The 144,179-nt window shown below is 33.8% G+C and overlaps 1 non-coding gene across 1 annotated transcript; it reads left to right on the top strand.

The window, feature by feature from the left end:
- Positions 1-105,576: 105,576 nt before the first annotated feature.
- On the top strand, positions 105,577-105,715 carry LOC123243536. Its single transcript, XR_006506036.1, has one exon. It is a non-coding gene; the product is annotated as a U4 spliceosomal RNA (small nuclear RNA).
- Positions 105,716-144,179: the final 38,464 nt, after the last annotated feature.

Below are 144,179 nucleotides of genomic sequence, written 5' to 3'. Positions count from 1 at the left end.
TTTCATATTATATCGTTACATATAAAATAAGTGAAAACAAAAATATTGTAGAATTAAAAAGTAGGCATAAGATTTAGGAGTTATTTACGCTTTCTTAGTCAATTATGTTAATGCTTTTTCTCTAAGCTTTTGGTTTCCCTTTCTTTCAGATACCTTCAGTATCATAATAGTATTCCATCATCACCAAATACCACAATTTGTTCAGCCATTTCCTAATCGATGGGCAGCCCCTCATTTTCAAATTTTTGCCACTACAAAAAGAGTGAGTATAAATATTTTTTGTACATATATATTAATTATCTCTTTTGTATGGCTGGAACAAAGGGCAGGCAGTCTTTTAAAGTCCTTTGGGCATAGTTCTAAATTGCCTACCATAATAGTTGGATCAATTCACTGCTCCACGAGAAAAGCATTAGTGTCCCAATTTTGCCACAACCTCTCCAACATTTATTATTTTCCTTTACTGTAATACTGACCAATCTGCTAGGTTTGAGGTGGTACCTCAACATTGTTTTGATTTATATTTCTCTAATTATGAGAAATTCAGAACACTTTTTCATGTGCTTATTCATAGTTTTGATTTGTTTATCTAAAAAATCCCTATTCATGTCCCTTGCCCACTTATTGATTGGGGGATGGCTTGGGTTTTTTGTATAATTTATTTATCTCGTAAATTTGAGTAATTAGACTTTTGTCAGAGGTTTTTGTTATAAAGATTTTTTCCCAAATATTTGCTTCCTTCTAATTTTGGTTGCATTGGTTTGCTTGTACAAAATCTTTTTAATTCAATGTAAACAAAAGTATTCATTTTATATTTTGTAATATTCTTTAGCACTTGCTTGGTCTTAAATTCTTTCCTTTCCCATAGATCTGACAAATATACTATTCTATGTTCACCTTAATTTACTTATAATTACCATTTGAGTTCTTCCAAAGTCTGAGTCTAGTATGCTGGAATTTTTAAGTTTTTGTTTGATGTTCCTTGGTCCTCCTCTGTTCCATTTGTTCATTATTCTTTAACTGAATAAAAGCTGTCAATTATTTTGCTCCCTTTAAGCTGCCATCTTGACTACACCTCCATGAGCTTTTATTTAGTATAAGTTATATATGTTTTCATTCACAACATTATGAACATAGGAATAAGTATTCTATGATTGCACATATACAACCTACATAATATTACCTGCCAAATTGGAGAAGGGAGGATGGTAGAAAAGATGTAGAGAACATGAATCTCAAAATGTAAGAAAATGACTATTAAAAATGTATGAACATGTAATCTGGGAAGAAAATTAAAAAAGTTAAGTCCCTTGAGTCTAAAACTCATTTCCTTCTCCTTATAATTGTATCCCAAGTGCTAGTTATAGTAGTAAACACATAGTAATCACTTAATTAAGTGCTCATCACTTCAATTTGCATTGCTTTGAATTATACATTCAAATACTTTGATGTAGATTTCGAAGTTTTGTTCTGCATTAGTTAAAATACATAAATAATGATAAAATATGTTGAATTTAAATTTTAAAAGAATTTATTTTCCACAAATTCTTAATAGCAAAGACATGGTGAAAAATAATTAAAATAATACTAATTTTGCCAAATTTATTATCTTTATTAAAATAAATATGAAATATAATTTACACTTATAAATTTCTTCTTTCTCTTCCATTGTGAAGACTTCTTTTTCAAGTTAAATTAACACATAAAGTTAATAATGAAAAATATAATTTTCTAATTTCGTGATTTTATTTCAGCTGGTTACCTCTGGGGAAAGAAAACAATAATGGATGATAGAACCCGTTTTAGATAACTGAGATGATCCACAACCAGCCTAAGGTAAAACTAAGATCAATCATTTTATAATATATAAAGAAAAAAGAAAAACTATTAACATTTTAGCATAAATGCATTTGAGTACCATAAATGTAATTTACTGACACTTCCAGACATCTTGAAGCTAGTAGTCTCATGGCATGGGTTAGTGGGGGTATTGTCACTAAGGCACAAGAAAGAATTGACTCCCTTTCCTACACCCTTGGGAACTGAATGGCTTCTAGGTATAATCTAAATATGGTGAATGGGTTATAAGATCTTATGCTCTTAGCTTCTCTGAAGAGAGTTTAACTAAGAAATTTGCTATCCTGCTACAAAAAGCAGTATTCTTTGCATACAGTACAACAAAGGTTTCTGTGTGTCTATGGTGTGAATTTAACAAAGTGCATTGAGGGAGAGCTAGTTTCCTAGGCAGAAAAACACATCAATAACACAGTGGGAAGTGGCACCAACAGAAGGTGAACATGGGTCAGTCAAGGAAATCTTGGTAGGTGGCGGGATACAGATCTCTATATACAATAAAAGAATTACATCAGAGAGATTCATCTTTTTTTAGCCTGATTCTCAGTTATTAGCCATAGCATAACAGCACATAGGAGCAACAAAGGGAGATGTTCAGCCAGTTTTCAGCTGCCTCCCAGATGGCATCTAGATGGCAACTTCAATACTGCTGTGAGAATGACTGTGGCAATTGTATCCTGCAAAACATTCAGCTGAGTGGGAAAATGGGATGCAGAAATCTTCTGGTTTAAGTAAATATTATTAATCCATTCAAGTTGCTAGGTCTACCCAATTCACTGTCGTTATACATTACATACATGTGAACAAGGCTAAAGATTTTTAAAATCACAAGTATAAATTTTTGTCAATAGTTGGTGAAAAATTATTGTAAATAGTCATAATATGTATATCAAGTCCTATTTTACAGCAGAACAGGAAACTGTTTTTATTTCCATAATACCTTATTAGGTTTTATTAGTCTTTCCCATTTCCTTTCTCTCATGGAATTAAAAACATCTTTCTTCAGCTAATAACCAAGAGTAAGTTAAAGTACATTGTTTACAGAAATATTGCAATATGATGGACAAAGTAGCTAAGATAATGAGGAATGCTTATCATAAAATTTACCATATAGGTAGTACTATGTCAGTGAGATTACTTCATTTTTCTTTATTTTTATTAACCAAGGAATTATATCATTTTATTAAAAATTGCAAAGTAATAAATAAAAAAGCATGTTGTGATTTTAAGCAGTGTCACAAGAACATTATGTTAAAGTCATTTATAACATTTCCTTGAGGATACAGAACTCATACCTGTCATTTAAACTTCATGATTTTTAAAGTAACTTTTTAGGAATATTAAATATTGTTTTGTTTTGTTTAAACTATACTAAATTATACTAAAATATTTTAACATTTTTGAGATTTAATTTTCTTATGCTAATATCATTTCAAATAATAAATTTACTTTAAGCCAAGGAGTTTTGAAGCATTTTCAATTCAAGAAACATTTCTTCATTCTGTACAATTAATAACTTAGTAATGATTTTTACAAACTTGTAAAACATATTTTAAATGAAAAAACTTTAATGTATTAAATATTTTACTTATAAAAACTAAAAATATTTTTCTTATGTTTTAAAAACAGTGAAGCTTATATGCTCTTTGCTGAGAGTAAAAACAGAACAAACAAAAAACAAAAAACTATAGAAGCATTTTGCTTGTTGCTTTTAAACTTAGTTATTTTTCTTTGTCACAAGGGGCAGTATATCGCAAAATGAGTGAAGTGTAGACAATGAAATATAAATACAATATATACTTATGTACACACATATGTATACATAAGCTCAATAATATCATTAAATTAGAGATACTGTTTAATAATAAGCATGAATATGTGTAGGTATAAATACATGTGAATACACATTCAAGCTATTATATTGTAATATATTTCTTTAGTTATGTTTTAGGAGATAAGGTTTGGCCAAAGAAGAATAAAACACATTTAACTTGAATAAGTGTCAAATTTAGAATCATACTGTGATGCTGTCTTCTGCTCTTAAATCTTGGCTCTACCATATTTATTACCGTGAGCAACTTACTTCATTTATCTCTGCATCTGAGCCTTCATTTTGTGATCTAGTAATCTAGAACTTAAACTCATGTCACAGCTGATTTTGCTCTATTTTCCCAACTATTGGATTATTAAAAAAAAACACTAAAAGTTGGAAATTAGAAAATAATTCACACCATGTTTAAGGTAATGTCAAATTATCATCTCAATTCTCATACTAATACAGAATGTATGAAAAGCATTGCTAAATCCAAATCACCAAATGTGAATTAACTATATCCCCCAGAATATGGTGGCATTTTCTGAATAATAGCATCACTGATTAAAATTATTATTATTTGCCCCATGTTCCAAGTTAGACTTTCTAAGCACATCAATCAGGTAAAAGCTTGAATAAACAGATGGACCTTGAAAGCTTCCCTGAAGGCCAAGAGGCTTGGACTTTGTCTTAATGGGAGAGGAAATGAGTTCCAGAGATGTGACCCCCTAAGGGAAAATGCCAGAAGTTCAGATTTGAAGACTACCAGCAGAAGTGCCCTATTGATCTTTCCTCTCCTGAGGGTGAATACAAAGAAGGAAAGAAGTGAATTCTAAAGTAACTAGGGGACTAAACTACTTCAGATACCAAAATCAATATCCTCAAAATGCAGAGGCAAGCAAATAAGTAGACATTCTGGAGGTTCCAGGTGTAGTAAATATCTTTAGGGAGAAGTAAAGGTATTTTTATTAAAATTTTTCCTCTAAAGTATCAATAAAATAGTGGATACATATTTATGTACAGATATTACATGCATAAAGGCATTTATAAAATAGGAATTTTCAAAAAATCATTTAAAGCAGAAATGAAGATAATATTAAAGAATTTGAGAAAACATATCAATTCAAAGATTCATCCAATTCTTTTTAGAATCTACTATGTTCAAGACATGAAGCTATGCAAATAGGATACACAATGAGGAAGAAAATCCCCTGATGTTCAGGGATTTATAAATGGTGAAGGAAAAGAAGGGTAGTGGGGGAGATTTTCATTTGTAGACAGTTAAAAACAAATTTAGTATGGTGTATAGGACACTAATAGCCAGAAGGTTCCAGAAAATATTTCTAAAGTTGATAACACCTAGTCTTTGCTTTGGGGAGAAGCAAAGGTTATTTGAAGCAGAGGTTACCACAATTATTTGGTTATAATTTCTATTAATGCAATTTAATAATGAACATATGTTAAGAAGATTTTGGAGGGCAAATGAGTGGCTCAGTGGATTGAAAGCCAGGTCTAGATACAGGAGGTCCTGGGTTCAAATTTGACTTCAGACACTTCCTAGCTGTGTGAGCCTGGGTAAGTCACTTGACCCCCATTGCCTAGCCCTTACCACTCTTCTGCCTTAGACCCAATATTGTTTCTAAGGTAAGGGTTTAAAAAATAAAAAGATAATGCATGCTACATTACAAAGAACACTGGACCTGTAGGGCAGAATGTCTGATTGAGTTCAAATCTTTTCTCTGGCATATCCTACTCATGTATTTTGGACAAGTCACAAGCCTTCTTATATCTAAGTTTCTCATTTCTCATTTTTCATTTGAGGGTTTTGGTGCAAATGGTTTCATATGTCCCTTTCAACTGTAGATTTATGTTTTTAATAATTCAATAATTAATGTAATTTTATTCACTTATTTTATACGTTATTGGATCCTTTCATAATGCCAGTGGATTAAATTGTCTCCTATTGTTTTAAAAGATTTATTAGACACCTATCACCCTACTGTTTTAATGAGCAATTTTGTTAAATTACAAACTCTTTAGTGATTGGAATGAGAGAGATAAATAGATAGGCAAGTAGAGAAAGAGACAGAAAGAGAGAAACACAGAATTAGAAAGACAGAGACACAGAGAGATAAATCATATGCTCTAAGCCTTTGGTAATTTAAAAATAACATTTTTTTGTTGCAAGCTTGATTCACTTAAGCTGAGATAGATCTATAAATGAGAGGTGTATCAGTGTTTCATCAGACAGTTCCTGCACTTCATAACCATGCACTGAAAAAGCAATATTATCACATATGATGTCAATAAAGGAGTAATTAAAAATTCTACTTCAGTTTTCTAAAACATAGAGGCACTTAATGAATTGATGACATTAATTTGTTTATAGTTTTGGGGAAATATTCAGTATAAATAAGTTTTCTCCAAAAAAAATTGACATTTTGATATATAAGGCTTTAAAATTCATTTATAATTCCAGAGAATATTAAAAACTGGTATAACATTTAAAATAAAGGAAAAGTCTTGTCTCCTTTAAAATCAAGATTGCATCATCAAGAGATGTTGTAACTGTTCTGAAATCTATATAGCATTGCAGAGTTTGAAGGAGGATTTAGAAGGGAAACACAGAGGATCACAAGAGACTCTGGGAAGCTGACATTTAAGAATAGACAAGTGCCAAGATATCTTTCACAAGGTATAAATAGAGTCAGAAGAAGAGACTTTGGTTGATAAAAGTTTTTTGGTTAGTTACCCTTCTCTGGGAAAGTTTCCTTTGTGTTTAGTTTTCTGATTAGGCTGAGGACAAAGAAGAGAATGCTCCAACCGATAACTGTATTTTCTTGTACATGTGATCTTGAGGAAGAAAGATAATATCAAAGGGAGATTATGTAGCAGATGGTAAATCAGCTTTATAAATGGGAGTTAGGGTGTAGTGAAGTGAATAGAGCCCTGGACTGGACATTATAGTACCTGAATTCAATCCTCTTTCCACTACTTATTTGTATGATTTTCAACCAATTATTTTGCCTTCAAGAACTTAATTATTTTAAATTCAAAATATGTGAATTGTACCAGACCTCTAGTTGTACATTCTGTAATATCTTCTCCTGTTCCTGCTTCAAGCATAGTATATGACGTTGAGTAAATTATCTTCTGGTTCCAGGTTTTAGCTATATCATCTATAATTTTTGAGGTTTCAGTAGGTGGTCAAAAAATTTCATCAACCTCAAAAATTATACAATTTTACTAGCCAGAGACCTCTGTTACAATAAATTTTAAAATCTAAGGCTATGTTATCTAAATTCATTCTCCAGATTGAGTTCATAGATCAGATCTGAATTTATAAACATGATATACTATATCCAAATAAGATGTTCAAAATAAAGGATTTACATTCTTCAAATTTCTCCTGAGAAAGTAGAGCATGAGGTAACATTTTGATCTGTATATAGTCAATGAAAACTTGACAAATTCTTTGTGCTCATAAGGTTACAAAGTGACAGTGAAAAGAAACAGAATTTCATTCCCACCATTCTACTTTGGATTCTTAAATACACTGTACCTCTTCCCTCTTCCCTTTTCTCAATTACACTGTAAAATATTTTATTTGGTTTTGCTCACAAAGGGAAGGATTAAACCAGATGGACTGAAAAACCTTAAAGGTCTTGCTGATATGAATTGCAGTGACTTTTAACATTTGGGTGCTCAGAGAATATTGAGCTGAAGCCTGTATAATTTTTTTTTTAATTTTTGGTCCTTTGCTATAAGAATGCAATGTCAACCCACTGTGTCAGAGGATCTCCTGGAGCAGCAGGGAGAACTGTTTTCTACACATGACACAAATCAAAAGAGAAAGTGCACATGTTAGGTAGGGACTGGAAACTTGAGCAAATAAGCAAGGTCTGGATTTATCTTTGCCAGAAGGTTTAATAGTCATAATATGTCAGGAGTGAGCCCTTCTCCCTTTACCTCTGCACTTCAGTTAGCTAAACAAAAGGAGGGTTGGCATAATGTAATTTTGAGAATTCGATTTCAAAATGACATTGTGAGGCTTTATGTAACTTTAAAAGTTATTTATCTCAAGAAAACACTAATACAGAGATCTTACAAACTGATCTGATTCACAGGACATAAAGCCTTGAACTGCCTTTAAAAGATAAGGCATCTTTTACTCCTCAATCTAAAGCAGACAGTGTTTTTGAATTAACTTTAATTCACACATTGAATTAGTGTGAATTAGTAGTCAGTCAGGAATGATGATCATCTTTTGAAACATAAATTTTATTAGCATATAAAGATATATGGTTGTACTTGCTCTTGATAGAATAGTGTAAACAAAATCATTTCTAGACATAATCGATAACCTTTTCTCAAGGATATATGTTAAGAGCACTATTGGTTCATTATATTTAAGGAGTAAGAAATATGTTCAAATTCTTTAAGCAACACTCCCATACATTAATAACTATTATAGTAGATGAAAAGAAATCAAATTGAAATCAACCACTATACTATAACCTTGGTGGAATAACATCCTATAGCTTTCAATTCCAATTCCTAAATTCCCAATTCCCTCAAAAATTTAGGCAATAAAATTAAAAGAACATTTATAAAATAACATTGTAAAAGTCAAAGGCATACAAGTATATGTATGAAATCTTTTATTGTCAGCCTACCTAAGTTAGTTTTTTCTGATTGTTGAAATAATTGACTTTAATTGAATAATCATGGTATTGCCCTAAAGTGGAAAATTGAAAGTAAAATACACTATGGAGGAAAAGACACATAAAATAAATAATTCTGATTTTATTTGTTTGTGATTATAATATATAAGAAAAGCTAACATTTAATATTGTTTTAAGTGTACTAAAAGTCACATCATTTGATTCAGACATTGTATTGATAGTGAACCAGACATGGCACAGTTAATGAACTCAGGTTCTGGAATACTTGGGTTTTAACCAACTTCTGAAATCTATTAGATGTATGACTATGGACAAGTGACCATTTCTCAGGTTTCTTTAGCCCTGAGATAAGAACCTACAGCAAAGAAATCACAGATGCTAGACATCATGACTCTCTTAGAGAAACATTCACTGAAATGCTTTGTATGGAAAGATATAATTATAGTCCAAATATCTTCAGAATTTAATGGTTAATAAGTGAAGTTATAGATTTTATATTTTATTTATGTAGGTATTTATGTATGTATTTAGTTATGTATGTAGCAGTTTATATTATATATATATTGATATATATACTCATGGGAATATATTTATAAATATACACATATTCAAAGATGTAATACACATGTGTATAAATGTATATACACACGTATATATGGTTAACATATGTATGTATATAGTATATGCGTGTAACTTCTATGCTTCTTTGTACTCATTCATGTTATATGTTACCTTATTATATGTTTATATATTCATGCACATATATTACTCTATCCATTATACATATGCATCATATGCATGTATATATTGCACTTTTGCATTTATATACCTCTGTACATTATATTGCATTGTATATTCAGCTATGTATGGTAGTGTGCTTAAATGCATATAAAGCAATAAGCAAATGCCCCTGGGTGTGTATGTGTGTGTATATATGCATATAAATGTATGTATACATGTAGATATATGTAGAGGTACACAATACACATGTGCATGTATATATATAGACATAGCTCTCTATGTGTGCATATATGCATGCATATTTAGATCACCCTCATTTTATGACTGTTAGTCCATTCCCCTTTTCAGTACTTCATCTTTTTTATGCTCAAAAATGTTTTCCTTAATACAATATATGCTTACTAGAATTGGGGATTATGTCATTTTGTCTGTGTATTCCTAAGAGCAAAAAATATCCACCATGAAATTGATGCCTAATAAATGCTTATAGATTGATAGATTCATCAATGAATTTAAGCATCACATATCACTATTAGTTTGGGATCAAATTATCTCTAGTTTGCAGATTAGTTAACTATGCCTCAGATGGGGTTGCTTGATTTGCCCAGGGTGACACAGCTAGCAAGTAGGTAGCATTAATTGGACTCCTTTAATTGTCCACTAGTTTCCCCCTATAAATCCATTAGAAAGACTAAGTAGGCTGGAGGAGAAAAGGATTATTTTTCTGAGCACATTGGGGACAGACTTCTGCTCCTGCAACTTCAGGATTCCAGTCCAGTACATTCTATCTTCTCTGTTATGTTGTTTCTGCTTTATATCACAATGTTGACTAATTGTGCTTGCAGTTCAATGAATCTTATGTCTTCTACCACACTGCTTATTTATATTGAACTTAGTGCTACCATCAAACATATCATGTAGGCTTTTATATGAATCATTGATAAAAATGCTAAAGAACATAAAGAGCAAATAGAGAACCATTGGGAAATATACTAATTGTCTGCTTCTATCCTAACACTGACCAATCACAGGTACTGTTTGAATTGGTCATTCAACCATATGAATCCTGGATCTTACCCTTGAACAATAGCAATTGCTGTTCTAGTTTGCCAAAATTCTAGTTATGAAGTAAATTTATTTGAATCTAAAAGTAAGACTTTTCTTTTATCACCAATAACTTAGATCTTCATGAAATCCATCATAAGTATCTAATCTATTTTCTGAATATTATTTCAATCCTGACTTTGTCATGAGCATAATATCTATACCCACAGAATATCATCACCCATAGATCTAATCAATCAACCAATCAATCAAATGATAATTATTTGTTATCTTCTATATAGTAAGCACTCTGCAAGATGTGAGGGACATAAAGAGTCAAATAATCCCAGCTCCAACAAATAGTGTATTCTGTTGGGAAGAAAGAAAATATGTGAGAATATATGGAGTTGCTAAGAGTAAATATGGTTGCTTTGAGAATCAAATGAGGTAATAATTATAAAGTGTTTAGCATAGTGCCCTGCACAAAGTAAGTTCTTAATATTTGTTTATTGATTGATTGAACAGTGGAATAATATGAACAGAAAAAATGTCAATAAATACAAAGCTGTGCATAAAAAACAATTTAGCAGTGATGACATTAGCAATTAAAGAAACTGGAAACAGCTTTCATATGGAATAAAAAAATGCTTAAACTATACCTTGAAAGAAATAAGAGATTAAATGAGATGAAAGTGAAGAGACAGTGTTCCAAGTATGGGAAATGGTCACCTCAAAAGCACAGACATGTGAAATGGAACTGGAGTAAGTCTATATTGTGAAAATATCTGATTTATTTGTTCTAGTTCTCCATAGTGCTGTGGGCAGCAGGATGAGTGCATTGTGCTGTTGCATTGTTTATCTTGAACTTGAGGCAATATTCCCTGTTGTTTTCACTGCTACAGCCAAACATATCATCTAGGCCCTTATCCAAGTCATTGATAAAAATGCTAATGAGTACAGGGCCTAGCTGAGAACACTTGAGAAATCTACTAAGTGACTGCTTCTAAACTGGCATTGAACCATTATACCTACTGTTTGGATTTGGTCATTTAACCCTTTTTTATTATTATTATGTCAGTGCTGTCAATTATAATGTTCTATTGTCTCAAGCATGAATTCCCAGTATATACTTAATCTAATGGTGTAAGAAAAGATTGAAAAGATAGATTAAGAGTAGGCTGTGGAAATCATTGAAGACAGGTTAATAAACTTTGGCTTTATCTTGAAAATATAGAGGCTTATAAATACCATAAAGAAAATGATGGTTTAAAAATGATATTGAAAATATAATATATTTTTATTTTATAATGAAAAGGATTCATTTCTAAGACATGACATTTCTGTAGAAGTATGTAGGCCACAATCTTATTATTTATTTGTTGAAAATGGCAAGATATATATTTTTTATTTTTCTAATTAATTTCTCTTAATAATAAATTATAATAATAAAAATATCATTTCTTACAAAACTGTACCAAAGAAAAAATTCAGAAATTATTCATTAGTATTCTGTCCGTTTCTGTTGTGGATATGAAAGTTATAGCAAATATGAAGTGAAATGATTTAAGGTAAAGCTTTCTAAGGAGTTTACAGAATATGTATTCAGGAAAGCTAAGGTTCACTTCTGTCATCTATTTTTTCTGACTTTGATTAAATCAATTGACTTCTTTAAGTCTCAATTTCCCCATCTGTATGGAAAAGAACTCCTTAAAAATCAAAAATGACTAAATGGGAAAAGACGTACAAATATTCAGTTAAGAGAAGAACCCCTTAAAAGATAGAATTGAACATAATTTAAAAATTCACTGAAGAAAAGAAATCCTTAAAAAGAAGAATTGGCCAAATAGAAAAGGAGGTATATTTTTTAATAAAAGTTATTTTATATCACCAAGATGGCTCTTAGTATCCCTCCACATCAAAATCCCAGAGTCATGCAAAATAGCAAATAATATTTTGAAAGAAAATAAAAAAAACAAAAAAAGTGATAAATGTATTGAAAAAGCTTTAAAATGGGTCATTGTACCATATCCTTGTTCCTTCTACCTCTACAAAGTAGTGGGAAGTACATGTTTTCTCCTAATCTCTTTGTGACCATAGTTATTCTTTATAATTTTTAAAATTGTTTTGTGGTTGTGTTTTCTATTTAAGTTGTTTCAGTCTTTCATTGCATTGGTTTTGGGGTTCTGCTTATATCCTTAGGAATCAATTCATATCAGTTTTTTTCATGTTTCTCTATCATATTTATGATTTTTATAGCAAAGTCTTATTCTATTATATTCATGGATTACAATTTGTTTAGCCATTTTCTAATCCATGTTTCTAGAATATAAAAAATATTCCTCTAAATAGTTTGATTTACATAAATGCTTTCTTCCCATCAATGATATTCTTTTTTTCAGTATACAGTCAAACATAATCTTTCTGAAATCCAATATTCTAACCTTTGAATGTTGTAAGGAAAAACATTAACATACTAAATGCAGTAGCTGGTAAAGAACTAAATACATTCTCCACTTGAAAGTTTGACTGCCAAAGGGTTAGGAAGCTGAAGAAAATTGTAGACCAAAGATGACATTTTCATTTCTTTATTATACTGAGCACTAAAAAAAAACAAAAAACCAGGAAGCTCTGAATTTGGAATCAATAAGGGCAATGACTAAAATCCAGTAGAAGAAAAGCAAAGACATGCTTGGTAGCTTGGGAGTCTAGGATGAATTGGTTTAACACATAGTTGTTTTTTGATGGGGCAGTGGAGATGGAGGAAAAGTCATAAATACATAGAAATCTAATTTGTATAAGTTAGAAAAATTTTGTATGTACTAAGAGGATAATAACCATGTCTTGAATAAACATTTAAAATAAAAACAACAAATTGATGCAGACTGAAAGGAGCAGAACCAGGAGAACACTGTACACAGACTGAAACAATGTGGCACAATCAAAGGTAATGGACTTCTCTACTAGCAGCAATTGAGAAAGAACACTATTCACATCCAGAGAAAAAACTGTGTGAAAAGAAATGCAGATGAAAATCATATGATTGCTCTCCTGGTTCTGCTCAATTCATCTTGCATTAGTTAATATAGATCTTCCCAAGTTTTTTTCTAAAACCATTCTGCTCATCATTTCATACAGCACAATAGTATTCTTTCAAAATCTTATGCCACAACTTGTTTAGCCATTATCCAAATATTGACACATCACTTTAATTTTTAATTCTTTGCCACCACAAAAAACGTTGCTATGAATATTTTTGGTATGAATAGGTCCTTTTCACTTTTTTCATTACTTTGTGATGCAGAATTATTTCCAAATTGTTTTATAGAATGTTTGGACCAGTTCAAAAGACCAACGGTTTATTAGATTATGTAAGGATGGGGGGTGGGACAAAAAGAGACAGAAGAAGGCCATTGGTAACAGTTACTGACAATTGGGACCAGAAAGGAGTTCGGGGTAATTCTCAGGAAAGGGGGAAGGGAGACTTCCAACAGAGGACTGGAGAGAGGGAGGAGGAAAACATCTCAGCTCAGATCCAGTCCTGAGGGCTTCCTGAGGATCTTTCTTTGGGCAATGAAACCCTGATTCCCTGGTCAAAGGCATCCCATCACTTTTCACCCAGCAAGATTTCAACCATAGAGTCAACTAAGTTTTGGGACTCCATTTTGGGAGCAATCTCTTAGGCTCCTTATCCCATTACTCAACTTTGCTGAGAGACCCTCTTCCGGTTTGACTTACAATTATAGAAAAGAATAGAAATAGTAAATAGAAATAGAAACAGAAGAAAAAGGGACAAGGGGGGAGACTTTTAGGAGTGGGAATCCCAAAGGTTCCCACCGGAGTGATGGACCCCATAAAAATAGAGAAGAGGGTACCACAAAATCCCTCTGTCCTTCACCCCCTCCCCCCATCCCTATATTGATATTAATAAAAGCCATTCATTAGTCAGATAGCATTCCAGAGTGACTGAGAGACTAGTGGGAGGGGAATCACAGCTTGGTCTTGTTGGCTCCATCTTGGAGCCAAGACCACCGAACTGTGAAGTTAACTGACCTCGGGGGAGGTTTGTGTGAACCCCATCCTCATTCAGAATCAGATTGGGGTAGCCCCATACCTCATCTTATAGGGAAGCCTTGCCCCCAAATCCTGTGGGGGGCATGACCATCCAGGTCACCCAGTTTTGGGGTGACATCCGATCAAAGTCTCAGTGTATATTCGGCTGGAGAGGAGAGCTGAAAGAGAGTCTCACCTCATAGACTCCCTCTATCTCCCCTCTCTATCATAACATTGGTCAATTGGCTCTCTTCATTCTTATATATATATTTGGTATTTTTTTTTCATATTCACCCCAACACTTGTCATTTTCCATTTTACTTTTCTTAAATAATTTAATAGGTTTGAGATATCTTGGAGTTGCTTTACTGTGCATTTCTCTAATCAATAGTGATTATGAGAATTTGTTTTTCAAGGAACTATTGAAAGCTTTGTTTTAAGTGCCTGAAAACCATTTGTCTGTATCTTTTGTCTATTTATCAACTGGGGGAATAGTTGTTAGTTATTTCAGAAATGTGGCCCAGTTTTCTCTATATATGAGAAATGAGGACTTAAATTCAGAAGCTTTTTTAAAAATTTTTCCCATTTTCTCTTTTGTTTTTAATTTTGGTTCCTTTAATTTTTATCTACACAATTATTTTTTTATTTCAAGTAATCAAAATTATTCATTTAATTTTTAATAATATTTTCTGCCTCTTTCTGGTCATATAATTTTCCTTTATCCAAAGATCTGATATGCATTTTTGCATTATCCCCTACTTTATATTTACATAAAGTAGAGGATCATGGATTATATATAAAATCTATATACATATATACATATATATTTACCACATATATAATATAAGAAGCTTAGGCCTTCTTTATGCCAAGCTAATTTCCCATTTTCTCAACAATATTTGACAAATGATATGTTTCTTCCCCGTAATCTGGGATCTTTAAGTTTATCAAAGACAAGGCAGGTAGTATTATTGATTGCTATGTATAATATAATTAATTTAATCTACTCTTCCAAAACTCTTTTTCTTATCCTCTACCAGATTATTTTGATGATAATTATATGAAATTATAGTTTGAAATCTGATGTTGCTAGGCTGTTCTACTTCATTTTTTTATTCATTCTCTTGCTATTTTCAATTTTTTCTTCTTTCAGATGATTTTTTATTTTTTTAACATTTTTTAAAATGTATTTATTTATTTAGAATATTTTCCCTCGTTACATAATTCATGATTGTTCCCATCCCTCTTCTCTCCCCTCTCCAGAAGCTGACAAGCAATTCCACTGGGTTGTACATTTATCAATATTCAAAACTTTTTTTACATATTATTCATATTTGGAATAGAGTGATCTTTTAACTTCAAAAACCCAATAATATCCCCATTGAACCATGTAACTGATCACATGTTTTTCTTCTACATATCTAGTTCCACAGTTTTTTGTTTTTTGTTTTTTCTGGACAGAGATAGCATATTTCCAATAAAAAAAATTTTTTGCCCCTCAAAAGAGCACAACTATAATAATCTTTGTATAAGTATTTTTCCTTATTATCTTTTTGGGGTATATACCCAGCAGTGGTATGGCTAGATCAAAGGGCAGAGATTCTTTTAAAATCCTTTGAGCATAATTCCAAATTGCCATCCAGAATGGTTGAACCAATTCACAACTCCACCAACAGTGAATGTGTCCCAATTTTGCCACCTCCCCTCAAGCATTTATCACTTTCCTTTGATGTCATATTTGTCAATCTTCTAGGTGTAAGGTACTGCCTTAGACTTATTTTTATTTCTCAGGAGGGCTTTAAAACACTTTTTTATGTGATTAGTGGTAGTTCTGATTTCTTCATCTGAGAACTGCTTATTTATATCCCTTGACCACTTGTTGATTGGGAAAAGGCTTGATTTTTTGTAAATTTGACTTAGTTATTATAAATTTGGGAAATTAAACCTTCGTCAGAGGTTTTGTTATAAAAATATTCTCCCAGTTTGTTGCATTGGTTTTGTTTGTACAAAATTTTCATTTGATGTAATCAAAATAATTTATTTTATATTTTTTATTTTTCTCTCTCTCTTGCTTGGTCTTAAATTCCACCCTTTTCTGCAAACATGAAAGGTATATTTATCTATATTCACCTGATTGTTTTATGATTTCATTCTTTATATTTAAGTCATTTTCTCATTTTGAATTCATCTGAGTAATCAGTATGAGGTGTTGATGTAGATGTAATTTTTCCCATAACATTTTCCAATTTTCCCAGCATTTCTTTTTGTCAAATAGTGGGTTCTGGTCCAAAAAGCTGGAATCTTTGGATTTATTGAACACTAGTGTGTTGAGGTCATTTACTCCTAGTCTATTTGGTTGATAGACTTTTCTGTCTCTTAGCTGTTACCATATTGTTTTAGTGACAACTGCTTTATAGGTTAAGTTTAAGGGCTGGTACTGCCAGACCTCCATCCTTCACATTTTTTTTTTCATTATTTTCCTTGATATCTTTGATCTTTTGTTCCTCCAGATAAACTTTGCTATAATTTTTTTCTAATTTTATAAAAAATATTTTGTTGATTTGATAGGTATGGCACTGAATAAGTAAATTAATTTGAGTTGGAATGTCATTTGTATTATGTTAGCTAATCCTGTTCCTGAGCAATTAATGTTTTTCCAATTATTTAGATCCAATTTTAATTATGTGAAAGGTGTTTTGTAGTTGTGTTCATATAATTCCTATATTTGTCTTGGCAGATAGATTCCTAAATATTTTATGTTGTATAGAGTAATTTTAAATGGAGTTTCTCTTCATAACTCCTGTAGCTGAATTTAGCTGGAAAAATATAGAAATGCTGATGATTTATGTGAGTTTATTTTGTACCCTTTGACTTTACTAAAGTTATTAAATATTTCTATTAGCCTTTTAGTTGATTTTCTAGGATTCTTTAAGTATATCAAAGTATATCATCATATTATATGCAAAGAGTGATAGTTTAGTTTGATTATTACTTGCTTTAAACACTTCAATTTATTTTTCTTCTCTAATTGCTACTGCTAGCATTTCTAGTATGATTAAATAATAGTTGATAATGGGAATCTTTGCTTCACTCCTGATTTTATTAGGGAGGCTTCTAACTTCTAACACTGCAGATTATAGTTGCTAATGGTTTTAAATATATGCTATTTATTATTTTGAAGAAGGGCCCTTCTATTCCTATTTTTATAATTTTTCTTTAGGAATGGATGTTGTATTTTGTCAAAGGCTTTTTCTGCATCTATTGAGATAATCATGTGGGTTCTGTTAGTATGATTAGTGATATGGTCAATTATGTGGATGGTTTTCTTAATATTAAACCATTCTTGCATTCCTGGTATAAATCCCACCTGTTTATAGTGAATAATCCATTGATATTGTTCCATCACATTTACATAGACATCATATTATCATATATCAACATATATATCACATCATCATATTCAGTTTACCTATCCACATTCTTTTTGAGTAAAACCCTCCTATCTTCTCACCTACTGATAGTAATTTTTGAGAATTAAAAAATCCTCTTTCAATGTAGACATATAAACATTTTAATCATATTGAATCCCTTAAATTTTCTTTCTTATTTACCTTTTGGGGCTTCTCTTTTGTCTTGAGTTTGAACTTAAAATTTTTTGTATAGGTCTGGCTTATTCCTCAGGAATGCTTGGAAATCTTTTATCTTATTGACTGTCCATTTTTTCCCCTGAAAGAATATACTCAGTTTTGCTGGATAGGAGTCTCTGAGTTGTAAACTGAAATATTTTGCCTTCCTGAATATCAGATTTCATGCCTTACAATCCTTTAATACAGAAGCTGCTATGTCCTGCATAATCCTGATTATAGCTCCATGGTATTTGAATGGTTTCTTTCTGGCTATTTGAAGAATTTTCTCCTTGTCTTGGTGGCTCTTGCATTTAGCCTTTACATTCCTGGAAGTTGTCATTTCATGATTTCTTTCTGGAGGTGATCTGTGAATTCTTTCAATTTCATTTTTTTTTCTTTTTCATGGATATCTGGGCAGTTATTGTTGATATTTTCTTGTAATATGATTTCCAATATTTTTCTTGATAACATCTTTCAGATAGTCCAATAATTCTCAGATTTTCTCACCTATATTTATTTTCAAGGTCAGTTTTTAATAAGATATTTCATATTTTCCTCTGTTTTTGTTTGTTTGTTTTGTTTCTTGATTTCTCATGAAAGCATTACTTTCTTGATGATCAGTTCTGATTTCTAAGACCTTATTTTCCTCTGCCACTTTTTGGTCCTTCTTTTTCAATTGGCCCATTCATCTTGCATCACTTTCATTTCTCTTTCCCACTTGTCTTCTGTCTCTCTTAATTGGTTTTTGGAGTCTTTTTTGAGCTTTTTTGGAATTTGTGTTCAATCCCTATTTTTCTTTTGAAATTTGTGTGTGTTTCATTTGCTTTTGCTGTCCCCTTCTGTGTTAGTACTTTGCTTTTTACTCCACTAAAATTCTTCAGATTTAAGTGCTTTTTTGTTGTTTGCTCATTTTTCCTATCTATTTATAGGTAGGCTCTGTTTTCTGGGAAGTTGGGGTATCTTCTTAAACTTCAGTCCTTCCTTAATGTTATTCTCACTTTATTTTCTGGGTTTTTACCAGTTTCAGTTCTTGGAGGCTGACATGATGGTCTGAGAGCTGAGAGACTCTCTGTGCTTATTCAATTGGACCTTGAGATCATGATGGGTTAAGAAATTGCCTTAGGTTTTGGGCATAAGCTTTTGATCTCACTCTGGACTTGATCAGGTCAGGGGATGATCAAATTCTAACTCTAGGCTTAGGATCAAGTTTTTGGTCTCACTGTGTACTTGATCCAATCAGGAATAACCTTGATTGCCCTATCCTGGAGCTCTATGCTTAGTGATTCACAACAAGATGGTACCTCTGTGAACTGTGTCTTTACCCCAAGTTGTGAACTATGTCCTCATCCCAAGCTTAGACTGGGATGCCTGGCTTTGCTCTGGACCCATAAGGTTCAGTCCACTTCAACCCTGAATACCCTGGACTGAGACTCCAGACTTCTCCACAGGTTTTTAATTCCAAGGGGTGTGGGTTGGCTTGTACCACTATTTTCCCAGCAGGATTACAGGGTCTGAATGTTGATTTAAGCTTAGATTCTTAACCTATGAAAATAGATGTGGGGTGGGTAGGTGTGGCTTGCTCTTGGCTTCTTCTTCTCTTCTTGCTACAACTTCTTTCTGGCTTTACTCATCTCTTACCCCAGTGCCCCAGATGTTCTCTCCTTACCTTTTGTGTTTTTTTTCTTTTCTTGATAGTTGTTTAGCTCTGTCTCCTTGTTGGTTCTTTCACTCTTGTGTCCATTTTGTGGTCATATTTTAATCTTGGTCAGAGAGGATTCTCATGGCAACACAGAGCTGGTCTGGTTTACTCCTCTATCTTGGTTCCCCCCCTGGAAGTCCAGATGATTTTTTATTAAATTTTAGCTATATAAAATATTTCTATGATGATTATATTTGTAGGGCATGTAATAAGAAGATTGCCTTGGGGAGAATTTTAACTTTATTTATTATAATAAGTTTATATACATATTATACTGATGGTTTTTCTAGTAAAAAACTGGAGAAATAAATATCTATTAAATTTGCAGGATAAAAAATAAACTCACCTTAGTTATTAACTTTTATTTGGTATATAATCAATAAAATCAAGCATGAAGGAATGGAAAAAGAAATCCCATTTAAAATAAGCATGAACAGTATAAAATTATTGGGAATATAATTTCCAAGGCCCACCCAATGATTTTATGAATATCATTTCATAATACATTTCAAACAAATATAGTTGTATCTGAACAACTAGAAAAATTGCTATTGTTTCTATAATAGGGCATAAAAATCACACAACCAAATGTTGAAAAGAGGAAATATTACACAGACCCTTTTCAGAGCATAATGATATTGGAAATGTAATATTTTTTTCTAAAAATGAATGGCTTAATGAAGAAATAATAGAAATAATCAGCAATTTCATTAAAGAAAATGACAATTCTCAAAGGACTAAATCATATGTTCTAAATCACTGACAGTTAGAGAAATAAAAATTATAATAGCTATGAGATACCATTTCACAGCTTTCAGATTGTCTAATATGTCCAAAAAAGAAAAGGGAAAAAGTTTGGAGGGGATGTAGAAAAATTGGTATACCAATACACTGTTTGTAAAATAGTAAAATAATGCAACCAATTTGGAGACCAATATGGAACCAGGTTTAAGTGGACATAAAGTTATGATCCAGAAATATCACTAATGTGATATTGTGTGTCTGTTGTGACATATAGTTGTAATGGTATATTATTATGCCAATACAAATGACAAACAGGACAAGTTCAGAAAAATACCTGGAAAGACTTACTTGAACTAATGCAAAGTGAAGTGACCAGATGCAGGGGAATAGTGTAAACAGTAACAAAACCATTTGGGACTCATCGGTTGTGAAGGACTAAACTATTATCAGTCAAAAAAGTTTCCAAAATATCCATAAGAGACCCATGATGAAAAATGCTATTTATAAACAAAGTAAGAACTATAGGAGTCTGATGTCAAATCAAAGCCTACCCTCTTCCACTCTATTTCCTTGATAAGTTTATTTTATAGCATAGGTCCATGGAGGCAGAACTACGATACACATACCAGATGGGCACTCAGAGCCCTTTCTGTGGGCACATACTATGTCACCCCAGTACAGAGTTTGCCACAGTTCATTATTAGAAAGCCAGAGGAAGATGAGGATGGATTGCTAACTTCATGCTCTACATACATGCCTGAGGACATTTCTCACATAACCTGCCCCTTTAAAAGTTTACCATCACTATCATAGGAGATATATGTCTTCTCTCATTACACAAGCAATATGGAAGTATGCATTTCATAAAAGTCTCAGGGAGGGGAAGGAAAGGAAGAAAAGGATGGAAAGAATCTGAATTGTAAAATGTCAGAAAATAATTGTTAGAAAGTGTTTCTACATATAACTGAAGTAATTAATTAATTAATTTCAACTGTAAAAATACATATAATAAAGAAATGAATTGAGTTTTCCTTAAAATGATGAATATCTATTAAAAAACAATCATCTATATATATATGAAGAAGAAGGAAAATCAAAGGTATTGAAACAGACAATACAGGAACAAAATTATCATTCTTTGCAGATGATATGATGGTATACTTAGAGAATCCTATGGAATCAACTATAAAACCAGTTGATAAATCTTTTGGAAAAACTGTAAAATGGCATGTCAGACATTGTGTTTAGCATACTATCTCACATGCTATACCAAGATTAGTTTATAATGGGTACATTACTTGATCCTAAATGATGATCACCATAACCAAATCAGTAGAGCACAGCAGAGTTTACCACTCAAATTTCGGGATAAGGGTATAATTTTTCAACAAATAATTTATAGAATATTATGAGACATAAAATGAAAGATACTAGTTATATTAAATTTAGTTTTTATGCAAACAAAAGCAATTAAGCTCCAAAATTAGAAGTAAAGCAGAAAGCTAGGGAGATGAGTGGCTTTTGGAGCAACTATTTCTGCTATATGCCTCATTTCTCAAAAATGTAGGAACTAAAATAAAATTTTAAGAAACAAGTCATTTTCCCACTGATAAATGCTCAAAGATTATGGACAAGCAGTTTTCACATAAAAAATCAAAGATCTCTATAGTAACATAAAACAAATGCTCTAAATGAATATTGATTAGAAATATACACATTAGAGACTTCCTGGTTAAGATGGTGGCTGAGTAAAAAGCAGCTGCTTAACCTCTCCTAACCAAAACATATAGGACTCCCCAAGAAGACAAAAACAAATCCAGAGGAATGAAGGGACTCCACAACAGGGTGTAGCATTGAAGTTACGTGGAATTGAGTTACTTCCAGCTATAAGAGGGTGAAATAGCTCTCACTAAAACGTAAGTTGAGCAACCCCCTCCCCCACCCCAAACCACCTACAGAGCCAAAGCCAGTGCACAAGAGCTAGAGCAAGCTTTGGGCAACCATTAAGTCCTTGGCAGCTACCTGGGGTCACCAGGGCCTGTGTCTCAGAGCATCAATATTTAAGACCCCAAGAGGCTACAGAATGTGGGTGGACTTTGAATGCAGAGCCTGAGCTCAGGCACAAGCACAGGCTCTTGAGTCCATGGATCCTGAGTGCAGGAGAGGACTTGGATCCTGAGTACAGGAGTGGACCTTGAGTGAGGACCCAGTGCAGAGGGGTGCACGACTGTGGAAACAGCACCTTGAAACTATTAAAAGAGCCTCAGACAGAGGAACAAACAAGGGGGCCACCAGGAGGCTTGACCCTAAGAACAACAAGATCTGAGACTTCAGGAACCTAGAGAGTTCAAACAGACTCTGCGTGTGAGAAAAAACCTGAGAGGGCACAGGGCTTGCTAACAATAGCAAGCCATCCTCAAGAAACACAAAAGTAAACATAATCAAGAAGAAATCTGTAACACTGGACAACTTTTACACAGAGAAAGTCCAGACAGCAGAGCAAACAGCAGAGGAGAACAAACAAGTTATCACATCCAAACCTTCCCAAAATAATGAAAACTGGGCACAAGCTATTGAAGAGCACAAATGTGAGATGATGAGAAAGATTGAAACATCTGGCAAGAAAATAACAGTTTAAAAGGCAGAATTTCACAATTGGAAAGTGAGGCAAGTCAACTGAAGACCAGAAATGACCAGATTGAAAAGGAAAATTAAAAGATTATAACCAAAAACCAGTCCCTAAAGGCTAGAATTGAGCAATTAGAAGCTAATGATCTCTCAAGACAGCAAGAACAAATAAAACAAAGTCAAAAGACTGATAAAATAGAAGGAAACATGAAATTTCTCAAAGAGAAATTGACAGATGAAGAAAATAGGTCTAGAAGAGACAATTTGAGAATCATTGGTCATCCTGAAAAAGCAGAAATTAATAGAAATTTGGACTCCATACTAAAAGAAATTACTCAACAAAATTTCCCTGAAGTTCCACAACAAGAGGGTAATATAGACATTGAAAGGATCCATAGATTGCCCTCTACATTAAACCCAGAAAAGACAACCCCCAGGAATATAATAGACAAATTCAAGAGTTTCCAAATAAAAGAAAAAATCTTACAAGAAGCCAGAAAGAGACAATTGAAATATCAAGGAGCACCAATAAGAATCACACAGGATCTGGCAGCCTCTATGCTAAAAGACCACAAGGCTTGGAATATGATATTCATAAAGGCAAGAGAACTGGGTCTTCAACCACGGATCAACTACCCATCAAAACTGAATATATGCTTCCAGGGGAAAGTATGGGCATTCAACAAAATTGAAGGTTTTGAAGTATTTGCAAAGAAAAGATCAGAACTAAATGGAAAGTCTGATATTCAACCAAAAAATCAAGAGAAACATGAAAAGGTAAATAAAAAAACAGAGGGGAAAGGAAGAAAATTCATTATTTTTAAATGTGCCTCCTTAAGGGCTTCAATAAGATCTAAGTATCTGTATTCCTATGTGGAGAAATGCTATGTATAATCCTCTGTAGTGAAATCTATTCACTATTATAATATTCACTATTATAGTAATCAGAAGAATAATTCATAGGGAGAGGGTAGAATACTAAATGGTATAAGATGATATGGGGGGATGGAAAGAGGGGGGTGAATAGTAAGGGACACCAAGAGAAACTTGAGTGAATAAGAAAAATAGGATATTCTATTACACACAAAGAGGGCATGGGAAGGGTAGGGGACAAATATTATTATAAGAAGGAGAGGAAGAGTGCATTAAGAGGTAATATTTAAACCTTACTCTCAGTGTAATCAACCCGGAGAGGGAAGAGTAGCTATATTATCCATTGGGATATAAAATTCTATCTAACTCTACTGAGAAAGTCAGAAAGGATAAACCAAGGGGAGAAGGGGAGTGGGGAGGTCAAAAAAGGGAGGGGAGAAGAAGGGGAAGGGAATTCATTACATCGTTAAAAATAAAAAGAGGGGAATAACAAGGTAGGAGGTAAAAAGGGAAGTTAATCAAGGGAGGGGATAAGGGATACTGGCTTAAAGCAAACCACTGGTTTAAAAGGAAATAGTGTAAGAAGATGGAGTAGGACTAGGGGGGATACAAAAATGTCAGCAAATGCACAACTGATAATTCTAATTATGAATGTGAATAGGATGAACTCATTTATAAAATGGAAACAAATAGCAGAGTGGATTAGAAACTAAAATCCTATCATATGTTGTCTACAAGAAACACATATGAGGCGGGTAGACATACACAGATTTAACGTTAAGGGCTTGAGCAAAATCTTTTGGGTGTCAAATGAGAAAAAGAAGGCAGGAGTGGCTATAATGATTTCTGACAAAGCCAAAGTAAAAATAGATATGATTAAAAAAGACAGGGAAGGTCATTACATCCTGATTAAAGGCAGTATAAACAATGAAGAAATAACAGAGCTCAATATGTATGCACCAACTGACATAGCATCCAAATTCAAAAAGGAGAAACTGGCAGAGCTCAAGAAGGAAATAGATAGTAAAACCATAATAGTGGGAGATCTATATACTCCTCTTTCAGATCTAGATAAATCAAACCAAAAAATAAATAAGAAAGAGGTAAGAGAGATGAATGAAGTCCTAGAAAAATTAGATTTAATTGATATGTGGAGAAAAATAAATAGGGACAAAAAGGAATACACCTTCTTTTCAGGTGCACATGGTACATTCACAAAGATTGACCATGTAATAGGGCATAGAAACATTGCAAACAAATGCAAAAGAGCAGAAATAATAAATATAACCTTCAATGTAGTCAAAATCAGAAGGGAAACAGCAAATTGGGAAAAATTCTTTATAACAAAAAACCCTGACAGGGGTCTAATTACTCATATATACAAGGGGTTAAATCAATTGTATAAAAAATCAAGCCATTCCCCAATTGATAAATGGGCAAGAGACATGAATAGGCAATTTTCAGGTATAATTATCAAAAGTATCAATAAGCACATGAGAAAGTGTTCTTAATCTCTTATAATTAGAGAAATGCAAATCAAAACAACTCTGAGGTATCACCTCACACCTAGCAGATTGGCTAAAATGAACGAAAGGGAGAAAAGTTGTGAATTGATCCAACCATTCTGGATGGGAATTTGGAACTATGCTCAAAGGCATACTATTGTTGGGTTTGTACCCCCAAAGAGGTAATGAATAAACAGACTTGTATGAAAATATTTATAGCTGTGCTTTTTGTGGTGGCAAAGAACTGAAAAAGGAGGGGTGCCCTTCAATTGGAGAATGGCTGAACAAATTGTGGTGTATGCTGGTGATGGAATACTATTGTGCTCAAAGGAATAATAAACTAGAGGAATTCCAGGTGAACTGGAAAGACCTCCAGGAACTAATGCAGAGCGAATGGAGCAAAGCCAGAAGAACAGTGTACACCGAGACTGAAATACTATGGTAAAATCAAATGCAATGGACTTCCGTACCAGAAGCAATGCAATGACACAGGACAGCTCTGAGGGATTTATGGTAAAGAATGCTACCCACATTCAGAGGAAGTACTGCAGGAGAGGAAACATATAAGAAAAACAATTGCTTGAACACATGGGTTGAGGTGGATATGATTGGGTATGTAGACTCGAAACGACCACACCAATGCAACTAACAACAATTTGGAAATAGGTCTTGATCAATGACACATGTTAAAACCAGTGGAAATGTGCATCAGCCATGGGTAGGGGGAGCGTGAGGGGTTTAAGGGGAAAGTAGTAGCATGAATCATGTAACCATGTTAAAAATGAATATTAATAAATGTTTTTTTAAATGACAAAAAAACCTCAATAACAATAATAGAATTTACACAGCTCTTTAAGGTTTGTCTTTGTATCCTGAGTTTATCTGTCACCATTATGACACTGACTCATTATGGTGGGGTTCTTTTTTTGTTTGTCTATACTTCCTGACTTTAGACTTGATATTAGAACTGAGTTCTTTTTCACTTCTGGAGGGAAGATCTGGGTTATCCTGTTATTGTTTTTTTTTTTAATTTTTTTTTATTTTTATATATCTATTAATATTCATTTTTAACTTGATTACATGCTTCATACCCCTACTTTCCCCTTCAACCCCCGCTTTCCCCTCACCCATGGCTGACTCACATTTCCACTGGTTGTAACATGTGTCCTTGTTCAGGGCCCATTTCCATATTGTTGATAGTTGCATTGGTGTGGTTGTTTCTAGTCCACATCCCCAATCATGTCCACCACAAACCATGCGTTGAAACAGTTGTTTTTCTTATATGTTTCCTCTCCTGCAGTCCTTCCTCTGAATGTGTGTAGCGTTTTTTACCATAAATCCCTCAGAGCTGACTTGCGTCATTGCATTGTTGCTGGTAGAGAAATCCATTACATTCGATTTTACCACAGTATATCAGTCTCTGTGTACAATGTTCTCCTGGATCTGCTCCTTTCGCTCTGCATCAGTTCTTGGAGGTCTTTCCAGTTCACCTTGGACTCCTCCAGTTTATTATTCCTTTGAGCATAATAGTATTCCATCAGCAGCATATACCACAATTTGTTCAGCCATTCCCAAATTGAAGGGCATACCCTTATTTTCCAGTTTTTTGCCAGTACAAAAAGCATGGCAATAAATATTTTCATACAAGTCTGTTTATCTATGACCTCTTTGGGGTACAAACCCAACAATGCTATGGCTGGATCAAAGGGCAGGCATTCTTTTATAACCCTTTGAGCATAGTTCCAAATTGCCAGCCAGAATGGTTGGATCAGTTCACATCTCCACCAGCAATGCATTAATGTCCCAATTTTGCCACACCCCCTCCAGCATTCATTACTCTCCCCTTCTCTCATTTTAGCCAATCTGCTAGGTGTGAGGTGGTACCTCAGAGTTGTTTTGATTTGTGTTTCTCTAATTATTAGAGATTTAGAACACTTTCTCATGTGCTTATTGATACTTGTGATTCGTTTAACTGAGAATTTCCTATTCATGTCTCTTGCCCATTTTCCAATTGGGGAATGGCTTGATTTTTTATACAATTGATTTAACTCCTTGTATATTTGAATAATTAGACCCCTGTCAGATATCTTGGTGTAGGGTGTGAGATGTTGATCTAAACCTAATCTCTCCCATATTGTTTTCCAAATTTCCCAGCAGTTTTTGTCAAATAGTGGATTCATGTCCCAAAAGTTGGGCCCTTTGGGTTTATCATACACTGTCTTGCTGATGTCATTAACCCCAAGTCTATTCCACTGATCCTGCCTTCTATCTCTTCGCCAGTACCATATTGTTTTGGTGACTGCTGCTTTATAGTATAGTTTAATATCTGGTACTGCTAGGCCCCCTTCCTTCACATTTTTTTTTCATTATTTCCCTTGATATTCTTGATGTTTTGTTATTCCAAATGAAATTTGTTATAGTTTTTCCTAATTCAGTAATGAAGTTTTTTGGTAATTTGATAGGTATGGCACTAAATAGGCAAATTAATTTGGGTAGAATGTTCATTTTTATTATGTTAGCTCGTCCTACCCATGAAGAATTAATGGCTTTCCAATTGTTGAGATCCAGTTTTATTTCTCTGGAAAGTGTTTTGTAGTTGTTTTCATGTAGTAGCTGTGTTTGTTTGGGTAGATAGATTCCCAAGTATTTTATATTGTCTAGGGTGATTTTAAATGGTGTTTCTCTTTCTACCTCTTGCTGCTATAATGTGTTGGAAATATATAGAAATGCTGATGATTTATGTGCATTTATTTTCTATCCTGCCACTTTGCTAAAGTTGTTGATTATTTCTACAAACTTCTTAGTTGATTCTCAAGAATTTTTTAAGTATACCATCGTATCGTCTGCAAACAGTGATAGCTTAGTCTCCTCATTGCGTATTTTGATACCTTCAATTTCTTTTACTTCTCTAATTGCTATTGCTAGTGTTTCTAGTACTATGTTGAATAATAGAGGTGATAATGGGCATCCCTGTTTCACTCTTGATCTTATTGGGAAGGCTTCTAATTTATTCCCATTGCATATAATGCTTGTTGATGGTTTTAGGTATGTAATGTTTATTATTTTTAGGAAGGGTCTTTCTATTCCTATACTTTCCAATGTTTTCAATAGGAATGGATGCTGTATTTTGTCAAAGGCTTTTTCAGCATCTATTGAGATAATCATGTGATTTTTGTTTGTTAGACTGTTGATATGGTCAATTATGTGGATGGTTTTCCTAATGTTGAACCATCCTTGCATTCCTGGTATAAATCCCACCTGATCATGGTGGATGATCTTCTTAATTACTTGTTGAGTCTCTTTGCTAATATTGTATTTAAGATTTTTGCATCTCTGTTCATTAGGGAGATTGGTCTATAGTTTTCTTTCTCTGTTTTTGGTCTACCTGGCTTTGGGATCAGTACCATATTTGTGTCATAAAAGGAATTTGGTAGGACTCTTTCTTTGCTTATCATATCAAATAACTTGTATAGTATTGGGATCAGTTGCACTTTGAATGTCTGATAGAATTCACTTGTGAATCCATCAGGTCCTGGTGATTTTTTCTTATGGAGTTCTTTGATGTCTTGTTCAATTTCTATTTCTGATATGGGAATATTTACATATTCTATTTCTTCTGCTGTTAATCTAGGCAATTTATATTTTTGTAAATATTCATCCACATCTCCTAAATTGTTATATTTGTAGCCATATAATTGGGCAAAATAGTTCTTAATGATTGCCTTAATTTCCCCTTCATTAGAGGTGAGGTCTCCCTTTTCATTTTTAATACTGTCAATTTGGTTTTCTTCTTTCCTTTTTCTTATTAGATTGAGCAGTATTTTGTCTATTTTATCTGTTTTTTCAAAATACCAGCTTCTAGTCTTATTTATTAATTCAATAGTTCTTTTACTTTCAATTTTATTAATTTCTCCCTTAATTTTTAGTATTTCTAATTTAGTTTTCATCTGGGGGTTTTTAATTTGCTCACTTTCTAATTTTTTGAGTTACATACCCAATTCATTAATCTCTGCCCTCCTTAATTTGTTAATATATGCACTCAAGGATATAAATTTCCCCCTGAGTAGTGCCTTGGCTGCATCCCACAGAGTTTGGTAGGATGTCTCTTCATTGTCATTCCCTTCAATGAAATTGTTGATTGTTTCTATGATTTCTTCTTTGACAAATTGGTTTTGGAGAATCACATTGTTTAATTTCCAATTAGTTTTTAATTTGCCTGTCCAGGTGCCCTTACTTTATTATTTTTTATTGCATTATGATCTGAGAAGGCTATATTTATTATATCTGCTCTTTTGCATTTCTTTGCAATGATTCCATGCCTTATTACATGGTCAATCTTTGTAAATGTACCATGTGCACCTGAAAAGAAGGTGTATTCCTTTTTGTCCCTATTTATTTTTCTCCAAATATCAATTAAATCTAATTTTTCTAGGACTTCATTCACCTCTCTTACCTCTTTCTTATTTATTTTTTGGTTTGATTTATCTAGATCTGAAAGAGGAGTATTTAGATCTCCCACTATTATGGTTTTACTATCTATTTCCTTCTTGAGCTCTGCCAGTTTCTCCTTTATGAATTTGGATGCTATATCACTTCGTGCATATATATTTAGCAGTGTTATTTCCTCATTGTTTATACTGCCTTTAATCAGGATGTAATGACCTTCCCTCTCTTTTTTACTTATATCTATTTTTACTTTGGCTTTGTCAGAGATGATTATAGGCACTCCTGCCTTCTTTTTCTCATTTGACGCCCAGAAGATTTTACTTAAGCTCTTAACCTTAAACTTGTGTGTGTCTACCCGCCTCATATGTGTTTCTTGTAGACAACATATGATAGGATTTTGGTTTCTGATCCATTCTGCTATTTGCTTCCGTTTTATGTGAGAGTTCATCCCATTCACATTCAGAGTTAAAATTGTCAGTTGTGCATTCACTTACATTTTTGTATCCTCCCTTAGACCCACCCCTTCTTCTTACACTATTTTCTTTTTTTTTAACCAGTGGTTTACTTTGAGCCATTATCTCTTATCCCCTCCCTTGATTGACTTCACTTTCTTCCCCCTCCCTTGTTATTCCCCTCTTTTTGTTTTTTAAAGGCCTAATGAATTCCCTCCCCCTTCTTCTCCCCTCCCTTTTTTGACCTCCCCACTCCCCTTCTCCCCTTGGTTTATCCCCTCTGAATTTCTCAGTAGGGTTAGATAAAGTTTTTTATCAGAATGGATAATAAAGTCACTCTTCCCTCCCCCGGTTGATTACACTGAGAGTAAGGTTTGATTATTACCTCTTAATGCTCTCTTCCTCTCCTTCTTGTGATAGTATTTATCCCCTCCCCTTCTCATACCCTCTTTGTGTGTAATAGAATATCCTATTTTTCTTATTTACTCAGATTTTTCTTGGTGTCCCCTACTGTTCCCCCCTCTTTTCCACCCCCCATATCATCTTAGCCCATTCAGTATCCTGTCCTCTCCCTATGAATTATTCTTCTGGTTGCTATAATAGTGAATATTATAATAGTGAATAGTGTTCACTACAGAGAATTATACATAGCATTTCTCCACCTGGTAATACAGATAATTAGATATTTTTCCAGCCCTTAAAGTGTCAATTTAAAAAAAATTATGAGCTTTCTTTCTTTTCCCTCTGTTTCTTCTTTACTTTTTCATGTTTCTCTTGGTTTTTTGTTTAGATATCAAACTTTCCATTTAGTCCTGATCTTTTCTGTGCAAATACTTGGAAATCTTCAATTTTGTTGAATGCCCATACTTTCCCTTGGGAGTATATAGTCAGTTTTGATGGGTAGTTGATCTGTGTCTGAAGGCCCAGCTCTCTTGACTTTCTGAATATTGTATTCCAAGCCTTGCAGTCTTTTAGCATGGAGGCTGCCAGATTCTGTGTGATCCTTATTGGTGCTCCTTGATATTTGAATTGTCTCTTTCTGGCTTCTTGTAAGATTTTTTTCTTTTACTTGGAAGCTCTTGAATTTGGCAATTATATTTCTGGATGTTGTCTTATCTGGATCGAGTGTAGAGGGTGTTTTATGGATCCTTTCAATGTCTATATTGCCCTCATGTTGTAGAACTTCAGGGCAATTTTGCTGAATAATTTCTTTTAGTATGGAGTCCAGGTTCCTATTAATTTTTGCCTTTTCTGGAAGACCTATGATTCTCAAATTGTCTCTTCTAGTCCGGTTTTCTTGGTCTGTCACTTTGTCATTGAGATATTTCATGTTTCCTTCTATTTTTTCAGTCTTTTGACATTATTTTATTTGTTCTTGTTGTCTTGAGAGATCATTGGTTTCTAATTGTTTGATTCTAGCCTTTAAGGACGGGTTTTCAGCTGTAATCTTTTGGTTTTTGGCTATGATCTTTTGGGTTTCAGCTATAATCTTTTGGTGTTCCTTTTCAGTCTGGTCATTTCTAGTCTTCAGTTGACTTGCCTCACTTTCCAATTGAGAAATTCTGTCTTTTAAACTGTTATTTTCTTGCCAGATTTCTTCCATCTTCCTCAACATCTCATGTTTGAACTCTTCAATATCTTGTGACCAGCTTTCATTTTTTGGGGGAGGAAGGTTTGGTTATTTGTTTTTTCCTCCTCTGTGGTCTGGATTTTCTCTGTGTAAAAGTTGTTGAGTATTCCAGCATTTTTCTTAATAATCGTTTTCTTCTGTGTTGCCATTGTTAGCCCTGTCTCTTTTCAGCTTTGTCTTCACACTCAGGGTCTGCCTGCCCCCTCTAACCTCCCGATGGCTCTGGTCTTCTTGTCCTGGGGTCAGACCTCCCAGTAGTCCCTGGTCTGCCCCTCTGCCTGAGGCTCCTTCAGCAGTCTCGGGGGCTGCTTCCACAGCCGGGCTCCCGTCTGCACTGGGTCCTTCCCTCGATGTCCTATCCTGCCCTGGAGATCTCAATTCACTCCCAGGGCCCTGTCTTCACCCTCACATAGGCTCGGGAAAGTCCTTGCTTTAGGGCTTTTCATTCACACCATGGGCAGAGCTTTCACCCACACAAGATGCTGGGGAAATTCCCTGCTTTAGAGATTCACACCCAGGGCAGTGCCTCAGGGGAAAGTCCATGAGTCCCCCCAGCCTCTTGGGGTCCCATGTCTGGCAGCTCACAGGTACAAGCCCTGGGGCTGCTAGTGGTTTACTGTTTGCCCCAATCCTGCTTTCACTCTTGTGTGTTGGCCTTGGCTTTGTGCGTGGTGTGTGTGTGTGGGGGTGGAGTAGCTTCTTCCTCTCGCGTTTTAGTGAGAACTGTTTCACCCCTTTATAGCGTGAAAATGCCCCGATTCTGTGCACCTTCAATGCTGCACCCCGTTGTGGTGTTCCTTTGATTGTTTGGGTTTGTTTTTATGTCCCCTTGAGGAGTTTTGTATGCATTGGTTAGGAGAGATTGAGCAGCTGCTCCTTACTCTGCTGCCATCTTAACCAGAAGATCCTGTTATTGCTTTCTTGGGAGTAGGAATTATTATGTTTTTCCAGGATCTCAGGAATAGGCTGGAGATCTGCAAGCTTTTTAGGTTCTCAGACTCTAACAGCCAAATGGAAAGTTCTGTTATTTCACATTGGCAGAATTAGAGGCTCCTCTTTGGTCTGAGCAAAATTATTCCTCTGCAGACCAGGCTGAATCTTGGAAATGAGACTCTTCTCTACTTGTAATCTGATCCATACTACTATCAGCTGAGAAAAAATGTTATACTTTTAAAATGAAAGAGCAGAACACTTTTTCTCAGCACCCTATCAAAGATAGATATGAGAGAAAATAACTTAATCCTGCTTCATTGGTTTGAATGGCTTTGGTGGAGTAATTTTGCCCATCAAGAGAGTGGTAAAGATCAAAAAGGGATCAATTAGCAAAGAAGTGGCTTTTTGTGGGGCTGATTATATTTGAAGGGACCAAGGATATCAAGCCCTGTAGTCTAAACTTGTGAGTTATCCTGGACACATGGGTTACTCCTTTCCAGTTTCTCCCTGCTAAGACTATCAAAATGAGTGCTCACTCTCCTCCACAGACACTGAATATATTGATAGGAGGTGAACCAAGTGAACCTTAATAGATTAAGATGATTTGACTTCTTGGTTTTGACTTCTATTAAATATCTATGGCATTTAATTATTCCTACAGTTTAAAAGGCAGAATAAATGTTATAATTATTAAAAAAAGAAATATACACATTAAAACAGCTCTAAAGTAATGATCTCCCAGGTATCATATTGGCCAATATGACAAAAATGGCAAAATGACAAATATTGGAGTTAATGTAGGAAAACTGGCATACTAATGCCAAGTTGGTGAAATTGGTTGAGCTGTGAACTAATCCGAATACTCTGCAGAGCAATTTGGAAATATCTCCAAAGTACTTTAAAGTTGTGTCAAAACAAAATGATTTAACATATATAGAACATTATTAAAATGTTAACATTTTATATAAATGTTGGTAGTAATAATGATGATGCTTATGATAATGTTGGTGATTATATATGCATGTGTACATATATATGAATAAATGTACCTGTGCATTTTTTATTATGTACATACCTATATGCATGTGTGTACATGTATAGGTGATGTGTCTTTGTGTACACACACCTATATACATACAGGTAAGAACTGTGAATTGATCTATATGAGCCATTCTTTGGAAAATACCCAGAGATGATTTTCCTCATCCATGACAGCTGTATGAAAGTGTAGGGTTAATTGCTTCCAACCAGGAGATAAATTGACAATAGGCAGATAATTTATGTGAATGCTTTAAAGAATATTTGAATCTCCCAAAAAGGGATGTTTAAAAAAGTAAAGATGTAAAAGTGAAAGATATACTGAATTTATATTATGAATCAGCTAGGAAATAGAGAAATTTCCAACTCATATACATAAAAAGAAATGCTAAGGATGAAAGATCCACATTATGTATTTTGATACAATTAGCAACTTCATTTATAACTATAGTTATAATCAGTTGTAAATATATTATTATAGATTTCATCAGAACATAAAACAATTTTACAATATTGTTAACTATCTCAGTCACGCATTACATAGTAGCCCTGATCTATCTTTGCTCAAATTCAAGAGTTCTCTTCTGGAAAAAATGGTGTGACTAAGCCCAACTATGCTACAGTTGCTCCAATGAAGAGACTTCTCCTCCTGTAAACTATTACTGTTCTGTGAATATTTTAGCTGGCATTTGAAGGAATCCCATAACCTTCAGACATTTCTGAATTCAGAAGGTTGCCACCTGGACACTTCCATTTCAAGGTTGCTGCTCAGTCACCTCAGGAAAGACAAATAAATGAGTTTGCCAAAACCCAGTCTCAGCTTTGCTTGGAAGGACAGGGCTTGTAGCTTCCTTGTGCTCCAAGGCCAGGTATATAAAATGGACAAATTGGCCTTCTACCATCTGGCTCTCAGGAAGTACCTTCAAGCAGACTGACCTAAATTTTAGCTAAAAAAGAAAAAGGAAAGGACAGAGGAGAAGGACACTACTTTTGTAGATCATGTACTGCATTATATTTGATTCTGGCTCAGCAGTTATGAAAGCAGACGCAGTCATTTATTTCAATAAGTAGATCTGCTCAGTTTTTAATACAGTTGTATTTACCTGTCTTTGCAACTCCAATGATTATCAAAGTGCATGAGACATAGTAACAATAATTATTTGTTGATTGATTGACCAGTGACCAAAGATATGACCTCTACCAGAAAGTTCAGTCAAATTACTTAAGTAAATTAAATATGCATATAACTTCAAGGTAATTTGAAGGCAGAGTGCTCCAGCTGCTTGCAAGATATAGGAGAATCTTCTTTGTAAGTAAAATTTGATTTGAGTTTTGAAGGAATCTTGGGAGCTTAAGAGATGATGGGAAAGAGGAATTACACTTCAATTCTGAAAAAAATAATACAAAATCAAAATATTTAGAAATAATGCAAGATCAGAACCTACCTTCAATATGTATAAGACTTAGACTCTTCATATGTCAAATGTAATAAGATTAGTATGAGGATCAAGATAGAAAATACATGGTAAAATAATTTTACAAATATTAAAATGCCATGTAGAACAATTTTAGATACATGATTTTGTATACTACCAAAATCCATGTGTATACTATACCTATAGCCCTTATACGCTCATTATCACTGATGGAAGAGGGGCTGTAGGTATTCTCTGTCCTTGAAAAGTCTCTAACCACAAAGGATTAGACCAAGAGAAGGTAGACTCTTTATTGACTCTTTACTCTAGAATATTATTCATTAGCAGATAATTAAACACCATTCCCCATAACTTAACATGTAGGAGGTATCTGGAGGTTATATTAATGAATCCAAACCAGCAGTCTTTCTGAAATTTCATATAACATATCATGTATTACATTAATATCTTCCCTAGTTTTGGGATATTGCATCTCCCAGTTAAAACATTTTCCATTTTGTCTAGTAACTTATGGCTTAATAGCCCACTTGATCTTCAGCTGTCTTTGAAAAAAATCTTCCATCGGGTTAAGATGGCATCAGATTAAAAAACAGCTGCTTAACCTCTCCTAACGCACACATATAGGAATTCTCAAGAGGATATAAAAACAAATCCAGATGAATGAAGGAACCCCACAAGAGGGCACAGCATTGAAGGTATGTGGGATCAGGGTATTTCCATGTTATAAGGGGGTGAAATAGCACTCACTAAAATGCAAGCTGAGCAACTCCTTCCTCCCCACATCACCTATAGGGCCAAAGCCAGTGCATAAGAGTTAGAGCAAGTTTTGGGCATCTATTAAGTCCTTGGCATCTACCAGGGATCATCAGGGCCTGCTCCTAAGAGCAGCAAGTCTTAAGACCCAAAGAGTCTAAAGAACTCATGGACTTTGAACACAGACATTGAGCTCAGATACGGACATGGATCATGAGTGCAGGTGCAGACCATGGGTGGGTGACAAGTACAGAGGGGTGCATGACTATGGAAGCAGTGCCCTGAGACTATTAAAGGAGATTTGGGAAGAGCAATAAGCAAGGGGACCACCAGGAGGCTTGACCCAGAGAACAACCAGACCTGAGACCTCAGGAGGCTAAAGAGCAAAGACAGACCCTGGGCATTAGGATAAACCTGAGAGGACACACAACTCACAAAGGCAAGAACCCCAAAAGAGAAAGATCAACAAGAAGAAATCTTTAACACTGGACAACTTTTAAAAAGAAAAAATCCAGACAACGGAGCAAACAGCAGAGGAGAACAAACAAGTAATCATATCCAAACCTTCCCCAAAAAATGAAAATTGGTCACAAGCTATTGAAGAGTTAAAATTTGAGATCAAGAGAAATATGGAAGAGATTTGGCAAGAGAAGTGGGAAATAGCTCAAAAGGAAATAAACACGTTAAAAGATAGAAACTCCCAATTGTAAATGAAAATTAAACACCTGGAAAATAGGATGGACCAAACTGAAAAGGCCAACCATAAGATTATAACAGAAAACCAGTTTCTAAAGAGAAGAATTGGGCAAGTAGAAGCCAATGATCTCTCAAGACAGCAAGAAAAATAAAGCAGTCAAAAGACTGACAAAATAGAAGGAAACATGAAATAACTCACTGAGAAATTGACAGACCAAGAAAACAGGTCTAGAAGAGACAATTTGTGAATCATTGGTCTTCCTGAAAAAGCAGAAATTAATAGAAATTTGGACTCCATACTAAAAGAAATTATTCAGAAAAAATTACCCTGAAGTTCTACAACAAGAAGGCAATATAGACATTGAAAGGATCCATAGATCACCCTCTACACTAAACCCTCAAAAGACAACTCCCAGGACTATAACAACCAAATTCTAGAGCTTCCAAGTAAAAGAAAAAAATTTTACAAGAAGCCAGAAAGAGATAATTAAGATATCAAGGAGCACCGATAAGGATCACACAGGATCTGGCAGCCTCTACACTAAAAGACCCCAAGGTTTGGAATATGATATTCATAAAGGCAAGAGAACTGGTTCTACAACCAAAGATCACCTACCCATCAAAGCTGACTATATACTTCCAGGGGAAAGTATGGTCATTTAACAATATAGAAGATTTCCAAATATTTGCACAGAAAAGACCAGGTCTAAATGGAAAGTTCGATATCCAAACACAAAAACCAAGAGAAACATGAAAAGCTAAATAAAAAACAGTGGGGAAAGAAAGAAAATTCTTATTTTTAAATTTCCCTTTTTAAGTGCTTCAATAACATCTAATTATTTGTATTCCTATATGGAGAAATAACATGTGTAATTCTCTGTAGTGAACTCTATTGACTATTATAGTATTCATTATTATAGTAATTAGAATAATTATTCACAGGGAGAGGTTGGAGTATTAAATGGTCTAAGATAATATGAGGGTGAATGGGAAAGAGTGGGGCGAATAGTATATGGTACCAAGAGAAACTTGAATGAATAAGAAAAATAGAATATTCTATTACACACAAAGAGGGCGTGGGAAGGGTAGGTGATGAATACTATTATAAGAAGGAGAGGAAGAGAGCATTAAGAGATAATATTTAAACCTAATTCTCAGTGGAATTAACCCTGAGAGGGAAGAGTAGCTATATCCATTGGGATATAAAACTCTATCTAACCCTACTGAGAAAGTCAGAAGGGATAAACCAAGGGGAGCAGGGGAGTGGGGAGGCCAAAAAAGGGAGGGGAGAAGAATTGGGAGGGAACTCATTAGCCCTTAAAAATAAAAAGAGGGGAATAATAAGGGAGGAGGTAGAAAGAGAAGTAAATCAAGGGTTACTGGTTTAAAAAAACACTGTTTTAAAAGGAAATAGTGTAAGAAGATGGAGTAAAACTAGGAGAGGGTACCAATATGTTGGGGAACACACAACTGATAATTATAACTCTGAATGTGAATGGGATCAACTCGCCCATAAAGCAGAACCAAAAACAGAGTGGATTAGAAACAAAAATCCTACCATATGTTGTCTAAAAGAAACACATATGAGGCAGGTAGACATACACAGGTTTAAGGTTCAGGGCTTGAGCAAAACCTTTTGGGCATCAAATGAGAAAAAGAAGGCAGAAGTTCCAGTCATGATTTCTGACAAAGCCAAAGTAAAAATAGATATGATTTAAAAAGACAGGGAAGTTAATTACATTCTGATAAAAGGCAGTATAGACAATGAGGAAATAACAGTGCTTAATATGTGTAGACCAAGTGGCATAGCATCCAAATTCATAAAGGAGAAACTGGCAGAGCTCAAGAAGGAAATAGATAGTAAAATCATACTAGGGGGACATCTAAGTATTCCTCTTTCAGATCTAGATAAATCAAACAAAGAAATAAATAAGATAGAGACAAGAGAGGTGAATGAAATCCTAGAAAAATTGGAATTAATAGATATATGGAGAAAAATAAATAGGGACAAAAAATATACCTTCTTTTCAGCTGCACATGGTACATTGACAAAGACTGAACATGTAATAGGGCATAGAAACATTGCAAACAAATGCAAAACAACAGACATAATAAATATAATCTCAAGATCATAATGCAATAAAAATAATAATTAGTTAGTGCACCTGGACAGGCAAATCAAAAAGTAATTGGAAATTAAATAATATGATTCTCCAAAGCCAGTTAGTTAAAGAAAAAAATCATATAAACAATCAAAAATTTCATTGAAGAGAATGACAATGATGAGACATCCTATCGAACTCTGTGGGATACACCTAAGGCAGTACTCATGGGGAAATTTATATCCTTGAGTGCATAAATTAACAAATTAGGGAGGTCACAGATTAATGAATTGGGCATGGAACATAAAAAATAGAAAGTGAACAAATTAAAAATCCCCAGATGAAAACTGAATTAGAAATACTAAAAATAAAGGTTAATAAAATCAAAAGTAAAAGAACTATTGAATTAATAAATAAGACTGGATGTTCGTATTTTGAAAAAACAGATAAAATAGACAGAGTACTGGTCAATCTAAAAATAAAAAGGAAAGAAGAAAACCAAATTGAGAATATCAAAGATGAAAAGGGAGACCTCACCTCTAATGAAGAGGAAATGAAAGCAATCATTAAAAACTATTTTGCCCAATTATATGGCAATAAATATAGCAATCAAGGACATATGGATGAATATTTACAAAATACAAATTGCCTAGATTAACAGCAGAAGAAATAGAATGCATAAATAATCTCATATCAGAAAAAGAAATTGAACAAGCAAAGAACTCCCTAAGAAAAAATTGCCAGAGCCTGATGGATTCACAAGTGAATTCTATCAGACATTCAAAGAAGAACTAATCCCAATGCTATACAAATTATTTGATATAATAAGCAAAGAAGTCCTAAAATTCCTTTTATGACACAAATATGGTACTGATTCCAAAGCCAGATAGATCCAAAACAGAGAAAGGAAACTACAGACCAATTTCCCTAATGAACATAGATGCAAAAAATCTTAAATAGAATACTAACAAAAAGACTCCAGCAAGTGATCACGAGGATTATCCACCATGATCAGTTGGGATTTATACCAGGAATGCAAAGATGGTTCAACATTAGGAAAACCATCCACATAATTGACCATATCAAAAATCTAACAAACAAAAATCACATGATTATTATATTTTGGGGTGGCAATAGATGCTGAAAAAGCCTTTGATAAAATACAACACCCATTCCTATTGAAAACACTGGAAAGTATAGCAATAGAAGGATCTTTCCTAAAAATAATAAACAGTATATATCTAAAACAATCAACAAGCATTATATGCAATGGGAATAAATTAAAAGCCTTCCCAATAAGATCAGGAGTGAAAGAAGGATGCCCATTATCACCTTTATTATTCAACATAGTACTAGAAACACTAGCAGTAGCAATTAGAGAAGAAAAAGAAATTGAAGGTATCAAAATGGGCAATGAGAAGACTCTTTGCAGACGATATGATGGTCTACGTAAGAAATACTAGGGAATCAACTAAAAAGTTGGTAGAAATAATCATCATCTTTAGCAAAGTTGCAGGATACAAAATAAATGCATACAAATTATAAGCATTTCTATATATTTCCAACAAATCACAGCAGCAAGATATAGAAAGAGAAACACCATTTAAAGTCACCCTAGACAATATAAAATACTTAGGAATCTATCTACCAAAACCAACACAGGAATTATACAAACACAACTACAAAAACTTTCCAAACAATTAAACTAGATCTAAACAATTGGATGTCTCATATGAAGTTATAGGATAACAACCTTATTTTATGAAACCTCAAATTAACCTTTATCCCAAATAATCTGTCTTCAAGAAAATCCCAGAGTGATTCTTTTGCTAGACTGAACAATAAAGCCTCAAGCACCCATTGATCACCCTAGATAGGATAGATAAGATCAAATCTTAAATACCCTTTCTGTCTGCTTAGTTTTTTTTATTGTATTTTGGCAGTCCCCAGACATCCTACTCTTTTGGCTACATCCTTATTCCTAAAACTTTGTATAATCAGACAGCTGTTCTTACTTGCCTATGTTCCCTAAAGAATATATATATTTGACCTTAAGGTTTTTAGTTCAGCAGAAATTCCCATTATTGGTATTATTGGTTTCTTTCCTGAGAAAGTGTTCCCAGAGTGGTGGCTCTGTGTAGTGACCTATGAGTATTTCCAATTATGTCCTGATTGAAAACGTTTTATTATAATTAATTTAGTAGTTCTGTGGGTTTTTTTTCAGGTTGATGACCATATCAAGGGAACACAGGTCAAAATAGTTCAATAATTATATTTTGGGGTGGCAATGAATCCCTTTGGAAGTCTGGTTAAATCTATGTATTGATTCTCAAAAATGCTTTAAATAAAATGCATAAGACTACAAATGGAACGAATTATGTTAAAATAATTATCAAAATATGTTATGTTCATTAATGGAGTCCCTTAAATCTATACAATGACTAATTTGGGGTCCATGTGCTTCACATTAAGAACCCAATATTATAGATAGTTGCTAAGTATTGTGTTAGTTAAAATCACCTGGGGTTCTATTTGGAAGGATCGAACCTCAATATAGAGTTTGACAAACTTCTGTGGACCTGTGGGGGTCTTTAAAACTACATTTCCCATGGTCCAATGGGTTTCATGGGTTTCCTGTTTTGGATGACTTATTCAAGGTGAGGGACTGTTTGAAATTAGGGGGAAGTGACTTGGAGCTTCCTCTTTAGTTACCTGAGCTCGAAGAGAGAGGAAGGTAAATGGCTGAGGTGAGGTTGGAATAGGTTTTTCTTACAGGCCCGTGGTCAGTTTATCTCTATCAGCATGGCTTTTATTAAAATACTATTCTCCCTTTTAATCTCGGCCCTCATCATTTATAATCATAATGGTATCCTTCCAATCCTTAACTGTGATTCTGAAAGTATGATGGTATAAGGTCTGATTTCCACTCCGATTAATGCTTTAGAGTCTTTATCAGAGTTATTGTGAAACTAAGTTCATATTATAAAAATGTTGATCAGATTATACTGTCTCCTACTTTCTCTTATCATCCTCAAGAGATATTTGTAAGTAGATTAGTTTAGGCATATAGTCTTAAAACACTTAACATTTCTGTTTTTTCAAGTTAAACAAAAATGGATAATCACACTGCCCAGGCATTCTTTGTAACCAAATCTGATTGAGAAGGAAGAAGATCCAATTTGTGTTGTTGGTATTAATCTCTGAATTATCAAAAAAAAAGAGGGGGAGTAGGAAATTCAGATGAAATAAATTATCAATGAAGGATCATAGACTCTGAAAAACTTGGTACAAACAAATCCTTAGAAAGTCCAAAATAATCATAGAAAAATAGTTTCACACAACTCTGTTTGAAAACCTTTTGTTTTTAAAATAAATTTTGGGCTAGCCCAATTTATGGTAGAATAGGATTAGAGGTTGTGATGCTGATCAATTATGACATTAGCTAGCATTATTATGTAGTAAAATGAAAGCCTATAAGATAATGGAGACTGTAACTACCAGAAGTTATTGAAAGGAAGACTACCAGGAGCTTCTTAGTTGTCCATTCAGTTTGTGAATCTGGAGAAAAATGCAAAAATCTGTTTTATTTTATTTTGATTTCCTTTGAAGTTAACATCTTGGGCCAAAACAAGAGCCTAAAGAAGAATGACAGACATATCCTGGGAATTATAAAGTCAAAATCTAAACAAGGAAGCAAAAATGACAGCTTAAACAGCAACATCAGTAGTGTCAAACCATTCCAAGATCTGCATTTGTTTTACTTGTAACTACTTCAACATGTTTTTAAGCAAATTATAATTTTTATACTGCGAACTACTTGAAAGAACTGAAATAAAAAGTTGTGCTCAAGTATATTACTGATGTATTAATCTGTAAAGTTTTAGAATTATACTTTACTAAAACATTTGTGTTGAACCAACTGAATTTTTTCTCATTTTTCCTTATATTACTTTAAAAAAATAAATGAATGGAAATTAGAGTTAGATATTTATATATTCAATAAGCCTAATTCTAAACTTATTTTAGAAGACATGACAAACTTGCTAGGAACTTCTTTAAGAGGTAAATAAACTCATGTGTAGCTGGCAATTAATTCAAATACTAAAGAATTAATTATTATTATAATAACAAACTTAATGAATCTTAATGTATGAGAAGACAATGAGTATGATCCAGTGCTTCTTTTGGTCACCTCTCCCTCATTTTCGTCAGGGAAACAGACATTTTCTTTCCTTATGGTTCATGTTTCTTGAATCTACCTCCATCTTAGCATGTTGTAATTTATCCAGAGACAGGACAGCTACAAAATCTCATTACTCTCAAGGTCCTATATGTAACTCTGGTGGGTGACTAATAATGTAAATTCTGAGTATCTACTGGTTTATTTCTTATTAACAATCATGACTTAAGTAAAGCATTTCCAAAAGATGTAAAGGAAATATAATATTTGTGTAACATTCATACATAATCCTTAGTCATACTTAGAAAGTAATATATTTAGTAATCATAGAATGATGGACAAACATGTAAAGCCTCATAGAAATAATGACAAAGAAAAGCAATACTGAGATATCACCTCACATCCATTAAATTAGCTAAAATGACAAATGCTAAAAGGGATGTGGAAAAATGGGAACACTAACACACTGTTGGTGGAACCATGAACTGATACAAACATTTTGAAGAGCAATTTGGAATTATACCCAGAAAGTTAAAAAACTGTCCATATTTTTAGACCTAAAGTTCCTGAGTCTAATTTCTCAATGAGATCTTCAGATAGAGAAAATAACCCTCATCTTTCAAAATATTTATAGAAGCTTTCTTTGTATTGACAAAGAATGGGAAATTGAGGGGATGTCCACCAAAAGGGGAATGGCTAAACAAATTGTGATTTATGATTGTGACATTATAATACTGAGTCATAAGAAATGATAAGTAAGCAAATTTTTTTAAAAATTTGAAAAAACTACATGGGGCAAGGAACAGCAAAATGAGTTAAAAATCAAGAAAGCACTATATACAGCTAGAACTTTAATACTTGAAGAATAACTTGCAAATCAAGTGAGAAATTTTAAGGTAGACTTAGGTAAGCAACAACTTTCCTAAAATGCTAGAGAAATCTTATGCTTTAGGGCAGTGAACTAATATGCCTTAAATTTTCAAAACCAATTGCTTTAAAGAGGAGAAAATGGAAACTTAGTAGATTAATTAATATCCCTGAATTCTCACAGATAAATACAGTAAGTGGCAGAACTGGGTAATATAGGTAATATGGTACAATATTGTGTTATTTAAAATCACTTGGGATACTTGGAACTACATTTCCTGTGATCCCCAATGGGTTTCCTGTTTTGGATTAAGTATTCAAGGTGAGGGACTGTTTTAAAATGAGGGAAGTGACTTTGAACTTCCTCTTTAGCTACCTGAGTGTGCGAAGAGATGAAGGTAAAATGGCTGAGGTGATGTTGGAATAGGTTTCTTACAGGTGCGTGGTCAATTTATCTCTATCATCATGGCTTTTATTAAAATACTATTCTCCCTTCTAATCTTGGCCCTCATCATTTTTAATCATAATATATGATACTATGAGAAAATATACTTAACTAGATCTGAGTAAATGTCCAAATTTATTCATTTATTAATGTATATTGCAAACTAATAAATAAGGATATTGAGTGTGTTAAGTATTCTTATTGATTTTAGTCAGAGAATGGACATATTACTTTTGTGAAGTTGGTTGAACTACATACAAAGTATGACTAAATGTAGTTATATGGTTTCATACAAAAGAATTAGTAGTAATATAGCATCAAGTATTCTTTTTTGTTGAATTGTAAAATTATTTTTCAGGAATCATATTGAATTCAATGAGTAAGCATTAAGTACCTTTTATATGCCAGGAAATGTACTAGATATTAGACGCAAAAAGACAAATATAACCAATCCTTTATATCTAGTGTACATATCCATGTGTAAAGTTAGGGAGAGGATATGTACAATTTGGAGGATCAAAAGTGCTTCATGTAGGAATGGTATTTGAAATGAGTTTTGAAGGGAAATGAGGCTTTTAAGAAGTGGAGGTAAGAAGAGACAATATTATTTGCAAAGTGGAGAGTCTATGCAAAGTTATAGAAATATATGTTAATGTCATGTTTAAGGAACTACAGTTAGTATGGTAAATTGAAAGCAATTTGTGGAAAGCTTTAAATGTCTCATAGAGGAACAGGATATTCTCTCAGAAATGACAGGAAATTTCTTAAGCTTCTTAAATATGGCAGTTTTATAGTCAATGTATAAGAACAGCATTTGATAACTGTGGAGAATAAGTTGTAGGAAAAAAGAGCTGAGTAGAAATAATAATTAGGAGTATACTGCAATAATTTAAGTGAAAGGTGAATGGGCCTAAAATAAAGCAAATGGAGAAAATGGAATAGTGGGAGGGATTTTGTAGTAGAAATAAGAGGGTATGGTAAAATAATGGATATGTAAGGAATGATTCTAGTTTTATGAACCTCATTGATTAAGAGATTGATGATACTATTGATAGAAAGCTCTTTTAACATGATAATGATGTGACATTATTACCATTAATTCCATATATTAACTAAGCATGTGAATTTATGACTTTAGAAATATGTATGTATATATCTGCATGTATATTCATGTATTTGTATATATTTGGATTATTGGCCTACAATAAAGCTGGAATTTCAAGCTCAACTTTACATATATATATATATGCATATATATATGAAAACTTAATATCTATATTTATGATTGACTTCAGAACATACACATACATGTATGTATACAAAAAGAATAAAAATGTGTGTATATATAAAGGTCTTATGACATGACTTCTTATATATGTTTTTGCATATGTTCTTCTAGCTCTGTCTCAGAGGGGTCAATAATTCAAAAGAAATCTCAGTATGGTGAATAATGATTTTTTATGGAGGGGGGATCAGAATTATTTGAGTTTAAAATTTTACACTGAACTTCATAATATGACCATAGGCAAGCCATTTGCCTTTTCTGATACTGACTTTTCTCATAAGGAAAATGAAGATATCTACTTGTGATACTTATTCATCTTATGGTTATAAATCTCAAATGAGATTAATTAAAATGCAGTGGAATGTTTAAGGACCTCTGGAAATGCTAGATATTAATGTGAGTTCTTTCCTTTTACATGAAGTCCACTTTAATTTGGGCCCTCAGTTTAAGAATAATTCAGCATTTTAATGGGTAACAAAGTTCAGTCATTATTCAATAACCCCAGACTATATGAGCATGGAAGTCATTGAGAATGTTCTTTACTGAATATTTTGCATTCTGTATCTTGACTGCCTATTGATTTTTACTGAGATCCAAATTTTGGACCTGCATGTTAAAGGTTGAAATTAAATTTTGATCAACACTAATCTTTCAAATGGAAAGAGAAAAAATTCTCTTTCGTCTAGATTAGTTAGGTAAATATTTTGGGAAGTCTATGCATTGCTTCGAATATTTTCTCTTTCTTTGACTTTCTGATCAATTTTGCTTATGATTTAATTACCTTTGCTGGGAAGAAGCTGTACACTCTGAGCATTTAATTGTAATTTATTTTGCTTGAAGATTTGAGTGCTCTTCTTATCAAATTAAAATGATTAAATGGAATGAAGAAACAATTGTGAAAAAAGATATATTGTATAGTAGAAACAAGAAGGAATAATAGTTTGCTATCAATAAATTCACTATAAGTGCTACTAAGAATGTAATAACATAATTTATATATAAATATTTAATTGTTCAAGATTTAACAGATCTATATGCATGTTGAGTACAAATAAACAAAGGGTATATTGTTCTGGGTCAGGGGTCAGCAACCTTTTTAGCAGTGAGAGCCATAAGTGCCACATTTTTTAAAATGTAATTTCGTGAGAGCCATACAGTGCTCAAAGTGCACGCTCCTGTAACAGTGCGAGCTCCGAAACAGCAACTTAAAATAAAATTGACTTCATGGCTCCTGCAGAAAGAGCCATATCTGGCCCTCGAAAGAGCCAGATATGCCTTGAGAGCCATATGTTGCAAAACCCCTGTTCTGGGTGAAAATAATTTACATTAATATAGTTCAAATTACTCTTTTTTAAAAATCTGTGTTTTGTTTTGCTTTCCTATAATTATGAACTAAAATTCTTATAATTTAGAGCCAAAAGATTTGACCCTCTAATTCAAAACTCAGATATGAAAATAATTCATTATGGAAGTAATATCTCTTTCTCTGTCTCTCTGTCTTTCTCTCTGTCTCTTTGTCTCTCTCTGTCTCTCTTTCTCTCTGTCTGTCTCTCTCTCTCTGTCTGTCTGTCTCTCTCTGTCACTGTCTCTGTTTCTCTTTGTCTCTCTGCCTCTGTTGCTCTCTCAATACAAATGTCTATCTATACACACAAATAGACATGCATACAGAAATAGAAGCAACCCCTCGAGGAATAAACCAGCTTTGTTCCTAAATGTCGAATTAAGATTGTCTCATAACTGACTTTTGCTTCTACCAACCAAGAGAGTCAAGTTAGAAACATTTGGGGCTCACCCAAACCCATCTCCAAACAACCAAAAGATACCTCAACACACAAATTTGAGTACCAGAATCAACAAAAGACATAATGAAACAGGGTTTCAGCCAAAAAGGGGGACAACAGGAAGGACTCATCTCTCTGGGAGAACGTAAGTATTGGCTTAGGAACATGAAGAATGATGTTATACAAGCATAAATTGAGGAGTTTGAGGAACAGTCTGGTGTAAGCACACTTAGTTGAACTCTCAGCAGAAGGAGCAAACCAGAGTACATGATACCAAAGGAAGGTGGTAGCCAAGAAGTTGTTGCCTGGGAAGGAAGTCAAGGAAATCAAATAATCCTAATAATCCAGAAGTGGAGCTGAATTTGAATGTAGAGGCAAGGTCCTAAATAAAGTACACTTTCCCAAAATGAAGAAACAACAAAGACTAAAACTGAAAAATGGTTTCAGCAAAAAGGGAGACCAAAATGTAAGATCAAAAGAGTACAGCAATGGTAAAATAGAAATATGTGAAAAGGCAAATGTGAAAGGATGCCAGGCCTAGAATGAATTCATGAAAGATCTCCAAAAGAGGGTCATAAAAGAAATGATAAGTTACTTATAAAGGAAATTAGAAAAGAAAATGATAAGTGAACAGCTTAGAACAAAAAGTCACTGAAGGAAACATCTTCCTAAAAACAGAAATAGGAACCGTAAGCAGGAAAATAAATTTATATAAAAGAAATTCAAAGCCTCAAAGAAGAAAACAGAATTGTTGAAATCATTATTGGACAAAGTGGAGGTAATAACTACATAGGACAAGAAACAATAATACAAATTTAGAAGAATGAAAGAATAGAAGAAATTAAAACTACAAAAACTTTTCAGAGAAACAGTCAGATATAAACCATTAATTTTTTATGGGTAAGTTGATTAAATACAATTGAAATCATATTTATTTCTAAATTATTTAATTTATTCTATACCATACCAAAAAATACCCAAAAATTAGGTCAGAGTGCTAGAAAAAGTAATAGCAAGATTTACTAGGAAGAACGAAAGACCTTGAATATTAGGAGAATTAATTACAAAATGAAGGAAGTAGATTTATCCAGATCTCAAACTATATTATAAAGTGACAGTCATCAAGCAATCTACTATTGGCTAATAAATAGAGGAATAAACTAATGATTCAGGATGCAATATGCAATGGTAAATGACCATATCAACATGATATTTGACACATCCAAAGATCCAAGTTTCTGGAAGAACTAATTGATAAAAACTGTTGGGAAAACAGTATGGCAGAAATAAGGCATAGAACAGTACTTCTGACAAATATCAAAGTAAAATCAAAATGTATACATGATTTTAAAGTAAAGAGTGATGCCATAAACAAATTAGGAGAACACAAAGGAGTTAATCTGTCAGATGGATAAAGGAGAATTTAGGTCAAAATACAACATAGAGAATATTATGAGATGTAAAACAGATCACTTTGACTACATTAAATGAAAAAGTTTTGCACAACCAAAAGATATACAACTAAGATCAAAAGCCAAATAAAAAACCAGGGGGCAAAAATCAAAGCAAGTCTCTCTGAAAAAAGGCTTCATTTCTCAAATATGTAGAGAACAGTTCCAAATTATTGATTAGATAAATACAAATTTAAAAAACTCTGAGGTACCATGTCATACTATGAGACTGACTAACATGACAGAGGGAAAATGATGAATATTGAAGAGGCTATGGAAAAATTAGGACACTGAGACATTGTTGGTGAAAGATGGAACTGATATAAGCATTCTGGAGAGTAATCTGGAAGCATGCATAATGGGCCATCAAACTACACATACCCTTTGAACCAGCAACTACTATTGGGCCTATATCTGAAAGAAATTCAAGAGAGAGAAAAAAACTCACTATACAAAAATATTTATTAATCTCACTTAAGAAAGAATATAAGGGGACAGCTGGGTAGCTCAGTGGATTGAGAGTCAGGCCTGGAGACGGGAGTTCCTAGGTTCAATTCTGGCCTCAGACATTTCCCAGCTGTGTGACTTGACGCCCATTGTCCACCCTTACAACTCTTCCACCTAGGAGCCAATAGACAGAAATTAAGGGTTTAAAAAAAAAAAAGAAAGTATATAAGAATCACTTGAATATAGGGGCTGAAGGGGGGAATTCTTGAAATTTTTAACATTGGAATTGTTACAAAGCAGGAATTAAGTCTATACTCAGAGAAACCTATTTTGCTTATACTGAAATAAGGAGGAGGGGGGAATGAGAAAAGTGGGAACAGACCAAAGGAAGGGAAGACTTGGAAAGACAGTAGTCAGTAGCAAAAATATTTGTAAACAAGGAAATACTGAGAGGAGAGGAAGAGAAGGAGGAAAAAGAGAAAAAGAAGATAGAGGAAACACATGGTTAATAATCATAATTTGAATGTCAGTGGGGTGAACTCACCCATAAAACAGAAGAGGATAGAGTGGATTGAAAGCCAAAATCATACAATTTACTGTGTATTAGAAATACTTTTAAAGTAGAGGCATACATAGAGTGAATGTGAAGTACTAAAATTGAATCTATTATCCTTCACTAAAATTTTAAAAAATACTACTAGACATTATCACCTTAGTCAAAGCAAAATGGAAACTTGATATACTTAAAGAGACAAGGGAAGAAATTACAACTTGATAAAAAAAACAAACAGAAACCATATGATTATTTAAATAGATGTAGAAATTTATGACAAATTTAAACACCTATTAATATTACAAAACCTAGGTAATATTGATATAAATAGAATTTTCCTCAGTATTATAAATAAAGTCTTACTAAAACTATTAGCAAATATTATGTGTAATGGGGATGAATCAGAAGTCTACTCAATAAGACCAGAGGCATAATAAAGATACCAAATATCACCACTATTATTCAATATTGTACTAGAAATACCAACCTTAATAAAGTTGCAGGTTATTAAATAAACCTGCATAAATCATCACCATTTATTTACCCTGCCAGTAAATTCCATTTACAAGAGTTAGTAAAAAATTCTATTTAAAATAACTGTAGACAGTTTAAAATATCTGGAATCTACCTGATAAGTGAAAGTCAAGAGCTATACGATCACAGCGACAAAATAATTTTCACTCAAATAAAGTCAGATCAAAACAATTGATGAAACATTAATTGTTTGTAGAGACTGACCAAATATAATAAAAATTATAATTCTACTTAAATTATTTACCTAATTATTCAGTGCCATAAAAATCAAACTACTCAAAAATCATTTTGTAGAGCTACAAAAAGGTAACAAAATTCATCTGGAAGAACAAAAAGACAAGAGTATCAAGTGAATCAACAGAAAAAAAGTATGAAGGAAGGTGACGTAGCAATATTGGATTTCAGAAGGTACTATAATGTAGTAAACAATCTAGTACTGGCTCAGAAATAGAATAATGGATCAATATAATAGATTAGGCACTCAACACATAGAATTAAATTACTATACAAAGCTAGTGTTTGAAAACTTCAAAGATCCAAATTTTGAAAAGGAAGCTACTATTTGAAAAATTCTATTGGGTGACTGGGAAACAACATGGCAGAAACTAGGCTAAGACCAACATCTTACATCATATACCAAAGTAAAACTGAAATGGATGCATGATTTAGAAATAAAGAATATTATAAACAAATTAGGAAGACATGGACTAGTTTCTCTCTTAGATCTAAAGGGAAGAATATATGTTCAAACAAGACAGAGAATGCTACCAGATGTAAATTAAATCACTTTGAATACATTAAAATTTAAAATGTTCTGAACAAACTAAAACAATATAGCTAAGATTAGAAGGAAATGAAATAGCTGGGCAGGGTGGGAATACAGAAATAACTCTGAAAAAGTACTAATTTTTCACATGTAGAAAATGAATCAAATGTAGAAAACTGCATCAGAGGTATAAGAATCAAAAGGACTTTCCAATTGACAAATGAGCAAAGGATAAGAACAGTGAAGGTAAAGAAATTAAAACTTTCTTTAATTGAATGAATAAATATTCTCAGCAACTACTAGAGAAATGTTAATTAAGACACATCTTGGACACCACCTCACATGTTTTAGACTGGCCAATATGCCAAAAGAGAAAATTAATAAATGTTTGAGGGAATGTGAAAAGGGAGGAAAACAAATACACTGTTTGTGAAGCTATGAATTGATAAAAACATTCTGAAGAGTATTTCTGATCCATGTCCAAAGAACCCTAAAACTACGCGTACCTTCTGACATAGCAATACCACTACAAGGTCTATCTGCCAAAACAATCAGATAGGGAGAGGGGAAAGGACTCCTTGGACAGCAATATTGGTAGCAGTTCTTTTTTGTTTCTTTGTTTCTTTGTTGGTTGTTTGGTTTGTTGGTTTGTTGGTTTGTTTGTTTGTTGGTTGTTTGGTTTCTTTCTTTCTTTCTTTCTTTTTTGTGGTAGCAAAGAACTAGAAACCAAAGACAACTCCATTAGTTCGGGAATAGGTGAATAAGTTGTAATATAAAAAAGCAAGTGAATCTCATTGTACTATATTAAATGAGAAATAGCATGATTAAAGAAACAACAGCCTGGAAAGTTTACAGTGATGGGCAACCTTTTGAGCTTGGTGTGCCAAAATTCTCCCAAAAATCAAGCATAACTCAGGTGGTGTGTCACTTTGAGGAAACAAAAACATCATAATTTTGCAATATTTAGAGTTAATAAAAATGTATAATTGTAATATATAACTGTATTTAATAATTCAAAATAGGTAAATTAATATAAGTAGAATTGTCATGTATAGTGCACAGTGTCTACACTACACTACAGCAAATGTTTCATCCTTAGCATGCAGCCCCATACTTCTCTGTATGTGGCTGCATGTGACTGCGTGTCACTGAAAATGGCTACGTGTGTTGGTGCTGACACGTGTGCCATAGGTTTGCCATCACCGTTATAGGAAGTGATGCAAAAAGAAGTGAATAGAACTAGGAGAATATTATACACAATAACTGCAATGATGTAAGATAATTAAATTTTAATATGTTAATTATTATAAATAATAGAAGGATTCAGGACAACTCTAAGTGATTCATGATGAAAAGTTTATGCATTGCCTTCCAAAACTGAGGGAATCTGAATACAGATTGAAGCATTCCATTCTTTACTTTATTTCCTCCATACAGATGTTTTGAGTATAAACTATATTTGCCTCTCTTCACAATGTGATGAACATGGAACTATGTATTTTATGATAATACATGTACAACTGGTAAAATATCATCTGCTGTCTTGGGAGGTGGTAGAGGAGAGAGTTGATAGCAATAGAACATGGAATTCATAATGTTAGAAAATGATTAAAAATAGATAGCCCCAAGATGGGAGAGAAGGTACAGAGACTCTCCTGATTTATATCAAATTACTCTTCAAACAACTTTGATATAACAACTCAAAATGAAATCTGGAGTGACAAAAATCACAAAAGGCCAGGATAGAGAAATATTTTATGCCAAGATAACTTAGAAAGACAGCAGGAAGGGATCTATCACAATCTGATGGGAACATAGTGCAGAGCAGCATTCGAAAGTGGACCTTATCTTGGCAAAGCAGCACAGGCTTTGAGGTAGCTGAATCAGCAGTGAAGTCTTTGGGAATTCTCAGGCATAGATGGTAAGATGATTGCACAACTGGACAGAAGAAAATTACAGAGATCCCTTTGCTGTTCTGAGTGAAGGACACTGTTGCATTGTCCTTATTCAGATGCAGGTGACAATCCCAGGGAGAAGAGAACTAGCACATACTAGATTTGAGGCTTCAGGGAAGTAGGGGACTTTGATCAGAGTTCCATGGCTGAGAAGCATATTTGTTGTTATTCACAGACCAAAGCACATGCCAGGAAAGTATTAAACACATCTCTGATTGGATCATACCACCCTGAATTTATTGAAAAATTTACAGATCCCCAGAGGTAGCTCTGAAGAAAGCTACACAAAGATTTTGAAGTTTGGAATAGTGACCCATTCACCACAAGAATGGAGCTTACTTGTGATAGCTTTTAAAAAGGTAAAGGACAAGAAAAATGCTGAAAATGAGCAAAATAAAATGAAGCTCAAAATTGAAAGCTATTTAAGCAACAGGAAAGACGAAAATTCTAAATAAAAAGAAAACAGTCAATAATACTGTATTCAAAGCTTCTAAGAAAAAATATTAATAGATGTCAAGGTTCAAAAGCATTAAATTAAATCAAATTAAAAAGCTTAAAAAGGATTTTTAAATCAAATAAGAAAGATAGAATAAAAATTGGGAAAAGAAATAAGATTGATTGAGGAATATTATGGGGTAAAATGTCGACAGCTTGTTAAAGGAGGTACACACACACACAAACAAAAAACAACTGACTAAATTAATACCTTTAAAAAACCAAAATATACCAGTTGACAAAAGGAGCACAAAAATCCACTGAAAAGGAAAACTCTTTAAGAAGTAAAATTGGCCAAATAAAAAAGAAGTTACAAAACCTTACTAAATAAAATAATTCCTTATGAATTAGAATTTGGCAAGTAGAAGAAAATGCCTTCATTAGACTTCAACAAATAAGAAAAAAATCAAAAGGATAATAAAAAGAATAAAATGTGAAATCAAATTGGAAAAAAACAACTGACTTTAAAAATAGATCCAGGAAAGATGATTTAAGAATTATTAGCTTGAAAGCTTAGATCATAAAGAGCTTAGACATCATCTTTCGAGAAATTATTGAAATAAATGGCCCTGACATTCTTGAAGCAGAGGATAAAATGGAATTGGGAAGAATCCATTTATCAGCTTCTGAAAGAGATACCAAATTGCTACTCCCAACAAGATCATAGCCAAATTCCAAAAGTAGAAAATATTAGAAGCCGCCAAAAGCAAACAAAAAAACAAATTTTATGGTGCCACAGTAAGAATAACACAAGACTTATGAACTTCTACATTAGAGATAAATTAGAGAACCTGATGTCCTAGAATATGATATTTCAGAGGGCAAAGAAACTACGTTTAAAACTATGAATCATCTACCCAGCAAACCTTAGTATAATCCATCAAGGGGAAAAACAAACAAATAAATAAGCAAACAAACAAATATGTATGTATGTATGTATGTATATATATATATATATATATATATATATATATATATATTCAATGAAATAAAGAACTTTACAGCATTCCGGCTTTAAAGACCAGAGATGGTTAGAAAATCTGATTCTCAAACATAAGACTCAATAGAAACATAAAAAGGAAAACAGGAAAGAGAAATTGTAAGAGATTCAATAATATTAAATGTTTTACATCCCTAATTAGGAAGATGGTATTTATAATTCCTAAGACCTTTATCATGCGTACAGAAATTAGAAGAAGTATACATTGACAGAGGGCAAGGGTATGAGTTTAATAGGATAGAATTTTATCTAAATTTTAAAATTAAAGTGTGAGAAAGAAGAATTCATTGGGAGAAGTAGGAAGGGAGAAGTAGAAAGTAATAAGTTTTCTGGCGAAGAAAAGTCTTGAAAGAGTTTTTATAATGGAGGGAAAAGGGTGGGTTTGGAGGAGGAGAGCTTAAATCTTATTTTCATTGTAATTGTCTCAAAGAGGGGAGAAAATACACATTCATTTGATTATATGCTCTATCTTGCCCTACAGAAACATGGGAAGGAAAGTGGATATGAAGTGGAGATTGGGGCTGATTGAAAAGAAGCCAAATTGCAATAACTGGTGGTCAAAAGCAATACATTTTTTAATATGGTCAAGAGTAAAGAATAGGATTAACTGGAAGAATATGGGGGTGGGGTGGAGGGAAAAAACACAGAATTCTAAACTCAAAATTTGAAAATATTAAAATTGTTACCACATGTAATTGGGGAAAATAAAATATACACAGATCTAGACATGTAAAATCTGGGGTAAAATTAAATATTTTAAGAAATCTGAAAGGGGAGAAATGGACTAGACTTTTAAAGAGCTTTAAATTCCATAGAGGAAATTTTCTGTTTGGTTATAGATTTAATTGGAAGCAATTATATTTCATTTAGCTGAAAGTTCAATTTATGTTTTAGCAAAAAATAAACATTATTTTGGAAGCTGTTACAAAGAAAATAATTAGAAGTTGATTATAATAGTCTTTACAAGAATAATGGTATCCAGAAGAAATAATAATAACTGTATGAAAGAAAAGGTAGGATTGCATGAGAAATCTTTTAAAGATATATACATAAGATGTAGCAAAAGATTTTATAAATAGGATTAATGCAAGTGAGAAATCAAGCCTAGGAAAATGAAAAAAATAACCTTACCCTTGAAAATAACGGGAACATTTTTAAGTGGGGGGAATTTGGAGGAAAAAAATATTGCATTTGTTTTTGAAGAAGTTTAAAAAAATCCTGTGAGATATCTAATTTGAGATATGCAAGAGTCTGGTGGACACACAAGTTAGAAATTCAGAGACAGACTAACACATGCAGTGTAGATCAGTAAATCATCTGCATAGCAATGATAAATTAAATGGGATTTTTTCTCATTCAAATTGCATATGCATAGAATGAAAAGAGAATAAGGTCCAGGTCATATACTGGAATAAGTCTGTACTTAGTTAAAACTGATAGGAATAGGTTTCCGGGTTAAGATGGCGGCAGAGTAAAAGGCAGCGCTTAACCTCTCCTGAATGAAAGTAAAAACAGATATGATTAAAAAAGACAGGGAAGGTCATTACATCCTGATTAAAGGCAGTATAAACAATGAGGAAATAACACCGCTCAATATGTATGCACCAAGTGGCATAGCATCCAAATTCATAAAAGAGAAACTGGCAGAGTTCAAGAAGGAAATAGATAGTAAAACCATAATAGTGGGAGATCTAAATATTCCTCTTTCAGATCTAGATAAATCAAACTAAAAAATAAATAAGAAAGAGGTAAGAGAAGTGAATGAAGTCCTAGAAAAATTAGATTTAATTGATATGTGGAGAAAAATAAATATGGACAAAAAGGAATACACCTTCTTTTCAGCTGCACATGGTACATTCACAAAGATTGACCATGTAATAGGGCATAGAATCATTGGAAACAAATGCAAAAGAGCAGAAATAATAAATGTAACATTCTCAGATCATTATGCAATAAAAATAATAATTAGTAAGGGCACATTGACAGGCAAATAAAAAACTAATTGGAAATTAAATAATATGATTCTCCAAAACCAATTTGTCAAAGAAGAAATCATAGAAACAATCAACAATTTCATTGAAGAAAATGACAATGATGAGACATCCTTCCAAACTCTATGGGATGCAGCCAAGGCAGTACTCAGGGAGAAATTTATATCCTTGAGTGCATATATTAACAAATTAGAGAGGGCAGAGATTAATGAATTGGGCATGCAACTCAAAAAATTAGAAAGCGAGCAAATTAAAAATCCACAGATGAAAACTAAATTAGAAATACTAAAAATCAAGGGAGAAATCAATAAAATTGAAAGTAAAAGAACTATTGAATTAATAAATAAGACTAGAAGCTGGTACTTTGAAAAAACAAATAAAATAGACAAAGTACTGGTCAATCTAATAAAAAAAAAGGAAAAAAGAAAACCAAATTGACAGTATCAAAGATGAAAAGGGAGACCTCACCTCTAATGAAGGGGAAATTAAGGCAATCATTAAAAAATATTTCTCCCAACTATATGGCAATAAATATAACAATTTAGGAGATATGGATGAATATTTACAAAAATATAAACTGCCTAGATTAATAGCAGAAGAAATTGAGTACCTAAATAATCCTATATCAGAAAAAGTAATTGAAGAAGCCATCCAAGAACTCCCTAAGAAAAAATCACCAGGGCCTGATGGATTCACAAGCGAATTCTATCAGACATTCAAAGAGCAACTAATCCCAATACTATACAAATTATTTGATATGATAAGCAAAGGAGGAGTCTTACCAAATTCCTTTCATGACACAAATATGGTACTGATTCCAAAGGCAGGGAGATCAAAAACAGAGAAAGAAAACTACAGACCAATCTCCCTAATGAACAGAGATGCAAAATCTTAAATAGAATACTAGCAAAGAGACTCCAGCATGTAATTAAGAAGATCATCCACCACGATGAGGTGGGATTTATACCAGGAATGTAAGGATGGTTCAACATTAGGAAAACCATCCACATAATTGACCATATCAATAGTCAATCAAACAAAAATCACATGATTATCTCAATAGATGCTGAAAAAGCCTTTGACAAAATACAGCATCCATTCCTATTGAAAACACTGAAAAGTATAGGAATAGAAGGACCTTTCCTAAAAATAATAAACAGTATATACCTAAAACCATCAACGAGCATCATATGCAATGGGGATAAATAAGAAGCCTTCCCAATGAGATCAGGAGTGAAACAAGGATGCCCATTATCACCTCTATTATTCAACATAGTACTAGAAACACTAGCAGTAGCAACTAGAGAAGAAAAAGAAATTGAAGGTATCAAAATAGTCAAGGAGGAGACTAAGCTATCTCTCTTTGCAGATGATAAGATGGTATACTTAAAAAATCCTTGAGAATCAACTAAGAAGCTTGTAGAAATAATCAACAACTTTACTAAAGTGGCAGGATACAAAAAAATGCACATAAATCATCAGCATTTCTATACATTTCCAGCACATTAGAGCAGCAAGAGGTAGAAAGAGAAACACCATTTAAAATTACCCTAGACTATATAAAATACTTAGGAATCTATCTACCAAAACAAACAGCAATTACATGAAAACAACTACAAAACACTTTCCAAGCAAATAAAACTGGATCTAAACAACTGGAAAGCCATTGGTTGTTCATGGGTAGGAGGAGCTAACATAATAAAAATGACCATTCTACCCAAATTAATTTACCTATTGAGCACCATACCTATCAAACTACCAAAAAACTTCTTTATTGAATTAGGAAAAACTATAACAAATTTCATTTGGAATAACAAAAGATCAAGAATATCAAGGGAAATAATGAAAAAAAAAATGTGAATGAAGGGGGCCTAGCTGTACCAGATATTAAACTATACTATAAAGTAGCAGTCATCAAAACAGTATGGTACTGGCTAAAAGACAGAGAGGAGGATCAGTGGAATAGACTTGGGGTAAATGACCTCGGCAAGACAGTGTATGATAAACCCAAAGGGCCCAACTTTTGGGACATGAATCCACTATTTGAGAAAATCTGCTGGGAAATTTGGAAAACAATATGGGAGAGATTAGGTTTAGATCAACATCTCACAACCTACACCAAGATAAATTCAGAATGGGTGAATGGCTTGAATATAAAGAGGGAAATTATAAATAAATTAAGTGAACACAGAATAGTATACTTGTCAGATCTTTGGGAAAGGAAAGCATTTAAAACCAAGCCAGAGTTAGAGAAAATTACAAAATGTAAATTAAATGGTTTTGATTATATTAAGTTAAAAAGCTTTTGTACAAAAACAATGTAGTCAAAATCAGAAGGGAAACAACAAATTGGGAAAAAATCTTTATAACAAAAAACTCTGACAGGGGTCTAATTACTGAAAAATACAAGGAGTTAAAGCAATTGTATAAAAAATCAAGCCATTCCCCAATTGATAATTGGGGAAGAGAAACAAATAGGCAATTTTCAGGTAAAGAAATCAAAAGTATCAATAATCACATGAGAAAGTGCTCTAAATCTCTAATAATTAGAGAAATGCAAATCAAAACAACTCTGAGGTATCACCTCACACCTAGCAGATTGGCTAAAATGAAAGAAGGGGAGAGTAATGAATGCTTGAGTGGATGTGGCAAAATTGGGACATTAATGCATTGCTGGTGGAGTTGTGAACTGATCCAACCATTCTGGCTGGCAATTTGGAACTATGCTCAAAGGGCTATAAAAGAATGCCTGCCCTTTGATCCAGCTATACCATTGTTGGGTTTGTACCCCAAAGAGATCATAGATAAATAGACTTGTACGAAAATATTTATAGCTGCACTTTTTGTGGTTGAAAAAAACTGGAAAAGCAGGGTATGTCCTTCAATTGGGGAATGGCTGAACAAATTGTGGTATATGCTGGTGATGGATTACTATTGTGCTAAAAGGAATAACAAACTGGAGAAGTTCCAGGTGAACTGGAGAGACCTCCAGGAACTGATGCAGAGCGAAAGGAGCAGAACCAGAAGAACACTGTACACAGAGACTGATATGCTATGGTAAAATTCAATGTAATGGACCTCTGTACCAGCAGCAATACAAAAACCCAGGACAATTCTGAGGGATTTATGGTAAAGAACGGTACCCACAGCCAGAGGAAGGACTGCAGGAGAGGAAACATATAAGAAAAACAGCTGCTTGAATGCAAGGGTTGGGGTGGACATGATTGAGGATGTGGACTCGAAACTACCACACCAATGCAACTACCAACAATTTGGAAATAGGTCTTGATCAAGGACACATGATAAAATCAGTGGAAATGTGTGTCGGCCATGGTTGTAGGGAATACTGGGGGTGAAGGGGAAAGTAGGAGCATGAATCATGTAACCATGTTAAAAATGAATATTAATAAATGTTTAAAATTTAAAAAAAATGATAGGGATAAGGAATTTTAAATTATAAAGGCAGAGCCAAAATGGTGATTTAGTAGCAACCAGGAAAAGTAGAATGGACCAAATGGAAAAGAAGGATCAAAATGTCATGGAAGAAATTCAGTCTTTAAAATCAGAATTAGACAAATAGAATTTCATGTCTTCATGAGACATCAAGAAACAATAAAACAAAATAAATTAAATGAAAAAATAGAAGAAAATATTAAGTACCTCCTTGAAATAACAAAGGACCTGGAATTAAATCCAGGAGAGACAATTGAAGAATTATTAGACTACATGAAAATTATTCCAAAAAAAACCCTATACATCATATTAAAAGAAATTATCTAACAAAACTGCCCTTATAATCTTTAACATGAGGATAAAATAGAATTCAAAAGAATCCACAGATCACCTCTTACAATAAATACCCAAATAACAACACCAAGGTATATTATAGCCAAGTTCAAGAGCTCACAAACAAAAGAAAAACAAAACAAAACAGCAGGTAGTCAGGAAGAAACAACTCAAATATAACAGAGCCCCAGTGTGGAATAAACAGGATCTTGCAGTCTCCACATTAAAGAACCAGAAAGCATGAATATGAAATCCAGAAAGCAATGGCAATGGGTTTACAACCAAGAATCACCTACCCATATAAACTGACTATATATTTTGAGGGAAAATTATGGTCATTTAATAAAAATAGTAGATTTCCAGACATTGTTTAAGAAAAGAGCAAATATAAACAAAAAACTTAATGTCAAAATAAATGATCAATAGATGCACAAAAAGGTAAATGAGGAAGAGAACAAATTTAAAGGCTTCAATAAGGTGTGATTGCTTATATTCCTCTAAGGAAAGATGATATCAATAACTCTTAAAAATTGTCATCATTATCATATGAATTAAGAGAAGTATACACAAACAGAGGTTGTGGTAGTAAGGATGATGTTAAAAAAAACTAGGAGTGGAAAGGAGGATTATAACCAAGAGAAAATGGAAAAGAGAAGTAAAATGGGATAAATTATAACACATAAAGTTGCACAAGGGTGTGAGGGAAATATTACAATGGAGGTGAGTTTTAGTTGCTGACAAAAAATTACTTAAACAATACTCTCGATGGAATTGGTTCAGAAAGTGAAGAACAGAGTAAGTCAATGGGGATATGGGATCCTATCTTTACCTAGAGAGCAGTAGAAGGGGAATGAGAAAGGATTGGTGAGGAGAGGAGTAATATAAGGGAGGGAGAATTTGGGGGAGATGATTAAAGGACTCTATAGGGAAGTAGAAGGGAATTAAGGAATGTATTGGTGGGAAAGAGAATAATATACTGGAGAGGGAAATGGGGGAGTGACTCAAAGCAAAACAATGGTGTGGTAAGAAAGAGTGAAAGGGGAAAGGGCAGGATTAAAAGACTAAATCAATATGGAGGAGAATACAGAGATGGTAATCATAACTGTGAATGTAAATGGTATGAACACACCCATATAATGCAGAATGGATTAAAAACCAGAATCCTAACATGTTATTTACAAGAAATACATTTGAGGCACAGAGTAAAGGTAAGAGAATGTAGCAGAATATATTGGACTTCAACTGAGACAAAAAAAGACAGGAGTAGCAATTATGATCTCAGACAAAGTTAAAGCATAAACAGATATGATTAAAATAAATAAGGAAGGTAATTACATCTTGACAAAAGGCAGATAATGAAGAAATATCAGTACCTAACATACATGCACCAAATGGTATAGGATACATAGTATTAAAGGAGAAATAATAGGCACTTAAGGAGAAAATAGTGAGTAAACTATACGAGTGAGTGATTTCAAACTTCCTCTCTCACAACTCATTGAATCCAAACAAAAAATATAGAAGAAAGAATGGAGGTGAATGACATTTTAGAAAAGTTAGATTTATTAGCTATCTGGAGAAAATGGAATAGGGATAAAAAGGAATATACCTTCTTTTCAGTAGTACATTGTACATATAAAAAGATTGGCAATGTACTAATGCATAAAATTTTATGACCAAATGCAGAAAACCAGAAATAATAAATTCAACTTTTTCAGAAAATAATGAAATAAAATTATAATGAATAAGTTTTTATGGAAAGGCAAACAAAAATTAATTGGAAACTAATCTAATTCTTCAATGAAATAGAGAAAAACTACATAAATGAATTGAGCATGCAACTGAAAAAAATAGGAAAGAACAATTTAAAAATCCCCACTTAAAGACAAAATTGGAAAATCTAAAAATCAAAGGCAAAAATAATAAAATTGAAAATTAATGAACTATTGTACTAATAAATAAGTCTAGGAGCTGATTTTATGAAAAAAATGAAATGGAGTATTGGTTAATTTGATTAAAAAAAGAAGTGAATCAAATTGCTAGTATCAAAAATGAAAAGGGTAATTTTACCTCAAAATGAAGAGTAAATAAAAGCAATTATTAGGTGCTATTTCATCCAGTTACATGACAATGAATCTGATAATCTAAGTGAAATTGATGAATACTTGCAAAAATATAAATTATCTAGATTAACAAAAGAGTAAATAGAATGCTTAAATAATACTATCTCAGAAAAAGAACTTGCCCAAGCCATTAATGAACATTACAAGAAAATATCCCCAAGCTCACATGGATTCACAAGTGAATTCTATTAAACATTTAAACAACACAATCCCAAAACTGAACAAATTATTTGCCAAAATAAGCAAAGAAGGAATTCTACCAAAATTCTTTGTATGACATGAATATGGTGCTAATGCCAAGGCTAGGAAGACCAAAAAGAAGAAGAAAAATTACAGACCAAACTCATTAATAATATTAATGTAAAAATCATCAATAAAATGGTAGCAAAGAAACTATAACAATATTTCACAAGGGTTATTCAGTATGACTGGATGGGAATTATTTATTATTTTAAAATTCATTTAATTAATTCATTAATTTGGAATATTTTCCCATGGCTCCATGAATCATATTATTTCCCTCCCCTTCTCCCTCACACCTCCTATAGTCAATGAGCAATTCAACTGAGTTTTACATGTATCATTGATCTAAACCTATTTCCATATTATTCATATTTACAATAATGATCATTTAAATTTAACATCCCCAATCATATTCCAATCAAAAACGTGGGTTCAATCATATATTTTTCTTCTGCATCTTTACTTCCATATTTCTTTCTCTCGATGTGGATAGCATTATTTCTCATAATTCCCTAAAAAACTGTCCATGGTCATTATATTGCTGCTAGAAGCAAAGTCTATTACATTAGATTGTGCCTTAATGTAAGAATCTCTGTGGGTAATGTTCTCTTTGGTCTGCTCCTTTTGCTCTACATCTATTCCTGGAAGTCTTTACAGTTCACATGGAATTCCTCCAGTTCTTTATTCCTTTAAGCACAATAGAATTCCATCACCATCAAATAACACAACTTGTTCAGCCATTCCCCAATCTATGAATACCTCCTCAATAAACTATTAAAATAGGTAATTCGTATCTAGGCAGTACTTTCTGTCTCTTTATCTACATTTTTTCACTTTCACTCTTTCCACTTCTTTGTAAATAAAGCTGCTAAAAGTCATTTTGACTTAAGCTGTAATATTTTTAAATCAGTGACCACAATATTACTTTAGAATTTCATATGTAGCTGAAAACCTAAATTTAAATTCTTACATTGAGGTCTGGATGGGTTACACCAGGAATGTAATTCTGTCTTAATATTAGTAAAACCAAGTGCATAATTGAACACATCAATAATCAAACTTACAGAAATCACATAATTATCTCAATAGATTCAGAAAAAGCTTTTGACAAAATACAACACCCATTCCTATTGAAAAAAAATAGTAATCATAGGAATAAAAGTGGCTTTCCTTAAAACAATAAGTAATATTTATTTAAAACCATCAGCCAGATTTCTGGGGGTAGAGCCAAGATCAGGGGTCTGCAAGCTTTTTGGCCATGAGAGTCATAAATGCCACATTTTTTAAAATGTAATTTTGTGAGAGCTGTACAGTGCTCACAGTGCATGCTCCTGTAACAGTGTGCACTCCTGTAACAGTGCCTGAAAAAATTGACTTTATGGCTCCTGCAGAAAGAGCTGTATCTGGCCCTCAAAAGAGCCAGAAATGGCTCAAGAGCCATACATTGCCAACCCCTGGCCAAGATGAAGGAGTAACTATTGCAGCTGCTCTATTTCACCATGAAAATCCTCCCCAAACAAGATTAAAATATCATCACAAAACAAATACAAGTGAAAGAACCAACAATAAGACAGAATGAAACAGCCATGAAGAAAAGAAAAACCCAAAAGGTAGGCAGAGATCAAGAAGGGAGCAGAGCTAGCAGGAGGTTATAGGAGGAAGTGAAGAGCAAGCCAAGAGCAAACCCCAACCCTCCCATCCCCTACCCCCTGCCCACATCTGCTGTCACAGGTTTTGAACTTAAGCCCTAGCTAACAGTCTTTGTCTGGACAAATAGTGATCCAAGCCAACCACACTCCTTAAAATTTCAAACCTGTGGAGAAGTCCAGAGTCCCAGCCCAGGGCAATCTGGAGTAAAAGCGATTGATCCCTGTAGGCCCAGAGCAAAGTCAGGAATCCCAGTATGAGACTGGGATGAGACCACAATCCATGGTTTGGGGTAAGGACATAGTTTTCAGGGAGAGGCACCCCCACCAATCTTTTTTTGTCCAAAACTAAAGGTTGAGATCCAGGACGGGGAAACCAAGGGTGTGCCTGATTGAACCAAGCATACCTTGAGACCCAAAAATTGAGCCTAAGCCTGTAGTTAAAATTTGATCAGCCCCTGACCTGATCAAGTTCAGACTGAGATCAAATGCTTACACACAAGGCTCAGGAAAGTATTTAAGCTATCAGCATCTCAAGAGTCAATTGAATCAGCAGGGGAAGGGGTCTTTCAGAGCTCTCATTCTCAGACCACCTGGTAAAGTAGTAACAATCCAGAACATAACCTGAAAATAGGATTAAGGAAAGACTGAAGTTTAAAAGTGTACACAAACTTCCCCAAACACAGAACCAACATATAATTTGATAGGGGAAAAGAGCAAACAACAAAAAAGCAAGTAATTCTAAAGAGTTTTTATGGAGACAAAGAGCAAGGTACAGACATAGATGAGGATAGCAAAAGCAAAGGAAACACATGCAAAGTCCAAAAGAAAAATATGGATGGACACAGAGTCTAGAAGACCTCAAAAAGACTTCAAAAAACAGTTAAGCAAAGTGGAGGGTAAGTGGGGAAGAGAAATTAAGGTGATGCAAGAAGAAATGAAAGTGATCAAAGTGATGCCTCAATAAATGGGCCAATTGAAAAAGGAGAAACAAAAACTGACAGAGGAAAACTAGGCCTTAAAAATAAGAATTGACAATCTAGAAACTAACAATTTTATTAGAAATCAAGAAAAAATAAATCAGAATCAAAGGAATGAAAAATCAGAGGAAATCATGAAATATCTATTAGAAAAAACAACAGCCCTAGAAAATAGATCTAGGAGAGTGTTATAAGGAAAAGATAAGAAATGATGGTTTGCAGAGGGCAGAGGCATGAGAGAGATACTGGAATGTTGATAAAAGGGTTGAACTGAAAAACTCAGGAGCAGTTATTCTCTCTGGGGTTTGCTAATTGCAAGCATCTGGAAGGCTTTGCTGCCAAAAGACTTGGTGGAGTTCCTGTACCTGTCCTTGCTGTTGAGATCTGAGTCCATCTGGACTTGGGATCTTTTCCTTGGATCCCTGCCTAATCTGCCACAGATCAATACCTCATCCTGGGCAAGCTTGTCCTTTCACGCATAGGATAAGATTCCGTTACTGGCCCAAAGTATTTAATTAATCAAATCTCATCCAATTCCCCAAACCACCCTAATACAATTCCCTAATACAAGAGACATTTTCAGAAGTATCGGACTACCTGAAAGTCATGATCAAGAAAAAAACCTTGGACATCATATTAAAAGAAATTATCAAAGATAATTGCCTAGATATCCTTGAACAAGAAGATATAGAAAGGCAAATTTATTTATTTTTATTTTTTAACTGAAAATTTTAATTTATTTAATTAATTTAGTATATTTTCACATTGTTACATGATTCATGTTCTTTCCATCCCCTATACCTACCCTCCCAAAGCCAACTTGCAATTCCACTGGGTTTTACATATATCATTGCTCAAGACCTATTTCCTTATTATTGATAATTGCACTAGGGTGATCCTTTAGGGTCTACATGCATAATAATATCCTCATCAATCCATGTGTTCAAGCAATTGTTTTTCTTCTGTGTTTCTACTTCCACAGTTCTTATTAAATTAAATTAAAAAGAGTTTGTACAAACAGATCCAATGCAAGCAAAACTAGAATGGAAGCAACAAATTGGGGAAAAATCTATATAACAAAAAAACTAATAAAAGTTCTAATTACAAAAATTTATAAGGAGCTAAATCAATTGCCCAAAAAAATCAAGACATTCCCCATTTGATAAATGGGCGAGGAGCAGGAATAGGCAGTTTTCAGATAAAGAAATCAAAACTAACAATAAGCACATGAAAAAAGTATTCTAAATCTCTTATAGAGAAATGTAAATCAAAACAACTCTGAGGAGCCACTCCACACATAGCAGATTGGCTAATATGACAGCAAAGTAATATCATAAATGTTGGAAAGAATCTGGCAACATTGAGACATTAATGCATTGCTGGTGGAGTTGTGAATTGATCCCACCCTTCTGGATGACAATTTGGAAGTATGCCCAAAGGGCTTTAAAAGACTGCCTATCCTTTTGATTCAGCAATACCACTACTGGGTTTCTATCCCAAAGAGTTAAAAATGAAAAAGACTTGTACAAAAATATTTATTGCCACACTTTTTGTGGTGGCAACAAATTGAAAAATGAGGGGATGTCCTTCGATTGGCAAATGGCTAAACAAATTGTGGTATCTGTTGGTGATGGAATACTATTGTGCTCAAAGGAATAATGAACTGGAGGAATTCCATGTGAACTGGAATTACCTCCAGGAATTGATGTGGAACATAAGAAGCAGAACTAGAAGAAACTTATACACAGAGACTGATATGCTGTGGCACAATCGAATGAAATGGACTTCTCTACTAGCAGCAATATAAAGATCCAGGCCAATTCTGAGAGACTTAAGAAAAAGAACACTATCCACATCCAGAGAAAGAACTGTGGGAGTAGAAATACAGAGGAAAAACAATTGTTTGATCACATTGGTTGATGGGGATATGATTGGGGAAGTAGACTCTAAACCAGTAGTTCCCAAACTTTTTTGGCCTACCATTCCCTTTCAAGAAAAACTATTACTTAGAGCCCCTGGAAATTAATTTTTTTAAAATTTTAATAGCAATTAATTGGAAAGGTAAATGCACCTGTGGCCACCCCCCCCCCCCCCCCCCGCCCCTCCGGATCGCTGCAGCATTTACCAGGGGGAGGTGGCACCCACTTTGGGAATCACTGCTCTAAACAATCACCTTAGTGCAAATATAAATAATATGAAAATAGGTCTTGATCAATGACACATGTAATTCCCAGTGGAATTGCGTGTTGACTATTGGAAGGGGATAGGAGGAGAGGAGAGAAAGAACATGAATCATGTAACCAGAGAAAAATTTTCTTAATTAATCAAATAAAGAAAAAAAAGAGAACTTGGAGTGCTCTTCCTTTCACAATTAGTCATGGAGAACATTTTACTAGAAAAGGAAGTTCATATCCTCAAAAATTTGAAGTGGATTCCACAAGAACTGCCCCAACCCTGGGAAGTACTATACAAATAAAGGAACTGTTATTGGTTCCTGAGATGTGACATGTGAGGACTGTTGGGTGGAGAATAGATCTTATAAGGTGAGATGCAAGAGGAAGTCAATTCATTCCCAATTCTGATTCCCATTTTGGATTCTGATTTTATATTCCCATTTTATATTCTCATTTTGGATACAGATTCTGATTTGAGCCTCCTGATTCAGACTTTGTATTCTGGTGGACATTTGCATTTGGATTGCTGTGTTGGTAATTCAGGCTGAGGAGAGATGCTTGCTCTGTTGAGACTCTTGCTTCCTTGACAATATAGACAGCCTTTTGCAGCTCAGCTTCTTTGGCTCCAGTCATTTGTTGGCAATATGCTTGGCTAGAGACATTCTCTTATTCTGGTGAGATTAATATTTGGATTTACACTTGAGTTATGGAGGCACTCAGATGTGGACATGGGATATTTAGCTAGGCAATATTTTCTACCTCCTTCCTACATTTCCCTCTCTTTACTATCTCTACTTTGCTATAATACAGCTACTAAAGCTACTAAATAGCCTCATGACTTAAATGTTAATTTTTATATATGGCGACCACAACAACCTTTTTAACTCTTCTATTTCTATAACCCATTTTAACTTTTACAACTGCAAACTAAATAATCTAATTCTTCAAAACTGGTGGGTCAAAAAGCAAAACATAGAAACACTTATGGATTTCATTAAAGAGAATGACAATGAAGAGACAACATATGAAAACCTTTGGGATACAGCCAAAGCAGTGCTCAGGGGAAAATTTATTTCACTGAGTGCCTATACCAACAAAATTGAGAGAGAGGAGATTAATGAATTGGGCTTGCAATTAAAAAAAATCAGAGAAAGAACAAGTTAAAAATCCCCAGATAAAAACTAATATGGATATCCTAAAAATTAAAGAAATTAATCAAATTGAAAGTAAAAGAACTATTGAACTACTAAATGAGACTAGGAACTGATACTTTGAAAAAAACAAATTAAATAGAAAAAGTACTGGTTAATCTAATAAAAAAAGAAAGAAGAATCAAATTAATAGTATCAAAGATGAAAAGGATGAACTTACCTCAAATGAAGAGGAAATTAAGGTAATTAATATCACCAGGGAGTATTAATACTGGTTAAATAAGGCTAGTTTTATACTACAAAATTACCATATTTAATATATAATAAAGAAAAAAGGTGTATCATGTAATTATCAATAGACTCAAGAAAGAGACTTTCATGAAATCCAACATTCCTATGTAATAAAAACATTTATTAAAATAAAAATATACTTTTCCCTCAGAATTACAAAAGCCAGGATGAAACATCTAACACTGCCTATAGAAAACATACAATTATTAATACATACATTTTAAATAGATAGCCATTTTGATTACATTGTTAATATAATATAGAGAATTCTTGGAATTGCAATATAACCAATCATTTTAGAAAGATTAACCTTAAAATTTTAAATATCTTAACATTATTTGCTAAAGAGATTATAATAATATAATTTTTAAAATTAGACAATAAATAAGTTTGGCATAGTTATAGAATTTATATAAATCATTAAATATGTATATGTATATGACATGTGTATATATATATATATATATATATATTTGTGGATATATATACAAAGACATATAGGTATGTGAAACTAGAACAGCTAATTATATTGCAGAACCCAAGAAACTTTTGAAAGTACTGTAAAACTCCCACTATGGCAAAATCTTTCCTTTTCTATTTCTTTTCTCACCCTGGTGGTCATTCTTTTATTGAAAACAAACACAATACTACATTCATGTCAAGTATTCCTCCATAATTAGTGGTGCTTGCCACTTCACTACCATATAATTAGTAGTGCTGGCTAAAATGTCTTCTTGTATGAGGAGTAAGCATGTAATTATAAGAGATGTTTGCATCTCTGTATCTCTTAGCAATAGCAATAATGTGTTCCTTAAAATAATTGCATAAATAACTTCAATTCTAATTTGGGGAATATACCAAGTTTGATACTGAAGAGTAAAGCAGTTTTCATACCAGTCAGTGAATTTGGTACAAAAAACTTGAAGTTTGTTATTAATTTTTTTTATTTCCCTCATTTTCTATCCAAATAATTTTGTATATTCTTCATTTGTCAGTTAGGACACCTTGATTATTTTTTTTCTTTATCATTAAATTTTTTTCTCAATTTCTGTCATCTCCACTTCAAGAGGGCTAATGAGTTTTTCTCTATGTCCTTCCTCCCTGTTACTTTTGCTGTTTTGTTGGCTGTTTTTTATGTTTTTACCAACTGGGACAGTATTTTATAAATTATATGTTTATCCCCTATGCCAAGAACACTGCTATATGCTCTTTATCTCTCTCTCTCTCTCTCTCTCTCTCTCTCTCTCTCTCTCTCTCTCTCTCTCTCTCTCTCTCTCTCTCTCCCCATTCATCCATGTATGATTCTTTCTTTCCAAATAAGCATCCATGATATATCTATATAGCTACATATCCCAAAGTAAATTAAAAATTTCTAAAATACTCAATAGCAAATTTTGAACTTCTTTATAAACTTCACAGCATCTAAAACATCAACTTGCAAATTTGATGTTCAGGAAATATTTCCTGAATTTTTAAACACACATGTTAGAATGACAGGTTTAAACATTATTTTGAGAGAGAGAGCACCATGACCACAATAGGAATCATTAAACTACTAACTTGGAACATAAGATTATTTTCTTTTGTTTTCAATTATACTTCTTCAATACCATTTCTAATTTAAATAGAATTGACTCAGAGATGATGTGGTAATTAAAAAGTACATTCTACCCTAAATTATATAGTATTTTTCCTGTCCTTGATTGAATGAAATATATTTTTTGACATTTTCTTTCCTTTTATTGGCTTCCTTCTAGATGTACAGCATAACATCTGAGCCACAATGCAGTGGGAAAATTTTGAAGTGTTTTACCATTAAGCAGTGCATTAAGCAGAGACTCTCCAGATAGTGCATTGTGCCCTGAGAGATCTTCGGAAGCCCTGGCCTATATAAACAAGACTCTTGAAACACATTTCATTGTACTCACTTTATTTGTCATTTTTTTGTATTTTAGGATGCTATATATGTGTTTTGATTAGTTTCATTTACTTGGTTCTTTTAAAAAATCTGACTGGGCTTTGTTGGTTGAAACAGGAAAAATTTTCCTCCTTTTTTAAAAAAAGAAAGATTCTTTCAAATTGTATTGCTAATCCTAGAGAAACATGCAAATACATCTAGACACATTGGTGTGTTTAAATATATATGCATATGTATAAATATCTTTACTTATATATGAATATATGTTCAGATATGTGTATGTTATGAAATGTTTTCATGTCTTTTGATTCTCATTTAAAATTAACATATTGGCTTTTTTACTCTCTATCAATTAGATAAGTATTTATAACTATCATTTTATTTGAAGAAAAGCAAGAATCAAAAAAAGGATATAAAGATGATATAATTATTTCCCACTTTAGTTATCTAGTTATATTCAGGCTGAAAGGGCTTTGAAGATAGAATTATCTTATAACCACCTAATTTTTCACATTTGATTTTGCATTTGACAGCATACTATTATATCTAGGACAGTGTTAGCAAACCTTTTAGAGACTGGGTGCTGAAACTTCACCTCTAAGTCTAATGCAGTAGAGTAAATAGTCATGACCATAACCAGCTGACCAACCCCCACACTACATGCTTGAGGAGACAGCCAAAAATCACTAACTACAAAGGCTACAGAAGTTCCCCTTCAGAAACTGCAGCATGCCCCTACGTCTGCCGACACCCAAGCAACATCCTGCTTTCACATAGCACCAACCCGGAACCCCAAACATATATAATGTTTACTCTGACTATGCCCCCCTGGAACTCTTGGCGAAGTTCTCCTAGCATGTTAAAAATAAAGACTTCCCTTTGCTTGGATTGCATTGTCTCCATGTGCTCCTTGGGTGGTCTTCCACTCGAACCCTAACATAAGCTGCTATATTAATAAAGGAGCCAGGAATGGATGTTGATAGAAGGGAGAAAGAGAAAGAGAGTGTCTGTGCGGTGACTCTCCTCCAGCCCTCCCCTGGAGCGGTATATTACACTGGGAGACTTTAAAGGGGTGTCACCCCAAAAACTGGGTGACCTAGATGGTCATGCCACCCCTCATAAGTTGGGACCAAGGCTTCCCTACAAGAAGAGGTTTGTGGTACCCCAATCCAATCTTGAATAAGAACGAGGTCCACTCAAACCTCCCCCAAGGTTGGTTAATTTCACAGCAGGTGGTCTGGCTTTAAGATGGAGGCAGCTAGACCAAACTGTAGTTCCCCTCTCCCTTATTGTCTCTCAGGAACATTGAAATGCTGTCTGACTGTTAAATGGCTTTTATTATTAACAAATCAAGGATTGAGGAAAGGGGTGAAGTGCAGAGGGATTTTAGGGTGCCCTCTTTGCTATTCCTATGGGGTTTGTCACTTAAGTAGGAACCCTAGTGGTTCCAACTCTTAAGCTTTGCCCCACCCCCTTCCCATTCTATTTCTATCCTTTCCTATAATAGTAAGATTTGATGGAAAAGGATCTTTCAGCAAGGAGGAGTAATGGGTGAAGGAGACTAAGAGATTGCTTCCAATGGAGTCCAAAATATTAGCTGATTAGATGGTTGTAGTCTTGAAGAATGAGTTGTGATGAAATGGCTGTGATCAGGGAATCAGGGCTTCAATTTCCAAGAGAAAGATCCTCAGCAAGGCTTCCGGACCAATCAGAGCTGACTTGTCTTCCTCTTCCCTCCTCCCACCCCTCAATCCAAAGACCTCTCTTCTCTCTTCCTGGGAGAAATTCCCAGAATCCTCTGCTGGTCTCAACTGTCAGCAATTGTCTTCTCCTTTGGTTCCATCTCCTTTGCACAAAATCCTATCCTTACACTGCTGATGAGTGGCATCCCCTTAATTACCCCAGACAGTGGATGGAGGAATTGTTCACATTGGGTAGAGGGGTAGGGCATGTGAGAACTTCCTTCAAGCATGGTAAAGAAGGGAAACAGAGAAGCCCCCTCTGGCATGATAGGGCGTAAGTGCCATGCCTTTGCCAACATGGATTTAGATTTTACATAAATGATTTACCCAATAGCAGGGGAAATATCTTATTTATCATTATAGTTTACGAAGTGCATATATCTAAGAGTTATTAAGGTAATTTTCAATTCATGAAGGAAATAAGAAAGGAAGGAGGGAAGGAAGTAAGGGAGGATAAAGGGAGGAAAGTTGGAATAGAGGAATGGAAGAAAGAAGGGACAAAGGAAGGAGGAATGGAGGAAGGGAGGGAAGAAATGAGAGGAATGGAGAAAGAAAAGTAAAAAAGGTGAAGAAGAAAAGAATAAAGGGAAAAGGGAAAGACAGAAAGAGAAATGGAGTCAAGGAGTGGATAAGGGAAGAAGATAAGTATTTCCTGGTTCTTTATAAATATTTGCTTTTCTATAGATTATTATATAAATTTCAGAAAAACAATTTTCTAAGGAAAATACATTTTATTCTTTATCATCCATTACCTTTCTCATATTTATTTTACATAACAAATTATTTTTCCACATATACTAAAGTTTATAGCATTTTTCCTTTCCTTTCTTTGCCTTTTTTACTTTCAACCATAGAATACTTTCTGATCTCCATAAAACTCACTCTATTACACAGTTTGTCTTCATGAGCTTGTCTTATCATAATTTCCAAAGAATTAATATTAGAAAAAATTCAAACATATATGTTCTAATGAATCTCATGTGTTCACTGTTATCTTATGTTCATTGTACTTTTTCATGCCTTTTTAGAAAATTGACTTATTGAATTCCATTTTCTTTATACCTTGTCAAGGTTCTTGTAGCACAGAACTTCTCCAAAGTTCACCTCTTATTTTCCTTTCCTAATATCAGATTTCAATGCGAGAACCAAAAGGAAATGAACAGCTTACTTAAATAATTCAAACATTGGGTGATTTTTTATCATTTACATGGGAAATATAAGTACTTCATGACGTTAGGATATCATTTATTGAAAAAATGGTTCTTTTTTCTAAATGTTTTTTTTTTCTAAATGTGCTGGAGATCTCTTGAATCTTTATCTATATTGTTTTGGTTAATATGATTGATCATTTCAGGCAGATATCTGAAGCACTTAAATCAATAACCTTTCTAATGCTTCAAAATGACTTTGTCCCTTTAGAGTTTGCTAAGAGCAAGTGAAGTATCTGAGGCACTTGAAAGCAGAATGCTTCTATCCTAATGCACGTTAGTGTTGCTCCAAACCACAATACCTGATACAATTCTAGTTAATTAAAGTAGATTGGTATTACTAATGAAGACGATTGATGCTTGAAACAAACCAGTCTACCTTACTTTGTTCAAGGTTGCTTAAAGTAAACTGGCACAATAAAACTTAATTCAGGTCTGGTTCACCAGAGTTGATCTCAACAATATTCTATGACACTGGGAAAAAATAAAGAAGAGGTAGATTTCAAAGCTTAAAATCATGAGCCCAGTGAAAGGAAATATATTTTAAATGAATTTTGTATTGCCCTCCTACACAATACAATGATATCTGACAACACTATTAATTTTTCCCTCATTTAATCATGATGCTTTGGCAACTCCATATTGTCCATATGAATTCCTATATGTTTTAAGATTTTCCTGAAAAAATAGGTAATGGTTTATTTAAATGGATTCACATTTAAATAAAATAGATTATCCTACATAAAAATCATGAATATAATGTTATATTACATACACACATGCATCCACACACATGAATGTGAGAGCTCTCTCCTCTTATTGCCTAAAATTACTAAAAACTATTTACACATAGACCTAATGTACAATAAGGTGGGAGTTGGGGCAATGAGTGGATATGTTTCAGAATGTTTTGATACGACATAAGTTGTGTTTTTATTCTGAGTGTTACTTCTGAGATTCTGATTCTATATTAAGTTTTTTCTCTTTATATTTGAAAATAAAGTCAATCAGATGTACATGAAGTACAATTTTATTAAAGAAAGAAATTGGCACCTTTGTTCAACATAAATGTTCTTAGTGTTACTTTGAGTTATAAATCCTCTGCTTATCTATAAAAATAAATTATTTTTACTACTGTCAAAAATGAAAATACAGTATAGCTATGGAAGGATAATCTGAACCTTGTATACCAGAAACCAAATTGTTAACAAAGTTATTCTTAGAGAAGTCTCATCATTAGTACCAAACAAAATATAGAAAGATCAATTTAATTTGGTTCATCCGATTTTGATGGGTAATACTGGCAGTTATTGCAATCTCCTTTACCCCTTAAATGGATAATATTTTGGTAAAATGCCATTGAAGGAGGAAAGAGAACTACACAATAAAATTTTATGGAAATGCTTTCTGCTTCAAACAGGTGGTTTTTTAATTAAGACTTGAGGATTATAAGGAAGGTAGGAGGTAGAGCTTAGTGGAGGGGAAGGTAATTTAGACACAGTGGGAATAAAGGGGAAATGCCCAAAGTGATGAGTTATACCAGTGGTTCCCAAACTTTTTTGGCCTACCGCCCCCTTTCCAGAAAAAATATTACTTAGTGCCCCCTGTCCCATACTATCACCACTCCCTTACAGTTTTTCATTGTCCTCAAATACACTTGTGGCCATCACTGCCTCTCTGGATCCCTGCAGCACCCACCAGGGGCAGTGACACATACTTTGGGAATCACCAAGTTAGACTGTTTTATTTAAGGAATACAAAGGAGGCTAATATCACTGTGACTAGTGTCACAGTAGGAAGATTGGCTTAAGACCTAAGTAGACTAGAAGGAAAGGGGGACAGGTTTTGAATGATGAATGAGTTGGGGGTTGATAAAGTGATAAGATCTTCACTTAAGGAAAATTACTTTTGACAGCTGAAAAGAAGATAATTGTTTTCAAGAGACCAACAAACAGGATGCTGCAACGGTTCGTCTATGAAGTGAAGAGAGCATGTTTCAAAGTGGTTGCAGTTTCAGAGGATAGAAAAGGGTATATTTGAGATTTGTTACAAAGGTAAAATTGACAGAACACATTAGATACTGGAAGTGAGAGAGAAGGAGAACCAGAGTCTGGGTGATTTGTGGTATAGTAATAGGGAATGTACAAAGAGAGGAGTTTTGTTGTGGTTGTTGCTTTTTGAGGTGAACATAAGTAGTTTTGGAAATCTTGAGTTTAAAGTGTTTCAGTGGGAAATTGTAGGTTGAACCTAGAAATCAAGCAGAGAGGTTAGGATTGGATAATTATATTTAAGAAGCTATGAAGTTTTCCAGTGCAGAATCAAGGGTAGATTTCAATGAATCCCCAGAAATTTAGTAAACTATTTTATTTGCCATAATAGCATATTAAATATATGAAAAATAATATCCCCAATTCTAGATAGTCTCCTACTTCATTCCAATTCTTCTGTGATAATGTTGAATTTTTAGCAGGGGGAACTAATATTTTTTATTTTTGAGACCTAATTTTAAATCTCCTCTACACCTAAAGAATATACTTCTTGGGGGGCCAGTATGATTTCAGGTTTTTTTCCCTATCTCCTGGGAGAGATGGGAGGTCCTTAGTTCAAATTTGGCTTTAGATACTTCCTAACTGTGCGGACCTGGGCAAATCACTTAACCCCCATTGCCCAGTTCTTAGCATGCATTGGCCTCAGAACCAATATACAGTATTAATCTTAAGATGGAAGGAAAAATTTGTTTAAAAAAGTGCTAAAGATGTTAGCTATTTAATATTTTTTGATTGATTATTCAGCTAAAAATATGAAGTTCTCTTTTAATAGTTTAAATGTTATACCTTTCTCCAGGGACCTAGTTAACTGACCATAAGAGAAACTGATTGAAATTTATATTAATATTTTTGATATACAATCAACTAGAAATTTTATATTTCACAGCTATAAATCCAAGTTTGTTATTGGAACAACAATAACAACAACAACAAAACTTCCTAAAAATTAGACCTATCCCAAAGTAGAATGTATTACTTAAAGAGATAGTGGATTACCTCTTAATGGAAATCTCCAGGTAAGAACTTGATCCAATATATTTTAGAGAAATTTTTTTCAGATACCAGTAGGCCTAGGTGGTCCCTAAGATGACACAGGCTACTGTATTTGAAGTCAGGAAGCCATGGGTTGAAATTCAGAATCTGACACTTAATAGCTATGCCACTCTACACAAATAAGTTAATCTTTCTATTATTTCATTTGTAAAATAAGGAGTTTGAATAGATGGTAAATATAATATATTTGAGACCTCAAAACAATTATTGATATTCTGAATATATTCTTTACAAAGTAAGTCGGAGGTGAGATGTGGTTTCAGGAGCATATTGCTAGAGTATAAAAGAGGTTGAAATCAGGTAGAGTGGTTACTTACATGCCTAGAAAAATAGTTGTATTTTATCCCATGGGCAATCATATATCACTGAAGGCTTTTGGAGCAGGGAGTTGACATAGTCATATAAGCAAGATTAATTTGTCAGCTCTTTGAAAAAATGGATTGGACGGAAAAGAGACTGAGGAGAGAGAGAAAAGGCAAGAAGTTATTACAAAAGTCTAGATAATAAGAGCCTGAAAAAATTAGAGGTAGCATGAATGGAGAGGAGATAGATGATATTATGCTTATCTGTATATGTTTGTAAAGTCAAATCAGATCAAAAAGTTTTCTTAATTCCATGTGTGAAAAAATAAGTGTAATTTGAGAAAATTTGAGAAAAGGTATAATAATGAAATAGGAGGGTATATTGAAATTGTGAATGGTAAATGTATAAGACTATGAGAAATATGTCTAATATCAATTAACTTAAATACACATCATAATTTTATGGAAAAATATGTTTTGGGCTTCGAACTAGGACCAATTGAAATTCATGTTTTCAGAAAGCTCACATATTTTTGGGTTTTTAGTTATTATACCTAGTTAAAATTTTGTTTTGGATATTTGAATGCTTAAATTTAAAGACTCAATAGAAATGTGGAGGCATAAATAGCACTGTTATTAAACATTTTGATTAGATAAGATTAAATGAATCAGAAATGATGCATTAATTTCATCTTACAATACACATGGGCTTAAAAATTAACAGAGTAAACATTCTTAGAAAAATGTGGTTAGGGATTAGGTCTATTCAATCCTTCAACAAAAGGAGCTGATATTTACCAACTAGTAACTATTGTTATGCTTGGCAGTCTCTTGTCTTTATACTTTTCCATAAGGGAGGAAAAATCAGGCTCAAGCTTAACTCTTTAATATGATAATGTGACTATTTACACTCCTTATGAGAGTCAGTACTGAGAATGGGGATGAAAAGTCAGAGAAATTTGTCTTTAATTACTGTCTTATAAATTTACTCAAATTATCCACTTCCCATATGATGTGGTTTGCACCTCAGACATATATTTATTATATTTCCCACTCTGACTATCTATGCTAAACAGCATTCAACTTTTTGAATCTATGACTCTTCATGTATGTGTTTTGTGGTATATGAATGTATGTGTGTATATCTAGAATTATGTTTCTATTTTCAACTTTGAGAAACACAGAACTACCAAAGCAGTTAAAAAAAACAAGTCTTTAATCAGTACAAGGGAGAAAGGGTTCTTATGGCCACCACAACACAGATTCATGTGCATACACACCAACACCACACTAAGCTAGACTCTGAGACTCTGAGAACAATATCACTAGAGAAATGCACAATGAATAGCATCTTCCATCATGGGAATTTCCATAGCCCTGAAGAATTTAAGGATCTTATATTCATTTTGGGAAGTACAGGAAAGTAAACGACCAGGTACATAGGGCTTGGGAAAGAGGCTATAGCTTGAGGCTAAAGTATCTGGGAAAGGCTCAAATACAAGAAGAGAAACTAAGAAACCAAAAGTGGTAATTAGGACTTGAGTATCTCATCACTCCCATTCAGGGTATTTAATGGTTGCTTGATGATTTATTGTTTAGTCTAGGAAAAGTTCAGTTTGAAAGTTCCTTGAAAGCAAATGTAAGGTTGTTGTTTCTAACTTTATACTTTTTAAAATTGAATACTTAAGGATAACTTGGGGAAAAGTATAACACTGAGATAGGAGTAGATATTGAAATTGTGAATGATAAATGTATAAGACTATGAGAAATATGACTAATGAGACAAAGATAGATTTGGAGTTTCATAAAACAAAGTTGTTATTATCAGTATTAGGAATTCACTTTTATGAGATCTCCCTCCACTGATACAGAGCAGCAACTTCCATAAGTTATCATTTTAGAATTAACTAAATATATTATTTTTTTATAATCACACAGTTAGTATGGATAAACGTCAGCAATTTAATCTGGGTCTTCCTATTTCCAGGGCTAGTAGTTTCACCCACAGACCACTGAGCCTGAAAGACTCACTTAATAGTGTAAAAAAACAAATGTGTTGGGGAAGCTAGGTGGCATAACTGATAGAATGTCTGGCCTGGAATTAGGAGGACCCAGTTTTAAATTTAACCTCTGATACTTCTTATCTGTTGAACCCTAAGTATGTCACTTAACAACTTGAGAACCACCAAAGTAGTTAAAAAGAACAAGTCTAATAGAGACAAAACACTTTCCAAACAATTGCAACTAGGTCTAAACAATTGGAAAAACATTGAGTGCTCATGGGTAGGATGAACTAAGATAATAAAAATGACCATTCTACCAAAATTAATTTACTTATTTAGTCCCAAACCTATCAAACTACCAAAAAACTATTCTACCCCTCAAGGCCTTTGAAATGTGAAAGGCCAAGGCTTTTGTTTTAGAGGAGGCATGGGTGTTCTAAAAGGAAGAGAAAATACTAACTTCTATCTAGATTCTTAGCACTTCTTAAGAGAAAGACAGATTATATTCCACTGTGTCATTATGGATATGATTATGGACAAAGTAGTGAAACATAGATAAAAACAGTGGAATTATATGCAGATTCTCAGCTGTTTGTACAACTTTACCCCCAAAATATTAACTATTAGCAATTGAATTGAGTAAATCCGCTACTCTTTGGAACTACAACAGTATATTTTGACTTGGACTTTGTAACCTAAAGAGATGTTCCTTGATTTAAAAGGATTATATGATTAAAAAATAATTTTACTTTAACTTCATTTACTACTAACAATAATGAAATAACTAAAAGAAATTGATAGAGAGCAAGAGACAGAAACACAAGAAAACACAGAAGGAGAAGCAGAGAGGCAGACAGACAATAGTTTATACTTAAAAAAGTATTTTCTTCATCTATATTATGAGACAGATATTAAAGATATTAATCCCCTCATTTTGCATCTAAAGAAACTGAAGCTCATAGAAAGTAAATGGCTTAATTTTATGACACAATTGGTCAATTTCAAGAGCAATTTTTAAATCTAGTTGCCTTTACCCCCAAAGAGACCAAATAGAGCCTTTTTTCCAAGTTGAAGTGGGAGCATTATAGGGCCTTTCTTCAATTACTAATTTCTCTGTTGATAATAATTTCCTTTTAATAATATAGACCACTGATTTTGAAGGAACATTAATCATATAGAATGATTACACATTTTAGATGAATGGGGAACTTAAAAGTCACTTATCCTAATCTCACAGTGCAGAAGTAACTTTTATCAGTTATTTAAAAGATACTATTGAAGCTTGAAGAGTATGCCATTACCAAATGGGAGCCTCAGGCAAGAGTTTCTGGAACAGGTGAGAGAATAAGTAGTATGCGATTCAGGATTCACAAGAAAGATAGAAGCAAATTATAGAAAGTCCTGATAGATAGGCAGCGAAGTTTGAATTTTACTGTGTATATAATAAGGAATCACTCAAAATTTTTGAATCAAGAATTAACATGATCAGTTGTTTTATGTGCGTATTAAATTTTGACAGCAGAAAGAAAATAGAATGTGAAACACACTGTTATCTAATATTTTATTCCATCCTTGTAGCCTAATGTAATTGTTAAGAAATTTCTTTTGGTTGGGCATTCTAATTCTTTGCTTGGGAAAACTGAAATTAAATGGGAAGTTTTTTTTTTTTTCCACAAAGTACCCTTTACTTTTAAAACTATATTATATCTCCACTAAGCCTTTTCTTCTCTAGACTGCTTTTCATCCCCTTAATATTCATATACCATCTTGTCTGTACAAAACATAACTCATTATTTTCTAGGAAAATCCAGCCTTCCTTTGAATATGCCTATTTCTTTTGAGGCCATCATTAATTCCAGTCATCTAGAATAAAGTATTTCATAGCCACAACTCTTTATTCCTCCACACTCTGCATATGTCTAACAAATTGCCAGATTTTATTACTTCTATTTCAATAACATTTATCACATTCATTTCCTTCTATCTACTAACATGGGCAAACTTAGTTTGGGCTTTCCTTATCTTTAACCTAGATAATTGCAGTATCTTCCTAGTCAGTACCCTTGACTCAAATTTCTCCTGTCTCTATGCAGCTGCTGAAAGTTATGACCAGAATCAACCTGATCTATTCAGTCCAATCTGAAATTTGTTTATTAACTCAAAAGCAAAATTCAAACTCCAGAGTTAGCAATGTAAGTCCTTTACAAACTGCCTCATATCTATCATTATAGTCTTTTGACATATTTTTGTTTATTATACTTGGCAATTTAAACCCTTACCTTCCATCTTGGAATCAATACTGTGTATTGGCTCCAAGGCAGAAGAGAGGTAAAGGTAGGCAATGGAGGTCAAGTGACTTTCCCAAGGTCACACAGCTGGGAAGTGTCTGAGGTCATATTTGAACCTAGGACCTCCCATCTCTAGGCCTGGCTCTCAATCCACTGAGCTACCCAACTGCGCCCCCCCCCCCACACCAATCCTAATTCTTAACTTTGTGTTTGGAACAGAGTAGATGCTTAGCAAATGTTTTTCAATTGACAGATTGAATTAATTATTTTTTATATTAGTTTCTCCCTCCAGGGTATATAAGCATGTTTCAAAGTTCCTATAAAGTGTGGCCACCTGTACACAAACATCTCACATGTTAATTGACAATCCTAGAGTAGAGTAAGAACATTATTCCATTTAATATGGGAACTATTTTAACATTTTAGTAGCTGAGTCATCCAAATAGATCATATTAAATTTTATCAAATAAAACACCATCTTTCTTTTTCACAGGCTATTTGTCAAGAAAAATCTTTACTCTAATAAATGTTATGTTATTTTTCAAGGGCAAAACAGGGACTGTCATTTTACCTCTACTTTACTTAATAATGTGGTTTTGAACTATCATCATAGGTTATTAAACAGAAGAAAATATAATTTATTTCCTAATTCTATCTTATAAAATATATTTTGCTCATCTTTCTGGCTGACTTCCTCAAAATCAGATGTCTACATGTATATGATGAATGGATGGTTATTTCAAAAAATTGAGGATAGAGAATACTCTATAAGATTTGGTAATTAAAAGACCATTGTGTTTGTGTGTATGTATAAACATTCACTCACTGAATATGTGAATAAATATACATATCTTTGTATATTAATAGGTGATAAATGAATGTACAGATATGCAGAGGTGATCAATGAATATATAATTAGAAGTAATGATAAAAATGATTATATATGAGCCATCTCCTGAGGGAATACTGTGTGACTTCTATTAGGCATAAAGCAAGCACTGTGTGGGTACAGAGCAAGTTATCTGTATCATTTATGCTAACAATATGATACAGGATCATAGAGTGATGAAAAGCTGGAAGAGTATTTAAGGGCCATCTAGGCAAGTCTCTAATTTAACAGATGAAGAAAGCATAACTCAGTAAGGTTAAGTGGCATGCCAAAAGGCAGAGAAGTATTGCCAGTACTGTTACCATAATATTCTTTCTGTCTCTCGATTTTTAAATTTGCATTACATTTCAGTACAATGTTTAATAATTTGTTTCCAATAGATTAAAACACATTTTCTTTCTCTCTATCCAAACTTTCTCCAAAATCATAAGGATGAAGGGTAAGGAAAAATTTGGGCGGTTACAGAATGTTACAGGAGAGGAGTGTGAATAAGAATGGCAGTTGGAGACTGTGGGAATTCTGGGAATTCTGAGAAGGATTCCTGAGGAAGAGGGTCTTTAGTTTGTGCAGCTCAAGTAGTGAGGAAAAGGCAAGCTTGCTCTGAACGAACCAAAGCCAAACCTGTGGATTTTCCCTGATCAGGGTTGATTCCAAAAACCCTGTTCTCTGTCAGCAGACATATTCCCATGAACAAGATTTAAAACTCCCTCATTGTCTTAGCATACACTAAGGTAAACTCCAAATGTATACAAATAGATGCGTAACAGTGTAAAATATCTCATCAGAAATAAACAGTAAGTGTAAAAAAAGAAATAACCTTTTGGAAGGGTTATTGGAAAAAGAGTTCATGACAAAAGAAATAAAGATTATTCACTCAAAAAAACTGAATTTTGATTATGTAAATTAATTTAAAATTTTGCACAATCAAATGAAAATAGAAGGAAACAATAATATAAATTAGATTAAATAAATAGAAAAGTAGAATAGTACTAAATACATTAGAAGAGGGAAAGTTAAGTGGGGGAAATCTTTCCTAAAACATCTTATTTCTCATTAGTACTTCATATCCAAGGTAATAAGTAATTGATTCAAATTTATAAGCCTATGCATTGTTCCCCAAAAGATAAATGAGCAGAATGTTTTTAAAGGAAGAAATCTAAGGTGTCTATACTCATTTGAAAAGATGTCCTAAATCACTAATAGTTTGAAAAATACAAAAAAAGGAAATTGGCCTTCTATGCCATATCTATTACACTGGCAAGGGTGATAAAAAAGGGAAAATAAATGTTGCTTTTTTTGTCAAAACAGCTCCACTAGTATACTCTTGTTTGAGCTCTGTATTAGTTGAGCTGTTCTTGAAAAACAAAAACAATAAAATGAAAGTATGTCAAGAAGTTACCCAAAAGGGCCTATCTATTTCCCCTGCTGTAACACTATTAGACCTATACTCCACAAAAATAAAAGAAGATAAGTACATATAAATAAAGAGATAGCAATTCTTTTCATTGAGGTGAAAAACTGAAAATATTAAGGATGTCTCCTTTTGGATATGGCTAAACAAATTGTGGTATATAAATGCAGTGAATATAATATTGCCATAAGAAAGAATAAAATAGATAATTTAAGAGGAAACTGGAAGGACTTTTATAATATTATTAAAGGAAAGTAAAGCACAATTATAAAAAATAATTTTTGCAATGATAGCAAAATTCCTGCAAAATAATTTTATCAAATTATCTTTGATCAATGTAACAATAAAACACAAGCCCAAAGAATGAAGATTCATCTACTAATAGAAAGGCAATGATCTTAAAATGCAAAAAATGACATTTTCACAGATGGCTAATGTGGGGATATGTTTTACTATATACTATTTAACTTTATTTTGAAAGATTTGGCTTTTTGAATTTGCAGAATTGAGGAGGGTTGGGAAAAGAGCAGATTAATTTAAAAATATTTCTCCCTAGAAAATTTTAAAAATTATTGTTAAAGAGTTTTGTTTTGAATTAACAAGGTAAGTTCTTGGATAATTTGTTGTGGCTTCTTGCAGAGACCCACAGTCTTGTCATGGCTACTTTACCATGGTTTAAGATTTTGCCTAAATAGTTGTCAGTATTGAGATATGTGGTGAGGCATAAATTTGAATATATATGTGTCTATCATATGTGTGTGTGTAATTATTATCTGGATTTACAACTACATTTTCCTTAATATATCCAATTGCAGTGTTTGCAATTCATCTACTCAAAAATTAAGAAGGAAATTTTGTTGTAGAGGTAATTCCTGTCAGTACCAATACACAGCTTCAAATTTGGCAATTTTGAAAAGCTCTTTCCTCTATGCTTTCAACAAGCTATGTAACAGCATTCTTCCCTGTATTTAAAAATATTTTAAGAAGAGTCACAAGATATTGCTTTAGGGGAGAAATGCTATTGCTTATTTAAAAGCAAGAGTTGCAATATCAGTTCTGAATAAGACTTAGTCTAACTTTCTATAACCTGAATTTATTGAAGAAGACAGTACCTTACCTTAGAGAAAAATGAATACAGTAAACAACCTAGATTTTACATCTGCCTTTCTAATCTATACCTCTGGGAATAAAGGTGAATATGGAGAGAATGAATACTATGAGAACTACATTATATTCTTAAAGTATGTTTGGTCTCATTCCATTTGGGAAACAACCTTTTCCTCTACTACTTCACTTCTGTAATCCTTATTGTTTCTCATACTCATGATTTTTTTATTGCCTGGTAGTATATAGTATTCTACCAGTAGGTGTGTTGACAAAGAAAGCCCAAGTATAGACACACATATAGGTACCAGGTCATGAATGATAATAAATTAAAGGATGCTGACATTGAGTGATGAGATAGTCAAGAGAAAGACCAGGATTGTGTAGGATCATGAAATTTCAGGAATATGACTATGTCAAAGTCAAATGAGAAAAAAGAGTACTGAAAAAGGCTCTGTGCTAATTGCTTTATAATTTCCTCATTTAAACATTACAACAATCATGTGAGGTTAGTGATTTTATCATTTCCATTTACAGTTGGAAAATCTGAGGCAAACATAGGTTAAGTGACTTGACCACCTAATGAGTATCTTAGATCAAATTTCAACTCAGGTTTTCCAGACTACAGGTCCCTCTGTTTATCACTACATATTGCTGCTTAGAAGTAAATGAATATCTCGGTATTTTTTATTAACCAAAATAATGCAGCTATTGGATAAGAATTGTCCATTCATTCCACTCATTCATTCAAAAGTAATACATTTTTCACCATCTAACTCCAGGGAAAATCATGTCTTCCCCTCAGGATAATCTGATCAGTTGGAATCTTATTACCAAGAAGAATGATTAAGGTTTTGATTCTGTATACTTGCTGAACTCTTTTTAATTTGTCTCTCCCATGCACAGTAGGCATTTAATAAATATTTATAACAGAATCAATTTAATTTTAATATTATTAAACTTGTCTCATCCTTAAAGACCATGGTTTCCATAGTTTTAGTTTTTTGACTGTGTACTGCATTGGTAAAATCATTTTTGAGCTTATTACTATATATATCTGAGCATGCCCTATATGCAATATACCTATTTATTACATGCATATAGGGAATAAACATGAACTGTTATATTATCCTATGTAAATGTTATAATATATGCAATATATTGAAACAATAAACAGAGAAAATAAGCAAAATTTATTTTTATCATTTTACTTTAGTGTATTAAAGCTTTAGCAATAATTTGGAAAAACAAAATTATTAAATAGAACATATTAATAATATATGTATACATGCACACACATAAAGGTATAGCTGTATTCTGGGTAATGAGGACTTGTATGTACTATTTTTCATTGTTATTGAATTAATATGATTATTATAATTAACTGGACATATACATTATTTTATTTAGATATGCATTTTTATTGAACAATGCAAATTTTAATAATAAAATAGGGGTTTATATTAGTAAGTAAATATAATAACTTTCACCAGAAATCAGATTTCCCTATAGTTAGATGTTTAACATACATAAAAGAAAGAAAAAATTGGCAAGTGGAAATTTTCTGATTTCACTTGGTGGAAAAATGTTCACATACAGGTATTCATTATTCCCAATAATCAGGACCTAACTGTAGAACTGTAGAGTCATTGCTTTGTACATATGTAATTCACCTTAATGTATGATATAGTTATTTAATTTTATTTAATTTTTTGTATCCTTAGCTCCAAAGCCTATTGTTATTATACTCTCTTCTCATTAGAAGAGATCAATTCTAGGCCTGTTTGAGGGGTAGGATGGAGATGACAATGAAAAACAAGAGAGATTGTCTCACTTTAGTTTCTTTATGGATTTGTTTTCTGGATTTCAGGTCTCAGAGAAACCTCACAATTTACTATTCACCAAACTGGTTCATTGATCCTATAAAGGAATACAATTAGCCATAAAGTGACTTGCAGGAGGTTGGAGGTATGTGCTGTGTGACAAAACACATTATTCTAGTGTGGATGATGGAATTCTTAACTGTACTGCTAATACTATGAACACTTGGTCATGGCTAGGTTAAAGTACTCAGTTTATGAATGGGTAGGGAGATTGTAACTTACACAGTTGAAAAAAGGGGCAGAGTTGGGGAATACAGAGAATTAAAAGTAACACTGAAGGCATCTCCACAATTGCCTGTCATGGAATGTCTTTATTGTATATGTCCTAGGAACATGCCATGGCTCTATAGGAGGCCAAAGTCCCCACTTTAAAGAAATCATGCCCGAATTAAAAATGTTATATTTGAAGTCAGAATAGTCAGAGGACCTCAGTTCAAAAATTAGCTTAGCCCATGTGACTGTAGATTAGTTTTTTAACCTATTTATATCAGTTCTTCTAATGAAAATTAATAGGTTGGACTAGATGCCATCTCTGATTATTTTTTGATTCAGAGTTTTGTTCTTTTTAGTCTGGGGGCATTCTTTAATAAACCAAGGTGTTAATAATCTTCCTTAATTTCATGCCATGTGAAAATTTCATAAGTAAATAACCACTATATTTATCCAATTCATTAATTAGAATATTAAACCAAATAGTTACAAACATCATATCCTTAAATTTAATGGCATAATGTCCATATTTTCATTCTTTTTTATCAGTGCACAGATGGCCCCAATACTAAAATATCAAAAACAGAAAGCAACAATTTACTTGATTCTTCTATCCCCTTAAGCTACCTCTCTATATCTATCTTCTCTTTTATTGATACTTTATTTGACTAACAAAATATTATATAGATTTTTATTTTGACATATAGACATAGAGGTCAGATGCATATATACATATGTATATGTGTGATATACATATATGCATGTCTATGTATATATATGTATATGTGTGTATACACACATATACATATATATGTATTTATTTATACATTGTTTTCAATGTATATACAATGTACATGTATTTATTTATACATTGTTTTCATGTCACATTAATAATCTATTACCCCATCAAAAGGAAACTACTTTCTTTCCAGTTATGAACTTTCTCTTTACTTTCTTATTCCTGTGGTCTTTATTTAATACTCATTCTTCTCGTTTGCTGTTGACATGGGAATCTCCCTAATATTCCATGATCTTACACTCTCCTTGTTCTTCTCTTGACTATCTTATCATTCAGTGTCAGCATCCATTAATTTATTATCATCCATTACCTGACTCTATATATGTGTCTACACCATGGCTTTCTTTGGGAAATTGTGATCACTTTCTATAATTTTACTCTAATTGTTATCAACTCTAATGAGTCCTTGATGTATCTCCCTGAAGATAATTACAAAATTTTCATATCATTTCCTCTCTTGTGATGAAATAGACACCAATTGCCTTTTATATATTTCCTCCTATAATTCCCATAAACACTGCAAAATCAATATATCTAAAACAAAAATAATTTTCTTCCTACAAAACCCATTTTTTTCTCCAACTGCTCTGTTAAGACACCAATATCTATCAATTCACTTAGGTTCACAAACTTTCAGTCATTCCTGTCTTATCACCATATCTTCATCCTTCAAAATACAGTAGTAATAAAGTCCTGTTGATTTAACATCCAACAAATATCATATATATTTTTGCACTAACATCAACAAGTATGCCCTCATTGCCAATTACCTGGACTATTGCTATAAAAGTCTAATTTGTCTCTAAAGCTTTAGTTTCTCACTTCTGCAAAAATTTATAAAGATTCCATTCTGATTATTAGTTCTCTCCCATTTCAGTACTCAAGAAGACCCTCTATCTAAATTGTCTAATTTAAAATACTCACTCCTCTATCTGGCATTTGAAATTTCACAATCTGGCTTCAACCTCTCTTTTCAAGGTAATTATATCTTTCTCAGTGACACATTCTACACTCCAATCAGACTGACTGAATTGTAATTCTCTGAAAATAACATACATCTTCTTTCTCTATGTTTTCCTTTTAATCCTCCTCATTGGGATTCTTGTCATTCCATTCACCTTATTGAATTCCTAGAATTATTTTAAAGCACAGCTCAATATCCTCTTTTGTATCAGAGGCTTTTGCTTATGCCCCTGGCTATTGGACTCTCAAATGACTTTGTATTCTTTCTCTATTTCTGTCTCTCTGTCTATCTTTCTCTGTCTCTGTCTCTCTTTCTTATACACATACACACACACACATATGCACAAACAAATACACACATTTGGCATCTAACCTCCAATAACTGATATAGTCCCCAAAAGAAAATATGTATTCATGTTAAGGAGTCAATGCTTCAATTAAAACTCCTAAAACATTTAGACCTATGCTTAAAACATGTCAAGAGGAAGCATATTTAAATAGAAACCTGAGAGTGGTGAAATATTTCTAGGAAAAGGTATCTTTATTTTATTTGTGGTTATTTTAAAGCTTAGTTTAAGGGGCTACTAGACAGCTCAGTGGATAGAGAGCCACACCTGGAAACAGGAGATTATGGGTTTAAGTATGGCCTCAGACACATTCTTATGTGATGCTGGGCAAGTCATTTAACCTCAGTTAGATAGTCCTTACCTTTCTTCTGCCTTGGAACTAATAATTAGGATTGATTGTAAGAGAGCAAGTAAAGTTTTCTTTTTTTCTTAAAGTTAATTAGGAGGAAAAAAATACAGCTTATCAAGCAGAAGGTATAGTATGAATAGAATTTATATTTAGGCACTTCCTGAGCAATCACACCAATATAATTTATTAAAGGAAGCAACTCAGATTCCTAAACTGGGTATAATCTAGAAAAAGGGAGAACATTTCAATTTTAATATGTGAAGTATATCAGATCAGGTTGATACTTCATAGCAAATTAAGTTGATTACAGTGGAGAGAAATATCTTTTTGTTCTTCAGCTGAGTGATGATCAGGTTCCAAAAAGGAAATGGGAATTGAGCACTGGGTTTAATGTCCACTAAAATCAACAAAGTGCAAAACAATTTCAAATTCAGCAATTTTTAACAATGTAAAATGTGTGAGCAAATCATGTCATTTAGCACTGAGAAATCAAAACTCAAAGAAACAAAATCAAAATGACAAGTGAAGGTAATAATGAGTTGGATCTAAATGGAGACATATTTATATAATAGTAAGTAGTAATTTTTTAAAAATCGATTACTACTCTGTGTTCGCCTAATTTACTTATAGTTTCCTTCTTTATATTCAAGTCATTTACCCATTCTGAATTTACCTAGGTGTAGGGTGTGAGATGTTGATCTAAACCTAATATCTCCCATATTGTTTTTTAATTTTCTAAGCAGATTTTGTCAATTAGTGGATTTTTGTCCCAAAAGTTGGGCTCTTTGGGTTTATCATAGACTGTCTTGCTTACATCACTTACCCCAAGTCTATTCCACTGATCCACCCTTCTGTCTCTTAGCCAGTACCATATTGTTTTGATGACCACTGCTTTATAGTATAGTTTAATATCTTGTATTGCTAGGCCATCTTTCATTCATTTTTTTTCATTATTTCCCTTGATATTCTTGATCTTTTGTTCTTCCAAATGAACTTTGTTACAGTTTTTTCTAATTCTGTAAAAAAATTTCTTGGTAGTTTGATAGGTATGGCACTAAATAAGTAAATAAATTTGGGTAGAATGGTCATTTTTATTATGTTAGCTCATCCTACCCATAAGCAGTCAATGTTTATCCAATATAGTTTTAATTGTTTGGAAAGTGTTTTGTAGTTGTGTTCATATAATTCCTGTGTTGATTTTGGTAGATAGATTCCTAAGAATTTTATATTGTCTAGGGTGATTTTAAATGGAATTTCTCTTTCTACCTCTTGCTGCTGTGATGTGTTGGAAATATATAAAAATACTGATGATTTATGTGCATTTATTTTGTATACTGCAACTCTGCTAAAGTTGTTGATTATTTCTACTAGCTTTTTAGTTGATTCTCTAGGATTTTTTAAGTAGACCATCATATCATTTGCAAAGAGTGATAGCTTAGTCTCCTCGTTGCCTGTTTTAATACCTTCAATTTCTTTCTCTTCTCTAATTGCTACTGCTACTGTTTCTAGTACAATGTTAAATAATAGAGGTGATAATAGGCATCCTTATTTCATACCTGATCTTATTTGGAAGGCTTCTAATTTATCCCCATTGCATATTATGCTTGTTAATGGTTTTAGACATAAACTTTTTTATTATTTTTAGGGAAGGTCCTTCTATTCCTATACTTTCTAATAGTATACTTGTCAGATCTCTGGGAAAGGAAAGATTTTAAAACCAAGCAAGAGTTAGAAAAAAATTACAAAACATAAAATAAATCATTTTTATTACATTAACTTAAAAAGTTTTTGTACAAAAATGGTAAACAAAATCAGAAGGGAAACAACAAACTTGGAAAAAATCTTTAAAATCAAAAACTCTGACAAAGGTCTAATTACTCAAATATACAGGGAGCTAAATCAATTGTACAAAAAATCAAGCCATTCTCCAATTGATAAATGGGCAAGGGGCATGAATAGGCAATTTTCAGATAAAGAAATCAAGACTCTCAATAAGCATATGAGAAAGTGTTCTAAATCTCTAACAATTAGAGAAATGCAAAGCAAAACAATTCTGAGGTATCATCTCACACCAAGCAGATTGGCTAAAATGACAGCAGTAGAAAGTAATGAATGTTGGATGGATGTGGCAAAATTGGGGGTGAGATTCAGATTGCAGAGTGGAATTCTAACTGCAGAGATAGGGGGTCAGGCCACAGATCAGAATTTCATAGCCCCCCCTGAAAACTCTGAGAGGGGGCATTTAAAGGCAGTTGTGTCTGGGGTTTGAAGTAAGCAAGTCACTCTGTTTTCTGGGTCCTAAGTCCTGGTTGCTTTGAGGGGCTAGAAGCTTGTATCTGAACAAAGCCATTTTAGTTCCTAGCTGCCAACCTGCTTTACCTTGATTAGACCTTCAATCAATATCACAGTTATCTATATTTAATTATTTAGAATAAGAGAAGATTGTTTATAGGTTTAGAAAGCTAATTAGCAAATCAAGTTACCTTTCTCCTTTGGGGGAGGGGCTGCTTGGACATAACAGTTTAGGGCTTCCTAGACCTTATCTGTCCTAATTTGATCTCCTTTCCTTCCCTTCCCCACATATCATTAAAACTTTAATCATTTGGGAGCAGTGCCTGGTTACATTTAGGGTGATACACACAACTTCCTCAAGCTGAGTTCCTCCTGCCTTGTAGTCCAAAGTAAGACCCTTCCTCTGTGCCTTAAAGCTTCAAAGACATCAAGCTTCTCCTATTTTCTACTATTCAATCCTGTGTGGAAATAGTTTAGAGAAGGTTATCATCTTTAGGAGTTCAGCCTTAACTAGTTTCCTGACTAAGCCCAAAAAATAACAGATCAACCTCCATATTGTAACTGAATTTCTAACTGCTTGGTGGGAGGGGGGAAGTAAAGGAGCACTCAGCAAGATCATACCCCACCCTTTCAATCTATCCTGTTAGTGGGTGTGTGTGTGTGTCCTCTCCATAAACCAAAAGATTAGTAAGACTTGATTGCTAAAGATCCCTAGCATTTTACAGCTTCCCAAATATATTCCCAAATATGGGACATTAATGCACTGCTGGTAGAGTTGTGAATTGATTCAACCATTCTGGATGGCAATTTGGAACTATACCCAAAGAGCGCTAAAAGATTGCCTGTCCTTTTACCCAGCCATAACATTGCTGGGTTTTTACCCCAAAAAGATCATAGGGAAAGAGACACGTACAAAAATATTTATAGCCACACTCTTTGTGGTAGAAAAAAAACTGGAAAACGAAGGTATGCTCATTAATTGGGGAATGGCTGAACAAATTGTGGTATATGTTGGTGATGGAATACTACTGTGCTCAAAGGAACAATAAATTAGAGGAGTTTCATGTGAACTGGAATGGCCTCCAGGAATTGATGCAGAGTGAAAGGAGCAGATCCAGAAGAACATTGTACACAGAGACTAATACACTGTGTTAAAATCTAATGTAATGGACTTCTGTACTAGGAGCAAAGCAATGACCCAGGACAATTCTGAGGGATTTATGGAAAAGAAAGCTACTCACATTCAGAGGAAGAGCTACAGGAGTGGAAACACAGAAGAAAAACAAGTGCTTGAACACATAAGTTGATACGGACATGATTTGGGAAGTAAACTTTAAATGACCACCCTATCACAACTATCAATAATATGGAAATAGGTCTTGATTGATGAAACATGAAGAAACCAGTGGAAATCCAAATCACATATGGTGGGGGGAAGGTTTGGGGAGGGAGGGTAAGAACATGAATCATGTAACCATGGAAAATTTTTTTCTAAAAAAAATTAAAAAATAGATTAGAAGTTTGAAAAAGAAAAAAAACATGTGAAGTTCAAATAGAAAAGAACAATAATAGTTGTCAAAGGAAAAAAAACCACCTGTTTCCCTTCTACCTCCACCCCCCTGCTCCCTACATAGTTCAAATACTTACATGTATACAGAAACACATTAAAAAATCTATGTCCCATAATGATTTCAGTTCAGGAACTAACAGCAAATTCCCCTCGTGCAGTATCTACTATGTACTTCTTCCTTGCCCAGTTTCTTTTCAGTAATCAGTTCAGCTACTATTCCCCATCAATATTTTTCCTGATAACACTGCTGCCTAGATTTGTCAATACTCTATCTCTTCCTCTATCCACTGAGTCACTTAGCTCCTCCAGTTGTTCATTATTTTCATCTGAGTTCCTAAATTTTTTAAAGTATATACTGTTGTTGTGGGATAAAGATTCTATTGGTTCTACTCATTTCACCTTGTATTAGTTCACTTACATTTTCCCAATTTCTTCAGAAGTACTTTCATTATTCCTTAGAACAAAATAATATTCCATTATATACATATATTTAAATGTAGAACTTTTCCTCAATTGTTGGACATTCCCTTAGTTTTTAGTTCTTTGTCACTATAAAAGAGTTGCTAAAATGTATTTATAGGTATAGGCCAACTAGCTTCCATGTCATCTAGGCTGAACATGGTAAGAATCACTTTGAATTCAATCTTATATCTCACACACTCTACATGATCCAATCAGTTGACAATTCTACTGTTAATTTTAACTTGATACTATTTCTAACTTGTTAGTACTCTAAATCATACTTCTTACTACCAATTAGGTTCTCTTCAAATTTATAGCAATCTTTTATAATAGTTTCATAGAAACTATTACAGGATTCTTTTCAAACCATTCTTCAAATAAGACCTGACAAAATAATGTTACCAATAAATATTTGGTCCCTTTACCCTCCTACATAAAAAACTTTCTAATATTATCCCATTGTATATGAACTAAAATATTAACTCTGCAGTCTGACATTCGAAAACTCTCAATTTAGATCCCAATTTCCATGTCTAATTTGTTGTATACTCTTCTTCATGCATTCAAATAAAATAGGATACTAATGTATTCTATCCTTCATTCTTTTGGTATATCTACATTTCCTGCCATTACTACCAATCTTGCTGTAAGTCATTCACATCTTCCTCTTCAAATTCTTCTATTTCTTTAATATGTTATGTTATACCCTCCATAAACTTTCTTTGATCCTGCCATTTTCAAAATAATCCTTTACTTTGTTAAAATTCAAATTAATCTTAGAGGCTTTATATTAAATTACAAATATTTATTAGTAAAAAAGAGAGTAAGAGAAAGAAAAATATCAGGTCATCCTTAACTACCATAATTTCCAGGATGTGTTGTGCTTCTTTAGTTTCTGTATTCCCACCTCGCTCTGACCCATTTCATAGACCATGGCAAGGGGGCCTAAATGATATGGCCAAATAAATTAAAGCCAGAAAGGCCAGTCAAAGAGAGAGAGCTTGCATTTAGGAAGGATCTGTTCTAAAAGATAGACTCTGCTCCTGATTGGCCTATCTCTTTCTTAATTGGTCAATGACATTACTTCTCCTTCGCTTTCAGCCTGGGTAATCTGGGTCACAGGTTCTGACCTTCAGACATGTAACCACTCCACAGAGGGGATCTGCCAGCCCATTCAGGAAAACAGGGATTCAGTTGATCATATAGTTTCCCCCCTCATATTACTTGACTTTATTTCTTAATGTATATGTACCAGGCATTGGGTTTTATTTTTATGTTAATTTCACACATCTCAAATTTGTCTAAGGTATAATGTATGAAATTCTTCATAGTAAAATCTCATCTTATTTTTTAGTATCCTTAGTAGTGCAAAAGTTGTATCTCTCCCAGTAGTTAAGTTTTTTGAGGATGAGAATCATCTTTTTTTTCTCATTCATTTCCTACTTCATCCCATCTTTGAGTTAGATCTCACAATCTCATGATGATTCTGCCCTCAGAAGCCTGCTCTCCTCATTAGTATTTCCCTAGATGAGACTGCCTTTTTATACCAAACTCTAATCATGCTTGATTCATTATGATCTTATTCATTCTCCATAATGCTCACTTGCCTCAGGTGCCTTATCTTCATGTGGATAGCAACCCTCATTCCCCAATTCCAAACTCCCCACTATATTTTGTCTTCCATGATTAGATAAGCTCCTTGAGAAGAGTTTCCATCTTATTTTCTTGTATTTGTATGCCCAGGATGTTTGTCATATGATAAGTACCATATTTATAGATATATAATCTATACATCACTCTTTACCTCTCTCTCTCTGTCTCACCCTCTATATTTAACTAAACTATGTACATGTATCATTCTCTCTCTCTCTCTCTCTCTCTCTCTCTCTCTCTCTCTCTCCATACATACATATATATATACATATATGTATATATATATATATACATGCATGGCTATATTCTTATAATTATACCTATATTTGTCTCTTTTTGTATAAGTTTTTGTCTCTTGAACACTACCTGTACTTGACATTTCTATTCATCTTGAACTTTTTATCATCTGTTGACCTACCTATGGATTCACTTGTATGTATCTATCTTCCTGTCTTTAAGTATTTAAATCCTTCTTATCTAGAACACACTACAAACATGCTCTATGCATTGTGCTTACTTTTCATTAGCCAATATGCTACTGCAGTACCACACGTCAAATATTCTGCCTTGCCCCGGATTCCATGTCCAGAAATGTAAGCAAATTAATGCTTCTCTTTCTAAGAAGAGTGCTAAAACATATTCATCTATTGCTCTACTTACTATCTCTGTAACATTCCAAACAAAAAGATGCTCCACTCTGGAAATTATTTCCTTATATATACTGTCTCCCCTTTCTAGAATGTAATATCCTTTATTACCTTTGCTTTGTATTTGTAGCCAAGTATATAGCACAATATATATTACATGGTAAGCACTATTGATGTCTTTGCATTCTTTCATCCATCTGAAATCAATCCTCAGTTTTCAAATGTTTTATTTTCCCCAAACGATATTTAGTAGATTGTAGTACATTGGTATATAAAAAGAGAAAAAGTATATAGGTATATCTGCTTGTATAGATATCTGCAGTTGTATGTAGATAGACATAAATATATATAGATAGATATGTACATATATGTTCATATCTACATATATTTATATATATGTGAATGAGAATATGTGTGTTTGTTCTACTTACAACTTTTTGGATCATATTTATTTCGTTAATCTAAACTATGCAATGTTTATCAATAATGGCCTCAATTATTTAAAAACTTGATAAAGGAGCTATTTATTTAAACTATAGTTTAAGTAAATTTACATTCTTTATACTTTATTAAAATATTTAGCTAACCTCAAAACATATTAAGTATTAGTATTAGAGTCCTTTATATTGGTAGATAGATGCCAACTATAAATCTTAATATAATATATTAAGCAAAGCCCTTATTTTGAAGAGAAAAAAATAAGAAACTGTGGTAATTAGATACCAACTTGAGGAATCTGGAAAGATCTTCTAGTAATTAATTTAAAATCAATTAACAAGAGCCCTAAGGAGAAAAACATGTTGAGCAGCAACCAAACTCATAGTCATCTAAAATAAATAATTCTATAAAAGACCCAATTTCCTCTTTGACAAGATAATTGTCATAATCCATTATGTCATTAAAAAAAACAAAGTATAACTACATAAAGTGATAGTATTTTTGATGACTGAAATCTCCAGTAGGTATCTTAGAACCAAAAGAAGCATTTGAGAATATCTAAGTGCCACAGTGGATAGAGTGCTGGGACTAAAAAGTCAGGAAGACTCATGTTCCTACATTCAAATCTGGGTTCAGACACTTACTAGCAGTTTGACCCTGGGCGAGGAAATAAAAATTGCTTCAGCCACTCATTTGTGAAATGAGTTGGAAAAGGAAATGGCAAATCAGTTCACCATCTTTGCCAAGAAAACGCCAAATGAGGTCACACACAAATGTAAGGACATAATAAGTCCAACATGGATAAGAATAAGAATAGTCTCCATGAGCTACCTCTCAAGTTGTCAATCAGTTTTTATTTTAATATATCCAGGGAAGTAGAATCCAGGATATCCTGAAGTCATCCATCCTACTTTTGCAGAGTTCTATTTGTTGGAAGGCAAATTTTTATATAAATATATAACATTTATGTAACACTTCCTATGTGCCAGGCATTGTAGTAAGCACTTAAAATTACTATCTCATTTGATCTTCACAACAACCCAGAGAGGTAAACAATATTATATTCTCTATTTTACAAATGTGGAAATTGAAACAAAGTTAAATGATTTGCCCAGTGTCACATAATTAGCAATGTCTGATGCTAGATTTGTATCCTACTCTTCCTTACTTTAGAAACCAGGATTTATCAAGTAGCATCCAGCTATTCTGATAGTCATGTTACATTTACCATGTCATCCAATGAACATTACTAATTCTACAATTTAGAAGTATAGATTTTTTACATGGTGGTATAAGCTTTGAAAGAGAGAGAGAGAAAGAGAGACAGAGAGAGTCAGAGAGAGAGACAAAGAGAGAGAGACAGAGATACAGACAGACAGAAAGAGAGGGACAGAAAGAGAGAGAGAGAGAGAGAGAGAGAGAGAGAGAGAGAGAGAGAGAGAGAGATGCATTTTGATAATATTGGCTTTCTTTTATAAACTTTTGCGTTTTAATTTCAGGAAGGAGGATATCTGGAAGTTCCCTTGGATTTCTTCATCATTTAATGAAGCCATGCAGGTAATTTTTCTCACCATTTCCAACCCACTTTTTTCCTGTGCTTCATCATCTCCAAAAACTCACCATTCTGTTAAATGGAATCAAATTGGAACTCAATCCTTCTCAGATCATTTCCTAACCCAATTGGATGATTTCATCATGTCCCCATTCTAATTTCTTCTCAATCACCCAGTCTCTGTTTTTTCAGTTCTTTTTTGTCTTTTTTTATGAATTTAAGTATACTCTCCTCCTTGAGGCCAGAGACAGCTTTTTGCCTTTTTTTTGTATCTCCAATATATTTAGTATTGCATTGTACATAAAAGGAGGTTAATAAATATTTATTGACTTTGATTCACTTGTTTCAAATATTATTCTGAGAAGGGTATAACAGACTTCCAATAGGGTCCATCACACACATACATGTTTGAGGACATGCAGGAATACCCACACACAAGTTGCAAAAAAACCTGTTGAACCACATACAATGTTTAATTTTAAACCTTTGTGATAGCCTGTCAAAGCTACATCCTATTCCAAATTTTTGTTCTTGATCTCTATGCAAAGTTCCTTTATCCTGCTTGCCTTCCTCTTGATGTTTTCCAGTTCAACAATGACTTACCTATAATATGATTCCCAGAAGTAGAAGAAAAGGTAATATTCCATCTATACTCAGAACAGGCCAGAATATTATCAAATTTTCACTTGATTGCAATCTTTGCTTAAGATTACATTTTTGTGGTTTTATACAAGCTAATATTCTGAAAAGTTATATATATATATATATATATATATATATATATATATATATAAAACCAGGTTATTTTCTGTCAGAAAAATCCAAAGCAATAGTATATTATGACTATCATAAAGAATATTGGTGATTAGGGAGAGAGAGTGGGTTTGGTTTTCCAATTTTCCTTTCTTTTCCAAGACATTAATCTTCAAAATGCTTTGCATCTAGACAATTGAAGACTATTGGTTGGTTCAATCTCAAGAAAACCAACACACATGAACATACAAATATACTCCTCAAATACAACAATTTAATAAGTCATAGGATTAGAAAATACATAATCCTGGTTCTGGGTTAAGATGGCGGCAGAATAAAAAGCAGCTGCTTAACCTCTCCTAACTGGAACATATAGGATTCCTCAAGGGTACATAAAAACAAATCCAGACGAACAAAGGGACCCCACAACAGGGTGTAGTATTGAAGGTACATGGGATTGAGACATTTCCATGCTATAAGTGGGTGAAACAGCTCTACTAAAATGCGAACTGAGCAACGCCCTCCCCCCACACATACCACCTACAGGACCAAAGCCAGTGCACAAGAGTTAGAGCAAGTTTGGGGCACTCATTACATCCTTGGCAGCTACCTGGGACCACCAGGGCCTGTTCCTGAGAGCAGCAAAAATTAAGACTCCAAGAGGCTAAAGAAAGTGCAGACTTTGAACACAGACCCTGAGCACAGGCTCAATCATAGCTGCAGATGTGGATTCTGAGCACAGGCTCGGACTGTGGGTGGGGACCCAGTGCAGAGGGGTACATGACTGTGGAAGCAGTGCCCTGAGACAGTTAAAGGAGCCTTGGGCAGAGGAACAAGCAAGGGGACCACCAGGAGACTTGACCCTGAGAACAAATAGACCTGAGACCTCAGGTGCCAAAAGGGGGCAGACAGACCCTGGGCCTGAGGATAAAGCTGAGAGGGCCCTGGGCTAACAATGGCAAGCCAAAGACAGGAACCCCAGAAAAGTAAGGTCAAGAAGAAATCTTTAACACTCTACATCTTTTACACAGAAAAATCCAGACAACAGAGCAAACAGCAGAGGAGAAAAAACAAGTAACCATATCCAAACCTTCCCAAAAAATGAAAACTGGTCACGAGGTCTTGAAAAGTTCAAATCAGAGATTATGAGAAAGATGGTAGAGAAGTGCCAAGAAAATAACAGTTCAAAAGGCAGAATTTCACAATTAGAAAGTGAGGCTCAGAATTCAAATGAATTGATAAACAAATTAATGACCATAAATGAACAGCTGGAAGCCTTGAAGAACCAAATAGACCAGATTCAAAATGAAAACCGAAAGATTATAGGCAAAAACCCATCTCTAAAGGCTAAAATTGGGCAATTAGAAAAAGATGCTCCCAAATGAAAAGAATTGATGAGCAAATTGGAGACCAAAATCAAACAGCTTGAAAACAGGATAGACCAAATCAAAAAGGAAAATCAAAAGAATATAGCAGAAAACCAGTCTCTAAAGACAAGAACTGGGCAAGTAGAAGCCAATGATCTCTCAAGACAACAAGAACAAATAAATCAAAGTCAAAAGACTGATAAAATAGAAGGAAACATGAAATATCTCACTGAGAAACTGAGAGATCAAGAAAACTGGTCTAGAAGAAATAATTTGAGAATCATTGGTCTTCATGAAAAAGCAGAAATTAGTAGAAATTTGGACTGCATACTAAAGGAAATTATTTAGCAAAATTGCCCTGAAGTTCTACAATAAGAGGGCAATATAGACATTGAAAGGATCCATAGATTGTCCTCTATACTAAGCCCTGAAAAGACAACCCCCAGTAATATAATAGCCAAATTCAAGAGCTTCCAAGTAAAAGAAAAAAAAAGATTACAAGAAGCTAGGAAGAGACAATTCAGATATCAAGGAGCATCAATGAGAATCACACAGGATCTGGTAGCCTTCACGCTAAAAGACTGCAAGGCTTGGAATATGATATTCAGAAAGGCAAGAGAGGTGGTTCTACAACCAAGGATCACCTACCCATCAAAACTCACTATATACTTCCAGGAGAAAGTATGGGCATTCAACAAGATAGAAGATTTCCAAGTATTTGCACAGAAGAGACCAGGACTAAATGGAAACTTCGATATCCAACCACAAAAACCAAGAGAAACATGAAAAGATAAATAAGAAACAGAGGGGAAAGAAAGAAAACTCTTATTTTTAAATTTGCCTCTTTAAAGACTTGAATAAGAGCTAATTATTTGTATTCCTATATGGAGAAATGTTATGTGTAATTCTCTGTAGTGAACTCTATTCACTATTATAGTATCCACTATTACAGTATTTAGAAAAATTATTCACAGGGAGAGGTTGGAGAACTAAATGGTCTAAGATGATAAGGGGGTAGGTGGGAAACAGGGTGGTGAATAGTAGAGGACACCAAGAAACACTTGAATGAATAAGAAAAGTAGGATATTCTATTACACACAAAGAGGGAAGGGGAGAGAATGAATACTATTATAAGAAGGATAGGAAGAGAATATTAAGAGGTAATATTTAAACCTTACTCTCAGTGGAATTAACTCTGAGAGGGAAGAGTAGCTATATCCATTGAGATATAGAACTCTATCTAACCCAACTGAGAAAGTCATAAGGGATAAACCAAGGGGAGCAGAGGAGTGGGGAGGTCAAAAAAGGGAGGGGAGGAGAAGGGAGAGGGAATTCATTAGACCTTAAAAATAAAAAGAGGGGAATAACAAGGGGGGGGTAGAAAGGGTAGTAAATAAAGGGAGGGGACAAGGGTTACTAGTTTAAAACAAATCACTGGTTTAAAAGGAAATAGCCTAAGAAGAAGGGGTAGAACTAAGAAAGGATATCAAATTGTTGGAGAATACACAACTCTGAATGTGAATGGGATGATTGATTATACTAAATTAAATAGCTTTTGTATAAACAAAACAATGCAACCAAAATCAGAAGGGAAACAACAAATTGGGGGAAAAAATCCTTATAACAAAAAACTCTGACAGGAGTCTAATTACTCAAATATGCAAGGAGTTAAATCAATTGTATAAAACATCAAGCCATTCCCCAATTGATAAATGGGCTAGGGACATAAATAGGCAATTTTTAGATAAAGAAATCAAAACTATCAATAAGCACATGAGAAAGTACTCTAAATGTCTAATAATTAGAGAAATGCAAATCAAAACAATGGTGAGGTATCACTTCACACCTAGCAGATTGGCTAAAATGATAGTAGGGGAGAACAATGAATGTTGGAGGGGATATGGCAAAATTGGGACATTAATGCATTGCTGTTGGAGTTTTGAACTGATCCAACCATTTTGGATTGCAATTTGGAACTACACTCAAAGGGCTATAAAAGTTTGCCTGCCCTTTGATCCAGCCATACCATTGTTGGGTCTGTACCCCAAAGAAATCATAGATATCCAGATGTACAAAAATATTTATAATTGCAATTTTTTGGTGGCAAAAAAGTGGAAAATGAGGGTATGCCCTTCTATTGGGGAATGGCTGAACTAGCTGTGGTATATGCTGGTGATGGAATACTATTGTGCTCAAAGGAATAATAAACTTGAAGAATTCCATGTGAACTGGAAAGACCTACAGGAATTGATGCAGAGTGAAAGGAGCAGAGCCAAAACAACATTGTACACAGAGACCAATACACTGTGGTAAAATAGAATGTAATGGACTTCTGTACTAGCAGCAATGCAATTACCCAGGACAATTCTTAGGGGCTTATGGAAAATAACCCTACCCACATTCAGAGGAAGAACTACAAGAGAGGAAACACAGAAGAAAAGCAACTGCTTGAATACATGGGTTGAGGTGGGCATGATTGGGGATGTAGACGCGAAACTGCCATACCAATGCAACTATCAACAGTTTGGAAATAAGTCTTGATTGATGACACATGTTGGATCCAGGGGAAATGCACATTGGCTATGGAGGGTGGCTGGGGAGGAGGCCGGGGGGTGAAGGGGAAAGTAAGAACATGAATCATGTAACCATGACAACTTTTCTAAAAATTAAAAATTATTAAAAAAAAAAGAAAACACGTAATGCTTGAGGAAAGTTTTACCTCAGTACAAATATGATAACTTTTTGAAGATAATATTACTAATACTGTTGTGAAATCATCTATATACCAGAGTATAACAGTGGACTTTTTCATTTAATCTGTGTAGCAAATGGTGATTCTAGAAATGCCAAATAATCAGATGGGAGGGATAGAGATGTGGAGACTAAGCCAAAGTGCAAAGGCACATGTTGAAAAAGACAAATAGAAAAAAGAGATGAGAGAGAGATAGAGATAGAGAGAGGCAGAGACAGAGATATAATGGTCAGGGAGGAGGGCAACAGATCATTAACACGCCAGAATGTTTTCAGTACCTTGTTTTCTCATTGCCCCATTAAGTGAGAAAGGTATAGAACTAGCTAAAATATAGAACCAAAAAAGTAGAGAAAGAGAGACTTTTATCCAGCTATCATTTTGTGAAAGGGAATTTTTTTTATCTTAACTTAAACAAGTACTTGGAGTTCTCCACCCTTTTAACTTAGTCAGGAACTTGAGAATCCTTTTGATAAAAGTTCACACCCTTAGAGGATGGGAGGTAGATCCCACAGGCACTGCCCCTGGGGCAGAGCCAGTCAAATTAAGAAATTTTTATTTTTTTCCTGAGATGTGATAGACCAGCCCACTATGAAAGGAACAAGAAACCAGAAAGACAGGAAATGATATGGAGAAAACTGCTTTAAAGAAATCTAGCTGAGGGCATCCTGATGAATTCTGCTGCCTTGATGGATTTTCCTGAGGGAGGACTTCTGCATTGGTGTCTCTACATTTGTATTCTACTGTTAGTGGAACTTATTGAAAGAGAGATTCTTCTGTGTGGTGATTCTGCATTGGAGGCTTGAGAAGTTTGACTTTGGTGACTCACTTGGGTTGAGGAGACCCTGGCCAGAGACAGACCTTTCAGCTCTTCTCCTGTCTTTGATGGAATGTTCTATTCGGTGAGGCACTTGGATCTGGATTTAGTTAATTTAGCTAAGAAATATCTTCTACCTCCTTTCTCCATTTCATCCTTTACTCTCTCTACCTTGCTGTAGTAAAATTACTAACAGCTTACTGACATAGTTTAACTTTAATTTTTATAACAATTCTTTTTTAACCATTATTATTTTCATCAGACCAAAATTTTAACTATTACATTGGGTCACCCAATTTTAATTATTACAATATAAACCAAATGTACTCTCAAATACCTTGACCTTTTCTAAAAGAAACCAGAGGTGGTATTTAAGCCAAATACTAAACAGGAAGAGATGAAATTTTTGCTAATTTTAGATTATTATATTAGCCTTTTACTTTCTAGTTTCTCTTTAGTTTTCTTTTCTATGTGAGTGAGTCAACAAGTATTCTCTCTCTGCATTCTGAACTTCTTGCTACAACTATTCAAATCATGTAAAACTTGCTATGAATATTAAAAATGAAGAAGAATCTCCCTCTCATCTTGTATGAATAGTGAGCACTTTTTTCTTGTTAGTTAAGAAATAAGTGAGAAGTATAAGTATTGAGAGTTATTAATACAAAAAAAAATCTAGAAAGTAATGAGATGTAAATAGGTAACTTGATTGCCAAGAAGATTTAAAATCAAGAACTTCCCAGAAGTGGGAAAAAAAACAAACTGATCTTAACAGGTAAAATTGAACTGATAAAAGTGAATATAATCTCATCCAGGTTTGATGCTGCCTCTTTAAACAAAGAAATAAAACAAAATATACATTTGTTTTGTTTAAAATAAGACTCAAGTCTTAACTAAGAATAATCTTTTGGAGAAAATATTACAATGTTAGTTTTCTATTTGAGTTGAGATTTTTTCCTTTGCATGGCTTTCCTGTTTTCGGTGTTACCTCTTCTATTCTGAATCAAGCTCCACAAAGGAAAAGAATCAATATCATATAAATTTCATATTTCCTCCATACCATTTATAGTATCATACACATATACATTTAACAAATTGTTGTTTTATTTATATTGAGAGATTTATAGGTACTTTTATTTCATATGAAATAAGTTCTTCTCACTCCACTAATTCTTCAAAACTCTTCTTCAAGAATTACTTATTATTCTTCACCTCAGGGAGCTAAGGTATGTAAATAGGTATTCAAAATCAACTGAAAATAAATGAAATAATTCAGATTTCTGGCAATGTAAGGTATGCATAATATACTTAGATGACAAAAAGTAATGAATGATCATAATCAGGCTACTTAATGATATAGTAGATAGAATTTTAGACATTTTCATTTAGGAAAATGATTACAAATTTTGCAACAGATACTTCTTAAATATGAAACCCTGGGCAAGTCATTTAAATTCCTCAATTCTCAGTGTCATCATTTTTTTCATAATATAAAATATAATAGCAAACACCTACATCCCAAAGTTGTTGTTAGGAGCAAAGGAGAAAACATAGTAAACAGTTAAAAATATAAATACTATATAAAAGTTGCCTATTATTAATAATAATTTAATGATAAATAAGTCATGTTCACTTGACTGAAAATTACTTTGTTTATTGGTTATTAATTTATTAATGAAAACTTATAACATCTGAGTCTAAAAACAAAACAAAACAAAAAAGCAAGAAAAATCTTCCATATACATATCCAGTGCTCTTCTGGCCATTTTACTCTGACCTTTTATATATGAGTTTCCCACATCACTGCATTAAGCATTACTTATTTATAATCATAACTTCTTCTTTCAGTTTTGTCAAAACTTATGATCAAAGCTTTGCGCAGTGGCAGTATCGTAGCCAATGAGGTTTAACCGAGGCGCGATTATTGCTAATTGAAAACTTTTCCCAATACTCTGCCATGACGACTTGAAATATAGTCGGCATTGGCAATTTTTGAGTCTCTACGGAGACTGAAAAAAACAAAAACAAAAAAAAACTTATGATCAATATGAATAAAGAAGAGAAGATCCAGATTCACCTAAACTCAATATTAGAGATTTTTCAAATAATTATTACTCTAAGGATTTTGTTTACATTCATCCACAGAGATCTCTCTGGCAACACTGATGTCTGACTCATAGTTGCTGTACTCTCAGGTTGCTCAATTTATTTCCTTTAAGCATTTTTGTTAGAAGGCCTGAAATGAATAGGAAAGGGAGTGGTTGTACATAGCATCCCTTACACTGAGCTCTCTGAAGTACTTTGTATTTTAAGTTAAAAACAATGATTTATTTACGTCAAAAATGAGTGAAGCCCTCATAGGCATTTTTTTTTCTATTGAAAGTCTCTTAGTAGTTCCCAGTTATGTCAGAATATGTATATATCTGGAGAAACGTGAATTATTAAGAGAGGACTAGTACTGGTGTGAGAGGTTGCTGTTCATCCACATTTGGGATCTATTTTCAACCAATTCATATCTGTGGCTCCAAGAAGCTGAAGCAAATACAATTGCACACCCCAGTAAAACCATTTCTGCAGACAAGTTAAATCAGATTGAGGGTAACTGATAGGCTTCAAACCTATTGATGAGTTAGAATGGACATCTTACCCAAACATGTGAAGAATCCTGGTAAAATGGGCAGATGAGAACAACTCATTCGAATGGCCATGAAAGTGTCTGAAACAGGTACTGTGAAGTTCTTAGAGCTTAGATATGCATCAAAGTCACCAAGGGCATCTACTACACCCTTGTCAATCAACAGTCATCTTGATTTTTGTCCTGCCACTGGATTTCAATAACTTTAGAAGACAGAGTAAGGCTTACTATTTTATACAGTTCTAATTCACTTAAATCCAACTTATGAGCAAGACAAGCTATCATCCTCATAATGTCAATGGTTTTCTTTGAAAACCAAAGACAAGAGTTTCATACTGGGAGTTAAGATTACAGATAAAAATGTTCCTCTCCCCCTGATCCCTTCAAAATACATAAAAAGAAAATAAATCATCTCAAAACAAAGGAAAGTTAGTGGAACATGTCTGGTTGAGGTAAGAAGAAAGGAGTCGAGGAAGGTCAGCATCTGTGAAAACTAGAATAACTTGGAACAGCACAAAATATTGAGACTACCCTAGAGGCAACAAAGCTGAAAATTGGGGAAAAGTGCAGCCTCAGCCATTCTATACAGAAAAATACTTAGAAATAAGATCACTGGGACACTTGTACACTGCTGGTGGAGTTGTTAATTGGTCCAACCATTATGAAGAACAATTTGGAACTATGCTCAAAGAGCTTTAGAAGAATGCCTACCCTTTGATCCAGCCATACCATTGCTGGGGTTGTACCACAAAGAAAGAGTTATAAAAATATTTATAGCCATGCTTTTTGTGGCGGCAAAAGTTTTTGAAAAATGGGGGGGGTCCATTGATTGGGGAATGGCTGAACAATTTGTAGTATCTGATAGTGATGGAATACTATTGAGATGAAAGGAATGATGAAATGGAGGAATTCCACATGAACTGGAACGACCTCCAGAAATTGACATTGTCCACAGAGACTGATACATTATGGCACAATCAAATGTAACAGACTTTTCTATTAGCAACTATGGAATGACCCAGGACAAAGCAAAGGAACTTATGAGAAAGAACACAATTCCACATGCAGAGAAAGAACTGTGGAAACAGAAATTCAGAAGAAAAACATATGTTCAATCCCATGCTTCAATGGAAATATAAAAGAGTCTTTGATGTTAAAAGATCACTCTTTTGCAAATATGAGTAATATGGAAATAGGTTTTGAACAATGATATATGTATAAGGCTGTGGAATTGCTTGTCAGCCCCCTGGAGGGGGTGGAAAAAGGCGAGGGGTAATCATGAATCAGGTAAACATGGAAAAATGTTCTAAATAAAAAAAAATAAGATCATATTTTGCTTCTAACAGGATGATTCAGAAAGATTGATCCGAATCCTTTACTGCCATTCATCTACATTTTCTAAATGTGATTAGCTGTTGGATGAAATTATCCTTCTTTATATTTAACCATTGTAGGTTGTACAAAATAACTTTAGAGTAAGAGTATTGCCAATAAATTTGTGGGTATCTTAAATATGGCACATATTGTGGTAAAAACATTGCTTCTATCAAAGATGCCTCATTACATTGAAAATATAAACATTTATTAGGGAAACCTAAGCATATTAAGGTCTCAGGAAGAGGGTCCTTTTAGGTAATATATTTGAGATGGGAGAGCAAATTTTTGTCTGCTTTAAAATGTTTATATCCAGAATTAATATTTAAATAGAATCTCTGACAAATTTTACAACCTATACCTACCTTATAAAAAAAGCTCAATACAAGACATATACATTCAGAAAGGTATGGTTTTGTTGAATGATCAGAATCAGAAACATTCATGGAATAAATGACCTTTTGACAGAAAATGAGAGCTCAAAAAGAAAAGCTATGTCCAGACATCAGCTTTTTTTCTGTCTTCTCATAGTTGTGTATATTAATTCATTTTTTCTGTTAAAAACTAATTCTATTATTTTTGTACTATTGTTGCTGCTCCTCCACTTAAGCCCCAGTCAGTGACTGAACTCAGGTGTTCCACCGAGAGCCTGTGGTCAATTCTGGTACTGCAACTTCAAGCAGCTGGTCCACCTCCTCTGTGGCCACCACCATGATTCCACTTTCCTGGAAGTGACCACAGCTGAGAAGTCCAGTTCCTTAACAAACACACTAACCATTTCAAGAAAGGTCTCATTCCTCTCAATGTCACAACCCTGGACAGAGAATGTGTCTGATCTGCATTTTTCAGACCTCCAAAGCTCTTTGTTTGTTAGCAATGAGGCTTGATTATGACCCGGTGCCTATCGACTCCAATTGGTCTGCTCCCTCAGTCCCTATACATGGACTAGCTAAGGTTTCCAGAATGGATGCTGCATCAGAAATGGCTGCTCCCAGGGTTCTCTATCTGTGGATTCAGATTCCAGTGGTAACACAAGGTATATAAGGCTCCCAGGGTCTCAGTAATGTTGCTATTCTTGCCCTCCTGGGGTGCTTTGTGAACTGAGGTCAGAGAAGTTAAAAACCTATCTCCCTAGTTGTTCTTAGATGTTCAGATTCAGGCTAGATGTTTATCTGTTTTTGCTGTTTTTAATGTTGACTTTATGGAATTATTTTTTATTGTTTATGGGGAGATTTAGGAGAGCAAGAAAGCTTCTCACCCTACTCCATCATTATCCCCAAATACATTTTCTATAGCAAATTTTTAAATTGAAATAAAGCCACAAATATGTATGTATATGTTTAAACCAACTCTAAATGACAAAGTGATGATGACAATTTTCTCCATGCCATCTGTCATGGAAATGGGAAACAGATTACATAGGTATTGTAAGTTTAGTCAATGCTTGTTATTATGCAATCTTTTTGAATACCAGAATAAATTTGAAATATTTGACAATATGGTCAAAGGGCTAATGAGTTGTGCCATTATGCCTTTCATTGCTATGAATTATTTGTTCAATCTCTTAAAGTTTCTTGATACTGAGTTTTGTTTATAGTACCTAAAAGTTTTTGTCGTGGTTGGGACAAAAATACTAGTCATGGGGCATTATCAATAATGTCAGATAATTGCTATTTCTAGTATCAGGTTTTTTACTTTGGAAACAGGAGTAGATTGGCCTTTAGTGGCACAAAGTAGCATCTAGATATATGAGTGAAGTGGAGAATTGAAAGAATCATTCAGATGCCCTAGGGAAAAAAAATACATTAGGGCATTTATTATGTGGTTACTCCAGAATGTAATAAAATGTAATTAGCCTGATTTAACTCTACACTTTAATTGTTTACTTATATGGATAGAGCTTTAAGACTATGATTAGTGATAGAAGATATTTAACAATAAATATAATTTAAAAATATACAAAAATATCTGTGATTTATTCAGTGCTCGAAGTGCCCTCAGCTAATATCCCAACTTTTATGACTTAGTAGATAAGTACAAGGAAGCTTCTGGAGACATATTGAGGCAACATTGTGATGGCAAATGTTTAACAACTGTTTCTCTGGAAGAAAAATGTACTTTATCAAATTTAGGCAATTAACAATACAATATTTTTTATTTAACTTAATTTCCCCCATTTATATGTAAAAACAGGTTCCAACATTTTTCAAAGAATATTGAGTCTCAAATTCTTACCTCCCCTTCTATGCTCCTTGTTATGTAATGCAATCTCATAGAGAATTTATATGTGCAATCAAATAAAACATTTTTTCATATTAATCCTTTTGTGGAAGGAAACTCTAATAGAAAATAATTAAGAAAGTGAAAAAAAATTGCTTTGGTTTAGTTTCAGATTCAGTTATTTTCCTCTAGAATTAGATGGCATATTGTAATGTCCTTTGGTAGTTTTATATCATTGTTTTGTTGAGAAATTTGGTTAGTCACAGTTTTTTGTAAAGCATTCATTTCACCATACAATATTCTCCTGATTCTGATTCTGATTCTGTTTATTTTACTCTACTTCAGTGCAAGTCTTTCCCGATTTTTTCAGAGTTCTTCCTGCTTGTCATTTCTTACAGCATGAAATATTCCATTACAATCATATACTATAACTTGCTTAGCCATTACACAATTAATGGGTATATACTCGCTTTGCAAATATTTGCCCCCCTAAAAGAGAATGACTTTAAATACTTTGTATATATATGCCCTACCACCCGTTTTATCTCTTTGAGATACAAACTTAGTAATGGTATTACTGGGTAAAAGAGTATATACTGTTTTATAGCCCTTTGGAATAGATCCAAATTGTTCTACTGAATGATGGAATCAGTTTATAACTCCCCCCAAGAATGCTTTTGTGTCCTTGATTTCACATATCCCCCTCCATTTTTGTTATTTTCTTGTTCCCTCATGATAGTCAATCTGGTAGGTGTGGGTGGTAATTCAGAGTTGTTTTAATTTACATTTCTCTAAATAATAGTGATTTAGAGCATTTTTTGCAAGTCTATACAGAGATTTTTATTCACTTTGTCTAGAAACTACTTGTTTATATCATTTGTCCACTTATCAATAAGGAAATTACTTGTAGTCTAAAACATTCAACTCATTTCTCTGTGTATTTAAGAAATGAAACCTTTATTAGAGAGTGTTGTGAGGAAGATTAGGTAGTTAGTAAGTAAGAATTAAGGTGTATCTAGCAGGAAGGAGCTGGAGCTGGAAATTCCAAGATGGAAAGAGGGAGCAGGAAAAAGTGACTTGTGCTCTGAGAGGGACTCCATTAGGGGTTAGCACAAACTGTGGTTAGCCCTGGGAGATCTCAGAGTAAAGGACACCCTGCATCCTGATTTCCCTGGGATCCTGTGTGGTGGTGGCATCTAGCAAAGAGGACAAGATCTACAGTGCAGTACCGAGGGAAGAGGAGAAGTTTCGGATCTGGTGGACAGCATCTCAAGCACACCCTCCCTACTTGGTACCTGAGGCCACCTTAGCTCTTGGCATCCAGAGATCATCAGTAGATTATAGTGAGAACCCCAAAACCACATCAGCCCTTAGCTGTGCTGCTCAAGCCTGGCAGGTCCAGGTCTGGGGCAGTCACCTAGAGACTCCATTATTGCCCTACCTGCATAGATCTTTAGATTCGAGTAGGAAAATCCTTCCCTTTCCCTGTGGGTTTTGTCATTAGGTTTCAAGATTTTAGAGTAGAAATCCCTATTCCAACTTTTAGTTGTATATAATTAAAACCTGTTAATCCCTTTTACCTTTCCTATTTGTTTCTAGACTCTGGCCTAGGGGAAGCTGAGTGGCAATTAAGACCAACTGCCATTCCTGTGTGAATCCAGTAAACTCTGGTCTTTCCATCCTGGTCCAGTCTCTCCTAAACCCCAGTGTGTGTACCCACAATCATTCAGATCTATTATAACATCCCTGGTGTCTCCATTATTTACTTATCATTACTACAAGAGACATAAAAATCTTGTACCATTATGATTACTGTGTATTACTTTCCATCCTATTTACTCTGGTTAATTTTTAACCTCCACTTGCCACAAACTGTCTTCTTTTCTATAAGTCCTACCCCCTTTCTTTTATTCCTTTCTTCTCCATATTATTTTCCCCCTTTCAATCTTGCTCTGTTTCTCTCTCTCTCCTTTAACTCTGTCCTTGCTTACAAATGTTTTGTTTTTAATCACAACACTCTACTTCCTATCACCACCTCTGTCTCATTCCCTCCCTAATTCTCTATAGGGTAAGGTGGGATTCTATAGCCAAATGAGTATGGTTGTTATTTCTTTTCTCAGCCAATTGTAATGAAAGTAATGTTTATGCATTGCTCATCACTACTCTCATACTCCTCTCCACTCTAATAACTTTTCATGCCTCTTTTGGTGAGATAATTTAAACCTTTCTACTTCTTCCTTCCCTTTTATTTCACTGAAATCATCCTCTTTTTCACCCTTTGATTTTTATTTTTGCATATCATGTCCTATCAACTTACTCCCAGAATCTCTGTCTATGTATACACCTTCTAATTGTTCTAATTCTGAAAAAAAACTTTTAAGAATTTTAATATCATCTTTCCATATAGGAATACAAACAATTTGACCTAATTGAGTTCCTTGCATTATCTCCTTATTTACCTTTTTATGGCTTTCTTGAGTTTTTTATTTGGACATCAAATTTTCTGTTTAGATATGGTTTCACCAGGAATGTTTGGAGATCTCTCTTTGATATGACCATTTATTCTCCTGAATTAATATAAATTTATTGGGTACGAATGCATTTTATTGAATAATGAATATTAATTTTGTTGGGTAGGTGATTCTGGGTTTTAAACCTATTTCTTTTTCCCTTCAAAAGATCAGGTTCCAAGCCTCCTGATCTTTTAAGTCCATTGTATTCCTGACTGCATCTCTATGGTATAAATTGTTGTTCTGGGCTACTTGCCATAATTTCTCCTTGCTTTGGGGGCCCCTGAATTTAGGTATGATATTTTTGGAAATTATCATTTGGGTATTTATTTCAGGAGATGATCTGTGGATTTTTTTTCAATTTCTATTTTACCTCCTTGTTCAAGACTGTCAGAGCAGTTTTCTTTGATAATTTCATGTACTATGATACCAAGATGTGATGTGAATTCTGTTTTGTTTTTCTTTCTATTTTGTTAATGGATTTCAGGTAGTCCTTTAATTCTTAAAGTATCTCTACTGGCTCTATTTTCCAGTTTAGTTCTTCATTCAGTGAGATATTTCATGTTTTCTTCTTTTTTCATTCCTCTGATTTGATTTGATTTTTTTCTTAATGTTTCATGGTCATTAGCTTCTATTTATCAAATTCTAATTTTTAAGAAATTATTTTGTTCCTTGAACTTTTTTTAAAATTTTAAACCCTTAACTTCTGTGTATTGACTTATAAGTGGAAGAGTGGTAAGGGTAGGCAATGGAGGTCAAGTGACTTGCCCAGGGTCACACAGCTGGGAAGTGTCTGAGGCCGGATCCGAACCTAGGACCTCCCATCTCTAGGCCTGGCTCTCAATCCACTGAGCTACCCAACAGACCCCAGTTCCTTGAACTTTTGATTCTTTTTTCCATGTCATTTTTTCTTTTTAAGCTCTTAAATTCTTCTTGTATTATTTTCCTTTCTCTTCCCCATTTATCCTCTAATTCTCTTAATTGCTTTTGGAAATATTTTTTAACTCTCTCAGAGCCTGAGATTAATTTACATTTTTCTTTGAAGTTTTGTATATAGCTGCTTCATTTTCATTGTCTGCTTCTGAGTCTGAATTTTTTTCCATATACATTTTCTATGGTCATGTATCTTTTTTTAATGTTTGCTCATTTTTATAGCCTTTTTCTTGACCTTTAACTAAAAGATGTACTGTTCTTAGGATAAAGCAGTCATTCTCTTAAACTTCAGTTTTTCCTTAATGCTATCTACAAATCTATTACTGGATTTCTGCAAATTTCAGCTTTTCCAAGATAATATGATGACCTGTGAGCCAGGAGCTCTGACAGCCACCTCCCACTGCTGATTAAGTTACTCCCTGGGACTACTGATGACTTGCAGAGTTCAGACCACTATACTTTATCCTGTGCTGGGTCACAAGGTCTTTCCACAGACTTGAATGGGTGCTTTGGGTCTCACTCTGGACTTAATCCTATCAGGCACACTGCAGACTGGATTGTCCTAGAGTTTTTAACTTTGCCTTGATATTGGGTAAATACTCTGGGTCTTGTTCTGGGCTTATCCAGGCCTGGCATTGTGGACTACCCTGGAGCTCTACCCTTTCCTTGGAATTTACCCAGACTAGGATTACCCCAAGGACTGCCTTGGGCTATGGTTATGATCCTCACTGAAGGTTTGGCAAGAGCTATTGGCCTCCCTTTGGGCTCATACCAATTATATATCTTGCAGAGGGTCTTGAATTGGAACTAAAAGCCTCACTTTTTTGGACAGCTGCTCACAGTCTTCTCAGCCTGCACCAGCAAGGCACACCAAAAATTGATCTGTGCTAGGGATTGTGGCCTCACTGCAGGTTTGGGCAGGGGCTTGGAACTTTAAGGAGTGTGTGTGGCTAACTACTTTTGGCTTAGTCAGGGACATAGGGTGTTGATGTTGGCTACCCCTCAGGTTCAAAACCTGGAAACATAGATGTAGGGAGTGGGTGTGGGACAACTTGCTGTTGGTCTGTGCCGGTACTATTATTAGATGAGGCCTAACTTTCCCATCTTGTGCCAGTGAATCAGACCCTCTCTGCACACCTTTTGAGTTGTTTTCTGCAAGAAAGTTGCTTCACTATGTCTTCTTGTTTGTCCTATCATGCCATTATTCATTTTGAAGCATTATTTTAAGATTTCTTGGAGAGCATTCAAGTGGTATGAACTTTCTCTATTCCTACTCTTTCATCTTGGCTCCTCCCTCAAACAATACAATAAGTTAACCCTTAAATATTATTTCTGAAATGTCAATACTTGCATTAAAAATTTAAGTGGCAGAAACTCACATAGATCTACCACTGCATAGAGGCTAAATGACTTTGTAAGTGTTAGAGATAGAATCTGAATCCTTGTCATCATGACTCAAAGTGCAGATTTATATCCAATATGAAATGCAGTATGGAAAACAACCTGTAAGAAAATCGCCTGTAATCTTCTGAAAGTTGCATATATCAAAGCATAATTACTATAAAATTATGATAGTCATCAAAAGAAAAACCTTAAAAATAAATTCATCAATATCAAAATCTTTCACCTTGCCTTTAGAATTCACTAATAAAAAAATGTATCCTCATAGCTTCAAATAAAATTTACACATGATAATGAGTTTATAATCTTTAAAAGCTAACATTCTGAAAGGAATATATTACACTTCAAAATTGCTACAATCTCACTATTCTTTTGTGGAATTTTTTTAATATCAAGGGCTTCCGGCTTAAATGAAGTCCAATCTTCTCATAAAGAATCTTTGGCATAGCATAATTCTAAGATGTCAGAAGGAGCAACTCTTTCCTGAATTTGGCCTTTATTTGCCAATACAATAATAATTTGTGTTCAACTTCTTCTATGAGATTTCCAGCACATTTAAAGGGTGATATTCACTTTTATCCTTATTGGTAATAAGGTATTACATATGCTATTGTTATTACTTCCTGCTTATTTTGTTTCATTTTAAGTAGTTCTTGAGTTATATTGTATCAGAGTATGTACAAAGTAAGTAGTATGTAAGCAAAATAATAAAGGGGCAAGATGAAAGTCAAATTATACATATATATATGAATATATATTATATAAAGGGCTTTTCTCTAAAATATCACAAATTATAAGCATTGGAAAAGACTTTATATATCATCTAGTTCAACCCTCTTCAAGTAAATATATTTGTATTTCTCCTTTTTATTTATCAATGTACATTCTACTCTGAATTCACACTTTGGCTATTTATTATTGTATATTGCTATGAACTTTCTCTTCTTTGAATGAAGGAAGGGGGAATATAATAGTCTTAGATGAAGTAAGAGGGCTTATGGACTATCTGTCCACATGTGGGTCATTTTAGGTCAAATATTGTTAAGCAAAATGAAATGATTTATATTTGAGTCCATGGTTTTCATTAGTTTCAAGCCATTATTTGGATATTGGTATTATCATTTGAACACCATTGGAAGCTGAAATAATAATTGCCCTTGTTTGACTTTTAAAAATTTGGTCAATGAAATAAAACTATGTCACTTGTCTAAACAAAGCAAATGTCAAATCATATCACAAGCTCCTTCTAAATAAAGGGGCCTAGTCCTTGAAATTTGTTTTTCTTTAATGAACTTAAACCTCTCTGCTGTCATTACTCATTCCTTCTAAAAACAGTGGAAAATGCAATACATTACTCAACTGTGACCCAGAGTATACTGAACTGAATATAATATTGATATAAATAAATGAAATTTTGGCCAACTCAAACTACTAATGTCCTGATTTTTACAGAAGTTTTGTATATGTTTTAAAATATGACCTTAGTGAAATGCTCCTCCAATACTCCTACACACAGACACAGACACAGACACAGACATAGACACACACACACACACACACACACACACACACACACACACACACACACATACAGAGAAACACAAATTTACAATAACATACCACCATCAAGTTTTTATCCTAATTCAAGGTCACTTGCTAGAAGTCTCAGAGGCTCTTAGAGTAGAGTTTCTTCTAAAAAAAATCATATAAAAAAGTAGGATTGTGAAAATGCCTAGTCATCTGTTATGATTTCTGCAAATACCAAATTAAAGAGATTTTAAAATCTCTATATATTTATTCCTATTAATGAACTGTGATAACTTTATTTCTTTGTTTGCTTATTTATTATTCACAGTACAAATAATTGTATTTTCTAATATAAATGTGTGTTTTTTTTTCTTTCTCTTATGTATATATGGGAGAGAAAAAAGTACAGGATCAGAATTGTTGAATTCTCCCATTACTCACTGCATTTTGATTATTAGCAAAAAGCCATCATGAATATGAATGCTTTTGAAACAAACTTTTTCACTAAGAGAAACAGGTATGGAAACCAACTCTTTGACTGTATTTGCATGAAAATTAGCCTTATTTCTTTCATTTGCTGACATAGTAGCAGTAGAAATTACTGCAAATTGAGTGTTAATGAGAGAGCCATTGGCTTAACTTCAAACTCTGAAATTTCTGTAATATTCCACTGTGAAAATTTCACAGTCGTATCAGAAAACTTTCCATTAAAGTTGGAATATGAGTAGTATTTCATCAATATTGAAATTTTATGTGTGCAAGTGCATGTGTGTGTATAGCTGTGTATGTAGAAATAAGGGATAAGATCTGTAATTTTATTGATGAAAGAACTTTCAAGGGTGAAGACATCATCTAGTGATGGATATCAGCAACTACTCAGTACTTTACAATCTAAGTGATATGCCTTTGATAATGATATATTAAATTATTTATGTGTGGAAGACCTGGATTCAAATACAAGCTTTGACACACCAATTATTTGACTTAAAAGTCACTTACAAGGCACTTTTAATTCTAAAGTAAATCACCAGAATTGCCTAAATCTCAGCTTTCAGCCCACAAAGCACCTTAGTGCAACTGGAAAAAAAAGGTAAAATTTGTAAATGAGAAATATTTGATAAAATAAAAATATACACAGAAAACAACATAAACAATATTCATTTGTGGTTTTGAAAGTCGACATTAAGCATCCTTGAATATAATTCTATTAGGTTTTGATACCATGGTCATAAGTTGCAGAAAAATCAACATTCTGAATTGATATTTTAGTCTGAAATATAGTAATGAAGTCATAGGTATTGAAAATCCTGACCTTTTTCTTATGTACAGACCACTAGTATGTGTTGGTTGCTTGATCCTTTTTGATTTTAAGAGTGACCTTCTGTCACCTACATCATACCATTTTTCCATCCTGATTATATAGAGATACTTCCATTTATCTTTCTTGGATAAATAAATCACTCATAAAAAAATAAATCACTCATAGGACAAACAATTTATTGACTGTGGAAAAATCTTGATCTTTTCTTTAACTCCTGTCATGCCACATAGGCTTCAAGTCCTAGTACTACACCCTCTGAAGCAGATCTCCAGTATCCTTTATAAATGATGCCAATTGATCAATATAGGAATCTTGGCATATATATAAATACATGTATATTTTAAACCCTTACCTTCTGTCTTGGAGTCAATACTATGTATTAGCTCCAAAGCAGAAGAGTGGTAAGGGTAGGCAATGGAGGTCAAGTGACTTGCCCAGGGTCACACAGCTGGGAAATGACTAAGGTCAGATTTAAGCCTAGGACTTCCCATCTGTAGGTCTGGCTCTCAATCCACTGAGCTACCCAGCTGCCCCCTTCTAGGCATATATTAATCTTGATATTATTTTAAGGGTTCTCAAAAAGCTGACTCATATTTCTTATGATTGGTTTCTGTAACCTTGAGTTAAATTGAACCTTAATCATATCAAATTCCAAGCCCTTCCCTGAGGCTACACTCCTGAAGATGGGTCAGTTATCTCAGTCTCCTTGTTAACATATGTACCAAACAAGCTTAAATGCCTTAGGCCCCTGTTGGTGAACCTATGACAGGCATGTCAGCACTGACACTCATAGTCATTTTTGATGACATGTGGCCGTATACAGAGAAGTATGGGACTGCATGCCGAGGATGAAACATTTGTTGCAGCGTAGTGTAAACCCTCTGTGCTGGAGTTCTGTAGGCCAAAACAACAGAACTAGGCACAGAGCGTCTAGTTCTAGAATGTTTGGGCTGATAAGGCACCCTTGACCTTACTTTCAGTCTGCAGGGCACGGAGCAGTGGAATTCCATGGGAAATGCATCTCTGGAGACCCTGTGATCACCATTCACAGCAACCACATAACCACAGCAACCATCATCCAATCTACTGTTCTGGGGTGTTGTGGATTTCTAATTGACCATCATTACTGAGATAAGTGAAGGGGAAGCTGGGAGAGGTTAGGGCCTGTGCTATGGGTGTCATTTCCTGCCATTAGAAATAGCAACAGCCATTTTAATTTACATAAGGAATGCCATCTTGAAGCATAGTGCAGACTCCATTTCACCGTTACTGTTGTGCATCCTTATTAACCCCTATTTCTGCTTACTAACCCTGCTCTTTCCTTAAAGACAGTTACATGTGCTCAGTTAGGTTAGTTAACCCCTACTTGCCTGTAGTGCTAACAGGCTATCTATTACTCTATCTTCTATCACTGCCTCCCTGATGGAGAACCCCCAAAAATAAAAATTAAAATTAAAAAAAAACAAGGTTAAGTAAAGGAAGTGGTAGTAGCAGTAGCCAACCATTTCAAGACACATGGACCAAGATGTATGGTATTATAGAAAAAAATGGCAAATCATTTTGCATTCTATGTACTGAAATGATAGTAAGCAGAATGTGGAATATAGGCATTTTAAAACTAATCATTCCTAGCTCTTGACAAAAAGTGAGGATGAAAGGAGGGAATACATTTCCAGGCAGATACACCTTTATAAGAACCACTCTAATTCCATCCTTAAATTTGTAAAAGATTCTAAAAATTTAACATCTGCAAGTTTGAACATTGCTCATTCCATAGCTCAGCATGGAAAAGCAGTCAGTGAGGGACAATTTACTAAATAAACTCTTTTAAGATGTGCGCCAGTTCTATTTCATGACATGCAGAATAAAGATGCAATTATTAAGAGAATATCTGAGTTACAGCGCAGTGGAAATATCATAAAAGACCAAATAATGAGACTGAACACAAATGTACAACATCAATTAAAAAGAGACGTAAGTAATTGTAAATATTTTTCAATCCCTCTTGATGAAACTCCTGATGTCACATTACCTGCTCAGTTGACCAATATTGGTCAATATTCTGATGGTCTCACAATGAGAGAAGAGTTGATAAAGTTAGTATCCATGCCAACAAGTACATCAGGAAGCGAAACACGTAAGGTTGTTATACAAAAATTTTGTGACCTAAGCATTGATATCTCTAAAGTTGTGTCAGCAATGACAGATGGGGCACCAAACATGGTGGGGAAAAAAGTCATATTTGTCAAATTGTTTACAGAAGTTATTGGACATCCAATTGTGCCTTTTTATTGTATTATCTTTCAGGAGGCTTTTTGTGCCAAGGAAGAATTCACCAACTTAAAAGACTTAATGTCAATTGTTACAAAAATAGTTAATTTAATAGCTGCTCACCCCCTTCACAAGCAAGAATTTTCTGTACTTTTTTTTTTTTACTTTTTTTTAAATTTTAAACCCTTAACTTCTGTGTATTGACTTATAGGTGGAAGAGTGGTAAGGGTAGGCAATGGGGGTCAAGTGACTTGCCCAGGGTCACACAGCTGGGAAGTGTCTGAGGCCAGATTTGAACCTAGGACCTCCTGTCTCTAGGCCTGGCTCTCAATCCACTGAGCTACCCAGCTGCCCCCTAATTTACTGTACTTTTAACGAAGGTTGATTCCACCTACAGTGGACTACTGATGTACAATAATGTAAGATGGCTGAGTCAAGGCAAAGTTCTTGAGTGCTTTGTGGAGTGCTTTGAAGAAATTAAGGGATTTCTTGGGGACAAGAATCTGGGAAATTTTCCTCAGCTCAATGATGATAAGTGAATAAACACGCTGATGTTTTTTACAGATCTCTCTGTTTATATTAATGAACTGAATTTCAAGTTATATGGTTTTGACAAAAGTATTGATGTTATATTTGATACATAAAAGCTTTTGAAAGGAAACTTAAAATTTTCAAGCTAGATGTACAAACCAAAACTTTAATTATTTTCCTCAAGTAACAAAGTATTTTGAGAAGGCCAGTGCAGCTGTAAAAAATGAAATGGAACCCTTGCATATAAAGTACCAAAATGTTTTAGACTCATTACTTGACCAGTTCAGTGATAGATTTAATGAATTTAGAAGCCTAGAACAGACCATGAAAATAATTAGGTATCCTAATGCAGTAGTCTAAAGTAGTTTGGAATTAAATGGTTTCCAATGGAAACGAATTGATGACTTGAGATGCAACTTGCAGAATTTCAAGACAGAATCTGGGCTGAGGTGTTTGTTCACTTGAGGTCAAAGCTTGACAATCTGGAAAGGTGCCACTTGGAGAGTCAAGAGGAGTACCACTACAAACAGGATATTTAGAGGGCCTGGAACTGATTACCAGACACTTTTAGTACTCAGAAAAATATAGCAATGGCTTTACTCACAACTTTTCTCTCTATGTCATTTTGTGAGACATTATTCACAGAGTTAAATAATATCAAAACCAACAAAAGAAACAGATTGTCAGATGAAGTTAGCAGTTAAATGAATTTTCATTAGCCAATGAAATTCAGCAACAAAAAAGTCACTAATAGGCAGGTTAGATAAAGAATTCTCCCTTCCTCTCACTTATCTTAGTTCATAGCATCCTACACAAGTTAAATGATATCAAGACCAACAAAAGAAACCAACTGACAGAGGAATAAAGAAGTTACTAAGCAGGTAAGTTAAATAATTAGTTTTTGGTTTATTAAATACAGTTATATGTTACAATTATACGTTTTTATTATTTAAACTATAAATATTGAGAAATTATGTTTTTTTTTCCTCAAAATGACACACCACCCAAGTTATGCTTGGTTTTTTGGCGAATTTTGACACACCAAGCTCAAAAGGTTGTCCATCACTGCCTTAGGCCATATGAACTCCTGATCTGGGCCTTAGCTATACCTATTGTCTTGGGATCCCACAGTTTGTATTTTGTGATTATTACCTCATAATGTTAATGTATCAGACCACTTGTCTAATTATCATTTTCCCCTTCCCCCTATACTGTTGTAACCCCTCAAAAATACCTTTATGTCAACTGAGGGTTAAGTTCTTCATCATCAGAGCTCTTGACCTCTGAAGCTCTATCCCATTAGAGCTAACCCACTGTCTGACTATGTCATGTTGGGACTTTCTTTGTATTTGTGACTTTATTCTCACCTTATGCTCTCCTTCCCTTAGACTTTAACCCTCAAACAATTTTTTTCTCTCAGTCCCTGATTGTCCTTTCTGAGTGTTCTACTCACTAGGAACTTTTGTGATGTTAGTGAACTTCCCCTAGGAGATGCTTAAGGTTTTCAGATATCATATGAAGACTTGTTATTTAATAAATACTTGCAGGATTAATTCTGTAGTACTTAGAAAGATTCTGGGAAGGGGATAACCAAATCACTAACATTAAAATATGATTTGCTTTTAATTGAAATAGATCTACCCTATTTCTAGATAATAAATTTAGGATGTTAAACTCTAAAATGTGTAAGGCTTATTCTGGTCTCCTATGTTCCTAAGCCTATGTCCTCCTAAAGGAGTCTCAGCTGTGATGATCAGAAATATTGGGAGATGTTGGATACTGGGCATGACTTGAAAAAAGAGTTCAACTGTTGGCCCCTTACCTTATATCTTGTTCTGGGCTCTTTTTTCTCTCCTATAGATCTGCCTGTATTTTTGGCTGTGTAAAATTCCTAGCAGTTGGGTGATGGGTATGTAGGTATATACATTTTATATATTATCAGTTCAACAAATTATTAAATGTTTTATGTTAGTCTTGATTGAGAATGAAATGAAACCATATGATGTCCAAGAAATTGGCCATTATTATAAACCAAAACCAAAGTAAAATGAACTTGTTAGCCTGCTCAGTCATAAAAACCCTATTATTGCTTTCATATGTATATGTTTCAAACAGTCCTACTTTGATATTTCCTGAATATCAATTTGTGAATCTAATACAGATGTAAATTCTCTTTCCCTTACTTCTACCTTTAGGTAGTAACCAGTTGTATTTTATCAACATGAATTCATTTTTTAAAGGTCATTGACTTAATGGAAGAGTTTTTAAAGCCTGAGTCCATTTTCTTTTTTACAAAATACAAATGATTAGTTTTAACTAGACATTCATCAGTACAAATTAAATATTAAGCAAATTACATGGGAACATGGTATGCAACAAAGCACCCATTACTATCTGATATAGGAAGAGGAAAATAGGATATGGATTTTAGTATTAGGAATATTTGAAAATTATAGAATCAATCTCATTCATTTATTCTCAATTTTATCATTCTAAACTCAAAAAGAAAAAAAACTATAAAGCTATGAAAACTTAAAATCATACTAAGTTTTTAAGATCATAATACATGCACACATGCACACCTACATACACATACACACATATATACATTGCTGTACCTTTGACAAGTCACTTCTTAATGACTATGGCAATTCTTTCAGACTATAAATTATAGACAAGTTTCTGATCTGCAATGGTAGAGAAAGGTTTCTTTTTTTTTTTTTTTAATGATACTCTCTCCTTCCAGGAGCTTCTTTGGCAATTATGCTTTGTCTGATTATTCCATATAGAATTTTTAACTAAATCATTCATCTTCCACAATTAATGAGTGGCACTACAGCTTTGTTGTGGCTTATATTATTTTCATTCTTTTCATTGATTGTATGGAGACACTTTCACTTTTGTACAAGGGAAAGCATGGAGAAAGGAAAAGAAGAATGTATAAAATACTTTATAAACATAATTATATTTGACTCTCACAAAACTCTGTATATTAAGGGATATTATCATATTCAATTTACTGTAGCAAAATTGGGAGAAAATCAGTAAAGTCAAATGACTTGCCCAGGATCTCATAGCTAGTAGACAAATTGAGGAAGTATTCAACCAAATGTCTTATTGCCTACAACTACCACAGCACCTAGAAGACAAGATAAATTAGTTGGTATATTTTTCATGTTCAGAAAAGATAAATCTGGGAGGTGAAAGGTACTGAATGACAAAGGCAGTTAAAATCTTTAATGAGTTAGAATATTGGGCAGTTAGATAAGTTGGAATTTAATATGGGAACAAATAAATAAGACACCAAAATTATTTTTTTATTTTTTTATTTTTTTAATCATTTATTAATATTCATTTTTAACATGGTTACAAGATTCATGCTCCTACTTTCCCCTCCCCCCCATCCCCCCACCTATGGCCGACACACATTTCCACTGGTTTTACCATGTGTCCTTGTTCAAGACCTATTTCCAAATTGTTGTTAGTTGCATTGGTGTGGTAATTTCGAGTCCACATCCCCAATCATGTCCTCCTCAGCCCATGTGTTCAAGCATTTGTTTTTCTTATGTGTTTCCTCTCCTGTAGTCCTTCCTCTCAATGTGGGTAGCATTCTTTACCATAAATTCCTCAGAGCTGTCCTGTGTCATTGCTTTCTGCTGGTACAGAAGTCCATTACATTCAATTTTACCATAGTATATCAGTCTCTGTGTACAGTGTTCTGGCTCTGCTCCTTTCACTCTGCATCAGTTCCTAGAGGTCTTTCCAGTTCACGTAGAACTCCTCTAGTTTATTATTACTTTTAGTACAATACTATTCCATCACGAGCATATACCACAGTTTGTTCAGCCATTCACCAATGGAAGGACATCCCCTCATTTTCCAGTTTTTTGCCACCACAAAAAGCAAAGCTATAAATATTTTCATACAAGTCTGTTTATCTATGATCTCTTTGCAGTACAAACCCAACAATGCTATGGCTGGATCAAAGAGCAGGCATTCTTTTATAGCCCTTTGAGCATAATTCCAAATTGCCATCCAGAAAGGTTGGATCAGTTCACAACTCCACCAGCAATGCATTAATGTCCCAATTTTGCCACATCCCCTGCAGCATTCAGTACTGTCCCCTTCTTTAATTTTAGCCAATCTGCTAGGTGTGAGGTGATACCTCAGAGTTGTTTTGATTTCCATTTCTCAAATTATTAGAGATTTAGAACACTTTCTCATGTGCTTATTGATACTTTTGATTTCTTTACCTGAAAATTGCCTATTCATGTCTCTTGCCCATTTATCAATTGGGGAATGGCTTGCTTTTTTATATAATTGATTTAACTCCTTGTATATTTGAGTAATTAGACCCCTGTCAGAGTTTTTTGTTATAAAGATTTTTTCCCAATTTGTTGTTTCCCTTCTGATTTTGACTACATTGTTTTTGTTTGTACAAAAGCTTTTTAGCTTAATATAATCAAAACCATTTAATTTACATTTTGTAATTTTCTCTAACTCTTGCTTGGTTTTAAAATCTTTCCTTTCCCAGAGATCTGACAGGTATACTATTTTGTGTTCACTTAACTTATTTATAGTTTCCCTCTTTATATTCAAGTCATTCACCCATTCTGAATTTATCTTGGTGTAGGGTGTGAGATGTTGATCTAAACCTAATCTCTCCCATATTGTTTTCCAAATTTCCAGCAGATTTTGTCAAATAGTGGATTCATGTCCCAAAAAGTAGGGCTCTTTGAGTTTATCAAACATTGTCTTTCTGATGTCATTAACCCCAAGTCTATTCCACTGATCCTCCCTTCTATCTCTTAGCCAGTACCATATTGATTTAATGACTGCTGCTTTATAGTATAGTTTAATATCTGGTACTGCTAGGCCCCCTTCCTTCACATTTTTTTTTCATTATTTCCTTTGATATTCTTGATATTTTGTTATTCCAAATGAAATTTGTTATAGTTTTTCCTAATTCAGTAAAGAAGTTTTTTTGTAATTTGATAGGTATGGCACTAAATAGGTAAATTAATTTGGGTAGGATGTTCATTTTTATTATGTTAGCTCGTCCTACCCATGAACAGTTAATGGCTTTCCAATTGTTGAGGTCCAGTTTTATTTGTTTGGAAAGTGTTTTGTAGTTGTTTTCATATAATAGCTGTGTTTGTTTTGTTAGATTGATTCCCAAGTATTTTATATTGTCTAGGGTGATTTTAAATGGTGTTTCTCTTTCTACCTCTTGCTGCTCTAATGTGTTGGAAATGTATAGAAATGCTGATGATTTATGTGCATTTATTTTGTATCCTGCCACTTTGCTAAAGTTGTTGATTATTTCTACCAACCTCTTAGTTGATTCTCTAGGATTTTTTAAGTATACCATCATATCATCTGCAAAGAGTGATAGCTTAGTCTCCTCATTGCCTATTTTGATACATTCAATTTCTTTTTCTTCTTTATTTGCTACTGCTAGTGTTTCTAGTACTATGTTAAATAATAGAGGAGATAATTGGCATCCTTGTTTAACTCCTGATCTTATTGAGAAGGCTTCTAATTTATACCCATTGCATATGATGCTTGTTGATGGTTTTAGGTATATACTATTTATTATTTTGAGGAAAGGTCCTTCTATTCCTAAACTTTCCAGTGTTTTCAATAGGAATGGATGCTGTATTTTGTCAAAGGATTTTTCAGCATCTATTGAGATAATCATGTGATTTTTGTTTGTTAGACTGTTGATATGGTCAATTATGTGGATGGTTTTCCTAATGTTGAACCATCCTTGCATTCCTGGTATAAATCCCACCTGATCATGGTGGATGACCTTCTTAATTACTTGCTGGAGTCTCTTTGCTAATAATCTATTCAAGATTTTTGCATCTATGTTCATTAGGGATATTGGTCTATAGTTTCTTTCTCTGTTTTAGGTCTTCCTGGCTTTCGAATCAGTACCATATTTGTGTTATAAAAGGAATTTGGTAGGACTCCCTCTTTGCTTATCTTATCAAATAATTTGTATAGTATTGGGATTAGCTGTTCTTTGAATATCTGACAGAATTCACTTCTGAATCCATCAGGTCCTGGTGATTTTTTCTTAGGGAGTTCTTTGATGGCTTGTTCAATTTCTATTTCTGATATGGGATTATTTAGGTATTCTATTTCTTCTGCTGTTAATCTAGGCAATTTATATTTTTGTAAATATTCATCCATATCTCCTAAATTGTTATATTTGTTTGTCATATAATTGGGCAAAATATTTTTTAATGATTGCCTTAATTTCCCCTTCATTAGAGGTGAGGTCTCCCTTTTCATCTTTAATACTGTCAATTTGGTTTTCTTCTTTCCTTTTTTTTTTATTAGATTGACCAGTACTTTGTCTATTTTATCTGTTTTTTCAAAATACCAGCTTCTAGTCTTATTTATTAATTCAATAGTTCTTTTACTTTCAATTTTATTAATTTCTCCCTTTATTTTTAGTATTTCTAATTTAATTTTCATCTAGGGGTTTTTAATTTGCTCGCTTTCTAATTTTTTAAGTTGCATGCCCAATTCATTAATCTCTGCCCTCCTTAATTTGTTAATATATGCACTCAAGGATATAAATTTCCCCCTGAGTACTGCCTTGGCTGCATCCCACAGAGTTTGGTAGGATGTCTCATCATTGTCATTCTCTTCAATGAAATTGTAGATTGTTTCTATGATTTCTTCTTTGACTAACTGGTTTGGGAGAATCATATTATTTAATTTCCAATTAGTTTTTGATTTGCCTGTCCAGGTGCCCTTACTAATTATTATTTTTATTGAATTATGATCTGAGAAGGTTGCATTTATTATTTCCGCTCTTTTGCATTTGTTTGCAATGCTTTTATGCCCTAATACATGGTCAGTTTTTGTGAATGTACCATGTGCAGCTGAAAAGAAGTTGTATTTCTTTTTGTCCCTATTTATTTTTCTCCACATATCAATTAAATCTAATTTTTCTAGGACTTCTTTCACCTCTCTTACCTCTTTCTTATTTATTTTTTGGTTTGATTTATCTAGATCTGAAAGAGGAATATTTAGATCTCCCACTAGTATAGTTTTACTAACTATTTCCTTCTTGTGCTCTGCCAGTTTCTCCTTTATGAATTTGGATGCTGTACCACTTGGTACATACATATTGAGCAGTGTTATTTCCTCATTGTCTATACTTCCTTTAATCAGGATGTAATGACCTTCCCTTTCTTTTTTAATCATATCTATTTTTACTTTGCCTTTGTCAGAAATCATAATTGCCACTCCTGTCTTCTTTTTCTCATTTAATGCCCAAAGGATTTTGCTCAAGTCCTTTACCTTAAACTTGTGTATGTCCACCCATCTCATATGTGTTTCTTGTAGACAATATATGGTAGGATTTTGGTTTCTAATCCACTCTGCTATTTGCTTCCGTTTTATGAGCGAGTTCATCCCATTCACATTAAGAGTTATAATTATCAGTTGTGCATTTGCTGACATTTTTGTATCCTACCCTATTCCTACCCATTTTTCTTAAACTATTACCTTTTAAGCCAGTGGTTTGCTTTAAGCCAATATCCCTTATCCCCTCCCTTGATTAACTTCCCTTTCTATCCCCTCCCTTATTATTCCCTTGTTTTTATTTTTAAATGCCCAATGATTTCCCTCCCTCTTCTTCTCCCCTCCCTTTTTTGACCTCCCCACTCCCCTGGTCCCCTTGATTTATCCCTTCTGACTTTCTCAGTAGGGTTAGATAGAGTTTTATATCCCAATGGATATAAATATTCTTCCCTCTCTGGGTTAATTACACGGAGAGTAAGGTGTAAATATTACCTCTTAATGCTCTCTTCCTTTCCTTCTTATAATAATATTCAACCCTTCTCGTTCCCTTGCCCTCTTTGTGTGTAATAGAATATCCTATTTTTCTTATTCCTTCAAGATTCTCTTTGTGTCCTCTACTATTCATCCCCTTCTTTCCTTCCCACCCATATTATCTTAGACCATTTAGTATTTCAACCTCTCCCTATGAATAATTCTTTCAATTATTATAATAGTGAATGCTATAATGATGAACAGAGTTCACTACAGAGAATTATACATAACATTTCCCCACATAGAGGTACCAATAATTAGATCTTATTGAATCCCTTAAAGAGGCAATTTAAAAAAATATAAGTTTTCTTACTTTTCCTTCTCTTTCTTATTTACCTTTTCATGTTTCTCTTGATTTTTGTGGTTGGATATCGAACTTTCCATTTAGTCCTAGTCTTTTCTGTGCAAATGCTTGGAAATTTTCTATCTTGTGCCAAAACTTTCCCCTGGAAGAATATAGTCAGTTTTGATGGATAGGTGATCCTTGGTTGTAAACACAGTTCTCCTGCCTTTCTGAATATCATATTCCAAGCCTTGCGGTCTTTTACTGTGGATGCTGCCAGATCCTGTGTGATCCTGATTGGTGCTCTTTGATATCTGAATTGTTTCTTTCTGGCTTCTTGTAAATTTTTTTCTTTTAGTTGGAAGCTCTTGAATTTGGCTATTATATTACTGGGGGTTGTCTTTTCAGTGTGTAATGTAAAGGGTGATCTATGGATCCTTTCAATGTCTATATTGCCCTCTTGTTGTAGAACTTCAGGGCAATTTTGCTGAATAATTTCTTTTAGTATGGAGTCCAAATTTCTATAAATTTCTGGTTTTTCAGGAAGGCCAATGATTTTCAGATTGTCTCTTCTAGACCGGTTTTCTTGATCTATCAGTTTCTCATTGAGATATTTCATGTTTCCTTCTATTTTATCTGTCTTTTGACTTTGTTTTATTCGTTCTTGCTGTCTTGATAGATCATTGGCTTCTACTTGCCCAATTCTTGTCTTTAGAGACTGGTTTTCTGCTATAAGATTTTGATTTTCCTTTTCAGTTTGGTCTGACCTGTTTTCCAGCTGTTTGATTTTGGTCTCGAATTTGCTTATTAATTCTTTTTATTTGGGGGCATCTTTTTCTAATTGCCGAATTCTAGCCTTTAGAGACTGGTTTTCCTTTTTAATCTGGTCATTTCTGGTCTTTGATTTGCTTGCCTCACTTTCCAATTGTGAAATTCTGCCTTTTAAACTGTTATTTTCTTGCCAGATCTCTTCCATCTTCCTCAAGATCTCAGATCTGAACTCTTCAAGAGCTTGTGACACATTTTTATTGTTTTGGGAAGGTTTGGATTGTTTGTTCTCCTCTACTGTTTCCTCTCTTGTCTGGATTTTTTCTGTGTAAAAGTTGTCAAGTGTTAAAGGTTTTTTCTTCTTCATCTTTCTCTTCTGGTTTTCCTGCTTGCTTGCCATTGTAAGCTGAGTTCCCTCTCAGCTTTATGCTCATGCCCAGGATCTGTTTGGGGCTCTTTAGAGATTCCTGAGATTTCAGGTCTAGTTGTTTTGGGACAAGCCTCCTGGTGGTCTCCTTGCTTGTTCTTCTGCCTGAAGCTCCTTTAACAGTCTTAGAGAGCTGCTTCCACAGTCAAGCACCTCTCTTCACTGGGTCCCCACTCAAGGTCCACTCCTGCACTCAGAATCAGCCCCTTCATCTGAGCCCCAGTCCTCGCTTTAATCTGTGCCTGAGCCCTCGCCTGTGTCAGCCCCTTTGACTGCACCTGGCCTCAGGGTCTGGGCTCGGGGTCTGAGCTCAGGTTCATGTAGTTCCTCAGCCTCCTGGGGGATCCCAAGTCTTGCTGCTCCCAGGAACAAGCCCTGGTAAGCTGCCAGTGACCCAATGGGTGCCCCAAACCTGCTCCGACTCCTGTGCGCTGGCTTTGGTGTGGTAGGTGGTGTGGGGTGTGGGAGGGGGTTGCTCCATTTGTGTTTTCGTGGGAGCTGTTTCACCCCTTTATAGCATGGAAATGCCCTGTTTCCACTTACCTTTGATGCTGCACCCTGTTGTGAGTCCCTTCTTTCCTCTGGATTTGTTTTTATGTCTTCTTGAGGAGTCCTATATATGTGGGTTAGGAGAAGTCAAGTGGCTGCTTTTTACTCTGCTGCCATCTTAACCCTCAGATGGTACTACCCCACAATTATTTTTTAACAAATAACATAATGAATATAGTAGGAAAATAATATTAAAGAGAATCTGAAAAAATAAAAAGATTAGAACTTTTTCATGGAATTCAAGTTCAGTACGGGTCAAAAGTATGAAATAGTAGAGTAATTAAGAAGTAGAATCACCATGTTAGATTAGGTAGCAACCCAGATAAACTGTCATAATTTTCCTTTCAAAATAACCTTAAAATAATTAAATTGAATTTTAAAGTGATGGAGCCAATAAGAGATCAGCATGGGACATTATTTCCATCTAACGAAATTTAGGAAGTCAAAAGGGGAGATCCATGAAAGCAAGATGAATACCTGCCCTGAGTATAGCACATCAGCACCAATGGTGGGACATGGAGGTCACCTCTGCAGCAGCAGCATCAGGAGATCTCCTCCCAGAGACAATATGAGGGTTGGATCACTGGTCTTAAAGTGATTACAGGGGATGTTTTTTCTGGCACTGAGTGCAACTGGTAATGATTTGCAACTTTATTGCTCATATACTCCTCTGAGTTGCAATTCCATGGTAAAGGGAATCACTTATGGTGAGTCACAGAGCAACAGGGGACTTAGTCACAGTTCCAGGACCAAAAAGAGCAGTAAAACTTATGGCTACTGTGGAATAGGGGCCTTTCCTGGCTCAAAACTAGAAGATAGATCAGGAACATAGTGATATAGCTCACTGGAAAAAGAACTAATATGGAAAACAGATAAAGGAGAGAAAATTTAAGAATTTATTAGAGAAAGAGAAAGCCATTATAAAAAAAAGCCTAGATACCATCTCTCAAGAAATTATCAAGGAAAACTGAAAAAAATATAGAAATATGAGATAAATATGTGTATGTGTACACATGCATGTGTATAATTTTAATGTTTTTATTATTTTATATATTGATATACTTTTAATAATCATTTTCTGACTTGTTGGATTCCATGTTCTTTCCTCTCCCTTTTGTTCTAGCTCCCCAAAACAGCAGATAATATAATATAGTTATAAACATATTATGAAATGCATATTTACATTTTCACCATGTAATGAAATAAGATACACATAACTTATACCAAAAAAAAACAAAAACAAAAACAAACTCACAAAGGAGACTAATTGAAGAATGATAAGCTTCAATCTGCATTAAGACTCCATCATTTCCTTCTATGGTGGTGGATAGCTTTTGAAAAAAATCAATAAAAACTGATGACCCCTTGAAAGAAATTTCAAAATAAAAACTCTGAGGAAAATTATAGTCTAATTCCAGGGCTTTCAGGTCAAGGAGAAAATATATCAACTATCCACAAGCAAACAATTCAAATATCATGAATCCATAGTCAGAATCATAAAAGATTTAACATTTCTGTGTTAAAGAAGCAGAGGGCTTGGAATATGATCAGAAGATAAATGGGCTACGATTACCAGCAAGAGTCTGTGTGGTAAGAAATGAAAAAATTAATTTAAAAAGACCATTTGAAGAGCAAAATGAGTGGTAATATTATATGTATAGCAACAGAACCATTTTTTGAAGAATGGCTTATCTATGGCTATCTCCAGAGATAAGATTGATAAATAGAACATGCAAGATATATAGTTAGCATAAATATATGTTTATCAAATGATGCTTTCAGTAGAGTGGGTGAGTAGTTACATGGGAATTTTAATGTAATGCACAATAAATGAATTTAAAGTGAAACAAGAATCACCTAACCCAGAAAAAAATGAGTATAATCCTTCAGGGAAAAAAAATGGACAGTTAGCAAAATATAGGACTTTCAAGCATTCCTGATGAAAGAACAGAGATGTATAGAAAATTTGACATTCAAATACACCATTCAAGAGAAGCATTAAAAGCTAAACATTGAAGAGTAATCATAAAGGATACTATTAAGTTAAACTATTTAAATTCCTGTTAAGAACTTTAACATTATTAGTGCAGTATAAAGGAGTATATATGCATAAATAGAATGAGTATGAATTGATTATGTTAGGATCAGCTCAAAAAATTAAGGAGTGATGAAGAGGAATTCATAGGGAGAAGAGGGAAAGTGAAAGTTGAATGGGGAAAATTTTCTTACTAAAAGAGACTGACAGGGGAAAAAAAGCTTTTATAGTGGAGGAAAAAATGTATAGAGGAGGAAAAAATGTGAGGTTGAAGACAATACCTGAAAATTACTATTCCTCACTATATCGTAGTTCACTTACCAAGGCTTCACTGTATCATGGGTTTGAAAAAATGTGTATATGTATATATACATATATATATATATATATATTTCGGTATTGTGGAGTTTTTGCTATATGACAGGGTTTTGCAGAGGAATACCTTTCAGTACACAATGGAAAAAGTCACTACCAGTTGGGCAAGTTTGCAAGGTTGTACACAGCACACTATTGGCTGATGTAATGAAAGGCGACCAACCTCAAAGATGTGTTCTGTATCCTGGGTACTGATTGTATCAGCGTTTATAAGAATGTGGAAAAAGTTAATAAGAGTGTAGGAAAGGGTTTATAGGAGAGTGGGAAGGCTTTATAAAGCATATATATGTATATATATAATAGCATAAATGTAATGCCTCTACTTCATGGATTTTCACCTGTCACAGTGGTCTTTGGAACATAATTCCTGTGATAGGTGAGGGATCACTGTAACTCAAATTTGTCCCAAAGGGGTTGTATGTATATATATTTATTTGCATTAATGCATATTCACTGAGTCAATATCATCACTTATTGAACCATAGAAACCAATATTACCCAATAGGGAAATAGGAGTAGAAAGGGATAAGACATATGAAGGGGGGTGATAAAAAGATAAAACAAATTGAGAGGCTCTGCTCTGAAGGAAAATAGGCTCTTGAGGGGTAAAAAGGATAAAACTAGAGAGAAGGATAAATAAAAGAAAATTGAATGTAGGGAAATAGTAATCATAACTGTGAAAAAGAATGGCTTAATTAAACCAAAAATGGAAGCAGATAGCAGAATGGACTACAAACTAGAATCCAACTATACACATTTTACAATAGTCATATATGAAACAACAACAACAAAAAAAACAGTTAAAATAATGGGCTAGAATAGAATCTACTTTGCTTCAACCTAAGCAAGAAAGGCCAAGGGAACAATTGTGATCTCAAAGCAATAGCCAAAAGATATATAATTAAAAGTGATAATTAGAGAAACAATATTTTGATACAAGATACTCCAGACAATCAAATAATATAAGAATTATTAAAGCAAGTCTCACTAACAAAAGACATTTCCCAAATATATAGAAAATTGAGTTATAATCATAAAAATAAGTGCTATTCCCTAGTTTTCAAAACATGAAAGCAAATGTATCTGTTTAGTTGTAATAGCTTAAAATAACTATTGATTACAGATGTGAAACACACATTGAAAAGGTTCTGAATTATCACTTCACACTGTCATAAATGACAAATGCTATCAGGACTTGAGAAAATAAGTACACTAATTTAATTTTGGTGGAGTTGTGAACTGATCTAGCCATTTTGGAGAATAATGTAGAACTTCTCCCATAGGGCTATAAAATTGTTCAAATCCTTTGACCTAGAAATATCAATACAAGATCTCTAAACTAAAAATATCTAAGAAAAAGGACTTTTGTGTACAAAAACATTCATAGCAATTTTTTATGGTAGTAAAGAATTAGAAATTGAGGGAATACTCATCCCTTGGGATTACTTGAACAAGTTGTGTGGCATATGTCTGTGATGGAGTATTATTGTGTTCTAAAAAGTGATTTGGGATTTGCTTAAGCTAAATATTAGTAAGATATATATGAATTCATGTAAAGTGAAGTGAGAACAGGAAGTACATTGTGCATCATAACAGCAATGATGTACTTACGATCAATTGTGATGAATAGTGATGACCAACAGACAATTTTAAAGAACTCATAATGAAATAAAATGCTCTATACCTCCAGAGACAGAACTGCCATACTCTGAGTGAAAACTGAAATATATATATATATATATATATGTATATATATATATATATACATATATATATATATATTGCTTTTGGTGTATATTTTTTGCAATATGGTTAATACATAAATATAGTTTGCATGATTTCACAACTAAAATCTATCATTTGGCTCACCTCTTGTTAGATGGACAAAGAATGGAAGAATTTGGAACCCAATTTAAAAAGAAAAAATTATTAATAATAAATAATAAAAAGTTAAAAAACTATGATAATAGCTCAGAAGTAGATTACAAAGGTTTCTTTGATTACTCTGGGTATAAGATGATTGATTTATTGACAATAAATGCATCCAAGTAGCAGTATCAGGGTGTGGTCTCAGGATGAGGAGGAATTGTAACATATACCAGCTCTTGTGTCCATAGAGGATCTGAAGATCCTGGTCACAATTTACAAGGGAAGCAAAAGAGTGCTTGTTATAGACAGTAGTACAGATTGGGATAGTATTGAAACAACTCTCACCTTACATCATACCAGTTTGGAAGAACAAAGAGCTTAAAGATCCCCAGAGCTAGCTCTGAAGGCAGCTGCCCATAGAATCTGAAACTTGTAATAGTGCTATCTTCACCAGAGATAGACTAACATTAATATTTTTTTAATTATTAGAAAATGAAAGAAACTCAACATAAAGAGAACTCCTTAAAAAAACAGGATTGACCAAATAAAAAAAGACACACAAAATTTCACTTAAGAGAAGAACTCTTTAAAAGGCTGAATTGGTCAAATAGGAAAAAGACATGCAAAATATACCAAGGAAATGAACTCTTTACAAAGTTCAATTGGCCAAATAGAAAAGAAAGTACAAAAGCTCACGCAAAGAAATGTGAAATATCTCATGATGGGGAAAATAATTGATCTGGAAAATAAATCCAGGAGAGATAATCTAAGAATTATTGGTTTTTCTGAAAGCCATGATAAAAAAAAGAGCTTAGATATTATCTTTCAAGAAATTACCAAGGAAAATTTCCTGGATATTCTGCAAGCAGGGGGCAAAATAGAAATAAAAAGTCTCTACCAATGCAAGCAGCAAAAAAGAAATAATTAAAATGTCATGGAGACATAGCCAAATTAACAGAAGATTTGGCAATTTTTGCCTTAAATGATAATAAGGTCTTCAATATGATATTCCAGATGGCAAAAAACCTAGATTTTCAACCAAGAATCACTTTCCCAGGAAAATTGAACACAATCCTTCAGGAGAAAAATGAAAATTCAGTGAAATAGAGGACATTCAAATGTTCCTGGTGAAAAAAACCTGAATTGAATGAAAAATTTGACTCTCAAATAAGACTCAAAAGAAAGATAAAAAGATAAACAAGAAAGAGAAATGAAAAGATGTTTAATAAGGTTAAACTATTTATATACCCACAAGGGAGTTAATTATTGTAGCTCCTAAGAACTTTATCATTATTATGGAAGTTTGTAGAAATATGCATAGATAGAGGACAAGACTATGAGTTGAATATTATGGGATGATATAAAAATAAATACAATTAAGTCATGCGAAAGAGAAATGCATTAGGAGGAGCAGGAGGGAAAAATATAATATGATAAATTATCTCACAGAAAAGAAACATAAAAGAGCTTTTAGAAAGGCAGAGAAGATGGAAAAGGTGGGGAGGGAAGCACAGGAACCATACTCTTATAATTGATTCAATGAGGAAAGAAAAACACAATTAATTGGGTATAGAAATTTATATTACCTTATGAGTAAGTAGGAAGTGAATGTCTTCTGAGAGGGGTTTGGGGCTGATAGAAGAGGACAAATTCAGAGAAGTAGTCAGAAACTAAATAGGAGAAAATAGGAAGGGAAGTAATACACAGTAATCATAATGGTGCATTTTTTTTTACAAATGTCTGTAATAAAGGCTTTATTTCTTATTTACACAAAGAAATGAGTTGAATGTATTAGAATCCAAGTCATTACCCAGTTGATAAATGGTAAAGGGATATGAAGCTACAATTCTCAAATAAAATAAAGAAAGCTCTCTTTATCCATGCAAACACACACACACACACACACACACCCCTCCTTAAATCACTATTAATTAATGAAATGCAAATTAAAACAACTCTGAGTTACCACCCTACATATAACATGACTATTATCACAGAAAAGGACAATGACAAAATTTATAGGGGAATGTAGGGAAATTCAGACCCTTGACTATTGGTGAGTTGTGAACCAATTCTTTCTTTCTGGAGAGAAATTTGGACCTATATATACAAAAATATTTAGTGTATGTCCTTTGGGGGTCATGTAATCAGAAAGTGAGGTGATACTAATCAATTGGGGAAGTTATAGTACATAATTATAATGAAATACAAGTATGTTGTAAGAAATTATTAATAGTAGGGGGCAGTTGGGTGGCTCAGTGGATTGAAAGCTTTGCCTAGAGACAGGAGGTCCTAGATTCAAATCTGGCCTCAGACACCTCCTAGCTGTGTGACCTTGGGCAAGTCACTTAACCCTCATTGCCTACCCTTACCTCTCTTCTGCCTTGCAACCAATACACAGTATTGATTCTAAGATGGAAAGCGAGTATTTTAAAAAGAAAGAAAGAAAGGACAAGTAGGAGGAACTCAGAAAAAAAAAAAACCTGACAAGACTTAGGTGAACTGAAACAGTGAGAAATTGGCAGAACCAGATCAACATTGTACAGAGTAAAAATACTGTACAATGAATAATTTTGTATAACTTAGGTATTCTCAGCAATACAATGATCCAAAACAATCTCAAAAACCTCATGATGAAAAATGCCATATGCTTTCAAAGAAGGAACCAGTGTTTCCTGAATTCAAACTAAAGCAAACTTTTTTTTCACTTTTTTTCCTTAAAATGTTGTTTGTTCAAGTTTACTTCCACAAAAGGATTGATATGGAAAAATGTCTCAGTATTGTACAAATATAAAATCAATTTTTGGTACTACTTTCCATCTTAGAGGAAGAATGGTAGGGATAGAATTCAAGACTCAACATTTACTTTTTAAATTGTGAAGATGGGATTTACTCTACCCTGCCCATTTTTAGATTTAATCACCAGAAGGATATACACCGCACTTATACTGGAGTTGGTGAGGTCTGTAACCCACATGTGCAAAAGTGGGTTATGAATCAGAATCAACTCACTGCCCCCTGGACAGTCCTAAGCAAAGCTTTAGCTGTAAATGGTACATATAAAGTGGGAGGAAAGCACAGGAAGTGATGAAAGAAATGGTCTTTAAAAGTGGCCAGAAATTCCTATGACTCTCTCTTTTACCTAGAACTGGACCCTGGAGGAGCTTCAGCTGAGGACCTTGGACTGCTTTCTATCTCTCCTTTTGAACTACCACATGCATGAGTGAAAAACTGACTCCTTTCCTGGATTTTCTAAAGGGACTATCCTCAAGAGAGGCCTCCATTTTTGAGAGAGACTTCCTGACTGAAACCCTTAGATGGGCCTTTGGGTAAAGGCTGATGTCCCTCCTGCTGAGGACTAATTATCCCTCCCTAGGTTGAGCCAGGGGCCAGAGGAAAATATTTAATGTGTTAGGTTAGATATCTTACCCTATCCTCTCTCTGATTTTCTTACTTTTACTTTCTCCTTTTGTAAATAAATTGCCATAAAAATTATTTGGAATTGAGTAATCAAATTCCTGGTGACCATATTCTTAAATAATTTAGTTGAACCTTTTATTTTTACCCCTTATACATTCAGCCCCTTTTAAAATATTGGAGACTTTTTCACATGTAACTGAGGAAAAATAAAAGACAATTTAAAAAAGATATTGTAAGTAACAATAGTTATCTAAGTAACAATATCTAGTTTTAGAAGATAGAATTAAGGTTTACATGGTTTTCAGTAGAAAAAATGACAACAAATATTTGTGATATTTTTTATCACCATAATTTTTCATAGCTTAGTTTTGACCTGAAGGTCTTTTAGCATCAATTAGTTAGGACCATGCTAGTGAAAATGTGGCACATGTGCCCCATCCTGCTGAAGGAGGTTGATCTATTTCACTGCTCTATAGCACCTGAAGACATTTTTCATATAATGCCCCACTCATTAGCATGGCTGGAATGCTCAAAAAAGAGGTCACAGGTTAAGAGCCCTAGGAACATGAGCTGGACCAAGATTACGAGTCTGGGTCAGAGAGATTTTGATGGGTTCCTGAGATGTGATAGACCAGCTCAGAGAGACAGGAAGGGATGTGGAAAAAAGGGCTATAAAAGATGAGACCATAGCAGAGATCGAGACTTTTTGGCGTGAGCTTTCTGGTATTGATTCTTCTACTCCTTTCAGCATTGGGGACTCTGGCAGAAGACACCCTTGTGGGCTGGTAAGACTCTTGCTCCAAAGAGACTACTGAACTTCCAAGTGGAGATCAGAACCTTGAGCAAGCTGAAATTTGATGGACCAGACTTTAGAGTGGTAGGCTAGGAAACAAATTTTCTACTTCCTTCCTTCCTTATTTCTTTCTTATACTATGTTTATATTAAATTAAATTGTTAAAAGATACTATCATCCTTGTAACTTGAGTTAATTTTATAAACGGCAACCACAACAATTTTTTTACTAATATTACTTAACAAAACCAATTTCTAAATATTACATGTAGCATTTTAATTATTATATATTACATTTATTTTCATTTTTACAATTTAAATGTGAATATCAAGTAAAAATAAGGAATATTGTTTGGAATGGTGGTTAGCAAGCATATTTAAATATATCATGTTAAAATATAATATTTTAAAATATTTTATTTATGGAATAAAACCCACATCCATTAAAGTCATCATTCTTTTTTTTGTTTGTTTTACCTTTATTTTAATAATATATTTACATGTAAGTTTTCAAAAGTTATATGATTCATGTTGTCTCCGTCCTGCCATCCCTCCCTGTCCTGGAGTTGACAATCAATTCAATCTGGATTATGTAAGAGGGAAAATTATGATACTGACAGCAAATTAATAATTTTATTAAGTCAAAAGTAGTAAGGGAAAAAGGTGGAAAAATAGGAGATACATATAGATTACTTTCTTTGTTGTTCCATTTTGCTTGCTATTCTGAGACCACCATTATGGTCCCATGTCCATGCTACATAGGGAAGTCCAGCCAGCAAGGAAGACAGAAGATAAGAGAGCAAAATTTGCTCTTGCCTCAGATAATCAAACCTTTTCTATGCCCACTAACTCTCACACTTCATATCTCTGGAGACAACTGTGGCTTTCTATTGTAAGATTTAAATAATATCCAATACTTCAAGTATTATATTTTTAAGTTTATTATCTAACCAAATAGAATCATGTGACTAAGTTTTTCTACCTGCTCAAAAATCCATACTCCACCAAAGCTGGGACAAGAAGGAAGAGGGAGAGAGATGGACCTCCATCCCAATTTATATCCTGTCTACGTCAGCATGTAATGACAGGGAGTGACTGGGGTTCTGGGAATCATAATTTTGCTGGAGATTGTAGTTTTTAGGGTAACAGATTCTGATTACACATTATCTTGTCTGGGCCTCCCAGGGGTGCAATCCAGGAGGCAGTGCATGGTACATAGCCCTGCCACCTGTCTCATGATCTCTTGATCCTATTGCTGCCTTTTTCCATCTGCCATTCTATCCTTGTGACCCAATTAACACAATCAAGTTCAGACTCACTGCAGATAGTTGACAGATGTTGATGTCAGCTGCCCAACCCCAGAAAGAAGAGAGGATAAATATCTACACAGCCAAACATGTATTGTTGCTCAATATCCATTTCCATATTATTTATTTTTGTAATATAGTAATCTTTTAAAACCAAAACCCAAATCATATACCCACACAAATAAGTGATAGATCATGTGTTTTTATTCTGTATTTCTACTTCAACAGTTCTTTCTGGATAGCATTCTTTTCCATAAGTCCCTCAGAATTGTTCTGGATCATTGTTCTGCTCTTAGTATCAAAGTCTGTCACATTGGATTGGATCACAATCTTATAATTACTAATGCTCTCCTGGTCCTGATTATTTCACTTTGCATCAGGTCACATAGGTTTTTCCAGTTCTTTCTGAAATCATCATCTTTAGTATTACTTATAACACAATAGTATCCCATCACCATCACATACTATATAATTAGTTCAGCCATTGCACAATTGAGGGGTATCCCTTCAGTTTTAAATTCTTTGCCACCACAAAAAGCATAGCTATAAATATTTTTGTTTAAACAGAAACTTTCTTATTTTTTTTATCTCTTTGGGATATAGACCTACTAGTGTTATTGCTGGATCAAAAAGTATACATTATTTTATACTCCTTTGGGCATAATTCCAAACTGCCCTCCAGAATGGTCAAATCACTTCACAATTCCACCACCAAAAAATTGGAAGATGACGGTTTGTACTATGTTTGGGAAATGGCTTAATAAATTTTGGCATACGATGGTGATGGAATACTGTTATGCTATAAGTAATGATGAACTGTTTGGTTTATATATGAACTGGAAAGACCTCCCTTCACTGATGTGGAGTGAAATGAGGAGAATCTTGTACATAATACACTAAAATATTTTGAAATGAACAAAAGTAATTGACTTTGCTACTAATAGTAATACAATGATCCAGGACAATCCCAAGGGACTTATGAGAAAGAATGCTATGCACATGGAGAGAAAGAACTGTGGGAGTAGAAATACCCAAGAAAAGTATATGCCCTGTCAATTGTTTATATGGGTATATGATTTGGTGTTTTAAAAATTATTTGGTGTTTAAAATTATTCTATTTAAAAATGAACAATACGTAAATAGTTATTGAGTGATAATACATGTATAACGCAGTGGAATTGCTTGTCAACTCTGGGAGGTGTAGGGGAAGGAAGAAAAGAGGGAGAGAATATGAATCATGTTACATGGAAAAATACTTTAAAAAGTAAAATAATAAAATAAAATAAACTCCATTGGCAATGCATTAGTGTCCCAATTTTGCCACATTCCCTCCAACATTTATTATTTTCCCTTACTGTCATACTGGCCAATCTGGTAGGTGTAAGTTAGTACTTCAAAGTGGTTTTAATTTGCATTTCTCTAATGACAAGAGATTTAGAACATTTTTCCAAATGATTATTGATAGCTTTGATTTCTTCATCTGAAAACTGTCTATTCATATCCTTTTACCATTTATCAATTGTGGAATGACTTGAATTCCTATAAATTTGACTTAGTTTTTTATATAGATGAGAAATGAGAATTTTATCAAAGGAATTTGTTATAATTTTTCCCCTCTTTGTTGCTTTCTTCCAATCTTGTTTGCATTGGTTTTTTTTTTGTATAAAACCTTTTTAATTTAATATAATCAAAATTATTCATTTAAGATTTTATAATATTCTCTATCTCTTGTTTGGTCATAAATTCTTCATTTCTCCACAGATCTGACAGATAAACTATTGTATGTTCCCCTAATTTACTTCTTTTTTTTATTTTTAAACCCTTAACTTCTGTGTATTGACTTATAGGTGGAAGATTGGTAAGGGTAGGCAATGGGGGTCAAGTGACTTGCCCAGGGTCACACAGCTGGGAAGTGTCTGAGGCCGGATTTGAACCTAGGACCTCCTGTCTCTAGGCCTGGCTCTCAATCCACTGAGCTACCCAGCTGCTCCCCCCGCCCCAATTTACTTCTAATACAATTCTTTATGTTTAAATTACATATCCATTTTGACCTTATCTTGGTAAAGGGTATGAGATATTGATCTAAATCTAATTTTTGTCATACACTTTTCCAATTTTTAAAGCAATTTTTGTCAAATAGTGATCTATTATCCAAAAAGCTGGGATTTTTGGTTTATCAAACACTAGATTGCTGAAGTCATTTACCACTATTCTATTCCATTCTTACACCCTTCTATTTTTTGGCCTGTACCAGATTGTTATTGATGATTGCTGTTTATAGTAGAGTTTAAGATGGGGTACTACCAGGCCACCATCCTTCACATTTTTTTTTTCATTAGTTCCCTTGATACTCTTGACCTTGTGTTCTTCCAGGTATATTTTGTTATTATTTTTTCTCATTCTGTAAAATTTTTCTCTTGGTATTTTGATAGGTATTGTACTGAATAAGTAAATTAATTTATGTAGTATTATCATTTTTATTATATTAACTTGAACTACCTGTGAGCAATAAATATTTTTTCAGTTGTTTAGATCTAATTTCATTTGTGTAAAAAAATTTTTGTAATTGTATTCATATAATTCCTATGTTTGTCTTGGCAAATAATTTATGTCTAGTGAGATTTTAAATAGATTTTCTCTTTCCAACTCTTGCTACTGATTTTTATTAGAAATATATAGAGGGGGCAGCTGGGTAGCTCAGTGGAGTGAGAGTCAGGCCTAGAGACAGGAGATCCTAGGTTCAAACCAGGCCTCAGCCACTTCCCAGCTGTGTGACCCTGGGCAGGTCACTTGACCCCCATTGCCCACCCTTACCAATCTTCCACCTATGAGACAATACACCGAAGTACAAGGGTAAAAAAAAAAGAAATATATAGAAAAATCGATGATTTATGTAGGTTTATTTTGTGCCTTGCAATTTTGCTAAAATTATCAGTTATTTGAACTAGTTTTCTAGTTGATTTTCTTGGATTCCTTAAATATACCATCATATCATCTGCAAAGAGTCCTAGTTTAGTTTCCTCATTGCCTACTTAATTCCTCCTTTTTCTTCTCTAACTGTTGAAAGTAGCATTTCTGATTAAAGAATAGTGGTGATAATGGTCATCCTTGCTTCATTCCTGATCTTATTGGGAAGGTTTCTAACTTGTCATTGCAGATGATATTTGCTGATGGTTTTAAATAAAAATGACTTATTATTTAAGGAAAGCCCCTTTTATTCCTATGCTTCCTAGTGATTTCAGTTGAAATGGATGTTGTATTTTATCAAAAGCTTTTTCTGCATCTATTGAGATAATTATGTGATTTCTGTTAGATTTATCAGAGATATGGTCAATTATGCTGTTGATTTTGCTAATATTAAACCAACCTTGCAATCCTGGTATAAATACCACCTGATCATAGTGAATAATCCCTGTATAATACTATTGTAGTCTCTTTGCTAGTATTTTATTTAAGATTTTTGCATCAATGTTCACTATGGAAATTGGTCTAGAATTTTCTTTCTCTGTTTTTGGTCTTCCTGGATTAGGTATCAGCACCATATCTGTGTCATAAAAAGGATTGGGTAGGACTCCTTCTTTGCTTATTTTGACAAATAGTTTGTATAGTATTGGGATTAATTATTCTTTAAATGTTTGACAAAATTAACTGGTGAATCCATTTGGTCCTGGGGATTTATACTTGGGGAACTCATTGTTGGCTTATTCAATTTCATTTTCTGAGATGGAATTATTTAAGTATTCTATTTCCTCTTTTGTTAATGGAGGCAATTTACATTTTTGTAAATATTCATCCATTTTACCTAGATTATCACATTTGTTGTCATATAATTGGGTGAAATAGCTACTAATAATTACTTTAATTTCCTCTTTGTTATAGGCAAAATTATCATTTTCACTTTTGATAATGGTAATTTAATTTGCTGCTTTCTTTTTAAAATCTAATTAAGCAATACTCTATTTTGTTTATTTTTTTGATGGAACCTGCTCCTTATTGGTTCAATAGTTCTATTACTTTCAATTTATTTTCCCCATTGATTTTTACAGGATTCTGAATTCTTTTCTTAAGTTG

The sequence above is a fragment of the Gracilinanus agilis genome, chromosome 3, assembly GCF_016433145.1.
Source record: "Gracilinanus agilis isolate LMUSP501 chromosome 3, AgileGrace, whole genome shotgun sequence".
Lineage (NCBI taxonomy): Eukaryota > Metazoa > Chordata > Mammalia > Didelphimorphia > Didelphidae > Gracilinanus > Gracilinanus agilis.
The sequence above is the reverse complement of the archived record's forward strand: the minus strand, read 5'-3'. Positions and strand labels throughout refer to the sequence as shown.